Source organism: Schistocerca gregaria, chromosome 1 (assembly GCF_023897955.1).
Source record: "Schistocerca gregaria isolate iqSchGreg1 chromosome 1, iqSchGreg1.2, whole genome shotgun sequence".
Taxonomy (NCBI): Eukaryota; Metazoa; Arthropoda; class Insecta; order Orthoptera; family Acrididae; genus Schistocerca; species Schistocerca gregaria.
In genome coordinates, this window is record NC_064920.1 from 823,947,994 (window position 1) to 824,092,172 (window position 144,179).

Sequence of the window (144,179 nt, forward strand, 5' to 3'; positions counted from 1 at the left end):
TGATGGGACACTGGGACACAGCGTTTATCGAAACCTACGCACACGGACCGTTACTTACATGCTTCTAGCTGTCATCCATCGTTCCAGCGTACGGGGGTCCTGCGGACGTTGGCGACAAGAGCTTATGCCATTTCAGATGGAGAAAGCTTGACGCAAGAATTGGACCATCTTAAGATTGTGTTCAAGCAGAATGGCTATACAGATAAACAGATCCGTCGTGCTTTCCAGTTTGGACCTTCGCCTGAACCACCAGAAGATACCTGCAAATCGATAGCTTTTCTGCCTTTTGCTGGGAGCATTTCCTCGAAGATAGGAAGGATTCTGAAAAGATATAACATCAAAAGTATTTTTCACCCGCCAGCTAAGATTAGAGCGCTCCTTGGCTCTGTTAAGGATGACTTGGGTTTGAGGAAGCCCGGTGTGTACAAGATCCCTTGCCACTGTGGAAAGACTTATATTGGTCAGACAATCCGGACCATTCAGGAGCGATGCGTTGAGCATCAGCGGCACACAAGGCTGCATCAACCTGACAAGTCGGCAGTGGCGGAACACTGTCTCACCGAGGGACACAGAATACTATATGACGAGACACAAATGGTTGCCCCTGCATCTCGCTATTGGGACTGTATTTTAAAAGAATCCATAGAGATTCGGTTATCTGACAATCTTATTAATAGAGACAAGGGTTTTCTTTTAAGTAAGACTTGGGACCCAGTGTTATCTGACATTAAAAAACAACGGTCTGTGATTCTATCGTCGGAATAAAATTTTTATTTATTTTTATTTTTTAATTTCTCACAGCGATATCTCGATTTCGCCTCTTTCCATCACTGGCGGCGGGGTATGTCTACTGCGCTAGAGGGCGGTTACGGCACCTTCTCGCGCACGCGTTGTGGGTCCTCTGCGGTCTATATAGAGGCCGCCGCTTGCGCTGGGAAGTCAGTTCCGGCGAGATCGTGCACCAGCACTCTCACCTGAAGATGGCGGCCAGTTGGACCGCGGAAATATTGTGTCATGAAGACGTTATGATCCGGCTGCATCCCCGAGAAGAATATTATCTATCCTACTTTTAGTTTGTCAATGTGAATAGGCAGCGTTATATTTAAAAAAGTCTATGTTTGCACAAGAATTACACTTTGTAAGTATTATTACAATCTGTTTACTGAGTAACAATAAGATTCCCAGATTACCAAACATTCTGTCAAACTTCCATTCCGTAAAATTTCCGTAATATTTGCAGTGCAAGTTTTAGGTGATCCACACTGTATAAACATCACGACAGATCGAGAGATTCAGAAGGCACTACGCACCCAACCGAACGTAGAATTACGAAATGACTGAGGCCTGAAATACCCATAACTGCTATTAGTCATGGCTAAATTTAATGCCGATTACAGAAAAATGAGAGATAAATGTCTACAGAAGGAAGGAAGGTAGATTAGGATTTCGTGTCCCGTCGATGCCGCGGTAACTAGCAACAAGGTGGTTTTGGGTAGAGATAGTAAGGAAAAGTATCTTAGTGAAAGCATAGAAAACCGATATCTGGATTGGCGGACGGGGAGTTGGACCCCAGTCCTCCTGAATGCCAATCCAGTCTCTGGCCTGGGCACCAATTCGCTCGATCCGTTGACTGGTGGCTCGTTAGAAGTGGTGTACTAACTCTTGTGAGCAAGGATGATGTAGGAAGCCTGTTGAAGGAAGCATCCCGGCATTTGCTTTAACGGAATTAGGAAAGCCACAAAAGCCATAAAAGCAGATAGCTGGGTGTAAACTTGAAACTCGCCTCTGTCTACTAATGTAGCCAGTACAAAACGTTTCTCTGTGCAGCAACTAAGACCTGCAGAACTTAGGTTTCTCGGGAGTGCGAAAAAGGTGATTCATCGAAGTAAAGAAGTACTTTACTAAAGAAAAATACACGAGCGCTGGTTGAAGGGCATTGGCCCTTTCACTTTCGTATGAAAGAATGGAAAACAGCCTTGTTGAAATTCCACGAGACAGCAGCAGCACGCAGCGAAATGAAAGTCAAGTAAGGCGCAAGGCCAAGGAGTTCTCTACCTCCAGTACCAGGGACAAGGCGTGTCCAAAGCGCAGCAGACGCTGACGTAGCTGCAGAGGAACCATCCCATCCCTGCTAAAGCGAGGCAGACCGGACACTGTAGTACGCTGAGTAGCCTGTCATCTAAAGTTTTTGAAGCATTCATACGACGAAATTTATGACGATTTGGTTTTGCTCTGTCGAAAAATTTCTATAGTGAAATATAAAATATTTTTGCCAGCTTCTAACATTGCATTTCTGCGACGTGAACGTTTTCTAATCAGTTATAGGTGTATATTTAAGATAAGATAATCACAGTAGTACGAGAAAAATGAAGATGACAATTTCTATAAAATAATGTACGCATCAATTAAGGAAAGATGTTACGACAAAATCATAATACGCTGTCAGTTTATACTGTCTGACTGAAAATATCAAACTGTAACTTCAGCTGTTAACGGCATGTAATGAGGAATTAAAAAAAACAGATGCTGCAGTGCTGAGAAATGCCTAACCGGCCGAATTGGGGACAATAGTTTCTGATTAGCAGAAATCGTGTTTCTAAAAACAAAATTGATTTGCTCATAATTCGTAGAATTTAATACCCTCGGCCGTGGATAAACTCTTGAAGGCAGGGTACGATGATAAGTGCGTTACCCGAAGATGCGATACAGGTCTAGCAAAAATGGAAGAAAAATTATATTCTCGCAAGTGACGGCACTGTTGAAACTCCCTGACAGATTACAACTGTATGCCCGACCGAGACTCGAACTCGGGACCTTTGCCTTTCGCGGACAAGTGCTCTACCAACTGAGCTACCGAAACACGACTCACGCCCGGTAATCACAGCTTTACTTCTGACGGCACTGTTATTTACCGTCAGCAGTTCACCAGACCTTATCCACGGCCCCTAAGGCCAGCGTTCAAAGGAAATTGCGTTTAAAATTTCTACAAGTATGTCAGACTACAATTTCAAGGACACAGTGTTAAACTCTTCGCTGATTCTAGGTTTCTTCTGTCACTTACAGCTTCTTTCCCGGCTGGCAACAGTTTTGTTATGTGAAAAATGCAAAGTTACACCTCGATTCAAAGTCCATGTCAGACTGTAAGGTGCTCTATAAGTGGCTGAATAAGTTAGCTGAGAGCTCTTAAGAGGGCGAAGGCCTATCACGATCAGCTAAACCGCGTTTAGTAAAGCACTGAAATGCCCAAACTATCCTTCAAGCTTAGGACAGCTTTTCCTCATGCCGGAAAGGGAACACGAGTTTTGAACTGTATAGTGCTGGACTGTGAAACTTGGGTAGCTCCTGAAAATAAACTGTAATCAACTAAATAGGAGCAAACAATATAACCGTTAAAACATCATAGCACCAGCTAAACACCAAAGAATTACTGCAATGTTTTTATGGGCGGAACATGATCACTTTTGCTTCGAGGACGCCTTGAGCGTAGCACACAAAAATTGCTGCCTTTCATGTAGGGTTTAAAGTGCATTTTTTGTATAAATCGGGTTTCATGCCAAATTATTTTCTCCTGCTGAAGAAACATTTGCAGGCAGCGATGAAGGTTTGGGAGGAATGATGAAGTAGAAATGTTCAAATTTATTTTTAATTTTTTGTGGGTTCCACGCATCATCTATACAGGTGTACCCTTTGAAAACAATGTAAAGATCAAATTGCATTCTCAGGTTCGTTACGTTAAACATCAACATCTCTCACACGACACGGTGACGTTCAAACCAATCTACACACACACACACACACGCACACACACACACACACACACATAAATACGGAAACCGGTCATATGCCTGGTATTCCAAATGTATGGTTGAAAACTAAAACGGGAGCCTATTATTCAGCCAGCAACTAAAAATCCAAATCTTCGTTTGTATGCCAACTTCTTGACTGTTTAAATATGCACGCAGCACAGAGTTTCGAACCCTGCCCTCAGTGGCTCAGAAGGAAGAATCTTAGCAACAGAGTCTTGCTGGCACTCCAGGCCGTCTCGAAGCTGAATCTGCCATTCTATCTCTCTCTCTCTCTCTCTCTCTCTCTCTCTCTCTCTCTCTCTCTATCCAGCTATTTCAACCGTTACAGAAGTTTTGCTTTGCCATTCATTCGAGCAGTAGATTGAAACACTGACTCGACCTATTAGACGTTCTCGGACGCTAGGAGCACTTCTCGTGGCAGTCAAAGGTTGGGCTTCGAGTCTTATTCCAGTCAGAAGTTTTCATCTTCCCGGAAGATTGAGGAACTAAAGATCTCTTCTGCATAATAGCCAAAATTAACACGAATATATAGTGTTTCTGTATTACTTTCTGTTCTTTGTACCTTTTTTTCCGGCGACGTTCCAGTACGAGACTGGACACTCTTCACCCCTTAATGAACCAAGTGAACTATTGCTGAGTGTCCATATTTTCGTTCTCATAGGTTCAATGACAGTAAGACTACACTTTCTTCTACGAGCTTTTCAGAGGTATATTGTACATCTTAACGTGCCACAAGTGTCGCATGAAGCAAAACGTGCTAGTCCACCTGATGTCTCAACTCAGATTCTGTATCAAAAGTAAGATATCCTCAGATGAGCTGTAGATTAAAACTACTACTAACGTGGTAAATAATTTCGATGTGTTCTAAAGAGATTTCACACTCGGAAGAACATCTTTCAAATAACAAAAAATTCTCGAGAAAAACGACTTTGAAGTTTTCCTAGTGTCTGCAATACCCTCAAAAAAGACAGTTTTTCCGACCTGTGTCTTGGCTTTGTGGAAGAATGCTCGCTTGCCATGGGGTGACCGTGGTTAGAGTTCTGGAGTTCGTAAATTTGTTCTCTGAGTATTTTCATGAAGAGCAAAATACATAAATATGAAAAAGTGATTTGTAACCTCTTTTTTAGTTTAAATGACCTTTGTTCGCAATCATTTATACAAGATCGGTAATTAAAGATTTGTATTTTAACGAAAACAGGACTTAGTGTGCGATGTGTAATTAGAAATAAAGAGATGCACATTTTTCATAAAATGGCTGTTAGATAATTGTTATTAGCATATATCTGGTGAATTTTGTATATAAATGTCATAGGTATTCCAAATGAATGGATAAATACGAAATCGAACCAGCGATCCGATGATTGTCAGTCTCAAGGGCTATTGATTTTTCTCGTCTCTTTATATGTTACGCTTCACAGAAACTGCCGTAAAATATGCACAATTGTTTACAAAGTTGCATCGGCCGGGAATCGCACCTTAGACACCCATACAGTAACCCAACACCCTAGCACAGAGCGACACTGCGTGTCGAAAAAATTACCTTGCTTTATGGAAATAAAAACGTTCGGGCAATTTCATAGTCGATTTTTACGAGAATTTTTGAGAGTTGTATCGAAATGCTTTTTAAGACTGATATTTGAGTCATAAACATCACATACCATAAACATAAAAACCTAGCTCAGCACCCGCTGTTTTGCTGGAGTAGACTGTATGGCCGGGACAGATCTTTTGTTTTGTTTTTCTTTTGTCGAATTTTTATGTTGTTCACAAATTTGCAACACTTTTCACGTTAAGAAAGCCATAGTAGCATTATCTTTTCCTAATGTACTTCTGACCAAAAGCGATAATATTTTCTAGTTAGTTTTCTTAATTTTTACAAGTAGTGAGACAAATATTTTGCATTTCACCTCTTAGGAGGTGAATTTCGAAAAATCCTTTCTGAAACGACGCTTATAGTATAAGATCAACCCCCTCTCTAAATTTCAAGTTTCTATCCTTAATAGTTTGGACTGGGCAGTGACGACTCAGTGCGTGAGTCAGTCGGGACATTGCCTTTTATATATAGATATTACAAGAACTCCGTTTACAGTGTGGTCTTATAAAACACACTGTCGGACAGCGCATTACTCAGTACATGCCAAGGCAATGATGACACCGATGAATCTTCGTTTATTTAACCAGACTTTCAATATTAATAAGAATCTAAGCGGAAATCTACAAATAGCGACCTACAGCAGCTAGTATAATACGTATTTACTAATTTTAACACACAGTCACAGTCGTATAACAGGAATTATGTCTTATAAAACACACTGTCGGACAGCGCATTACTCAGTACATGCCAAGGCAATGATGACACCGATGAATCTTCGTTTATTTAACCAGACTTTCAATATTAATAAGAATCTAAGCGGAAATCTACAAATAGCGACCTACAGCAGCTAGTATAACACGTATTTACTAATTTTAACACACAGTCACAGTCGTATAACAGGAATTATGTCTATAGATCGTTACAAGGTTTTTTGAACTCCAGGCTGGAACAATACCACAGAGCTGGTTGGTTCTGGCTCGTTCTATTAGCGTTTAATGCTCCGCTGGATGAATCGGTGATTAGACACTGTAGCTTTGAGAAGCAGCTTGCTCGTTAAGAAGGCGTGTAGGTTCAGGACCGACGCGAAACCGGTATGACGAGAACGGGCTCTGGCTATTCCTGAAATTTTTTCTGCCAGTTACGTAAGTATTCTGCGGGCGTAACGGAGCTTATTCCATTTGATTGAACAGTTCAAGACAATCGTAATCATCTTGATAAAACGTGATCTAATGCTACGTAATCTCAGTTCTCTTTTAGCACTGTTTTTTTTTTCTATTACTCTTTGCCGGAAAGTCTAGGCTCGAGACCGGACGGTCTTCGAATTTTCAATCTCGATTTTCAGCTCTAGTGATGCTTTATATGTCTCAAAAATCAAAATTTCATATATTACGTCAACCTGGGAAGTTGGCAGGGCTGAGAAATCGATATTTTTCTGTTATTAGTAGATATCATGAAGCTGTTACGTAAATCAATATAGCCTCTCGAAATTTTATTATCGTCTACAGTCACAAGCAACAGTCTTAAGTAAAACGCAGAAAGATCTGTTTATTGAGATCGTACAGGATCAAAACAGTTCTCCATAGCTAACAACCCTCCACTGAATTTATTCCTCGTAACAAGCAACAACCTGCTCCATTTCAAGCGGCAGCCGACTACGAAATACCACGTGGAGCATGTTTTTCAACTTACATAAGATAAACCAGAAACGAGTTTTAAACAAGAAACACTGAACACGCTGCTTTCAGCACCCGCGACAGACAAGAAAATATCCACCATCACATTGCCCCAAACAAGTATCTACCAGTCCGTACACACGTTTCAAAAGTTACCTCGGACTTTGAAAACAGACTTCATTCTTCTCAACTAAAAATAGTGTGCTGTTGACGCACACCAAAAATCTCTCGACAGAAGCTACTTTCTTGAACATCACATTCTCCTTCATTATGATCTTATTACATATAACTAATAGCTTTTTTTTAGACCCTTTGATGTACACATTAGAGGACCGAACGAAAAATTGAGACTCGAAACTTGTTATTTGTTATTTTCTTCTGACTGGTTTGGAGCAGCCAGGCCCGACCTCTTGCCCCTTTATGTCAGAGCAGCATTTACGCCCGACATCCACATTTACTAGTTGGATATATTCCATTTTCAGTCTTCCCCTACTCTTTACACCCTCACACTTCCTGTACTACCATCGAAGTTATTCTCCGATGTCTTTATCGTCCATCCCCTCTTTTTGTCAATGTTTTCCATACGTCCTTTACACCACTGACTCTTCAGAGAACGTCCTTTTTTCTTATCTTATCAGTCCATATAGTTTTTAAGATCCTTCTATGACATGTCATACGCCTCGACTCTCTTCTTTTCTTGTTTTCTTACAGTCCATGATTCTCCTCCATACAATGCTGTGCTCTACTCGTACTTCCTCAGAAAATTCTTCCTCAAATTAAGACCAATCTTTGATACTAGCAGACATCTTTTGGCAAAGAATGCCCTTTATGCCAGTGCCAGTCTGCTGTTTATGTTTTCCTTACTTCTTCCGTCACGTGTTTTTTACTTCCAAAGTAGCAGAATTCCTTTACATCATCTACTTCATTGCCCGCGATTTTGATGATAAGTTTATCTCTAATCACATTTCTGTTACTCTTCGCAACTTTCGTCTTCCTTCGATGTACTCTCCATCCACATTTTGTGCTCACTATACTGTTCCTTCTATTCAACAAGTCCTGTATTTGTTCCTCACTTTAATTGAGGGCAGCGCAGTCATCACCGACTCACCATTGATAACCTTTCACTTTGTATTTTTATACAACTCCCCAACCTTTCTTTTAATTTCGTCATTGCTTCTTAGATGTATAGATCGAACAGAGGAGAGCAAACATGCATCCCTATCTTACATCCTTCTTAATACGAGCAATTCATTCTTGTTTTTCCCTCTTGGTTGTTGCTTATATTGTAGGGGATACAGAGGCATATTTACGCGCATTTTTTTCAGAATTTAAAAAAAAATTATTACATTTCTCACGTTTACAATGGTTTAGTCTTATAACATGATTATTGAAATGTGGCTTGGCATATATACTCGTTACTCAACATTGCAGTAAAGAGTGCAAAATAATTTTATATAGGCATAAATGCACCCCGGGTGTGATGTCCTTAGGTTAGTTAGGTTTAAGTAGTTTTACGTTCTAGGGGACTGATGACCATAGATGTTAAGTCCCATGGTGCTCAGAGCCATTTGAACCATTTGAGCACCCCGGGTATGGGCCAAATCTACGCAACCGTGGAGGTACGTTTACACATGTAGAACACAATAATGAGTAAGCAAAACATACTACTAAAACTTTCATATATCTTTTATAGGTAGCAAACAAAATTACAGGCTTTCTTACGCCAATTAACATCGTAACATACAAAAATTTTATATCAGTAAACAAATTTTTTGGCGATCGCCCACCTAGTGGCGTAATATGGCCTGCGTACAGGTCTGAATATTAATTAAAGTCCTATTTATCACCACTGTCCGATCAGCAATTTGTGCAGCCAAAAATAATTTCTTGACTGTGGCACCATCATCGTGATCCCACCTTTTACTTCTGAGGCGCTGGACTCATTCTTGATTTCTTTTTTATTGGTTGTATCGTTTCAAGAAGTAGTACAAAGACATGTTTCATCTTTTTTATCAGACTGCTGCAGGTTATAATAGAAAGGAAGAAGGACTGGATGGGACATATGTTGAGACAGGAAAGCTTGCTGACAGTCGCAATGGAAGAAGTGGTTTGTGAGAGGAGATTGAGAGAGAAGAGGAGATGCAAAATGATAAACGACATAAAGGGAAGCAGAAATTACGCGAATCAGTAAAGAATGGGAGACGACAGGAGAACATAGAGAGTTACTATGAGAAAACTATCTTTTAGGCAGACCACTAATAATGACATCAGATAGCCCTATTCACATTTCTCTTTGTTCTTGCTTCTAACAGTTTCTTGCCCTTATGAATCCTTGCTCTCACTGAATTAATTCTTTCCGCTTGAGACCATTACGTTCAAGTAGCATTATTTAGCAATTTCTAGCTTTTCTTCTCCTGTGCTTCGTTTTTTACATTGCGTTTCCAGCCGTCGTTGCCTTAAAGTTTCCTTGAATGAGGCCTCAGTTACGTTAAAAAAATAGTGCGTGAATATGTCCCAACAAAATTGTGTTAACGTGCCGCATCCCCATCTTTGAATCCTTTCCGAAACTACAGTAGTAATTTTCAGGTTTTGAAATTATGTAGATGTATCTTGTAAAGTAGAATAATTTCCAGTAAGCGAACATATATTTAGCTTCCAGAATAAGATTTTTACTCTGCAGCGATGTGTGCGCTGATATGAAACTTCCTGGAAGATTAAAACTGTGTGCTGTACCGAGACTCGAACTTGGGACCTTTGCCTTTCGCGGGCAACTGCTCTACCGTATTTTTTTTAAAAAAATTGTTTTATATTGTTCGTTGAATTTGTTAGGGGCGGACGTTTGATGACGCCCGTTTAGCTTTTTCGTCGATCCGTTCACTCAGCTTTTTTTATAATAGAGAGTAGCTAACCTTCTGACCGAACACCCTGAGCTACCGTCCCGGCATTTATTTTATTTTTTTCAAGGGCCGAGTCTCTGACTGAATGCCGCCCAAGCACGACTTACGCCCTTTCTCACAGCTTCACTTCTGCCTGCCTTCCAAACTTCGCTGAAGCTCTCCTGCGGTAGAACACTTGCCCGCGATAGGCAAAGATTCCGTGTTCGAGTCTCGGTCGGGCACACAGTTTTAATCTGGCAGGAAGTCCATATATTTAGCTATTCTTGGTTCTAAAAGGTACGCGTCCTAAGAATTTCTATGTTTGAGTAACAAAAATACTCGCCCTCCACAAAACACAAATATGTTCTTCACGCTAAAAAGACGTTCATTTAACTGGTGTCGTGAAGTGTGTAAGAGTACTCAGTTGACGGGATTACCAAGCTTCCATTCTCGGTAGCGCTCTAGCAAGAATCGTTCCACAGAAAAGTGCTCTCCGTAAATATGCCCAGTGCATAAACATGCATTGCTGTCCTCTGCATTACCCGTGTTCCTCTACGGCTTACAGCTATTTACCTAATAATTTAGAGCATCTTGCAACAATTCAAGCTGTCGAACATTTTTTTCTAAACTTTTTTTTTCTACTTCTTGCTTTCATTATCAAGTCAACACCGGAGCTACTGTAAGTAGGCTGTTTAAGTATTTATATTGGTAACGCCAACACCACGTAACGCTCTGTATGAAAAATCACTGGCTGTGCCGTGTGCAGTCTGTGGCTGGTTTGCATTGTTGTCTGCCATTGTAGTGTTGGGCAGCGGCAGCTGGATGCTAACAGCGGGTAGCGTTGCGCAGTTGGAGGTGAGCCGCCAGCAGTGGTGGACGTGGGGAGAGAGATGGCGGAGTTTTGAAATTTGTAAGAATTGGTGTCATGAACTGCTATATATATTATGACTAGTGAGGTAAATACATTGTTTGTTCTCTATTAAAATCTTTCATTTGCTAACTATGCCTATCAGTAGTTAGTGCCTTCAGTAGTTTGAATCTTTTATTTAGCTGGCAGTAGTGGCGCTCGCTGTATTGCAGTAGCTTGAGCAACGGAGATTTTTGTGAGGTAAGTGATTTGTGAAACGTATAGGTTAATGATAGTCAGGGCCGTTCTTTCGTAGGGATTTTTGGAAGTCAGATTGCGTTGCGCCAAAGATATTGTGTGTCAGTTTAAGCACATTCGTGTATAATTGTTCAAAGAGGACGTTTCACATAGACCAGTCGTGTATAAATTTTACAAAGGGGACGTTTCACTACCTCACTCGTGCTTTCATCTTTCCTAAACCCAAACTGAGCGGCAACTTTTCTTTTCTCAACTTCAGTATATTTTTCTTGTCAGCAGCGTGGATGCGTGGAATGTTAAGATGATCGTGCAATAGTTCCTGCATTTATCTGCCCTTGCTAGATCACATTTTTCCGATAGTCTGATGGTATGTCTCCCAGTCTGATGGTATGTCTCCAGCAATATAGGGTGTTATGGATATAGGGGTACAGATACTGTGATAGTTACGGCCTTAAAATGTTCTCACTTCAGTGTGTTTGTTGTTTTTTCTCTACATCTATCTTCCTGCAGACACATCACATAATTTATTATCCGACGTATTCCCAAAAAGTGGACTACGCCTGTCAGTACAGAGTACGGGGTTTGCGTTTACGCGTGCACACTTCAGTCCTGATATGCTACTCAGGGGAAAATCAGCATTAAGAGGGTAGATCAGGGTGGAAATTATATTTTAACCTAATTTTTTTATTGCTTAGTACGTTCCTTATAGTGTTCGCTTTTAAGATACGTTCATAGAAAGTGTGCTGTTAGTATTGAAATATGTTAAAACCGCGATTTACTGCATAGGAGTGTTGCACATGCGAGAGCTCGAATGCAATACTATAATAGTTGCTGACGGATTAGCTGTCCTGCAAGTTTCGGATAGTATGAGAGAGGGCATTAGTATCAAATAAAGTACTACACGCAACGATTTGGAACACGATTCGTTTATGGTAAACAGCTTGAAAGCACGCCCTTGCCTCGTGTCTGTTTTTTTTTTTTTTTTTTTTTTTTTTTTTTTTTTTTTTTTTTTTTTTTTTTTGCAAGAAGCAAAACGTGAGAGTTTGAGAATGACAAACAAACGTATTTGTACGGACAGAAAAGATTCGAAAAATAATCCCAGTCGTGCAAAAAATGCTTCGGTCGGTAAGCGGAATGCAGTTAATCGATATAATTTCGACAAAATTAGAGTGTTTCGACAGCGGCGAAAAAGACAACTATACTGTGTTGGCACTGCCGATTAAAGATTTGTTCGATTCCATTATTTAAAAAAAAGGACGAATTGAAACTTTTAACGCTTGTTTTTTTTTCATAACAACATTTCTCACGGTGGTGGGATCTATAATTCGTGAAATATACATGCAATTGAATAATACCCTTTTGTAACCTGAGATTCTGCGATTTTTCTACTGTAGTACGTAGCATTTTGCGAGAAATTTTCATTTGTATTTTTGGTGCAAATTTTTATAACGACTTTCTTGTCAAAAACATTTATTTTTATTCCACAGAGCCACCATTTTGTTAAAAACCTTTTTTATAAAAATCTCCCCACTTCCTACGTTAGACAACATCATCAGTTTGAAAGCAGTTTTTGAAATTTTGTTCTAAGTTGAAAGCTGTGGCGTTCAGAGCTCCCACCAACCGCACTCGCACTCCTCGAAGGCCTTTTCCTTATGTCGTGTTGTGTTCTATGGGTTGTTTACTTAACAAAAATACGTAATACCACCTTAAGGGCGTACAATAAAGGTCTAAAAATAGTTTTGTAATTTCTTTATTGAAAAAAATCATGACTATCGGTTCCAACATCGAGCGTCACCCTGGTGAACGAGGCCTGTTCAGAAAATTCCGGAACTTCGTCCATAAAATTTTTCTAAGCTTACCTTTTACTTATTGTGCATCGTCTCCTTCGAAACACTCTCCTCCACAACAGATATACTTCTCCCAACGCCGATTCCACTTCCGGAAGCTGTCTTGGTACGCTTCTTGCTGGATCGCGGGAAGTGCCGTCTGCGAATTTTCTGTTATTTCGTCTACAATTGCAAATCTTCGTCCTTTCAACGGGGTTTTCAACACTGGAAATAAAAAAGAAGTCCGTAGGGGCCAGTTGTAGAGAATGTGGAGGATGAAGCAGCATATTTCGCTTTTTGTTCAATACTCACGCACCAACAGGGATGAGGGTTTGTTATCGTGATGCAAGAGCCATGGAGTGTCTCTCCACATTTCAGGCCGTTTCCTTCTAGCATTTCTCGCACGCGTCGCAACACGTCTCAATAGTACATCGATTAACAGTTTGTCCCTGTGGCACGAATTCATGATGAACTATTTTTTGAAAGTCAAAGAAAACTATCAGCATGGTTTTGACATTTGATCTGACCTGATGAGCTTCTTTTGGTCTCGGAGAACCTTTCCCGACCAATTGTGAAGGTTGAACCATGGGCTCAACGTTATAACCGTAGACCCACGTCTCATCGCCAGTTATCATTCTCTTAAGGAATGTCTCGTTGATGGATCCAAAAGCCCTTCAAAGACTGCGAGGCGAAGATGTTTCTGGTCTTGAGTCATGAGGCGTGGGACGAAATTGGCAGCAACACGATGCATTCCAAGACGCTATGTCAGGATGTCATGACATGATCCACCTGATATGTTACACTCTTCTGCAGTCTCTCGGACAGTCCGTCTTCGATTGTCACGCACAGTGTCATTGACGTTCCTGGCATGAGTGTCGTCGGTAGAACTGGAAGGGCGTCCTGAACGGAAGTCAACTTAGACTTCCGCCCGGCCATTTTTAAACAGAGTGAACCATTCGTAACACCAAGAACGGCTTAAGCACTCATCAACATAGACTTCCTGCATCATTTGTTGTGTCTCTGCAAAGGTTTCCTTGAGCTTCACGCAAAATTTAATGCAGACGCGTTGCTCATGTAAGTCTGCCACCTTGGAATTCTGAAACTGTGCGACACAAAGTTCTTCTCAGTACAGCACTGAACAACAACTGGCAGACAACCAAGAGCGAATCTTCCGGTAGCTGCACCTTGAACACAGGAGTATGTAGGGATGCCAACAGCATTTCACTCCAACACATCATTAGCGCGAAATTACGAATATTCCGGAATTTCTGAACAGACCTCGTTCACCCTTAAGGAATAACACCACTGCAGAATTTTCAAAAAATCATTTTATTCGTTTAAAAATACTTTGAGCCTTCTTAAATATGAGGGAAAAAGTCTAATCACTGAACAAATTCTATGGAATTCCCTGCTGCTTCTCTAGCGCCTCGAATGACCCGAAACGGTCTACGTGCACCAACTTGGTAACCCCTGTTGTGCTTGGGTACAATTAGAAGCAGTTCAAAACAATAATACGTTAGCTTGGCGTCAGCAAGCGTCAGTACGTGTACGAAAAAGACAAATTTTCGCTTCTAATCTTGATATTTTTGTGCAGTATTTGCTTTTGATAGTTTATCTCTGAATCTTTCAAGTAAGAAACGCCTGACAAAAAAGTGTACTAGGGCAGAAAACATACGAAAACTTCGTATCCAACTCTGCGTCGAAGCAGTATGTCATCAAAGCGTTCAAAGAATCGATATGATGCTGAGAGCGTTTCGGAAGGAGCTAGTGCCCCTGCTAAGAAATTGAAAGGCAGTACATGTCCGCAGCAGAGGCAATAGCGACAATGAGTAGCGCAAATGTGGAGGTTCGCCGACATAATGACTTTGATAAAGGACAGATTTTTGTGGCTCAGTGCCTGGGAGTGAGCATCTATGAAACAGCGAAGCTGGTCGGCTGTTCGCGTGCTACTGTTGTAAGCGTTGTGGAATGTGGGTGAAGAATGCTGAAACCTCGAGTAGAAGTTGGACGTCCATACCTCATCACACAACATAGGGATCGGAGGTTTGGCAGCTCACTGAAGCAGGACAGGCGGCGATCTATGGCAGATCTGACGACACAGTATAGTGCTGGCGCGGCACAAGTGTTTCGGAGCTCACCGTTCAGTGCACACTGTTCAACATGGCGTTCCGCAGCTCAGGACGTGTCCCCATGTTGACCCAACAACGTCATCAGTTATGATTACAGTGAGATTGAACCGTAGATCAATGGAGTCCTGTCGCCTGGACGGAGGAATCCCGTTTATCGTTAAACCAGCTCCGCGCCCAGAAACGAACAGCCCGTAAATTACGGGAAGTGTGTACCCGTGCGTACCCATCTGGTGCCACAAACCTCTGGAAACCTATCATTAACTTGTCGAATCGTATGCACGCAGAATCACTGGTGAACTGTGTACCAGAGGTGCACTAACATACTTTTAAGTAGTTGGTCATAATGTGCTGGCTCATCAGTGTAGACCACTAACGCTGTCTATGTTCATTTAACTCTGTTGATGTTAAGAATTACTTCGTCCTCAGAGCATGGACCGCGTTAGTTGTGAGAGTAATGCAGAGAGGCTCTCTGCTGGGACGAAAGAGGCGGCCAGCCCTGTGCCGGGCGACAAGGACTACAGGTGCAGCTGGGTGCAGGCGTCCTTGAGCAGCCGAGCAGCGGGAAGCTGGCAGCGGGCAGCGGTCTGGTTACGTGGCCGGCGCTGCGGCCTGCGGAATCCTATCCCTGTACCCCTGTCCGTCTCACCACACACCTCGCTCCGCACGCCTCCCGTTCTAAAAATGAGTCATCCTAGCTACGGTAGGGACTGGTCAAGTTCCCTAGGAATTAAGGTACAGATTATTTACAAGTTCGAGTTGTAATACACACTAAGAGGGGCGTTTGGAAAGTCTGTGCAAAGTCCGAGAGATGGCACCACCGGCGGTATCGAGGTCATGTTTAGTTAGTAGCATCTTTGGAAATAACACACACCAAGTACCAGCCAGATTGGTCTATTTCTTTGTGGCTGGCATTCGTGTGCATCAAGTAAATCGAGTGATTGTCAAAAAATGGACGAAAAAGAATTTCGCGTGGTGATCAAACATTACTTTATGAAAGGCAAAACGCCTCAAGAGACTAAAGAGAGGCTCGATAAACATTCCTTCGATTAGAACAGTTTCAAAGTGATTTCAAAATTTTCGGAGCGGCCATATGGGCAGAAGTGATGCTGAACGTCCTGGACGCCCTATGGAAGTTACGACTCCAGAAATCATTGATAGAATACTTGATATGGTGATGGATGACAGAAGAGTTAATGTGCGTGAGGTTGCTAGTGCTGTGGCCATCTCCAGTGAATGGGTACATAATATTTTGCATAAACATTTGGACATGAGCGAGCTATCCGCAAGATGGACCCCGCGATTGACCAAAAACGGAATCCTGTGAAGTGTTGCAAGGATGGTTTGCAGCTGTTCAGGAAGAATCCGTAGGACTTTAAGCGTCGTTCCGTCACTGTGGATGAAACATGGCTACATTACTATACTCCTGAGACCAAAGAATAATATAAACAATGGGTTACTAAGGGAGAACCTGCACCAAAAAAGGCGAAGACCATTCCTTCGGCCGGAAAGGTTATGGCGACTGACTTTTGGCATTCGCAAGCGATAACCCTCATCGACTATCTGGAGAAGGGTGAAAATATTACAGGTGCGTATCATTCATCGTTATTGGACCGTTTGAAAACCGAGCTGCAAGAAAAACGCCGGCGGTTGGACCGCAAAAAAGTCCTTTTCCATCACGACAATGCACCAGCACAGACCTCAGCAGTTGTGGTCGCAAAATTAATGGAAATAGCATTCCAACTCGTTTCACATCCTCCTCTATTCTCCAGACTTGACTCCCTCGGACTACTATTTGTTCACAAATTTGAAGAAATGGCTGGCAAGACAAAGATTTTATTCAAACGAGGAGGTGATTGCAGGCTTGGACAGTTCCTATTACTCGGAAGGGATCAACAAATTAGAACAGCGTTGGACGAAGTGTATGAGTCTAAAAAGAGACTATGTCGAAAAATAAAAAAGGTTCACCCCAAACACGTAAGTAGTTTTTATTTTTGCACGGACTTTTCAAACGCCCCTCGTAAATTGCCGGAAAATACTGACACCAGAAGAGATACACGATTGAAATGTCCCCGTTACTTCCCGCCTCGTACTCTTTCTGAACGATACCGCCATCTTTTGGGACACTACTCAGAGGTCCGAGTAAACTACCAAACCGCTGTCCAGCTCTGCTTGTACTTCACAATTTACATGTAAGGGTTGCCAGCCGCACTTTATTTATTGCTTGTTTAGTCCGACAAGATTAGGGCCTTAAAGCCCTCTCTTACATCTGATCAGGAAACAGACATACAAAAAATATTACGCAACAGTCACAATAATAATAATTCGAATTATAAATTAAAATAATAATAATAATAGTAATAGTAACACTAATAACGATGATAAAATAATGGAGGAATTGGGAATGATATTAATTAGTTATTACATAACAAACTCAACAATAGTAATTTGCGTTTTTAACAAAAGAAATAATTTGCAATAATGATAAAAATAAAATAATGGAGGCATTAAGAATGATATTGATTGGTTCAGCACTTTTGAAGCCTTGTTGGGTATCAGAAAAAAAGGAAAGGAAAATCAAAGAGAAGAAAATCGAAATGAAAGTCACAATGGTTGCTACGGCAGAAGAAAATCTCAAAATGAGAATAAACAAGGATAGGGGAAAATTGTTGGGGAGGGAGGGTTGACGAGAGTGAGCTGCAAGAAGAGATAGCTATTGTGTTACAAGGTGAGTCATTAGTTGTCTTTGGAGTTTGAGAGGATTTTAATGTAGCTAATATTTTGAGGAAGATTGTTCCAAAGTCCGGTTTCTGATGGAGAAAATGATTTCGGGAGCTTGGCAGTGTTGTGTAGTGGTGCAGAGAGGATTTGACTTTGTTGGGAACGAGTATTTCTGCTGTGTTGTTCGGTCAGTAGTGTAAGGGTGAAAATAGATTGGAAGGATTGCAGTAACTGAGAAAACGGTACAGTAAACACAGGATATGATAATCTCGACGGTCATCAGCTCGCAACTATGGTAATTGTTCTCAGACAGAAGTGCTATGCTCGAAATAGCGTACATCAGAAATATATCGCACACAAGCATTCATCGTCAGTCCCAGCTGACTTGAGCTCTCACACGAGAGCCCTTGGAGAATAGGCACACCGAAATCAAGGATGGGAAGTATTAGTTACTCTATGCGTTTCTTTTTAAGCTCGAAAGTAAACACATTTTTATATTTCTGAAATGAAGTGACGCTTGAAAAGTCCCCCTTCCCAATCGGCCTACTGGATTGCGACATAACTGACCGTGATGGCATATTCCTATGAAATTTTACAGTGAGTAAGGGCATCGTTACCGATGGAAAATAACACCGGTTAGTTGGAGGACAGTGTAGAACATAGTCTTCTGAAGGAGGGATCTGTTCTCAACTTAAGCTAAATACTGATGATAATTCTGAAGTGGGTGAAATATAGTGCAAACGCTCACAAACCGCACAGGGGGGAAAAAGGGTAGCACATAATATTTACTACAAAAATCACTGATAACACAAAGAAAACACTGATTAGCGATAAAGGAGGTAATGGAACCTCGCCAGCCTGCTGGGCCAATGAGTCTCCAGAATCTTGAGAAAGGTAGTGGCAAAGAAATTTAAGCAAATAATCACTGGAGTGGCAACAGAAGGTTGTCACGCTTTCCCACAGCACAACAGTTCAAGAGAAAATAAATGAATCAGAAAGCACTGAGCTTGCAGTTAGTTATTCTGAAATACTAAATTTTTAAAGTACATTTAAATGGAGTTACTGGTTAAATGAATGACAGGCTTAACTTAAACTCTGTTATTTTAAAAAAATCGCTTTCAGTAACATCAGTGTAACGTACTGCAAAATTTAGAAAGAGACAATCAATTTACTTTTGGTTATAGAAAGACTAAATTGAAATTAAGCAAATGAGCAACTGATTTTACTTTTAAAATAAAAATAATAAAATACATACCAAGCCAACAGAAGTCACTCGCTAAGCTAAATACGGAGTTAATGAAATTGCGCAACTTTGTGTTCTGTCTTTAGTTACTAGTTTTGTCAGTGAAATTTTACTTCACTTTAAGTAGTCTCTGTTACGCAATACAAGAATGAACAATTACTGAGGCAGAAAATTTAGGATGAAACTTGTCATTAGCAAACACAAAACTGGCAGTAAATTGTTAATCAATTTTCGTATTCTTACGACTCTCAGTGATTGCCTGGAAAGGAAAGGGACCCTGATTGGTAATAACGTCTGAGGTCAATGACGACACAGGTGCCCTACAAGTTTTAACTATTGCATTTTATTATTCAGCTTAGCCATACCTTACGAAGGAAATTTTGCTGGGTAATGCCTATGTAAGTTTATAATTTTTTACGTAACAGTCTTACGATGTTGTAGCTGTGCGGACGACGAAGAATGAAGCCGTCGACAATACTGAGCTGCCGTTGTTGCTGCTGCTGCTGTTCGATCAGAAGAACCCCGAGTCGTCTCCAGAACCATGCATAATTACAGGACAGTCAATAGTCGAAATTGTAGCTTTCTACGCTTGTCCACTCCTACCGTGCGCTCCATACTCGCAGGTTAACGAATCAGCCACATTGGCGCAAGCATACCTGCACACCGCACTCTTTCGTAACCCAAGCTGTCATGCCCGCAACGCCACAGAGACTCTCCATACGCAAAGATAAACAACGGCATTGCTATAGATACATTTACATAAAATTCCCTTGGCTATTACCCAGCAGTTTACAATATTTTCATTATAATTATAATCAATTAATACAGTCAAAAATACATTCACTATTACATAGACTACTTATTAACTATAATTTCTGTAACACAGCTTACAGCTTCAGAATCGAAAGTACAGTACAAGTTAACAACGGATATTAAACGGCGAATTTTTTTTGCTGGTACAGAAGGCATTTCACCTGCCTTTTCGGTGTTAGCACGCTGACACCTTGTTACAGACTGCAATTGTGTGTTCAGTCCAGTGTAGGTGATGGTCCAGAATTTTCCCCAAATTCTTTGCAGAAGAAAAGGCGATTTCGTTGCTGTTTAGGATTAACTGTTGAATATGTTCTTTGAACTGAGGATAACACGTCTTTTGTGAGAGACTAAGATTGATTGCGTTTTAGATGGGTTAAGTTTCAAACCTATGTTCTGTTCCTGTTATGATAAAACAAGTGAGACAGTATTTGCGTTCTGGATGGCTGTGGCAGATTTGTAGGGCTTGCGCTCAGGTATAATTGAAGATCATCGACGTATAAATGATACTTATAGTGGGAGATGATAGTCGATACATCATTAACATATAACGAGAAAGTAATGGGCAAAATACTGATCCCTGCGGAACCCCTGATACTTAATTCTTCCATTGTGACCTCTTTGTTTCGATCATTACACAGTGTTGGCGGTATTTAAGGTATGAGTGGAACCATTGTACAGCACCTAAGGAAAAGTTTTGGCTTTTGAATTTAGCAAGTAGAATATCAAAATTTGCAGTGCCGAAAGCTTTGCTGAAATCCAAAAAGGTCACAATAGTTTCCTCTTGTTCGTCCATAGCTTGTTTCAATTCGTCAGTCACTTATATAAGAGCCCGGAAGCCTGACTGGTATTCACTCAGAAGGGTACGTTGATCGTGAACTATAGCCGTAGATAGTGCCTGTATGTGGGGCGGCGAAGAAGTTATCGAATGAGTTGTTTGAATGTTCATTTCACGTAACAGACTATTGCCGATGCAACATATGTGGGACGGCGAAGAAGTCGTTGTTTAATGTTGAATGAAAGTTGAACATTGCCACCTTAAATCACGCGAGCCTGGCAACTAATTTGGTGGCCAGTCAGAAAGCGAAGGGAAACTTACTGACCTTAGTTCCCAGTCTGCACGGCCACATTCCTGTACAGCCCAGCTAAACGAAAAATATCCATAGTTCTTCACGGGATTAGGGCTGCTTCAATAAAATTTAAAGTTCCAAACAAGATTTTATTATCTTAAAGGCTCACACAAATTACTCGAAACTTCTGAAAATGCTAAAGACATTAAATATTGTTAATTCAGCCAATCGTTTAATAGTTCAGAGGCGACTTCTACAGCAAGTTCCTCCAGAATAGTTCATTACTCTAACTAACGGTGCTCTATTAATAGTTCGCAATAATGTTAAAAAAAAAAAGATTAATGCTCGCCTTAAAAGTGGAGTTAGTCACCACTTGCCACGCGGAATTATACTTCACACGGACGGCACAATAACAGTTTGTTACCGAAGTCTAAACGATCCAGGACGGTGTACAGTCCTCGCGATTTTCAATGTCCGTTTACATTGGTAAGTACGCGCATGTCACAGCCCGCTATGACGTCACCCGAGGCGAGGCGCGATCGGACGTTAAGCTCGCGTGGACTAGGCGTTGGTCTAATGCGGAGTGAGCTTACTACCTCTGCCGCTCTTTTTATATAGCTCCGGCGCGTACCGCCAAGAGAGCATCTGTTCTTTCCGTTCCTATGCAGATGCCTGCAGCCAACAAATGATCGCTATCTCAGGCACATAATCTTAAATATCACATTTAATAATAGCTTTACAAACTTCTCAATTTTTGTATACATACATCTGAGCAGTACAGAAGCACGTAGAAAATCTCAGCCCGCTAAAATTAAAACTTTACTCTCTAGGATTTTTACAATGGAACTAACGGTAGATTGTTACCTCTGAACCATAGCTTTATCAAGACTTGTATCAGCTGTTAATTATGCTACAAGACTAAAACTTGGTGTAGCTTTGTTAATTGTCCTATCTGATCATTGGTCTTAAAGAATTTGTTTTATCATTAAAATTTAAAGTACTTAATCTATAATGGTTATGTACATTTTACTCACAAAAGTAGTTTTTACTAAATTACTAAAAAAACTAGAAGAGGTAACTGATTGTGGTATTTCCATTATTATTATTAGGGTGAACTGAAGCATCCTACCAATTTTCAATATTGTAGCTCTATTATTTCGCGCCTCTGATTTTTCCGAAAAACGCGGATTCTGGAGTCAATTTTAGTTTTATGGTTTTGGAAACCAGCACCACTCATTAATGACTTCTTACTGCACCTTCTCACCAAATTTTGGCTTCCTAGCGTCATTATTTAGCGCCTCCTATTTTTCTTTCAAAACGTGAATTTTACGTAAACTACTAATTTTATAACATTAAGATTTGTTACCTGAAACATTATTACATAGAACTATACTTTAACAAAGTTTTACACACAAATCTTAATTTTTACTTTTATGTTAAATGTGGTGCAATACTATATGCAGGCGCGTTACGATGACGTGACGCTACTAGCAGTGAACTAGGGTAAGTCCCGTGCACTCGCTCGCCTCTGTATCTTATACATGATACAGCGCTTGCTTTGCTTCATCACCCCCTTTTTAATTTTCGTGAAAATCTATTTTTGAACAAAATTAAATTTCTAAAAGAACAAACAAGCGATGGATTACTTTAGTATACCTCTTTCAACTTAAGTTGCTTCTTCTTAGGAAATTCCTTATTACTACATACACAAAATAACCATACTCATATACACACAGAAAACCTAGTACAGAAGACATTCACAAATTATTTACATACATTTACATGGAAATATAAATTTTTCAATGGTTACAAAATAGTTATTTTTTTTTTTTAAATCAGTCTCTTCCTGAAAAAGAAAATACACACGACTTTTATCACTGCAACGCACTCACATTTTTCTTTTACTATAATACTCGGCACTGTGGTGGGTGTCCTATTGTAACACTCATTTAATTTCACTGATTGACAAAATTGTGGGAGGAAATTGTATTCACTGTGGTTTGCGTCTCTACTTCCAATCTCCCTACCGCTTGTTGTCAGTCATTCATGCAGCCTGCATGTCCCTGAGAAACAGACAATACAGTCTAAGTTTCTGTTTTCAACTTATATCTAAGGTAGGACAAAGTACATTTTATAGTTTATATTCTGGCACTATTTTACTAATTGTGAAGTTGTCAGAAAGACATTTAGCACTAAGTCGTATCTGATACAATAGCTCCTACTTTCTTCTTTCATAAATAATCTTTTAGGTTCCTAAATAGTGAAAATTTTTTTAGCAAATTAATATATTAAGATCTTGCTTCAACTTAGAAAATTGAGTAACCTTTTAGTTTTAATGTACTCTGGCTTAATTATCGTATGGATTAGTTCATCAAAGAAGTCATTTGCTGACCAGCACTTTGCTTTATTGTATGAATTACTAAAGAAATTAGTTATTTTCAGTATACCGATTCCAAATTTCTGCATTTTCCAATATTTGTGTGTTTCTGTTGTCTGTTTAACTATTTATTTGCCTCAAGCAAGATTTAGCGTTTTTCACCATTTCACGAGACGTGAGGGAATTATTCTTTAATCCTACATCATTTACTTCAATTTACTTACTTCACTTCTTCACCTTATTCATTTTCTCCCTTTTCTTCCAGATTCAAAATACTTCATTTCTCCACTTCTTTCTCCCTTTTCCTTTTGTCAGCCTATTGACGTCCTGTTTCTATATATTTGGTGCGATCCTCACACCACTTCCACACATCTCCATTTCTTTAATTCTAAAACGCCATTGCTTGCCTCTATGAGCATTACCTTCTTACGCTGTTTTCCTTCAGACAACCTTATTTCTAGCAACATACTACCTTCTGCATAATCTCATGGATTATTCATATTCATACCGTACTTCGTATACTGCAAAGTGTCTCTCTTAGTTGTAGTTTCTAACCCTTTACAATTACATGAAATATTTTAATTTATTTATTTTAGCCATGTTTGCCTCTTATTGGTACTCAGACTTTTGTTTTGCCATTCACTAGGTAGATCCTTACTAAGAATACTTAAAACCTAATAGCATATATACAACATGAAGACATATGTGATTCTTACCTGTTATGATAGACCAGAAGAAGGGAATGAAACTTGAAAAGGAAATAAAGTTTCACCCAGCTGGGACTGCACGGTACGCCAAACCGTGTATCCGCCAAAGAGTGGCAGACTCCCTACAGTAATTAATTACTGTTAATTTTAAATTCCTTTACATCCACAATATTTCTTAGACCTAGTTCTCTCTTACTCTTAGCACTTTCCTCATTCTCACTGAAAACCAAATTTTCTTGCAAGTATCCTTTATTCTTTATTACTCTAATAGGCAGTTCCCAAGTTTCATTACTACCGCCTATATGACTTCCTATAAAAGACTCTCTTATCACTTTAGAGTCAGGTAAAGTTAAAATTAAGTTGTTCTGATCAAAATTGATCTTTCCCTGGTACTTTGATAAGAAATCAGTACCAATCAACATATCAACACTTAAGCCTAGCACAATCAAACAAGGATGATCTATTACTACGTCATTTATACCAATGGGTATCAAAGCTTCGTGTTGAACTGGTCTAGAGACTTTTCCAGTAGCACCTATAATCTTTAAGCCACTTACTTTCATAACTGTTAACTTCTCTTTATTGGGTATGGTGTCAAAAAATGTTTGTGATAAAGCACTTGCTTCACTGCCACTGTCAAGCAGACAACGCACAGTGACTCCTGATATGTTTACTTTGATAACAGGGTGAGTTATTTTACATTGAACAGGTTGCTCACACACCTCGTCTAATAAATCTCGTTCTATGTTCTTCCAGCTAAAGTAATTCTGATCAGTTGCAATTATATTTACATTTACATCCTGGGGCTCATCATGCTCTATAATCTTAGCTGCTTTCTCTAATCTGTCCACTAACTTTAAATCGAAGCATCTGACGACTTTTTCTACTTTTGTTTGCTGCACATCAGCCAAACTATCCTCTACCTCTGAGCAACTGCGTCCCTGCGCAATATTGCTGTTCATAAGAATGTCGTCACCTTCAACCATTTGTGGCACGTTTACACAGCTACTAGATTCTTTCACCTCGTTACTATTTCTACCCCCTTCATTCATCATTTCCTCCTCTCTAAAGTTTTGCAGTACTGATTCTACTTCTGCTACTTCTACTTCAGCTTTTAGATTGCCATTTTCATCGAAGATGTAAGCTTTTACTTCATCATTATTCCCATCAGACTCAAACCCATTATCTATTTCTTCCCCATTATCTACCTTGAGTTCCTGTTCTTCCTTGACCCATTTTTCTAGTGTATCCAAAATACTATCCACTATTTTGTGAGAGTGGCTTAACACATCACTGGTATTATCTGTATTTATTTCGTCATCCATGTTGTCTGTCTGTGTATGTTGGCTGATTGTCTGTGTTTCCGTTACTGGCTGTGTTACTGTTACCGCCTGGTGAGCGCTAGTTTCCTCATAGACGGGATTTAGTTTCCCACACGCGGCCTGTTGTGTTCATCTGTGACACCACTAGATATAGTAGCATCATGACTCCCTTCTTGTCTTAACGGCATAGTATTTACTTCTCCACTTTCGTCATAGTAGTTGTTACGAAAGCGTGGTGAGTATCTACCCCCTCTTCCTCTGCCACGGCTTTGGTTTCGATAGTTTGTTTTGGTGTGCCTAACTTCCATATTTCTAACGTTCACGTTTCCATTATTTTGTACGTGATTGTTAGAAGATTTGTTATTCTGCTGCACCTGCTCCTCAGCAGCAGCTACTCTTTCCACTCTTTCCAGATATTCAATAAATTTGTCTATATTATCTCTAGGGGCGGAAATGATCCTCTTCTGCCAGTACCACGGCAGCTTACCTTCTAAACCCATAATGATCGTATCTGGCTTCATCTTTTCTGTCAAATGTGACAGTCTTGAAACCCACTTCCTAGCGAAATCCTTTACTGATTCACGCCCTGGGAAAAACTTCTTACCACTCCAGAATTCCCTTAACACATCATTTTGTTTGTTATGTGACCAGTATTCGTTGAGAAATGCAGACTTAAATTCAGATAAAGTTTTACATTTGATCATTACATCCGCTGACCATCGCAAAGCATCACCTGACAAATGACTTCTTATAAATGAAATTTTTTCTCTTTCTGACCAAGTGTTGGGGAGAACATCCTCAAAGTCATTCCAAAATTCAAGAGGGTGAATGTACTTATCAGGATCAAAGCGCAAAAACTGTCGACACCCTATAAAAGCGGCGTCAACTGAAGTCACATGCTGTACAGTAGAATGACTAGAATTAACAGAGGTTACTCTATTTTCTAGGTTAGCAATGTTAGTATTTAATTCCTCTACTTGTGACTCTACTGCTTCTATCCTGGCAGAACATCTTTGTTCCACTGCACCACGAATTTCGGTACAGGTTTCTTTTACTTTCTCAATGTTTTTCTGACAAGTATCTACTTTAATTTGTACCTCTTTAACTTTGTCAGAGCAAAGTTTGGACTCGTTGCTCAATCTTTCGGACAACCTCACTTCCAAAAGTTCATCTGCCTCTTGATAATTTTTTTGAATTTGATCTATTTCACATTTGAAAGTACTATGCATTTTAGTTAACTGTTGCCCTACTTTTACTTGAATGTCATGATGAATAGCATCTATCTTATAATTCAAACTATTCCATTTTGATTGCAGTTCTTCTTTTAGTTCTTTATTACTATTTTCAATTTTAGCCTCAATTTTATTTTGGTTTGATTCGAGTTTGGCAAACAGTATTTGCATCCAATCCGGAGCTTCTACCTTGATACTTTGTATCTCTTGACTTGACTGAGCTGGAGATATATTGAGCTCAGTTTCACTACCTGACAAAGTTAGCAACTCTACTGGCTCCCTTTTGACTTCTATTTCACTTATTGATTGCATCCCTGCACTCTCATTTAAATTAAAGTCATAATTTACTGGTGACAAATTACGTTCTAGTTCAATATTTGAGGGATTAATGGAACCATCCTCATTAAACTCAATTCCTGATCCTGAGGATTCTTGGTCAGAGACCGGTTCCCTTCTGAAATGTACACTACTTTCCATATCTTTTAGTTTGTTAGCAGCAGTTAATAAATATTTTAAAAGTCTTTGACTTAACTTAAATGCTTGATTTCGACGAATGATGTCGTCGCGGTGTACCAGCAATCGTGATGCGACGCGTCGCGACGTATTGAAGGCAGCAGCAGCAGCTGTAGCGTCGAGTACCGCCACAGGAATCGCCTACTGCAATAGCTCCAGGGGGGGGGGGGGGGGGGGGGGGGCAGCAAGGCACCGTTGACCGCTCGGCGCAGCCGGCAGCTGTCTCGCAGATCAGCGCAGCTCCGCGATGACGCACCGTCTTCTTTAGTCTCAGCGCCGTCGGCAGCCGCGATCCAGCATCGTCGCCTTCCTCACCATCGTCACTAACCAACGTACAGCGGTAGACACTTACTGTTTATACACTACACCCGCCTTTACTGGTAACACTGTTCCCACACTAGTTCAATTCAGTGTCCTGTTATTGCCTACCGAGTTCGTTAATTTATACCAATCGCTTTCACACATCGAGCACTTTTATTTGCTTTTAATTCAGTTTTCCCGGCCGATAAGCACCATATGTGGGGCGGCGAAGAAGTTGTCGAATGAGTTGTTTGAATGTTCATTTCACGTAACAGACTATTGCCGATGCAACATATGTGGGACGGCGAAGAAGTCGTTGTTTAATGTTGAATGAAAGTTGAACATTGCCACCTTAAATCACGCGAGCCTGGCAACTAATTTGGTGGCCAGTCAGAAAGCGAAGGGAAACTTACTGACCTTAGTTCCCAGTCTGCACGGCCACATTCCTGTACAGCCCAGCTAAACGAAAAATATCCATAGTTCTTCATGGGATTAGGGCTGCTTCAATAAAATTTAAAGTTCCAAACAAGATTTTATTATCTTAAAGGCTCACACAAATTACTCGAAACTTCTGAAAATGCTAAAGACATTAAATATTGTTAATTCAGCCAATCGTTTAATAGTTCAGAGGCGACTTCTACAGCAAGTTCCTCCAGAATAGTTCATTACTCTAACTAACGGTGCTCTATTAATAGTTCGCAATAATGTTAAAAAAAAAAGATTAATGCTCGCCTTAAAAGTGGAGTTAGTCACCACTTGCCACGCGGAATTATACTTCACACGGACGGCACAATAACAGTTTGTTACCGAAGTCTAAACGATCCAGGACGGTGTACAGTCCTCGCGATTTTCAATGTCCGTTTACATTGGTAAGTACGCGCATGTCACAGCCCGCTATGACGTCACCCGAGGCGAGGCGCGATCGGACGTTAAGCTCGCGTGGACTAGGCGTTGGTCTAATGCGGAGTGAGCTTACTACCTCTGCCGCTCTTTTTATATAGCTCCGGCGCGTACCGCCAAGAGAGCATCTGTTCTTTCCGTTCCTATGCAGATGCCTGCAGCCAACAAATGATCGCTATCTCAGGCACATAATCTTAAATATCACATTTAATAATAGCTTTACAAACTTCTCAATTTTTGTATACATACATCTGAGCAGTACAGAAGCACGTAGAAAATCTCAGCCCGCTAAAATTAAAACTTTACTCTCTAGAATTTTTACAATGGAACTAACGGTAGATTGTTACCTCTGAACCATAGCTTTATCAAGACTTGTATCAGCTGTTAATTATGCTACAAGACTAAAACTTGGTGTAGCTTTGTTAATTGTCCTATCTGATCATTGGTCTTAAAGAATTTGTTTTATCATTAAAATTTAAAGTACTTAATCTATAATGGTTATGTACATTTTACTCACAAAAGTAGTTTTTACTAAATTACTAAAAAAACTAGAAGAGGTAACTGATTGTGGTATTTCCATTATTATTATTAGGGTGAACTGAAGCATCCTACCAATTTTCAATATTGTAGCTCTATTATTTCGCGCCTCTGATTTTTCCGAAAAACGCGGATTCTGGAGTCAATTTTAGTTTTATGGTTTTGGAAACCAGCACCACTCATTAATGACTTCTTACTGCACCTTCTCACCAAATTTTGGCTTCCTAGCGTCATTATTTAGCGCCTCCTATTTTTCTTTCAAAACGTGAATTTTACGTAAACTACTAATTTTATAACATTAAGATTTGTTACCTGAAACATTATTACATAGAACTATACTTTAACAAAGTTTTACACACAAATCTTAATTTTTACTTTTATGTTAAATGTGGTGCAATACTATATGCAGGCGCGTTACGATGACGTGACGCTACTAGCAGTGAACTAGGGTAAGTCCCGTGCACTCGCTCGCCTCTGTATCTTATACATGATACAGCGCTTGCTTTGCTTCATGTAGACAGAAAGTTCTTTGGCAGATTCCTTTTTGGGTAGAGGTTTAATGAGTCCCCTTTATCCAGGCTACTGGGAAAATGCCGGAGGTCAGAGAATGGTTAAAATATGCGTTATTGTCGGCAGAAATGGGCTGACGAGCAAAGTGATGATTTGTATTGTAATATTGTCGTGTACTGTAGCTAGAGAACGAATTCGGCCCATTGACTTCCCGACTGTGTTAAGGCTTACCGGCTCCCGAAAAAAGTTTTCTTTTGTACAGACTGCAGATGCTCAAGGTATTATATGCCTCGCCTCCTAGTGCGTTGATCAAGTAGAGCTGTAAAACCGTGTTACAAGAGGATTACTAATGTACTAAGTTTTCTTAGATCCCCTGACTACTTCAGTCTCGAATATCTACTGCTCGTTCTTTGGATCGGAGAAATGATGGGAAATTATCAACTGGGCGAGCTCGGCCACAATAAAACATTTAAAAATAGTTAAGGGAATGTAACATGTATACTAACTACAACGAAGGAAAGGCATGATTGGAAATATAAGTACGAAATAAATTTTATTTATTTTAACCGGAGGAAAGATATGAATAGAAATAGAAGTACAAAATAAATTATATTCATTTTAATACAGTGGGACCCCACTTACACTTAGCAACATGTAATCAAATTTCCGCACACTTAGGTAACGCCACACCTTGACTGGAAGCGTATGTACACTGCAGTACGTCACTCGCCACTCTGCTTTTCCATTTTCTATTACTATACAGGTATAGATTCAGGGTTCAATTCTGGATGGCAGCGGGGGGGCAGGTGTTCACAGCTACTCTTCACAGCCTACTTCTCTCCTCCCCCGTCAAACAAAACTTGCCGGAACGCTCACTTTATATGTGCTACTGATATTTATGACTTTAATAGCAGTAACAATAAAATATATAAAATGTTTTATATAAAAATAAATTGTTTAATTGCAGTAAAATACATAAAATATTTTAATACAACCATAATAATAATCTGTTTACGTCAGCTCCTAGTAAATCGCTTTCGCATAAGTTTCAAGAAATTTCGAGTCAGAGAAATACAGCATGTAATAGCATTCGTCCAAAAATTTTAGAAATGGATGTGCCATGCAGTTTAAATAAAAACTATAGCAGCAACTATCTCGAGCAACCTTGAGAACGTCGCAATTCGCGCAACATAAAATCGTATTTTGCACTCTCTATTGTCGTTATTTCACTTAGCATTACGATAGTGATCACAGGTTTGCGCGTTAGGGCTATGTGACCCTACAGATGATTTTTTCAGTTGTTCCGCTTATGTTTGGGAAGCCATTCTATCGTTTTTCTATATTCTAGAGAATTTATTCCACTATGTTTTGCATTCGTAAACATTCTGTTGTTTGACACTCGCGACCCGTGCCGGATGGGTCATTGACACAGGTGGGGTCAGGCTGCGAATGGATGCCTTTCCCTGGCTCGTCACGACCCAAGCGCAGACACATGGGCAGTCCCTCACACAACCAACTGGAAAGTGTCCTGTGCTGTGTTTTACTAGAATTCTTTGTTCACCAAAAGTTAGCAATGAAATTTGTAAATTTATGTACAGGGCGTAACTATATTTTCTTTACAAACTGAGGACTTGGGGTGCGAACCTTAAGTTTAGCATAGACTCATGTCCGGGAACTTCCGGTTTTCCCGCTACACACAAAATACCACAATAGACGCTGTTCTCTGACCCCTGCAGCTTGTCTGAGTCTGCTTGTATGTAGGGCTCGATCTGACGACCACCGACGTCACCACGGATACGGTACCTCCTTATCGTGTCCTGGTACACACGACCACCAGTTCCTCGCCCTGCACCATCCTCCACAGCCATAATCCTGTAGGTGGCCTTGCGGTTCTAGGCGCTGCAGTCCGGAACCGTGGGACTGCTACGCTCGCAGGTTCGAATCCTGCCTCGGGCATGGATGTGTGTCATGTCCTTAGGTTAGTTAGGCTTAAGTAGTTCTAAGTTCTAGGGGACTGATGACCTCAGATGTTAAGTCCCATAGTGCTCAGAGCCATTTGAACTATTTGAACCATAATCCTGTCTTCCTCGAATACCATAAGGCGTCTCGAAAAACAAGGATTTCATATGACCCCACAGATAGTAGTGGACATGAAACATCAGGTTATTAGTGAATGACGCACGTATACCCTAGTCAATGGCGCCGAAAATGCGGGAGAGTTGAAAGGGCGTTGTGGCAGTTTGCATGTAGCGAGAAAACGGTACGTTTTCGGATATGAGCTGCTATGCTAAACCTAAACGCCTTGGTCCCCACTACAAGCCCTCGACGTGTGCAAACGGAATTTAGTTACACACTGTATACATACAACGCTTTTACTCAAATGTTTTTGGAGGAGATCAAGATCCCCAAATTTCAGTATTTTCCACCCAGTCGCATTCATCCAGCGCAGACGAAATTCTTCAGTGTATTTCCTTTTCGTCGGCCGCATGGCTGTTCGCTGCCCAAGCCTGCTCTCACTCACCAAACATCCAGCGCCTTCTTACTCTCGTCACTCGTGTCCTCGACTTTTCGCCTGCTTTCCAAGTCCCTCTACTCTCACCTAATAGTCCCTCCTCCCCACCCATACGCCCAGCCATCCTACTGCTGAGTCAGAAATGTTACAGACCTCTGGGAATGGCTTGAGGGTAAACCGAAGAAAAATGAAACTCATAAGGAGTAGCAGTAGAGTAAATTTAACATCAAAATTGGTCACCGTAAAGTAGACCACCCGAAGGAATTCTGCTACCTTGGAGGCAAAATAACACATGACGGACGCGATAAGGAGTACACAAGGAGCAGACCATCACAGGCGAAGAGAGCGTTCCTGACCAAAGGAATTCCATCTGGTCTGAAACGTCGGCCATAATTTGCGAAAGAAATTTCTTAGTCTGTACATTTGGAGGGCAACATTGTATATAAGTGAGAAAAGTGGCAAAAACGAAAATCGGCGAATTTAAGATGCGGTATCATAAAACTACGTTGAAAATTAGGTGAACTGATAAGAAAAGAAATGAGGTTCTCAGCAGAATCGGCGAGGAAACGGACAAGTTGCAAGAAGAAAGGAGCGGGATGATAGGACATGTGTTAAGATATCAGGAACAACTTCCACGGTACTACAGAGAGCTGTAAAGAATAAAATATGTAAGGGAAGACAGACACTGGAATGCGTCCAACAAATAAGAGCTACTTTTAAATGAAGAATTTCTCACAGGACAGGAAGTCGTGGCGGGCCCCATCATACCAGTTAGAAGACAGATGACCACAAGAAAGAACTTGATGTATGTGTTATCTACACGAGTTATAAAAAGTAACTATACAATGTGTGTGCCGTTAAAACTCTGAAACGAATGCCGGTACTACCAAGGGAGTTATATGGTGTGATAGCCCTCTATCCCCCATTCATGAGTAAGGTTCCCGTTTTTACCTGAAGGGCATGCTTTTGAAGATATAAGGGCTGGGAAGTTTCGCCCTTTAGAAGTTTCTAGAGCATTACAGAACATTCGAGAGCATTCCACAACACCCTCGAATGTTTTGGAATGTTCTGGAACATTGGTATGTTCTGGAATTCGCCACTGGTAGGGTTATCGATTGATAGAGATTTATAAAGTAAGACCCCTCGTGGGTTCTAACGTCAGTTTCTTATCAGTGACGAAAGGAGAAATCGAAAAAGTATTGCAGTGAGTCAATAAAAACAAACAGTGAAGTGTGAGTAGTCAAAGTGGTACACTGACTGAATATAATTCGAAAATAAAGTGTTAAAAGTTATTTTATTTATAATTTAGACAGTGCCCAAACGTAAAAGAGGAAGAAGTCTTACCAGTTCTGGAGCAAAACGGCGGAAACAAAAAGAACAGCGAAAAAGCGAAACAGACGAAGAGTGCAAGTTCCCAACGAACGGCAAAGAGCACCGTGAGAAGTAGAGAAAGTGAGGAACAATGAAATGAACGGATTGAAGAATCAGGAACTGCGACACAGACTGTGAACTCAAACTAGCGACGAAAATATTACCCTACGAGAAGCGCGGATGAGGACAAGTAAACAGTACGACCTAACAAATGAAGCATACCACTACAACCCAACGAAGGCATATAACAAACACAATTATGGATAACAAATGCTAATTTTACAACGCGAAAAAATTCAGTACAGAAACACAAGAATTCTCTTCAATGAAAAAATTGGATTACCGTCACTGGAAACACCTTCGCGGGATTTTTTACATTACATCACCGAGGAAACTGCAGAGCCAAAACACTTTCTTCAAAAAATAAAAGCGCACAACGCCTACTTGCAAATGACTTCTTTCGGTGTCACTTCGATCAACACTAACAGAGATGATGTCGATTATGTTTTTTTTTTTTTTTTTCATCCAAGGAACGTGGGATCATTACTATCACTACCCAACAAAAACCATAAATTTCTGCAAGTATATTTCATCGGAAATGAAGAAACAGAAACTGATCAACCTTGCACAAGTATCGGTGGATTGATACGATAAGTAGTCAAAGATGTACAGAGGATCTTATACAAATACAATCAACTCATTCAAATATTCGAAACAGCACTAGATCGAATGATTTCTGAGACTATAAAGCTACAATTAGAGTCGACAAATGATCCCTTGGAGAAAACGAACGTCTATTTAATGCACCTCAGATAGACGAAGTCGCCATCGTAATTGTGGACAATGAAAACTCAAGTCGTGACATAATTGTATAACGGGCAAGTGAAGGACTAGAACACATTGCGCAGACCAACTGTTCATACGATGCACTCCAATATCCATTAATATTTCTCCATCTCCAATATCCATTAATATTTTTCCATCGAGAGAACGGATATCATTTTAAGGTGAAGCAAAACTAACTTGAAACAGGAGCAGAAACAAACAAAAAAATTATTTCAAGGGGGTCTTATGCTTACCGATAACGATCAGAGACAATGGAACATACAGTCTCAACATTCGCCGTTCATTCCAACAGTTCCTGGTACATGTGTATACAAAAACAGAAGCGGAACGGAAGCTTTTTTAACGGAAGCTTTAGATAAGAGTGAATCAGAAGAAACTACGCACGGAAGAACACATCCACCTTCGAGACGCAATCATAAATGACGGAAACATCGATGATATTGGAACAGTGGTTATCTTACCCTCACACATGGGAAGTCCGACACACATGCACGAATACATTCAAAATCATCTTCAAGGCATTCGCATGCAATTCGTCGTGGCCGGCCGCTGTGGCCGAGCGGTTCTACGCGCTTCAGTCTGGAACTGCGCAACCGCTACGGTCGCAGGTTGGAATCCTGCCTCGTGCATAGATGTGTGTGATATCCCTAGGTTAGTTAGGTTCAGGTAGTTCTGAGTTCTAGGGGACTGATGACCTCAGATGTTAAGTTCCGTAGTGCTCAGAGCCATTTCAACCAATTCGTCGTGGCCAGAAATCAAAGAACAAATAAGAAATGGCCAGTCCCCCATGCATCGACACGACACAATGCCTAGAGTTTACGACAAAAACAAATTAGATTTCTTGAAATCGTCACAAAATACCACCTCTTCAAAATATACTGCCTCACTCACACAATCTCATATGGGTGCGCGACATAATTTATCCCACGTATGTCGACAAAACTATCCAAGCTGAATTTCCCGAGTCGCAATAATATCCGGAACTGTACGACATAGTAGTGAAAAACATGATTCACGGACCATACGGGCCATTACATTCCAATTCGCCATGTATGGGTGATGGAAAATGTACAAAAAATACCCAAAACCATACTTGGACACACGCACTCCGGTGTTGATAGCTATCCCAAATACAGAAGATGATCACCCAAAAACAGTAGCTTCACAGCAAAAAGTAAAATACGAGGCAGCGACGAAATAGATAATCAATGGGTAGTACCAAAGTGTTGCAAGCACACATAAACGTAGAATAATGTAACTTCAGTGAACTCCTTCAATTATATCTGTAAGTATATTCCAAATAGCCAAAGGTAGCGAACAACAAAACTAAAACGACGAGATCCTCATGTCATCAACAGTAGCGAAGCAGTGTGGTAGATTTTCCATTGTCCCATACTCGAACACGAACTATCTGTAAAACATCTAGCAGTACATTCGGAGAATGGACAGAGAGTTTACTTCACAAAAGGCGCCGCCAGAAAAATTGCAAGCGAACTGCCTCAGAACACAACATTAACAGTTTTTAGGTACTGTGCCAAACAGATCCATTCGTAAAATTACCATATGTCGACGTTCCTACTTATTACACGTGGAACACAATAAGAAAAACTTTTCAACGACGAAAACAAAGAATTCCAGTAGACCATCATCCAGGAATCATGAAAACTGACGCATTAGGCCGAGCATACACCGTACTTCCGAACAGCGCTGAATGTTTCTGTCTCCAGATGTTGCTACACGACGTAGGGGACCACCGTGGTTCATGGACTGTTGACGGTTACCTATGACAGACACACAGAGAAGCATATATCACGCTTAGGATTACTGGAAAAGGACGACCACTGGCAACTAACAGTGCAAGGAGCCTCACTCACAGCCTCGCCTCAACAAATGACTTACTCGTCATAATTCTATCAACATGCAACCCATCGATTCCAAAACGGATATGGGACTCCTTGAAAGAGAGTATGAGTGATGACGTACTGTACCAACAAGCTCATCCTGAACTGACCATCGAATTCAATGACGACGTCCTGAATGAAACACCCATCTGCCTAGAAAGTAAATGTTTAGTGATAAATAACCAGGCCTTAGTACTAATTGGGATGCGAGCACCAGGAAAAGATGCTACAGTGTGCTAAACTTCGAGATTGCAAATGGAAAAAGCTACAACATCAACCAACAACTTCAATACATTATCCACAACAAAACATTCCTCAGTGACAATCAAAATGAAATTTACAAGTTTATCATGGACCGGATCGGCAACACTGGCGGAATTATTTTATTGGACGACCCAAGCGGCGCCGGGAAAACGATTCTAATAAATCTACTGCTGGCGGAAATAGTGCTAAACAACACAACGCACTTGCACAGGCATCATCCAGCACTGCAGCCAAGCTTACGGAAGGGGACGGACGGAGGGGGGGGGGGGGGGGGGGGGCGAACAGCCCATTCCGCCATACAACTACCGTTGAATGAAGCCAAGAACAATTCCCGGTATGTAAAATCTCAAGAGCATCTGGACAGGGTGTACTTCTAAAGCAAGCTAAAATTATCTTCTGGGACGAATGCACAATGACACATAAGAAATCACTCGAAGCCACTGTCATAGCATTACAAAACTTGCGAGGAAACTCTGAAGTGTTTGGAGGAGCTCTACTTATACTCTCAGGAGGTTTTCGACAAACACTTCCAGTTATCCACAAATCAACATCAGCAGACGAGATCAATGCATGCTTTATAAAGGTCACATCTCTGGCCACACATGCAAATACTGCGACTAACAAAAAATATGGGAATTGCTCAACAGCTTTTACAAATAGGCGAAGGCACACATCTTACTGGTCAGACGACCGGCCGCATTAAACTCAACAGTGATTTCTGCAACATGGCCACTGCTCAAAACGAACTCATCGCACAAATTTATCCAGACATTGTTCACAACTATACAAGTTCTGACTCGCTATCTGAAAGAGCAATATTTGGCACCTACAAATAATATTGTTGACAATATCAGTTTTGATATTCAAAAGAAAATTCACCGTGAGAGAGAATATGCAAATCGATCGACACGAGCGTGAACGTTGAAGGAAAGTATGAACTTGCCTACAGAGTTTCTAAACTCTTTGCAAGTACAAGGAATGCCATTGCACTGCCTGCGACTTAAAATCGGATCGCCCATCATACTACTCAAAAATTTCAACTCATCAAAACTATGCAATGGACCATGGATGATCGTCAAACAGATACGAAATAACTTCATCGAAGCCGCACTTATGAGTGGAAAGTACAAAGGACATACACTATTTAGCCCCAGAATAACACCGATTTCTTCTGTACTGCCAGTCCAATTTAGAAGAGTGCAATTTCCAATCAAATTAGCCTACTGTTTTATAATTAACAAAGCACAAGGAAAAAACTTTAAAATATTTCGCCATCATCCTCAAATTCTCCTGCTTCTCTCATGGTCAACTATACATATTGTAAATAGCTAGAACATGTTTTCAATAAAAAAAATATCTCATACACTTCAAAGTTTATCGTTTCATTCGAGCCACCACACAACCTCATATCAACTCCCTAGCTAGTCCATTAAAACGCTGAGCCACGCCCTGCCTATCCCGTTGTTTAAGTCCTCTCGACCATGGGATACCTGCAGTGGCGAGAAAATTCACCTGCTACGGTAATCGTGTTACCCATGCTACATATTATAGTGTTAGAGTTCACAGAACTCGCTAAGCTCCTACACTAAGCCGGCTGCAACATCCACGAGCCTCCTTGCCCAGCTTATCTGATATTTCCAGTAAACCTCCTAGCTAGAGCAACCGCGTACCGAAAATACAGTTTTTCTTCATTTACACTTTCTGCCAATCGTTTCCTTTCGAATTTCTGAGGGCGAATTGCTTCATCTCCCTTATAATAAGACTCAGTTTTTTTTCTGTTAGCAAAATGAACTTCATACCACAGACGAGGTACATGACAAAAAACGAACGAATATGTTTACAAAAATGTGTATGATCTTTGAATTTTAAAATTCAGTGCCCTGTGAAGCCATGGTTTTTACAGATATGGCACATAAACTTCGTTGATTGGCAACTTGTGGCTGTATCTCTCTTTTTGTCCACGTTTACTTCATAATACGTAATATGGAAATGCTGTTCTGCCGTGAACAAATACAAATTTTTCTTGTTTTAATACCCAAAATATTTAGGAGAAGTTTCTCTATTTCATTGGGTTTGTAGTATTATATATCAGATACTGATGTTCAGGCAGGCCGGCCGAGGTGGCCGAGCGGTTCTAGGCGCTACAGGCTGGAACCGCGCCACCGCTACGCTCGCAGGTTCGAATCCTGCCTCGGGCATGGATGTGTGTGATGTCCTTACGTTAGTTACGTTTAAGTAAGTTCTAATTTCTGGTTGACTGATGACCACAGAAGTTAAGTCTCATAGTGCTCAGAGCCATTTTTGTTCAGGCAGCTGTCTGACATTGCCGCACGGCTGTTATTTTGCTCCAGTTTGTTGTCTTGGAACCTGATGAGACGGGTGTCCCATCCACTTTCTCATTTTCAACGCAAGCTCTTTCTTTACATTGCATCATTGCAGGTGTAAGCTTGAGTGAACTTGAAAGAATGCTGTACGAAATGTTTATATTAAAAATCATATTGATTTTGCACTCATAAATGTTAATAAAGACAGTTCACATACATTTCTGATGTTTACATTACAAATCATATTGTTTTTGTACCCACTGGTACTGATAAAGACAGATCGTACATATATTTTATTCTGATAAAAGTACTGTCTGCCGGCCGCTGGTGGCCGAGCGGTTCTAGGCGCTTCAGTCTGGTACCGCGCGACAGCTACGGTCGCAGGTTCGAATCCTACCTCGAGCATGGACGTGTGTGATGTCCTTAGGTTAGTTAGGTTTAAGTAGTTCTAAGTTCTAGGGACTGATGACCTGAGATGTTAAGTCCCATAGTGCTCAGAGTCATTTGAACCCAGTACTCTCCTGTTGCACTCGTCGATGAGAATTTAAAATAATTTAGACTCGTGTTTTCTTTAAAAATAATTGTTTTGGCATTTTGTGTGTTTTTTTGTCGTTTTATCATCCACTCATGTTCTTATGGAGATCGAAGCTACTCAGTTGGTGTCTCATATATTCCTCAAACTAATAACAGAGATGTTGCGGTCCATGCACAGTGAAACTACCTATGGCCTGGTAACCTCATCAACAAACATGCAAACGTCCGTCGTTCAGATCGGTTAATCACTCATTAGCGACGATTATTAAAGTTTCAGTTTCAGTGAAGTCATATTTATTGCCAGGATGAATAACCGGATGGTATTTTTCCAAGATTTTTTTAATTACGTGGTATTTCGAAGCAGAAGCTATACTACAAGGGGTTTCTGCTTTAATACAGAAATTTCAGTGTACTCTTACAGGTAAGTCTCCTTGGAGGCCATAAAACGCAGATAAGCAGATAATCTGTGGATTCACCCGACTTTCTGTTTCTTGTTGCTGCTTATCCCTAAATTTTCATACCCTCCGCAGCTTAAAGTTTTGTATCTGAAATTACTGGTGCGTGACGCTGTCAAATACAAGACCGGTGTTCTTTCAGAAATTTCTCGCTAAGATATTCCAACCTCTTGAAATAGCCAGCTTATTAGTGTTGTTATAAGTAAATCACCAGGAAAACGGTATCCATAGTTTGCTAAAATCCTAACGAGAAAATATCGCTCGAAGATAACTTTCTGTTAATGTAATAAAGACTGTACTGGCACTCCTCGAAAAGAAAAATATGTTTAGTATAGAAATATTTCGAAGTGAAGCTCTAACAGATGTATATTTATAACGTCCCTATACCAAATGTAATAATAATTTTTTTCAAGTAAAATGAGACCTAGAGAAACTATGAGAAAAATTCGTATGAACATGACAGTGTTTTATGCGAACAATTACAAAAATAATAGTTTAAAAACAATGATAATAATGATTTATTTGAAAAATAAACAATATCGTAGTACTGGTAAGTATTCATCAGCGGTCTTCAACCGATTTATAAATGTAAAGGTTCTCTCTGTCTCACTCTCTCTCTCTCTCTCTCTCTCTCTCTCTCTCTCTCTCTCTCTCTCTCTCTCACTGCCTCTCTGGTTGTCTTCCGAAACGTATACTGCTCATCCAAATCTGTAATGCAATGTAAAGTAATTTACTGATCTGATGACAAATAGATAATAAGTTAAAGTGTGAGCTGAGTTTCGTTTCTATAAGCGTTAAACTTATGTCAAATAACCCCAGTTTTCACAATTATAGCACTGCCTGCAGCTGAGAGAAAACAGCATTGTTGTAGCGCTGCTGTCCGCAGCCATTACGCAGCACGTTTAGAATTTACATCATTGCTTTACAGGCGTGTTACTATTAGCGCGGATTATTTAATACTTTTGCTTCTAGCAAAGCTGAAGACTTGGATCAGGCAGTTTAATGACGAATTTGTCATTCATTTTAAGATATTGTGTGGAATTAGGCCCTGCTCGTACTACTCCTAAAGGAGGACGACTTTCATTACAAAAAGTTAACGTTATATTTGACCCAGCACGCTGAAAAGCAAAGTGACAGGTAAAATCATAACTATTTTCACGAATAACCATCAAGGTGCATTTGCTTGTGTTTTAATGTGTTCCTAAGATATCGATCGTATGTGTTTTAGAATTTGCATAACGTTGCTAGATTGCTTTTCTGTTTTTTATCAATAGCAGCAGTATTACGCCACCTGTAGACGATTTCACTGAAATAATACAACAAACAGTAATATTAACACTTTTCAAAGAATATAAAACATGATTTAATCAGGCTCATTAAAGATTTTAGTAACCTAATTTGTTTGACTCACCTTGCTCTTTTTGAACTGCTTGGCTGTTCATGTAAATATTTATGCATTTTACTGTTTTATCAGTTGCAGCAGTATTACGCCACATATAGACAATTTCACTGAAATAATAATACTAATATTTGATTAACATAATAACAACAAACTGAAATATTAACATACTTTCAAAGAATACAAAAATATGATTTAATCAGAGCAGAGGCACATTAAAGATTGTAGTAACCAAATATGTTCGATTTATCTTGCAATCTTTGAACTACTTGGCTGTTCATGTAAATATATATGTATTTGTTATCATATACTGTTCATTCATTGTATTTGTACATCGTGTGAGTGTCTGTGGCTGCATATGGGCAAATAGCAGTCGTTCTTATAATCATCGCCGCTCTGAGATTGTTTTGCAATTGGCTTCGCTTTTTTCATTTCTCTATTTCAACTAACGTAGACGTAAGTGCGATATAGTCTGTTGCTACTTCATAATAACCGCTGTGAGAGCTAACAACTCAACCGTCATATCACTCTCCAGGAAATAAAACTGCAATGACAATAACTAATTCAGTTACTTTTTGGACTTCATATATAGTGAATTCAACGAGAATCACACAGACAACCCGTAGCACGTCAAAAGTTCATTCTAACCCTCACCTAGGTTTCGGCAGACATAAACCTGTCTTCCTCAGATGAAGTAATAACATCTGAAAATATGGTATGTTTCAACCGGTCATGGAAGTCGTATGTGTGGCAAAAAGAAACAACAAACATTACATACAGTGGAAATATATAGCAAACGTGTCACTTATTGCGTAAAAAGAGAAACGATGTCATAGGGCTTAGTGAAGAATAAAACGATCCATAGCAATGCTATGGCAGAGCCGTATAGATCTACCAACAGTGAAAATTATCCTTGTAAAATGTAAGGTAGACGTGCATCATACACACAGTCAAGTAACAGGACAGAAGGGACAAGCCAGCAGGAAACTTATGCCGAGGTGGTGCTTACGGAAGAAGCAGTGCCAACCACAAAAGACACCGCTTCTTCCGTGAGCGCCATCTGGGCACAAGCTTCCTGCTGGCTTGTCCCTTCTGTCCTGTTACTTGACTGTGTGTATGATGCACGTCTACCTTAGAACACAAGGATCATTTTCACTGTTGGTAGAGCTATACGACTCTTCCATAGCATTGATATGGATCGTTTTATTCTTCACTAAGCCCTATGACTTCGTTTCTCTTTTCACGCAATATGTGACGCGTAAGTTTGTTATATATTTCCACTGATGCAATTTTTTACGCTTCTTTTTGCTGCACATGACATTCTCGTACTAGTTGTAATATATCATATTTTTAAGTGTTATTACTTCTTCTGAGGAAGACAGGTTTATACCTGTCGAAACCTAAATAAAGGTTTAAACGCACTTTTCATTTGCAACTGGTTGGTTGTGTGATTCCCTTTGTATCCATTACAATTTTTAACTGCTGCCAATTCAAGATTTTACGTAGAGTAGTTTCTAATCAAGCAATATAACATATGTGTACTGTGCTAGTAGTGGCAAAGGGGAAAGCAAATGGATAAAACCTAAGATATAATCGAGGTATTACTAGGGACGGTCAATGAGTAATGCCCCCCTTTTTTTTTCTCAGAACACATTTATTGTTAGGAGTCAGAATTTGGTGACAATATACATCAACATGTCTTCTCCATGTCCTATTTTTCTTCGTTCTATGGCCGTACGCCAACGTTGCGGAAGAGCATGTATTCCCTGCTAGTAGTAGCTCTTGTCCTGTAGGTATAGCCACGTTTTCACTGCATGGCTGACATACTCGTCATTTTCAAAGTGTGTTCCCCGTACAGAATATTTAAGTGGCCCAAAGAGATGGAAGTCTGAGGGTGCCAGATCTGGACTGTAGAGTGGATGAGGTAATGATGTTCAGCTCAATTGTGCGATGTGTTCGCGGGTTCTCAGACTTGTGTGTGAGCGTGCATTATCTCGTTGGATCAATATTTCTTCTGGATTCATGTCCGATCGAACACGTCGGAAACGGTTCTTGAGTTTACTGAGAGTATTCACATATGCCTCTGAATTGATGGTTGACCCTCTTGCTATCACATCCACGAGAATGCCGCCATCACATTCCCAGAGGACTATCACCGTTATTTACCCGGCAGAGGGAGTTGTCTTGAATTTCTTCTTTTGTGGCGAATGAGGAGGGTGCCATCCATGAACTACCATTTCGTTTCCAGCACAAAGTGGTGCATCCAGCTATCGTCCCCCGTAACCATCCGTGACAGAAAGGTCTCTTCGTCGGTCTCAAAGCGCTCCAACAATTGAGGTGAAATGGTATTTGTTTGAATCTTGTGGTACGCTGTGCGCATTCGTGGAACCCATCGTGAGCACATTTTTGAATATCCGAGAGTCTCAATCACTGCATACGCACTTCCAATACTGATCGACAACTGTAGAGCCAATTATCGAGTTGTGAGCGCCGGTCGGCACGAATAATGGCATCCGTACGATTCAGCATGTCTGGAGCAGTGGCTGTGACAGGACGTCCCGAGCGTGACTGATCATGCTCTGTTTCTGCATTTCCTGAGGCTGTAACTTTCTTTACCCATCGGCCAGCTGTACTCTTTACAACTGCAACATCGCCATACACTGCAAACAAACGTTTATGGATGTTTTCATGGATGTTCACCACGGTTGCTTTTTCTGCAGACGAAAATTCAGTAACAGCACGCAGCTTGTAACGTGAGCCGTATGTAGACGCCATGTTGGTGCTGTTCTACAGCTCTGCCGTCTGCCAGAACTGTTCGAAACTTCACCGGCGCACAGAAAAATCATCAAATGTGAAGCACCAACAAGCACATTTGTCTATGTTCAAAAAAATGGTTCAAATGGCTCTGAGCACAATGGGACTTAACTTCTGAGGTCATCAGTCCCCTAGAATTTTGAACTTCTTAAACCCAACCAACCCAAGGACATCACACACAGCCATGCCCGAGGCAGGATTCGAACCTGCGACGGTAGCGGTCGCGCGGTTCCAGACTGTAGCGCCTAGAACCGCTCGGCCACCCCGGCCGGCTTTGTCTATGTATATTAATGGCTTTTTTATGTGAGGCATTTGTTATTGAACGACCCTCGCATTTTGAAGCAAAGAAGTCTGCTTTTCGTCCGGAGAGAAACATTTCATAAAACACGAAGATCGTCAGGAGAATGCTAAAGAAACCATAAGTCGAGCTGGCGCAGTGGTAAACTGCTGGACTCGTTTCCGGGAATACGGCTGTTCAAACCCCCGTCTAGCATTCCAGAATTTGGTTTTTCGTGTTTTCCTTATATCTCTTAATGTCGGGATGGCTCCTTTAAAATGGCACTGTCAGTTTCTTTCCCAATCCGAACCAGTGTTCCGTGTCTAACTAGCTCGTCATCGACGGAATGTTAAAACCTAATCTTCCTTCCATACAAAGAAATCAGGACTTGGCGAAAACTACTGCCAAAATGGTCGTGATACTTGCGTTTCCAGCATGTAAGGCACAACAAAGAGGGGATATGTTGAATTCCGCAGTTCTTTGAACGGATCAGAATGTATCCTGGATGGTACATAACCTGAAGCGCTCGTGACAAACAAAAAGAACAATTCTTTCTGCACTGTAGCTTTAAACTTGTGCAGTGTCTAGAGAGACGCGTGGCTCGGAGGTACTTATCAATTTGTGCATTCGTCGAGCTGCCCTTTGTCAACGGCTATCTTGATGCGGAAAAGTTAATTACGACGTTGGCTGTAGAAAGATATTGTAGTCACTCGCGTATTTCAGAACAATTAAATTTCTCGCTGCTGACACAAAATACATTAATTATATCTCACAACGCACACTCCTTAAAATTACAATCGCTGTGTGACGATCTTAATATATATTAAATTGTTATTTTAGCCATGGTCTTCCTCGATAAGTGTAGCGCCACAGTAGTGAAGGGACCTCAAAACGGCGATTAAGAACCTTGCCCTCATTAATCACCAACAATTTAGCCGCAAATTTCTATGACTTATTCTTAACATAAAGAGTAACAGAATACTACGAAGTCCAATTGTCTGTACAGTATTAGGTTCGAGCAAATGTTGAGGAGGAAACTAAATATGAATGTCCTTTCTAGCCACCAAAAGTATGTGTGGCAGACAAGTGTTCCTATTTTCAGATGAACGATTGTCAAAATTAGACACCTACTGTATCCTGCCACTGTCTGAGCTGTGTTACACAATAGTTTTGGTTTGTTTTTGTAGTAGGAGACTTTCGAGAGCAATTGTGGTGAAGATCCTGTGAGCCTTACTATGCATTTAACTACAATCACCTTTTGGTTCAAATGGCTCTGAGCACTATGGGATTTGACTTCTAAGGTCATCAGTCTCCTAGAACTTAGAACTACTTAAAACTAACTAACCTAAGGACATCACACACATCCATGCCCGAGCCAGTATTCGAACCTGCGACCGTAGAGGTCGCGCGGTTCCAGACTGAAGCGCCTAGAACCGCTCGGCCACTCAACTGGCATCACCTTATGCAAAGACTGTGATACAGTTGAAGCTATAGCTCTGAAACATGTTACTTTGTTAGTAATGCAGTTTAATGCACAATAGTATATTCATTTCTTGCACAGTGTTATAAAAAAGAAGTTATTCTTCGCTACTGCTCTTGGGAGCTCGGTAACGCATTCTGGTCCGAGCTGCAGGAGATGGCGGTCATACGTGCGTGAGGCGTGCTTGTTTGTGTGAAGGACTGTGTATGTGTTTCTTTTTCTGACGAAGGCTGTGGCCGAAAGCTAATGTGTAAGTGTCTTTTAATGTGTCATCTTTACTGTAGGTAAGGGCGAATCACATAAAACTTGCAACGCAACTATTACTGAAACGGAAAGTTCTATTGCTGCGCAGTTTTCACAAAATGGATTGGTAATCAGGGGTTCGTACTGTTAGCCAGTCAACAGATTGTTATAATACATAGAAAGTGCATCTCGTGCAAAAATACACTTTTTTTAAAAAATGGAACAATGCCTGTTGACATTAACAAACTAAAAATAGTTCCTGCGTCGACACTTGTACTATACCTGCTGTAGCACACACTAAAGAACAACCCAAGTGCGTACATTGGTTTTATGTATCCTGACCATTAACGAGAAAACTGACCATCACAGACTGTGTTTAAAATTATCACCACGGTTGCAGCCTGGTATAGAATAACTGCTGCAAACGTGCTAGCATTTCGGCAGAGATGTCCGCGCAGTCTGCTACGTCAAATGGTTCAAATGGCTCTGAGCACTACGGGACTGAACATCTGAGGTCATCAGTCACTTAGAACTACTTAAACCTAACTACCCTAAGGACATCACACACATCTATGCCCGAGGCAGGATTCGAATCTGCGACCGTAGCGGTCGCGCGGTTCCAGACTGAAGCGCCCACAACCGCTCGGCCACAACGGCCGGCTCTACATATCATCGAATGTAGTTGGAATGTCTTTCAAGATTCGCCGCAGAAAAAGTCTTCAGGCGTCAAATCTGGGGAACGGGCCGGCCAAGGTAAAGGCCCTCTGCATCTAATCCAAGGATTTCGAAATAATTCGGGAAAACGTGCTGCAGACCTTAGTTCACTATGAGCTGGAAAATCATCATGTTGGCATCACAGGTTTCTCCTAACCTGCAGAGGGACGTTCTTCTAGCGCTATGAAAGATGGTCTGTTAGAAGGATGCGATACATGGGCGCGTTCAATGTTCCGTCTATGAAAAACAGGCGTATGGGCTGTTGATTCCCTACCCGATACCATACGTTTACACTCCATGGACGCTGACGTTCCACCTGGCGAAGCCAACGGGGATTGTCAACAGACCAACAGTGCGTATTTCGGCTGTTTACTGATCATGATTGGTAAAAGTGGTTCAAAATGGCTCTGAGCACTATGGGACTTAACTACTGAGGTCATCAGTCCCCTAGAACTTCGAACTACTTAAACCTAACTAACCTAAGGACATCACACACATGCATGCCAGACGCTGGATTCGAACCTGCGACCGTAGTGGTCGCGGGGTTCCAGACTGTAGCGCCTAAAACCGCTCGGCCACTCCGGCCGGCAGTGAAAGTGGCTTCATCACTAAACAAGGTACGTGATTCGTCTGGAGAATCCTATCTTAATGCTCATGTACACAAGACGATTCTCGTAATCATTTCCATGCGGCTCTTGACGGAGAGAGATGTGATATAGATGGAACATATGTCGATGGAGAATGTGTAGGACACATGCCTGTCTCATGCCACTTCTTCGTGCGATTGCGCGGGAGCTAACGCGTGGATCAACGGCAACAGCAGCAACAATATTAATTTCCTCGTCTTCTGTCGTCACTTTTTTTCTTCTGTTAAGTTGTCGGGGTTTTACACCACCACTTTTAAGGAACTGGTTGAAGAGGTGGATAAATAACAGCCGAGATAGTTGATATCTGTTAGGATATGTTGCCGCATTCCCCGTACAAGAACGAACTGCTGCTTTCTTCCTGCTCTCCATACACCATGAGCATGTCGGCTTTTTCTGCAATAGCAAATCCCGCCGTTCACTCACAACCTACTGCTTGAACTGCCACGCACTAACTGACTAGCAAGTCGCAGTGCGCTCAAGGTACACACAAGCACACTGTAAGCAAACGTAACAACAGCGCACTTAGCAACTACGCAGGTTGAATTGCAATAACAAGTTTCCGTGTGGGAACTATTCAAAATACGATATCTCGTAAACGGATGACATTAGAATCGTGCAACAAATACCACTGACATTCTAATTTATCTTACTTTCAGTTTGTTTTCTAATGTGTATGCGTGCACAAAAATACACTTTTAAGTGTTATTACAATCTGTTTATTGGCTGTTCATACAAGCTCCTGACAACCAATCCAGTCTGTGTAAATCGCACATCAATAGCAGTTTCCATCTCCACACTATTTGCGGTGCAAGTTTTAGGTGATTCACCCTGTATATATACATGACATGTGTCATCAGGCGCGTTTTCTCTAGTGTTTCGGTAGGTATTTGCAATTTAGTGTTTACATTATGTAGCCCAGTCAATTACTACGACGCCAAGTGTCAACAGAAAGCGTCGGTTTTGTTTCTCATTACAAACAAAATTATTTTTAACAAGTTTGTTTGCGTGGCCATCCTCCGCAGCAAACACAGAAATATTTGTTTTGTAAATAAAAGCCGACTTTTCTTGCTACACTGCAATTTATTTCTCCCAGACGCGTTTCACCTTTTTTTACTATAAGGGATCTTAAGTGGATCTAAAACTATACAATTTTGTTTTATTATGTGTTATTTTTAGGACGGAATTTTAGGTGCACAGCGTCTCACAAGGGAAACTCCCCATTGCACCCCTCCCCCCTCAGATTTAGTGGTAAGATGGCCAAGTGGGTAGCCCGTCAAAAACTGAACGCAGATCAAGTATGAAAACAGGAAGAGGGTGTACGGAACTGTGAAAAAAAGAAAAATAGAAGCAGTGAACGGCCAAGAACGAAATGTGCAATAAAAAACAGCCTGAAACTGCAACAGCATCACGTGTTAAATGGTTATGGTGTTGGACTGTCATACGGGCGAGCCGGTTGCAAAACTCCCTCATCCCATTTTTTTTCACAACATTATGAACTGTCCATCCGGTCATTGAAATGTTTGTTCCCTTTCTTGGCAACTGTCATACTATACACTGATTACAGAATATGAGTCATATGGTAAGGATACGTCACCGTCGCAAGTAAATGAGGGCAGGCGAGATACCACATACACGCCTCACAGAAATGAAAACAGCAAATCAATGAGTATGAACTGTGTTACAGGAAAGAAATTCAAGAGTCAAGACGTCCAAAACGGAACGCAACTTCAAAAACGTTGTCAGAGTACAGAGAAACAGTGTGATTGTGAAACTGTTGCGTTCATTTGTTGCACCCTATGTGACAAAATATTATGTTTTCATTATTTCCTGGTGAATGATCACATTCTTGCAAACTCCTAAATCGGGCAAGGAGGCATATCTCACTAACGTACCAGTCGTACAATGTATGTGAGTCTATATTCTTATCGATGAACATCCTATCATAACACACGTACGGTCGCTAATACCATGTATGACGCACCAGATATATTTCCCAGTAGAGGATTCGGTTGACTTGTCACCTTGTCGTCTAACGTTTGCGATTCCCATTCGAAAGCCGCTTCCTTTCGGCTGCTGATAAATGGTGGTGCAGACTCAGCTGTCATTATAGGTCCCCTACCTTATACCTCGCTCTTGCAAACGGACGCCACACCACGACACAGACATAAATTTGAATAAAGCGAACAGCGAAAAAAGAAATTGGCTCGAGGGAGCTTTTAACATTTCTCGCCCCCCCCCCCCCCTTTTTTTGCATTTTGATCGTTGTTGCTCATTGTGTTTGGTCGTTGCGGACGTCACATGACATCCGTTAAAGTTCATATGTTGATCCTTCCACTCAGTTTTTTTATTACAGAGGCCAACCAGCTCTCTGACCGAACACGCTGAGCTACCATGCCGGGCCCTTACCAGTCCAACAACGTAACCACTTAACCACGATGCCATTTCTCTACGGCGTCTGCTCTATATTGCACTTCTTGTTGTTGTACCATTCACTTTTTTTCGACTCCAGTACATCTTCTTCCTGTTTTCATGCTTGATCTGTGTTCAGTGTTTGATGTGCTGTCCACTGGGCCCTCTTACGACTAAATCTGACAGGGATATGGTGGGAAGTTTCCCTTGTCAGTAGCGTTGCATGCTTGGCTGTAGCGGTCAGCGCGGGCCAGGGCAGTGCTGCCATTGCTAGAGTACTGGTTATTCTTCCAGTTTTACTGTCCGTATCAACACATATCAATAATTTTTCTTTTCCTTTATTGATTTTCGATTACCCCCCCCCCCCCTCCCCCGCCGCCCAGAGGGAGGGGGGAGGCTTCCGGCTGACAGCAGCTTAATACGCTGCTCTAAAGCCGAGAGAAGAGTGAAACAAACAAAGATAAGAAACAATATAAAAAGGCGATAAAACAGTGACTTTGTTAATAACAGTAAAGTTGCGAAATTTAAAATATAAATACATGGCGTTGATAATGCGGATGAAGACACACAGTAAGTAGACAGGCAAAAATAAAAAAAAAACATGGCGGCAGTCTAGTGTCTGTTTGCACGAGATTAAAACCACAACCAGCGACAGTATGGCGGCTGTTCGCAACACTGACAGGGGATGCACAACACTGAACATTCCCTGAAAACAGCACTATAGCGACTAAGCGGCAGATGGGGGCGGGGGGGGAGAACCCAGACTGATGATGGGGGGAAGAGTGAGGGGGGGGGGGGGTAGGAGTTGAAAAGAAAAAGGGGGGAGACGATGGAGGAAGAGGACACAGAAAAAGGGGGTGCAGAACAGTCACAAGAAGGAGTGGGGAAGACAGTGGAAAGGAAAGCAAAACAGAGAAGGGAGTCAAAGAGAGTATAGGCGGGGAAGAACAGGATGGGACGAGGGAGAGGGAGCCCAGGAAAAGGACAGGGGGAGGGAGTTTGGAGGTGAAGATCAGAGTTGATAGGAGGGATAAATGAAGGGAGAGAGGGGAGTTGGTGGAAGTCACCTCAGGAAAGATGAAGAGTCTAAAGGTGGAGGGTAGGAGGGACACAGTTGTCAGGGCGCGGCAGCAGGCGGGGGTTGGAGAGGAGAGGAGAGGAGCGACCATGGGATGAGGGAGATCAAGGCGGGGGGAGCCGTAGAGGACGCAGGACAGGCAAAGGACAGATGGGGGAAAGGAATCAGGTCATAAAAGATTCGCATGGGAGACGGGAAGCACATACGGAAGGCAAGGCAGAGTGCATGGCGCTGGAAGATTTGGAGGATCTTATAGAATTGGGGAGGCAGGGGAGCGGATATCCAGGTGGGAGTGGCATAACAGAGGATGGGACAGGTTAAGGATTTGTAGGTGTGGAGGATGGTAGAGGGATTCAACCCCCATGTCCGGCCAGAGAGGAGTTGGAGGAGTTGGAGGCAGTTGTGGGCTTTGGATTGGATACAGCGGAGATGATGAATCCAGGTGAGCTGATGGTCAGTGGTGAGGCCAAGGTAGGTGAGGGTGGGGGAGACATATCCATAAGAGAAATGTCGCACTACACTTATCTGCGACCACTCTATCGAATGAGCACAACTAAAACTTCCTCTTTAAAAATAATTTTGCTTGTAATGGGAAACAGACCAACGCTTTCCGTCTACACTGAGTGTCACATGAAAGATGGCTGTTTGTAATGAAACCGACAAACTGCAGGGACGGATTCCTGACTGGAAATGGAGGAAAAAGGGTCCTATGAATGCGTTGTTGCTGCGGTAGATGGCGCTGACGAATGACAGTTCCTCTGACCACACGCCCTGTCTTCCTAGTGTGTTGCAGGCAGGCAAACTGTGTGATTGAAGCAGCGTACTGTAGGCAACAGAATGTTCGGGTACTCATGTGGATAACAAGCCGAGGTGGTGTTGGTGCACGTACTAGCAGATGAAAAGGGTCGAGAAGTAGCACTGTTGTATCAAAACAAGTACCTTCACAGACATCAGTCACACCACACAATATTTAAGGCCTTTTTGGGCGTTTGTATGATCGTGGCTCCTTTCAGAAAGACGAACATGCAAGGAAGCGACGGACTGTGCGTACACCAAATTTGGAGGACCGGGTTCTACGGTATATTGAGACGAACCGTAGTACAAGTTCAAGGCAAGTGCTCCACCAGCATGGTGTAAGCCAAAGTACGTACGATTGTGTATATTCTGCGTGATAACCGCTACTACCCATATCACCTGCAATTCCATGGTGACCACTCTGAAGGTATGTTATGTCGTGGATGTGATGCGACTCTGTACTGTGTGCCGGGACAATCTGTTGTCGTTGCACACACACTGTCCATTTCCGAGGACCTGTTCATAGTACCCTTTTTTTTTACTTCATTTACAGTCAGGCATCCGTCCCTGCAGTTTGACGGTTTTGTTAACGCTTAACGTCGTACAGCACTTCAGTAGATGCGGTCGAAGGAATTGAGCACCGAATTACAGATTTTTGTCAAACTTTATTGGGTGATACAGATGTGACAAAGAATTCGAAATCAAAAATGGCTCTGAGCACTATGGGACTTAACTGCTGTGGTCATCAGTCCCCTAGAACTTAGAACTACTTAAACCTAACTAACCTAAGGACATCACACAACACGCAGCCATCACGAGGCAGAGAAAATCCCTGACCCCGCCGGGAATCGAACCCGGGAAATTCGAAATCAACTGCACAGGTGAGTACAGTATTGCATCCAAATGCCAGGACGACACGTGCAACAGCTCCTTAAACAGGGGCGAGTGTACAATACATTACAACATTTAAAGCGCTGAAGGAGTGCTGTATTGCATGGTGAGGTAGGCCATGGGCGAAATTTGAGCCCCGTTGCGTGGTGAGTTAATCGAAAAATTTACATTTTTAGTACATTCGTATCAACTAGGACAATAGTTCATACGTAACTCAGTGGCGCACCCTTTTCTCACAAACGGTTCGTTTGCAGACACGTTTACTGGAACATGCTTGCGTTTTTTTAGCGTTTAGGTTCAGTCTGTCAGTTTTCGCCATTAATTATGATGCACCCCGTAATAGAAATCCTTAAAGTAATACCGTCGCTGACAGCCTAATTTATTCTGTTTGCAGTAGGGCTCCGTACTTGAATCAATAAAAATGAAACCTTTATAGAATCATTTTGTTGTCCGTCTGTCTGCCAAACTATTAGCACTGGTGATATCAATGACAATCTTTCTGTGCTACACATTGCTGAGAAAGGAGTACAGATGGACCTCCTTGAACAATTAGAAATTTTCATCCTCAAACTAAAATCACCCTAAAAAATCCTGAATGAACAGATAGAGTCAACACAAAACCTTTTCTTCCAGAATTTCCAAGATATCCCGGCACCAAAACAACAAAAATGACAGTAATTATCTTCCTGCAGAAATCTTGTTCTTCTTGGCAAGTAGGCCTAACAACAACGGTATTTCGTAATTTACAAATGTTTTTAATTATGAATTAAATATTCCACTCTAGTTGTTTGCCTTTTGTATAACTTTTAACCGTTATTAAAATCTTTTTGCCAATATAAAGACACGCCTGCAGCTAGCAACATTTACTTAAATGTAAAATCTGAACTAGTAATATTTGTACCATAATACAATGCATCTCTTGCCAAAGACTAATATGTTGTAAAGTGCAGTATCTGTCATATCCATATTCTTTGTAAAAACACCAAATATTTACATCCTGTGAACCAGGTTAAAAGCGAGTGTAGCTACATACTGTGTTTATTTGTGCACTTAGCTTAAGAATGCACGTTATAAGAAGCAATCTGATGTTGATACCGTAAGGCAGAGCACTGCCTTTCTGATTCGTAAATGTTTCGTCACCGATTAATAAATTTCTGTCATTTCCGCCAGCAGCACCAACACTGCATCTAAGTATACTTGGTCCACAACATAATGTTTTTGTGACACCTCCATCTGATGATGAGGCTGCAATGTCCCGAAAACATGTTCATGGTTGAATAAATCGTAAAAAAAAGCGGCTGGTTGCATATTTATTACCAGATAAACCACAATTTATTAACACTGGTTTTTCTCAGGAAAATTTTGTCAAACACTGATTACTGCAGTCCCTTAGTAGCGTAAAAAAAATTAGGCTTGTAAGACAATGCAATCAAAAGATACGCCCATTTATTTCACGTATTTTGATGCTCCCAAACTCACTCATCAAAACCTATAGAGGAACTATATATATATATATATATATATATATATATATATATATATATATATAAGTTTGTTTGCATCCCACAGAGCATGAATTCTACTCGCAGCTGTCTCGTTTCTTTTTTTTTTTTAATATTGTCGGTTTTAGGGTTCCGCACCTCAATCGGTAAAAACGGAACCCTTGTAGGATTACTCCGTTGTCTGTCTGTTCCTACGACTGTTAAAAAACCTTTTTCTCAGCAATATGTGGACGTATCACGTTGAAACCTGTAGGGTACTTTCCTTTGGCCTAGAATCATGAAATGTGGCAAGAACCGAGGTTTCACACAACAACCAAAAGAAAAATTCCTATAATTGTAAATCTGTAATAATATCGCACGAAAAACATTTTATGTCACCTGTTATCTCACTGTCTTTCCGTCTATCTGCTAAGACACCTTTTTCTCAGGAACGGCTCGGGCTATCAAGTCGAAATTTATGTCACAGACTAAAGTCTAAAGAGCCTTAGCGGTGTAATAAATATAAGGTTCCAGTTCTATCAAGCCAAAAGATACGGCGTTTTATGTCACGTATTTTGGCACTCGGAAACTCGCTCATCAAAACCTATAGTGTACTTCCCGTTGGTCTAAAAAAAGTCATGAAATTTGGCAAGGCGCAGGGTTTCACTGTGAACGGAAAGGAAAAAAATCCTAAAATTGTTGTCAATTTGTAATTGTATCACATGAAAAGATTGTCACTTGTTGTCTGTTAGTCCCCCCATATGTTAAGTCCTCTTTTTTTCAGGAACGGGTAGAAGTATAAAGTTGAAGTTTATGTCACAACTGTCCCTTGGTGGTGAAAAGAGGGTAACAATCTAAGTCTATGCAGTTGAAAGATATGACCGTTTATGTCACATGTTTTGACAAACGCAAACTCACTCATCGAGCCGGCCAGGATGGACGAGCGGTTACAGGCGCTACAGTCTGGAACCGCGCGACCGCTACGGTCGGAGGTTCGAATCCTTCCACGGGTATGGGTGTGTGTGATGTCCTTAGGTTAGTTAGGTGTAAGTAGTTCTAAGTTCTAGGGGACTGATGACCTCAGAAGTTACGTCCCATAGTGCTCAGAGCCATTGTTTTCACTCATCGAAACCTACACGGTACTTCCCGATGACCTAGAATCATAAAATTTGGCAAGAAGCAATGTTTCACAGTTCAGTTAAAGGAAAAATATCCATAAATTGTTAATTCGTATTTACAACAAACGAAAAAATATTGTTCGTCAATTGTTATCTATCTGTCAGTCGTCCTGTAAAGTCACCTTTTTTCACGAATGGGAAGACGTATAATCTTGCTTGTATCGATATTAACCAAAAATGGTCTAGATTCGCGATTCCCGGGATGGATGAACTGTTTGCATATATAATTAAGTTTGTACGGAACATTCGGTGCGCGAGTCCTACTAGTACTTTTTTGTTGTTGCGTAACTCCTTTAAAAACAGAATATGACTTTCTAACGTTCAGGACTACCGTCAAAGTCTGTTGTATAGTTTCTGTGCAGAAATTAGTTAACCGTAGATTGCTAAACCCTCGAAAAATTGCGATTCCAGTAGGATATAAAACAGGAAATTTATACTTAATTTGGTATATAACATACCACTGTAGCTCTAACAACTGTAATTAACTCGTGCGTAATCTATAAATTATGACTTGCTTTCAATAAAATGTGGAGTTAGTAAACTTGACGACAGTTGAGTAGCAATGTGACATCCCTCCCCCTTTATTTAAGTGTTCTGGAGTTACGAAGGAACCAGTTGTTGCTGTTTAACAGGTGTTTCAAACGCAACAGCATTACTGGGCAGCGATGAAATGCAATTAAACGCAAATGTACTCTTAATTACCGACGTCTGTTTCTCCTTAATTTTCGGCACAGTAAAGGGCAGCTTTTCGTAAGTACTGTAAGTAGGCTGTTTAGGTTTTTATATTCGTAACGCCATGTAGCGTTCTGTATGAAAATCACTGGCTGTGCTGTGTGCAGTCTGTGGCTGGGTGGCATTGTTGTAACATTCGCTATTGTAGTGTTGGGCTGTTGGCAGTTAACAGCGCGTAGCGTTGGCAGTTGGAGGTGAACCGCCAACAGTGGTGGATGTGGGGAAGTGAGATGAGGATTTTTGAGAGCGGATGATATGGACGTGTGTCCATCAGAAACAGTACATTCGTAAGAATGGATGTCATGAACTGCTATATATATATATATATATATATATATATATATATATATATATATATAATGTCTTTTGAACACTATCAAGATAAATACACTGTTTGTTCTCTATCAAAATCTTTCATTTGCTAACTATGCCTATCAGTAGTTTGAATCTTTTATTTAGCTGGCAGTAGTGGCGCTCGCTGTATTGCAGTAGTTCGAGGAACGAAGATTTTTGTGAGGTACGTGATTTGTGAAAGGTATAGGTTAATGTTAGTCAGGGCCATTCTTTTGTAGGGATTATTGGAAGTCAGATTGCGTTGCGCTAAAAAATATTGTGTGTCAGTTTAGTGTTGATCAGAGTAGGTAAAGAGCGAAATGTCTGGGTACGTTCAGTTCTGCTCAGCTGTTTGAAAATCAAATAATGTAAGATGTTTATCAGCACAGTAATTCATTAATTTTTCTAAGGGGGGGTTTCAGTGCTGTCGGCCGCGTCGAAACAGAGCATCTACCCGGGGACTATTGTCAAGAGAAACAAATGGTGTGCCAACGCGTTCTGTGATAACGCGAGAGTCGTCAACCAACAGCTCAGTACGTATGGACGTGTCAACAAGGGGCGGTGTGGCGTGGTGCGCTGCGCCGGCGCGCAAGTGCTCCCCTCCACCGCCGCCACCCCGCGGCCACGTCGGCTGTGCAAGGCGCCAGTCTCCAGTTGCCCAGCGTGCAGCCGCCGCAGTGGACGCGCAGACAGCGACTCAGATACAGCGCTATGGGTCTCCGCGGAAGCTCCGCCTGCGTCAAGTACCTGCTCTTCATCTTCAACCTCATCTTCGTAGTGAGTGCTCGCATTTATCTATCGCTCGCGCCGTCGCCCGGACATGAACAGGAAGAAACAGCTATGTCTCGTGCCGAGGTTCATCGGGGTAAGGTGTCATTCGGATTTCACTGCGCGGCATCGTCACGGCCACCTGCACCCCCAAGTTCGTCGGATCGGCGTACTGTTTCTCTTGTGTGGTGTCACTATAAGCGCGCTCGGCGCCTGGGCCATCGACTTTCCCGTGTCGCCGCAAATCTGCCCCGCCCCTTTCCGTGTCGCCGCTTTCTTCAGAAATTGTTGCTTCCGTTGCAGTGTGTAAATCTAGATGGTAAACGCTCTCAAGTGTTTGCTAATGGGTGATTTGCCACTCTTAATCAGGAAGTTTATAAGCCACACACCACGCGGAAGTCTTGTCTACCGCTTTTCCCTGTTGCAAGCACGTGAGCAGCTTGTATCGGGCAGCGGTGACACGTTGGCCCGCCTGAAGTGAAAGTGTAGCTGTGTGTCCGTGGCAGCAGACTGCAGCCTCAGTATTACTAATGTTAGACTGTATTCTAATAGTAATTCGTTTTCTTGCATAGTAGTGACGAATGAGGCTTCAGAAAAGTTAAAGTTGGTTCAGATGGCGTGTTCGAATTATGTTAGCTATAGCAACCTGATACAAACATACGGTTGCTTACGCTCGTGCGTTCTTTTGACTTTGTAGCGACCAGCAGTTTCTTAGTCTTCCGTTAAGAGCGTAGCGCAGTCAAAATCTTTCAGTGTGTATAGCGCATGATCCGGCTGCAGGTTCTACAAGTGAAGTGACTTCAAATTTCATTATAGTTTGCATCGAGAAACTTGGTATCGCTTCGTAATCGGGCATTAACTGTTCGGGACAGTTTCCTAACTTTTTAGTCCATATTGTGACCGGGTAGATATTAATACAACAAAATCTTGTCGTGAATGTCCATTACTTTCTCGTGGACTGAATGTTACTGCTGTAGTATGCTTCACGAGCCAAAATTGTCAATTTTAGCCATTTTATTCAATCGTCTTTCAGGGGACACCCAGAAGGGGAATATTTCTTCCGATATTGTGTTCAGTAACCATACTGCCATCTTCAGAGTGAGTCGGTGATAGAATTAAAACCACTTGCCATAATCTCTACTTATGAACATGTGGCATTTGCCTTAGTTTGTCACACGTGAAAAATACCCTGGAATGTTAAGTGATGTCTTTAAAAAAAATTGCGATGGTACCAAGCAAACTGTCACCTGTGTCTGGACATTGCCGCTGAATAAAACCTAAATTTCGGTCACGGTTGCAGTACACATCGTCTTTTTGTATTAGGCGAGTGACTTCGACACCTTATAACACTGACGAAAGTTTTATTAACCGCTCTGAGCGTAAAAACCTACGCATTTACGTGAATGAATTTCCTAAAGGAGCTATTTGCCAGAAAGTGTTATCTGCCCATTTTATATCAACTAATTCTTCCGCCACTATCAAAGGGTATTATACGTAAACGTAATTTAGAGTTATCCGTCTTTTTGATTTGCACCTCCTTGTATTGGCCGTGTTCGCAGTTAAAATTTTTTCGATTTGGTCCGCCAGTTATGCAAAACACCGTTTTTCTCAGTACCATCTTTCGGCACCACTGTGCCATCAGGAGTGGGTTTTCGTTTTTTCTTTACATTTGGTGAGCATGTATTTCCTGGACAACTTTTGACAGGCAGCTTGTCATGTTTTCGTGTGTCAAGCACTTCCCTTCTCCGATTCATGCTGAGATGTGGTGCATACGTAGCTGTAACAAGTATTTGCCACAAATAACGTATTAAAACGCTTTTCACAACACCAGAATAGTGTTTGTGAAAATGTCCAGAAAATTCATGCTCACCAAATGTAAAGAAAAATAAAAACGAAAACCCGCTGATGGCAGAGTGGTGCCGAAACATGTTTGGGTACTGAGAAAAACGGTGTTTTGCATAACTGGCGGACCTATAATCCAAAAAAATTAGATTGCTTGAAGCTAATAGTTTGAGGCGTCGTTCTTACACGATACCGTAGAGCACGTACAAAATTTGACAATGTTGAAAGTTTTATTGTGCTGACAAGCTTGCATGGCTAGAACCAGCGCTCTACCAACACCCTGCTGGCTGTGCGTAATGTGGCGTAATGAGCAGTCTGATGCTAGGCAGGCCATTTCCACGGAGAGATAGCGCCTGCTCGTCCCCTCACTGCTTTCCATTTCATGGAGGCCTCACTGGGTGCTGTTCGTACCGCCGGCCGAAGCAGCTGATGGGCAAAATCCCTGCAAGCGTCTCGACACCAGTGTATACATAGCGAAGGTAAGGACGGGTGGGCTACGGCGTGGTAGTGGACGAACCACGAAGTCTTTATGATTGGCTAATCTATAGAGTAGGTCAAGGTCTGCCTTGGGTCGGAAGGTGCCTGGTTGAGATAAAGCTAACGAATGTGAAATAAAGGATGAGGTAAGTGATCTGTAGCGTGGCTGTGTCAAGATAGCGTCACATTTAACGCACATTTCAATATAAAAATTAAAAACGGCTAAATTCACAAGCTGCATCAAATTGAGTTTTTTTGGTGCATATAGCGGACTTAAAGTACGAAAAATGCAAGAAGGCCAGTACATAGATCGTACCGACGAGTATATTATAGTTTGCTGTATTTTAAAATTGTGGCGACTAAAGTAATTTTTCTGTTGCGTTTGCATGAACAGAGTTCAAAGTATGCGAAACAGCTGTAGTGTTGGGAAGAGCATTCTTCAATGAAAAGCTTTCGTTCTGCGCTATGGCTTACATGTTATGATGTAGACACCGACTACATTAACCTAAAGCACACAGGGCAGGCAGGGAGGGGCTGGAGCAAGAATTAAATCTGGTTCAGGTTAGGGCCGCTTTCACCAGCATTCCGCGTCTAACATCGCTGGGTTGCGATTACGAAACCAGCCTGCAGGTGGCGCGTGCTATCAGCTGCCAGCAGGTGCTAACACTTATATTTCCTACCTGCAAGAACAGCTTACTAATCTTGCCACAAACCAAAAGGTGGTCTGGGACTCGACCAGCTTCGGAAAGCTGGTAAAGTTACAGGACTGCACAGGGAATAAAACACTGAATATAGTGCAAAATAGTTTATAGAGGTCTTGTACAGCTTTAATGAATGTTAAGAATTGCATTAGTAATAAAAAATGCAAATGGTTCGTAATTCAATTACTAATGTAACATACATTTAGTTTGTGTGAACTTACTGATCATTCTATTCACTAGCTGGTACATCTATACAGTGTCTTAAATGCTTCATTGAATATTTGATCTATTTCGTTCAGTGGCTGAGTATAGCGCACAAATGCCTAGGCAGGTAAATGGACGTAATGCTACGTATTAGCTAATTTCAATTAGGTACTCTGAAAAATGTTCAATTTTTAATAAAAAATGAATAAATACTTCTATAACCACAGAATTATTCACTAGAAACAGCATAAATCAGTTAAGCGGAAGAGGCCAGATTTTACTGCAAACGTTTCACAGCTTTGTCATTTAAGGTATCGCGTAGCAATAACTGATACGGGTCATTGATTTTGAGCCTCAGGTCGCTAAAGTGTAGCGTGGAGCGATGTTTTCTTAAGGCAGTATGTCTAAGTATGAACGTACAGAAGTAAAGATAAAATAGCTATGCATGATTGGTAGATACTTTCTAGGATAATGCCTAGTTCGAAAACTGACAGTGAAACATTTTTCATCTGTCGCACTAGACGAAACGATGTTGTTAAATATTTTGTTTCTGCAGCGTATATTTTAGGGAAATAGTTTGCCCATCAGAAGCACTGCATTAAAAAGACGAGTAGAACAGCACAGGAAAAGATCCCTGAAAGGAAATAGCGTTCAAGGAATCTGTTCGTATTTACTTAGTTTTGGCTCCTTGATAGGATGTACTCGCTAATATCTTGTATGGCGCAGTATCACACGAAATTCAGGAAGAACTAAATGCGGTAGGTAGCATGCAGGTACTACAAACTTTCTTTGCGCCGGGAAATGCACCGACAGTTTCTCAAAATTGTTCATGCACTCTATGGCCAGGCAGGCAAATATAACACGCTGTTCTATTGAGTAGAAAGAGCGCCGGTGAACAGTCGAACACTGAAATCGCTGTGGCAACGAAGCTTGATTGAAGCTAGCCGGTCCTTGACGCCATATTGGAGCCGAACACCTGCTGGCCGGTTTCAGGGGTATCACTCTTGACGTATTGTCACATGTGCACTTATCGGACTCTTAGCACGAAATGCATTGTTTCTGTAGCTTCAGTGTATATCTCGAAGATACCCATGCTTAAAGACAGCAAAAAAAGGTTGGTCAGTTAAGTCTGGATATTTTTGTCCGCCCATGAAACAAATGGAGAATTAGTTTGCAACAAGAGTAATATTACATTTTGTTAAAGTTTAGATTTTTCAGTTTAGAAGTTGATTGTAGCATTTTCCTGTGTTACTTTTGGAACATTACTTAACTCGCCTTTCCAAAATCGTTGTCCTGAACGTAACAGGGAACTCCTCAGAGAAAGGAATGTGACTTGTAACCTATACAGTAAAGTGGGACCTAAAAGGTGGCAACAACGAGTTTTACTCAGGAGGTAAAAGATGTACTTAAGAGCAAATCATTATTAGAAGCCGAACCGTGTATTTGAACGAAAAGTTCCCAGGGGCCTTGGGTATGCATCTGAAGTTCCAAAATGCACTGTTGTCACTATAATAAAACCGAATAGTATTTGGATAGATCAAAATGGTTTACGTGTGCTAAATTGTAGTTTCGTTGTTGTATGGTAGTGTTCCATAATATATTTGTGCTGCCAGTGCGTGTTAAGAACGCGTGTCGTTAGTAATACCTGCCTATTTGTCAGTGCTAATGGTGTTTCGCTTTCTCGACTCTCACGTGGCTATGCTGAGAGGCACAGAATACGCTGGCGGTACCAACGTCGTGTGTAGCGCTACAGGGAATATGCAAGTTTTCATAACTTACGTGGGGGCTCTTGGAGGGGCATCATACCTCTTTAAATATTCAGTAATTGATAAATACATCCTGTAAATGCAATGTAGCTGATTAACTGTTGGAAACTGCTAAAAGTAATGTTTTAAAAATGTAGTATCAGCTTAGTGGTTATTATAAAACGTAAACTTCGTATTACTAAGTTATCTAAGGATAAGTACGGACACGATTAAATCACGTAATGTTGAAAATGCTCGTGCGTTTCAAAGTTCCACATTGGCCAATAGTAATGAAATATACACGCAGAGAGCAGCGCTCAGTCGCTTATGAAACATTGGACTAGTTTCTTTAGACTGATTCAGGTGAGACATGCAGAAGCTTACATATTTATAGCAGGACGCTGGGCACTCTTTGTTCATCGTGGTAAGAAAGGAAACTATTTCTCACATCGTATGCTACGTGGCAAGTTATTGAAAATTCCTTCACTTGCTGTAGTGATGTGGGCGACTTGGTGTTAATAGGAGCTATTATTTTGATTACACAAACCATTCTGCCGCAGTAAGCAAAAAATTGACCGCTTTCCACGTAACTCGAGGCGATACGTTAGTGTTTCCCATCTTGTCGCAGTGAAGAAACCTCCAGTGCCCAACATCGCCGTATAGATATGCAAGTTTCCGCCTCATCTGAAGAGTCGGATGTCTGTGAAACTATTTCATAAATAGCTAGCCAGAGCTATGTTTCATGTCATTTACAGTATCCACATTGGAGAAGCTTAATTTATTTTATCCAGTGTTCCACGCAACTTGCCGATATTTGCTTATTTGCTATTAACGTATAGTGTTTGTGGCAGGGTGATCAACATCTGGAAATGATTTGTGTATGTAGGTGAAGCCGTTTTGCAGACAGGCGTATGCCAAACATTGTATTTCTTACACGAAGAAAAACAAACCTACAGATATTGATTTGTCTGATTTCATAAATATCTTGTGGCATGGCAGAGAAGGTTTTAAATGTTAGGAACTTTACAATGCGATTCACAGCTGTAACGGTATATTTTGTTAGACGATCTATTTCGGTCTAGGAGCCGGTCATCACTGGCGTCACTACAAAAAAGTGTAACATTAAAGTAAGCAGCTGTTACGTGAAATAATTAGGTAACGTCTTACATAGCTGTAACGAAGTCCTTACAAAAACGTTTCAGCTAAGCATTTTCGTAATTGGGAGTAAGTTAAAGATGTACATTGCTCCATCACTGAAATTGTTAAAATACGTAACATTGTCCATTTAACCTCCTAGACATGTGGTATATTCATCCACTGAAGAAAGGTCATTCAATGAAGCATTGAAGGAAATGTAAAGAGATACAAACAACTGAATAGATGTCACTTAGGTTTACATTAAACATGAACAAAAAATACAAATGTTACAAACATAAGACCATGATTTTAAGGGAAAATTAGTCGCAATAAATTTAAATTGCACAGCTACATCGTATTTCCTTGGAATGAGTGACAGTGGGTGTAAACATAAAAACTGGCGTACTTTTAGTTTTACTCTTAAATCATATGGTATATTTTGGGGTAAATCCACAAAATTTTGCGAGTGTTGTTGCTAACGTTATACCACCGCTGCTGATCGGTCCGAGACGAACGCAACCGTGGAATGCCTATACTGTCCAAAAACTAAGTACACGTCCCTCTCTCATGATCTCTTCTATACGCGTAAGCTGTCAATCTTTCTCCACTCATTGCATTCCCTTGAGCTGCACTGTCTCCTTCCCATAGAAACAGACAGCGAAGTGGAGCTGTGGTTACCCTAGACTCGCATTCGGGACGACGACAGTTCAAACCCGCGTGCGCCATCCTGATTTAGGTTTTATGTGATTTCCCTAAATCTCTAAAGATAAAACGCTGGGATGGTTCCTTCGAAAGGACACGGTCGCTTTCCTTCTCCATCCTTCGCTAATGCGAGCTTGTGCTCCATCTCTAATGACCCCGTTATTGACGGGACGTTAAACACTAATCTCCTCCTAAACAGAAGCACAAAGAGAAGTGACAGTAGTATTGATTAGAATATGAAAATTCTTGGACATCTGTCGGGTAGGAATTTGGTCTATAGTACTTCGCAGAATTAGTGATCACTGGCGAAAGATGAAACAGGCGGTCAGGGAGCTGGGGAAAAATGTGTTAAAATGGGAGATTCCTGGAATACGGGACAATTGGTCAATTTAGCTAGAGATAGCGTCTGGCTTACGACTGCGTTCAATCAAATCGCTGGGAAGTTTTCGTGCGCATCGTTCACCACCGTTTCATCATTAATATTTCATTTAAAACGTTTTAGTACCTTGGATATTCTAAACACAAACCACTCGCAAGGTTTGTATATTTAGGCTTTCCTGCCCTTTTGCTTCAGAATTCTTCCGTTATTTTCCGGTTGCGATTACGCAATGGCCGTGGCTGACATGTTTTACGAATTACTGATACGTAGCACAATGTCGATTGGACCCACGCAAACGTATTGAGGTGCCTTCAGATGGTTTTCGAGTGAGCTTGGGCGGTACCGTTTGGCAGCGCCGGCGGGTATCGGGCCCGCGCCTGCCAAACCAGTTTGCTCGCATAGCAGACAAGGCGAGGCTGCCGCCGCTTAAGGTGTAACGTAACGCAACGCGCCGCGCCACGCGTCTTGGGCTACGATACTCCCAGTAAGGAACTACAAGCGCCCAACAAGTGTTCAACCAGCACACCATCCGGAAATGTGATTGCACTGGACGTTTACTGATCACAGAAATACTTCCTCAAATGTTGCTCACTCAAGGTGCAGCACCAATTGACTCCACAGCTCAACCCAACACTGAAGGTTGTAAGGGGAAGTTAGCATTGCAGTGTCTGAATGTCAGTATTAAGGAGCTAGCAAAGGTAGTTCACTAATGACCAAAGGAGATATTAGAGAATGTATGAAGGCGTATAATCAGTCTCCTCACTCATTTTCGCGAATGAAATAAGAAAATCTAAAATAATGTACCCTCTGCGAAGTTCTGTGCCGTGGCTTGTGGAGTGTATGTTGCAACCGGACAAGAACAGCGACGCAATTCAGGTATGCAGTACTCGAGTAAACTCAAAGAATTCAATGAAAATTGTATTAAAATAGTTACGCTTCCTTTAAAATATTTCTGGCAGTGAATTCCATTATATTCTGTACAACCGTAATATGGAAATGCAGTTCTCTCGTCGAATGTTATCAGTTAATTATTAGTCCATTGAGTTTTCACTTTCTTGCCTTTCTAAATGCTTTGACTCCTCGTGTAACATGTAGTTTTCCGCCCCAAATATTGTTTACTTAATGTAAAAGACATTCAAACCTCCATCAGGTAACATTAGTACTAAAGTCAAAATAAAAACGAAAAAGTTAAAATGTTTCATTAGAAAATAGACAATATATATTAAACTAATAAAATTGGACAAGGAACATTTAGCAGAATATAAGGAACAAAGCTTACACAAACATTGAATCATAAATTGACTAATACCAAATAGGAATAAATTTCGCTGGGAAAAGGGATTCAATGCCAGCTTTCATTGTACCAGAACTTTTCTTCAGTTTATTGGCTTTCAGGCCGTGCTCATCCACCCACCTCAACAGTGTAATGTCAGCTGTGACACAATAAGACCCCGAGCGGAGAAAAATCTCCCGCCTGGCCTGAAATCGAAAGAAGACTCCTTCGCTTAGCAAACCGCCGCGTTGACCGCGCAGTTACCGAGGCGCACGTGCAAAAATTCTTTTATGCATTTCTCCTGGTATTGTTGATATGAGCATATGCTTTTTGATATGTAGTTTACACAAAGAGCTCGTGTGACTCTCCTGCACTTCGCGTACTTTGATCAGGTTGTCCATATCTTATGCTCCCATTTGCGGCTCCAGCACAATTGCAGAAAAACTACCATTATCGTTTGTCTATCGATGAATCTATACATGACAATGTGCTAGTGTCTGAATCATACATTACAATGCCCTTGAGGCATGCATGCCTGAAAGAAGTTTTGACGTGGCATTTAAATTTCAAGAAAACTTTACCTTGAACAACTCGAAAGTTGTGGTTTTTAGCGAAAATCTTTCCCAGTTAAAATTAAACTATCAAATGTCTTTCAAACATATTATTCATTTTTTATCTAGGACTAAGTTGTCATAGTTGCCATGTTGCAGGGGTCGAAAAAACTTAGTGATTTAAGGGGATGTACGTAAAATTGGTAAAGTTGATTTTTGCCAGCGGGTAGTTCTGCAGCATGTTATGAGTGTGTCAACTTTTCAGAGTTCAGTTCGTGCTACGAATAATGGAAAAGCTCTGCTTCAACCAATGCGCAGATAAAGCCCCCCCCCCCCCCTCTCTACACATCGTTTGCGAGATACGATCAGATTTATTAAAGAAATGCGCACTCGACAGAACACACAACCCAAACGAAAACTTCGGTAACCTCATTTAGAAGAGACGCCCAGACAGTACGCTTATGTACTGTTGTTGAAATTTCATGTCATGCTTGTCTGGTATTCATTGATGGTAACACTGGAAGAATTACCACCCTTACGAAACTAAATTTGATGCAAGTTGCTCACTGAAAACTTGAAGACTGATGTCCGTATTGCTAGTTCCAAAATATCAGTGAGCACTGCCAAAAGAGCACGAGAAGAATCACACTGAAAGAGCTACGTGAGGATCAAAAAGAGCAAATAAATCTGGACGGCCAAGACGAGAGTTAGTTTTTCTAGCATAAAACATAATGAAATCTTTCTACATTTTCCACAACTCCCATTTCTTAGTATGTAACGAACATTTTCTGCTGAACCATTGCAGGTTAAACTGTGAAATTTGCTAGAGACTTTCTACAGACTGTAACAAAATTTCGTGTGATACAAAATTTTTCAAAGTGCTATATATTTAAATTTTTGTGAAATAAAAATTGCTGTCATATACATAAATTTATTGCGAGAGTTCAAAGACTGACATTAAACTGGTACAGATTTGTTCACCTAATTACTAAGAATAGCCACCACATTTTGAAAATAAGTAAACTCTGAGAATGTTCATGTGATCGCGGGATCAGAAAGTATCTAGCTGCGTCCTCATCATATACCCAGAACAAAATTGAAAAATCCTGATTATAGCCAATAACAATATATGGGGTTTGGTTTCTCAAACAGAGAAAATTAAATTAGCTTTTATGTACCAGTGTATTTCCTCATGTTTCACTTTAATGGTATAAAATGTTTTCTGCTAAATGAAGTGGATTAAAACCAAACATTAACTCGGTGTTCCCACTCAGCATTCCCTGTCATGCTCGCTAATGTGGGCTGACTAAATAACCTCACCCAGTTCATGTTTATATAGTGGAGCTACTTTATTTGCACTTGTTAACTAGCTTGTATTTACAAAACGTAAGCAGCTGGAAGTGTCAACTATGTAACACTGAAGAGCCTGTCCCAAGTGTTGGTCAATGTCTGTTCCATCGTCTGACGTGTCCAGGATACTTCCTGCAGCATGGAGAGTATCAAATGCATCACTCCACCCTCAGTTCTCCCAATACATGCAGAGGCTCAGAGGCAAATTGGCTCTGTTTGCAACAGATCTAGGTCCCCTACGTATCGTGGGAATACCCATTCAATGTAATGGGTTAGAGCAGAGTACTGTTCTAGAGTTGAAATGATCAGTCCCATTCCGTCATTGATACCCACATTGTAAGACACATTGTGGATACGTGGTACATGGCGCCACTCATTGCAGCCCACTCTAAACGTGCCAGGAATTTCTTAATGAAAAAGTTGTGCACTCACCTTATTAATTAGTCACAAATTGGCATGGGTACACAGCTTTACTATGCGATCCCAACGATAGACAGCAGCGACGTGGTACTTACGAATTCCATCCGATCCCCACCAACGCTACGAAGCAGTGACAATCATACTTCCATGTTCATTTCGCAGCCATTCTTTAGAGGAACTTAACTCTAGTAAAAGCTCACTGAACTGTAAGTATTGATTTAATGAACTGGAAACTCCTATATAAACATTGTTACCTTCCTTTGTTTGCTCAGGTAAGAGAACAGCTCGGAAAATGGTGGTGGGGTGTAGCCTCCGTAAACTGAAAAGCGAGCAGCAGCAGTACTGGGGCAAGTTTTTTCCGGAGGAACATTAAAGCTGTCGTACAGGACGACTGGAAACAATTTCCCCTGCGGCAGTGTAGATCAGTGTGCAGACACATTCAGATGTTCAGTTTCATGCAGTAGTTGCATTAGATCAAATGTTCCATGCAGTGCTAACGCACTTCGTCGAAAATGCACCCCAAGGCAACTCTGTGCTGAATCACCAGTGATTTATTTCGCGCTGCGGAGGCTCGGTATAACTCTGAAACGTCCTTCACTTGCTTCTTGTGATGTGATGGGGTAGACGATGGGGAATCTGCTGCTTACTTTCCGGTTTGCAGAACGGAGGAGGAAACTGGATGATCACAATCCGGCTACACTCACCTGCCCTTCTACTATTCACCCCAAAACACAAATTAGACGTGGTAATCTTTTAATATTTGTTCTTAACCTGATTCATTTAACAATAAACATTAATTTTCTACCGTGAACACTTTTAATAAACGGCGATTTGTCGACCCCTTCAACGTGGAACTATTAGTCCTAGAGAAAAAACTGGACCTATTTTGTAGGAAATTTAATATAATTTGATATAGTAAAATATTTTCTATAGGAATCGGTTTCATTCGTAGCGAAAATGTTCGCGACGCTTCCTCCTACCATTCGGCGACTAGAAAATGTTTTCCCCTAATTTTGCTTTGTTGACTGGACTAAACCGGACAGGTTCAGTGATAGTTGGCCTCTACCCACGTCATTCACGTGTCTCCGAACGCACTGCAGAAGTGACGATGACACTATGCAGAGCTGTTCCAACGACGACGGCAGCACCATCACAGCAGGTCGGCAGTCTGCGGACTGTCGTATTACTCTAGTTCGTATTGTACGTTGTGGTGGCTGTAATTTACAGGCTTTTTCACTGTTTCAATTGTTAAAACAGAAAGAGGCAACTGGGGCAACAAACAGAACAAATAGTAATTGTTCTGTAACGAGTCGCCGGAAACAGTTGTCCTTTAAATCAAATTTATTGCTTATTTAGCCTGACCAGATAAGGACCTTAAGGTCCTCTTAAACATTACTAGGAAAGACACGTATAAAACATATTAACGTATAACAAATAATACATATCACAATAAGTTATATGCATTAATAACTAGCTTAGTGGCCACTGTTTCGCACGCGTAGACTGCATGATCTGCAGATTTTTCTTTAATCGAATTTTCACAGATTGCAACGTCTAAATTTTTCACGCCAATTGAGGTCATAGAAGCATGAGCTGATCCGAATGTACTCCTGACAAAAAATCAGTTCTGGTAACTGGAGTTAATCATGCCCGTTGTGTTTTTGTTGTGAAATTTCCATAGAATCTTTAATCACCTAACACATTTCTTTTATGTGTGAGGGAGAAGTGAAATATCAGTTTTCATAGATATAGCTTTTTAATATACCGAAATTTTCTTCAAAATTTTCAACCCCCACTTCACCCCATTAGGGTTAAATTTCAAAATCGCCGAAACATTTCTTTCTGACCAAGAAACAAAATACTGGTTTTCATAGGTCTAGCCTCAAAATTGCATAAATAGCGACATATTTTCAAAAACTTAAATTCCCTATTTCACTCACTTGGGGATGGAAGTTCAAAAAATCCATTCTTAAACGTCGTCTATAGTATACAATAAACACCCTTCGCAAATTTAAAGTTTGTCCTTGGTTGTTTGGGTTGGGTGATGAGTCAGTCAGTAGGGACATTTTCTTTTATATACAGACGCTGAGAGTAACAGTAACATTAAGACAAAACAATGGGGACATTAAGAATATTCATTACAGATTACAGTGGCTTGAATCTTGCGAAGCCTTGTTAAACATTAGAAGTGGTGGGTTAATGAGAGTAGATTGATATGAAAGTGACTGGCTGCTACTAAAGAAGAGAATTTGAATCTGTAGATAAGAGGGGAAAAGTGGAGGAGGATGGGTTGAGTGAGCTACAAGAAGAGATAGCTGTTGTGGTAGGTGAGCCATTAGCTGTCTTTTGAAGTTTGAAACGATTTTACGTTCTCTAATCTTTTGAGGAAGATTGTCCCCAAGTCGGTTTCCTGACGCAAAGAATGATTTAGAAAACACGCCAGTGTTGTGTTGTAGTAGTAGTAGTAGTAGTAGTAGTAGTAGTAGTAGTACAGAGATTTTACTTTGAGAAAAAGTTTCTGCTGTGTTCAGATAGCAAAGGTTGAAGATGATTAGGAGTGTAATGATTAAGGAGACACGTCAGAGGGTATGATAATTTGTACGCTTATCGGCACACACGCACCTATAATCGTTCATTCGAAGTTATTCAGAAGGTATCCTTGAAAAGCTAGTCACTTAGATTGCGCAGATGGTTCATCAACCATGTTCCACAGTAACTGATTTTGCAGCCTGCAATGAAATACTACATGCCATTCCCTATGGCTGAAGTCTAACGGGTACACTTTACATCGTAGTTCATGAAATTCTGCTGTGAGAGACATCCCAAAAGGAAAAAAATTCTAAAGGTCGAGGTGATTTTGAGTTTCCCAGGTGCTTTAAATGCTTTAAAGGATCGCTTAGACGAAGAAATGAAACGTTAACGTCTTTGATGTCAGAATCAAAGCTAGAACTCGTTAAGCAAACAGCGTGGGGTAGATTGCAGATTTCCGGATTTTCTGGCTCTTCAGAGCATCAAACGGTAGCAGTTTTGATTCCTACAGCACCTTGTTTGTATTTCATCCAAATACACAATATATCCAGCTAGTGTCAATCGTGTTTACAAATATTTCTAATGTAATGAGTCGTGCGAAACTAGTGTTACGTATAATGTAGGAACACTCCGTTCTCTGCCGATAATTTCTAGTCTTATTTATCAAGTATTTCTTCCAACTATTAAGTAGCATTTTTGATGTGTTACGAAGTGATCAGGTGAGTCAGAAACGAGCAAAATTTGTTTGGAGGAGCTTGGAGAAAATGTAATAGATTTGCAAAAGATATGAACGTAAAGGCTCACCGCCAATTCTTGAATGCTGTACGCCTTCCAGATATTAATCATAGAATGGTGGATTGAAAAATCAGACGTTGACTATTTGATTTAGACAACGCGAGGTGCAACCGAATCGGTTTACCATGCACAATGGGATTGTCAGTTCTGCATCTACGGTAGAACTAATATGATAAAATTTTACAGTGAGCTTTTCACGAAGTCAAAAACACATTCATGATACTTTTCTGATACAAATTACGTCAGAAGGCCTTTGAAAACTGCCTTCCGCTCCTAAATCACACAATAGCTTACGGTCGTAGCATAAGGCCATGCAGTGCTGTGTAGATTACCAGTTGACTCGTTAAGCAGCCGGACAAGGCAGTTGAGATTTTCATTCGGCCCTCTGTTAAGTGACGATTCCGTCACTTGTTCAATACATCTCTCTCTACCCCCACCCCCGTCATTTCCTCGTCTCGTCTCAAAGTATTTTCAGGAATACTAGAAACGGATACGATGAGCAACCATTTGTCGTATCTGAGCAACCTCAAATTTTCAGTAAGATTCCTGTGAAGCAAACCATGAAAGAAAATCCTTGGGTAGTGTAAGGTGTGACGAAGCCGAACCGTGGCTTAATTAACTAAATGTACCATAGTAACTCAGAGGGTAAGTCAGATCAGATGTCAAAGGAAGTTAAGGACGCGCTGCATCCAGTAGATCCATCCCTAGTAAATTACCAACCTTGTGATTGAGGACAGCTTTACCCTTTCTGTTACTGGTTTAAGTTTGCGCCAACATTGGTTAAATCCCCTGGATCCTCCAACAGAAAGATCACTGAATTTTTTCAGTGCTAGAGACAAATTTAAGTAGCGGGCTGACACGAACTTGTCAGTTATACGAAACGTAATTTTAATATACAACAATAGTTAAACGGTAATTGCCTAAGAACACAGGTAATGAATCTCTTACGGTATTAGCTGTTCACAAAGACTTTTTTGCCAGACAAAAATGACCTTATAAGACGAGGGAGTTTAGGAAGTGCTGTGACGCAATTTAACTTCAGTTTTACCGTAAGAAAGAATCGTGCTGCTGGTGCTTGTTACACCAGTTCTTTTACATCGGAAGGTGTGACGTATGTGCTGCCCGATTCAGATTCACTAATCTTAATCGAGCCTGCTCAATATCGGCATAAACAGATTATTCGCCACACTGCATTTTTCTGACAACTAGGAAACACTGCGATGCGTCACTTCTTGAACTTGTCTCCGAGGAGACGTCAAAAATGATTTCCATTAAGTGGATAATGCGTGTTGTCTTAAGTCCATACGAGGTCACTGTTTTTGCATCGGCTAGCATTCTAAATGAACATGATTAAAATTCCCGTAATTTTTTTCTGTCCTGAGACAGGTTTTCCTTCTAGCATTAGAAACTCGTGTTGGGAAGTCTCATCAGGTTGTTATGGCTGCATTCCAAATAGCTCAGTCCCTAAGTTCAATGCTGGTACCGACAAAATTTATTTTCTCCCTTCGACGAATATGACTTCCATGACGCGAGAAACCATTTCACGTATTTGTAAGAGACGGAAAGGTGTCAGTGTTCAGTCTACAGAATACTATCAGTAGAAACTAGAGTTCTGTGGAGCAGTCTAGATAGAAAGCTGTCGTATACTGAATGGAAAAAATGCCGCAGAGTTAGTCTAATTGATAATCGTTAAAAATTCTTGGATGTTCATACTTATTGCGACTGGCTGAAAGCTGAGTTTCATATCAGGATGTGCATCTCACTTAGTCAAGTTTTTTCGGCAGCAAAGTTAGTTTTTGTATACCTGCAATGTTTCAAGCTCCCGAAAATTCTGAGATGGTTTGGCTCTCTTCAATCTCTAGTCTCAGCAGTCATTAACTTTTGGGCACACTGACCTCAGATGATCGTTGAACAGGACAGAGCATGAAGGGCATGCGGGACACGTCTGTGCCCAATCTATTTTATTAACCTCGTAGCTAGTAAACGTAGCTTGTTAGGACCGCTCGTGCAGTGCAATGGAGCCAAGATTGCTATATATCATAGCACTGATTTGCACACACAACTTAGGTGATGTCACGGTTATCTCACCACGCTCTTCCCAGTGAATGTTCTAAAATACTTAGTAAGGACCGATTTAAACTAGGGGTAGGAGCACTAAATACGTAAGCAGTTTCTCGTCTTAAGCCTAATAAGCAGACGCAAAGATTTTAATCCAGCGAAGTAGACACTGAACGTGGACGTTTTTCACGATTTCTGACGGTCTCCGCACATTACAGAATAAAGTGAATTTCAAGGCTCGGCAGAAATACTTTGCTTTGAGGTCACATAATGTTCTTTCGAATGCACTTTGCCCAACTGTTGGTTTAGGCAGTAGGTTCTAAGCCTGAAGAGCAAATTCTGTCTGCAGCATATCTATCTGCGGCTCCCATGACCTCTTCAGTGGACTCGGTTTTCCTGCCGCATGTGTGAAAAAGTTGGAAGTAAGCGTATCTAGTATGATACAGCAGGATGTTAGAAAAATTCGTGCATTGAATGTTTCTCACTGCCAAAGCATTTTCGTGGTGATGTATCTTCTTTCCATGCATTTTTAATGCAATTAATTCTGAATACTTCAGTAATATCTGTAAGTTGTTTAAAGTGTTGCTATGTAAGGAAGTAACCATAAAACTACAAAGCCAACGAGCTGTTATACCAATCTTAGTTTTGCTAGCATTTTTGTCACACAGTTTAAATTCCGATTTGCTAATGATAAAAATGCGAAGTTACATCGTAGTGCCGGCAGCGGTGGTCTCGCGGTTCTAGGCGCGCAGTCCGGAACCGTGCGACTGCTACGGTCGCAGGTTCGAATCCTGCCTCGGGCATGGATGTGTGTGATGTCCTTAGGTTAGTTAGGTTTAAGTAGTTCTAAGTTCTATGGGACTGATGACCACAGCAGTTGAGTCCCATAGTGCTCAGAGCCATTTACATCGTAGTTCGGAGTCAAAATTAAACCGTTGGTTCTCTTAGAAATGGCCGGGTATGGCAGTTCAGGGGCACACTGTCCTAGGCATTCCACGATCAGGCATAGCGAAGCACTTAGGTACTCAAACCAATCTTCAGACTGCAAGCTTTACTTATTGCATTCCAGGGAACTTTACTGGTAGATGAAATCAATTTTTGTGTGGATCGCCGATGAATATAAAGATCCAAAAATTGGTGTGAACGTTAGTTTCCATTTTAAAGTGTTTCAAACTTTGGTGGAAAACGTGTTCCAGCATCTACTATCGGTCAGTGTGAAACAGGTGGGGTGCAAATCCAGCAGCCCACTGAAGTGAATGGCAAAGAGTGCTTAATATTTTACCACATAAGGTTTATTCCACTTGCAATCGCATAAGGAGCATGGGAAGAAAAACTGCTTAAATGACTGCTGTAATGAATCTGATGTTGGCTTCATGGTCTTCGCAGAAGGCGATACGGAGAGGGCTGAAGTAAGGTCTAATTTCTTTACATAGTGAGGGTTCCTGAAATATAGTGAAGATCTTGTTGGACAACTTGTACCTGTTTTCGAACGTTGGCCATTACAGGTTTTGCACAATTTTACGGTTCTGTTCCGTAAGGTCAATCTGTGACATTTACTCCTTCACTTCTTTGAATACGTTCAATACACCCTATTAGTCATATTTGGTATGCCCACACAATTCAGCCATTGATACACATGTATTTTGTAAGCAGTCTCCTTTGTAGAATGACTGCATCTTCAAATATGCCAACGAACTAAAGTTTGAAACTTCCTGACGGATTAACTGTCTGCCGCACTGGGACTGGAACCTAGGACCTTTGCATTCTGCAATATCCTTTCTTCCAAGCGTGGTAGTGTTGAAAGTTCCACGAGAGAATGTCTGTGAATTCGGAAGTTGGGATATTAAATACTGGCGGAAGTAAAGGTGTGGAGCAAGTGTCGTTAGCTGCGCTCAAGTACCTCAGTTGAAGCATTTGCCCACGAAAGGCAAAGGTCCCAGGTTAGAGACCCAATCAGGCACACAGTTTTAATGTACCAATAAGATTATCAATGCACAATCCGCTGCAGAGTGAAAATTCACCCTGGAAACAAAAGTATACCACCTGTTTTACCTAAGACTGGGTTTGTGTTTATTGCACTTCATACCTCTACAAATTGTTAAAACCAGATATTAACAGCCATTGATTGTCTAAGCGATGGTTCTTCTTAGGCCACTAGATAAGCTGGGATATTTGAGCATATTTTCTCAGCTAGTACTTCATTATAGACAAATGATTAAACAACAATGTTGGTTATATTAATACATATTGCCAGGCCAATATTTGTCTCACGGCCTTTCTGCCTGTTACTGTATAACAGGTCGTACATTGTGCGATGTTATGCTATATCAACAAATTCAGGTTTATTACAAGAAAACTTTCTGTTAAAAATTTTAGAAAAGGATAAAATTAAAAAAAAGCAAAGTACAATTGTTTATACACGATTTTGTTTAAACTTGTTACCAGCTTAGATAATAAGATACATAATAGGTTGTGGATGTGTTTTACATTGAAGTGTATTTAATGGAAGAAAGAAGACAGAAATTTGCCTTAGACATGTGACAGTTCTCCCCTTCATACCTTCTGCGCGTGTGGTTACATGTTACACTCGTGGAAATCGAAATAAGAACACCGTGAATTCATTGTCCCAGGAAGGGGAAACTTTATTGACACATTCCTGGGGTCAGATACATCACATGATCACACTGACAGAACCACAGGCACATAGACACAGGCAACAGGGCATGCACAATGTCGGCACTAGTACAGTGTATATCCACCTTTCGCAGCAATGCAGGCTGCTATTCTCCCATGGAGAAGATCGTAGAGATGCTGGATGTAGTCCTGTGGAACGGCTTGCCATGCCATTTCCACCTGGCGCCTCAGTTGGACCAGCGTTCGTGCTGGACGTGCAGACCGCGTGAGACGACGCTTCATCCAGTCCCAAACATGGTCAATGGGGGACAGATACGGAGATCTTGCTGGCCAGGGTAGTTGACTTAGACCTTCTAGAGCACGTTGGGTGGCACGGGATACATGCGGACGTGCATTGTCCTGTTGGAACAGCAAGTTCCCTTGCCGGTCTAGGAATGGTAGAACGATGGGTTCTATGACGGTTTGGATGTACCGTGCACTATTCAGTGTCCCCTCGACGATCACCAGAGGTGTACAGCCAGTGTAGGAGATCGCTCCCCACGCCATGATGCCGGGTGTTGGCCCTGTGTGCCTCGGTCGTATGCAGTCCTGATTGTGGCGCTCACCTGCACGGCGCCAAACACGCATACGACCATCATTGGCACCAAGGCAGAAGCGACTCTCATCGCTGAAGACGACACGTCTCCATTCGTCACTCCATTCACGCCTGTCGCGACACCACTGGAGGCGGACTGCACGATGTTGGGGCGTGAGCGGAAGACGGCCTAACGGTGTGCGGGACCGTAGCACAGCTTCATGGAGACGGTTGCGAATGGTCCTCGCCGATACCCCAGGAGCAACAGTGTCCCTAATTTGCTGGGAAGTGGCGGTGCGGTCCCCTACGGCACTGCGTAGGATCCTACGGTCTTGGCGTGCATCCGTGCGTCGCTGCGGTCCGGTCCCAGGTCGACGGGCACGTGCACCTTCCGCCGACCACTGGCGGCAACATCGATGTACTGTGGAGACCTCACGCCCCACGTGTTGAGCAATTCCGCGGTACGTCCACCCGGCCTCCCGCATGCCCACTATACGCCCTCTCTGTCAGTCAACTGCACATACGGTTCACGTCCACGCTGTCGCGGCATCACCGCGGTTCCTGGTGTCCGCTGTGCCGTGCGTGTGATCATTGCTTGTACAGCCCTCTCGCATTGTCCGGAGCAAGTATTGTGGGTCTGACACACCGGTGTCAATGTGTTTTTCCATTTCCAGGAGTGTATATTGACAATGACAATTTAATGTATTGATTAGCTACGTTACGAGCTTCCGAACTTAAGGTAACAGTGGAGATAGGGAGGTTATTTAAAATGTCTGCTGTATCAGGTGCTAGGGCACGGTAAAACTTAAAGCCAGTCACACCTGATCCAGCGAAAGAGAGAAGTCACATCTTCAGGTGGTATTACAAGCTACGAAATCGTACAAAAACAGCTACATAGTTAAATTTTCAGAGTTACTCGATTTAGAGTTGTAGAAGCTTCGCTTACTTTTGCTATGTTTGTATGTTTTCGTTTCCCGTGCGCGACAGCATCTGATTCCGTGTCTGTGTCGTTTACTGTGTCTTGATCTGTCTCATGTGGAGCCAGTTAATCTAGCATAGATCTCCCCTTTTTGAGTGCTGCATATGGTGCTTGAGATACGTCGTCTGCCATGTTGCTTATAGAGGTCTAGTGTCCTCGTCGGGCGTGTTTACTAAACTCGGTATTGTGTGTGTCGTAGGACCAATAATGTAAAACAAGACTCAATTTTCCTGGGGCACACCTGAAGCAACTTAATCTGTCGATGACTTGTAATATGCTGTGTCCTCCGTACCAAGATATCCTAAGGCCAGTCATAAGCTTTATTTGATATCCCATACGATTATACGCCCCCTCCCTTCTGCACCTCCCCCTGTGGGTCCGGGGGTAAGAATAGACCTGAGGTATTCCTGCCTGTCGTAAGAAGCGACTAAAAGGAGTCTCTCACGTTTCGATCTTTGTGATTGTCCCCTGTAGGGTTTGACCTTAATTTTTCGAAGTTTTCCCGAAGAGCGAGCGATTTGGGAAGGATGCCTTACATGGTGCATCGCGTCCATCATGCACGGAGACCTATCGCATCCTTCAACTTGGATCTGCACTTCCGCTCATTCTCCAACTGATGGGCGAGGTCACCCTACTGGGTGCGTATTTTTCCATCAACTGGGCGGTATCTTTTTCTACGCTGACGATGATGGACTTTTGCTTGTTTGCACCTGATATCCAGCACGGTAGCCAGTCCATTGCAGTGGGGTCACCGTGTACCCTGTTGGTTGTAGACCCTTGGCCGCACAGGGATCACTCCGCTGAGGACTGCGCTGTAAACTCCCCATGTATGCCAAGGGGTAGATGCCCATTCCCCTGGGGCATCGGGATTCCCGGCAATGGCCATTCTGCCAGGTGGCCTTTGCTGTGGTTGAGTGGCGCCTGTGGAGGTGGCCCCTGGTTGGAGTGGGTGGCATCAGGGTGGATGACACAATGAAGCGCAGGAAATCATTTCATGTTGGTGGCCAGACACAGAAGTCTCAAAGCGATCAAGGTCTTCAATACTAAGAGATACGACGCCAAATCGTCCCCCACCCCTCCCCCCGGCCTGACCATGGGAGGAACGCCAGGCTAAGGATGGCAGCGAAGCTTATTCAACCCAGTACCTCATATGTACGAGAGTTGATGGAAAATCTTTCTTGTTAATCAATCCTCAATTTTTTGTAGCATTTAGAGGAAAAGTTTGGGGAGGTGGATGGGCCAGGGTCAGTCTTGATCAAACCAGCATCCTCTGCCCAGTTGTGGGCACTACTCACATGTGACAAGCTGGGGATGTTTGTTTCCATCATGACCCATAATAGCTTAAATATGGCCTAGGGTATCATATTTCACGGGGACCTTCTTTTGCAGTCTATGAGCTGTGCGCCAATTTAGAGTGGCGAGGTGTCCATTTCGTCAGGTGCAACCACCGGAGTCAGAGGGATAATCACGTTGCCACTGGTGACTTCATATTGGTCTTAAAGGATGATGGATTACTCGAGAAGGTCAAGGTGATGGTCTACCACTGTGACGTAAAGCCATATATCCCTCCCACAACGCAGTGCATAAAGTGCTGGAAGTTTCGCCATATGTCTTCCCTTTGTACTTCCAGCGTCACATGCCAAGATTGCGGATGCCCATCACATACCAACATTCCATGCGCCCCGCCTCCATCATGTCAACTGCGGACAGCACCATTCACCTTGCTCGCCTGACTGGGATTATCCAGAAAGAAAAATAATGGAATAAGACCTTGGACTGACTGACCTACACTGAAGCTAAAATGAGGCTACATCCTGTGCATATGTCAACCGACGCCGCCGCTATAACTGGTTCTACTATCATCCATTCTGCCGTGTACACTCTCTGAGCTGTCAGACGCCACCTGCCCCCTTGATGGTGGAGGGCATTTTCCTCGCTGTTCTTCTTGCATGGAGAAGCGCAAGTCTTCTTTGGCTCATCTCACCAGGAAGGGATCACCTGGGTCACTCCCTTTCCGGGTTCCTACCAGTGGCAATGCTAACACACCCCCATGGCTGAAGCAACCACAGGTAGCTGGTCGTAGGGCTTCATGGTCCTCCTCAGTCCGCGACAGAATCAGTGAAGCCCTCTGATCTGGACAAACCTAACGAGTAGCGAGAGAAACTTAAAAAGAACACCCCAAGAACCAAGGCACTGCAGTGGCACCCATACCACCACTACCTACCGCCTTTGATTCTGAGGATGAGGTGGAGATTTTGGCGTCTGCTGAGGACCTCACACAATAAATGTCGATTGCACAGGTACTCATCTTGTGGCAGCAGGTGACCCTGAGGCATGGACTGCCTCATTGTTTCATGCCTTCCCAGTCTTCCAATCACGTAATCCTCCAGTGGAACGTAATCCTCCAGTGGAATTGGCGGTTTTTTCCACCACCTCGCTGGGCTACAGAAACTGTTAAGCTTCACACCTTTCTGCATTGTCCTCGAGAAAACCTGGTTCCCAGCAATGCAGACCCTGCTCTCCACAGCTATAAGTGATATTACAGGAACTGTAGAGACTATGATAGTGTCAGGTGGAGTTTGCGCCTATGTCCTGAAATCAGTATGTGCCCCTTAGAGAGGGGTTTGAAGCTGTGGGCCGGATCGGATCCAGTCAGATGATTAAACATCTCTCGTCTGACTAAAAACGACATTTCCTCTTCAACCAGATCTGGTGCGATGGCGTCTTTCTATCGCAATGGCGGGAGAGCGTATTTCCTGTGCTCAAACCTGGTCAAAACCCCCTTGATGTAGATAGCTACCGACCCATCAGCCTCACCAACTTTCTTTGTAAGCTGCTGGAACGTAAGGCGTCTTGGCGGTTAAGTTGTCCTGGAGTCACGTAGCCAACTGGTTCCATTTCAGGGCGGCTTCCGCCGGGGTCGCTTTACCACTGATAATTTTGTCAGTCTAGCATCTAAAAAGCCTTTTCCAGAGGCCAACATCTGGTTGCCGTCTGTTTTGACATACCGGTACATAAAGAATACGACACGACCTGGAGACGTCATATCCTTGCCGCATTGTATGAGTGGTGTCTCTGGGATCCGCTCCCGATTTTTATTCAAAACGTCCCGTCACTCAGTACTTTCCGTGCCCAATCAGTGTCTCCAATAATTCCCACCATATTCAGAAGAATGGCGTTCTGCAGGGCTCCGTATTGCCTATTTTTAGTGGCTATTAACGGTCTAGCAGCAGCTCTGAGACCGTTGGTCTCACATTACCTGTATGTGGATGACTTCTGCATTTCGTACTTCCAGTACTGGTGTTGCTGTGTGGCCTACAGGGAGCCATTCGCAAGGCGCAGTTACGGGCTCTAGCCCACGGCTTAGTTTTCAGCCGTGAAGTCGTGTCAGGCATTTTTGTCGGCGTCGCACCGTTCGCACAGAACCAGAACTTTACCTTAAAAACGATCCACTCGCTGTAGTGGAGACATATCGATTCTTAGGACTGGTTTTCGACGCCCGATTGACTTGGCTACCTCACCTTCGTCAGCTTAAGTGGGAGTGCTGACAGCACCTCATTGCTATCTGCTGCCTGAGCAATGCCAACTGGGGTGCAGATAGCTCTACACTGCTGCAGCTCTAGAGTCCTTGTTCAATCCCGCCTTGACTATGGGTGTCTGGTTTACTGTTTGGTGGCGCCCTCAGCATTGTGTTTATTCGACCCAATGCACCACTGTGGCGTTGGCATAGTGACGGGAGCTTTTAGAACGAGTTTAGTGACCAGTGTCCTGGTGGAGGCCTGAATGCCTCCCTTGAAGGTTAGGCGTGCACAAGTGCTCGCCAGTTACGTTGCACACGTTCGTAGTCCTCCCGCGCGTCCGAATTACTGTCTCCTTTGGCCAACCATGGCGGTTTCAACTCCCACATCGGCTGCCCAGGTTAGGGCTTACTATTGTGGTTCGCGCCCGGTTCCTTTGGTCTGAACTGCAGTCCTTCCCGTTACCTCCTCTCCGCGAGGTCCACTCACGTACACCTCCATGGTGAACACGTAGGCCGCAGGTTCTTCTGGACCTTTCGCATGGCCCTAAGGACTCGTCAACTCTGCAGCTCTCCGCTATCACTTCCTCTCGATTCTCGACATGTATTGGGGCCATGAAGTGGTTTACACAGACGGCGCGATGTCTGATGGTAACGTAGGCTTTGCGTATGTTCATGGAGGACAAATTGAGCAGCACTCCTTGCCAGTTGGCTGCGGTGTTTTCACTGCAGAGCTGGCGGCCACCTCGTTCTTGAGTACATCCGCTCATGCCCTGGCGAGTCATTTCTACTGTGTACTGACGCATTGAGCAGCCTAAAAGCTATCGACCAGTCCTACCCTCGCCACCCTCTGGTAGCGTCCATTCAGGAGTCCATTCAGGAGTCCATCCATCACCTGGAACAGTCCCGCCGTTCCGTGGTGTCTGTGTGGACCCCAGGACACGTCGGAATCCCCGCCAACGAACTAGCCGACAGGCTGGCCAAACAGGCGACTCGGAAACTGCTTCTGGAATAGGTATCTCCGAAGCTGACCTGCGTTCTGTCTTACACCGCAGGGTTTTCCAGCTTTGGGAGACGGATTGGCATAACAGCACGCAAACTGCGTGTCACTAAGACTATGAATGTGTGGAAGTCTTCCATGCAAGCCTCTCGCAGGGAATCAGTTGTCCTCTGGCGGCTCCTCATTGGCCATACATGGCTAACGCATGGTTACCTCGTCTGTCGCGAGGACCCACCTCATTGTCGCTGTGACAAAAGTGACGGTCGTCCACCTCTTGCTGGACTGCCCACTTTTAGCCACTCTGCAATGGGCTTTTAACTTCCCAGCACCCTACCTTCAGTGTTGGGCGACAATGCCTCAGCAGCAGCTTTAGTTTCACGTTTTATACGTGGAGGTGGATTTTATCATTTGATCTGAGTTTTAGCACGTGTCCTTTTCCCTCTGCGTCCTCCATCCTACTGCTTTAAGGGTGGAGGTTTTAATGTGTTGCAGACTGGCTGCCTTCTTATTCTCATGGTCAGCCAGCCATGGTAATCTATCTTGTTTTGATATCTTCTACATGTTTCTTGCGTCTCTGGTTTTCTTGTCCTATTTTGTTCATTTTAGTGTTCGTTGCCCTTCTGTCATTCTTGTGATTTTTATTTTTTCTAGCTGTTCTGAATGTCCCGATTATTTTACTCCCACGGTTGTGGAATTATTATAATCGGAAAAAGGGACTGATAACCTAGCAGTTTGGTCTCTCCTCTTTTAAACCAACCAGTTTTTGTTACTCTTTTCTGTTTAACCTTCCCTTTTTGGTATTTTGTTCCTCATCTGTGCTTTGGCCCCCTTCTACATTTTCTTTCTGTAGTGTGATCCAAAATATAGAAAAGTCAAAACAACCTTTGGAGAAATTACAATGAAGGGTGGTAACACTGAGTGCTCTGGAAATGACTATTAAATGCAGAAGACAGTGGATAAGTGTAAAGTGGACACTGAAAGCCTATGAGGGGAAGACTTGTCCGATGTGATAGAAGAAACAGGAGTCGAGCTAGGGATCCAGTATTAGAATCAAACGTTAAAAGCTTTGGAGACAAGGGACAGATAACATTCCATCAGAATTTCAAAAATCACTGGGATAAGTGGCAACAAAAGACTATTTAATTTAGTACATAGAATGTGAGATTCTTGCAATACACCATCTACACAATTCCAAAGACTGCAAGAGCGAAGTATGAGAATTAAGGCACAAAGTTCATGACAGCTCATTGCAACAAAGTTGCTAAAATGATATGCACAAGAGTGGAAAACAAAATTGATAATGTGATAGATGATCAGTTTGACTTTAGGAAAGGCAAATGCACCAGAGGCAGTTCTGACATTGTGGTGGATAATAGAAGCAACACTCTTTCGTAGGATATGTCGACCTCTAAAAAGCATCAGACAATGTCAAACAGTGCAAGATGTTAAAAATTCTGAGGAAAATAGGGGTAAACTGTAGGGAAAGAATGGTAGTATGTGTCAAGAGGGAATGGGTGGATGACCAAGAACGAGGTGCTCGGATTAGAATGGGTGAGCAGTTATGTAGTCTTTTGCCCCTACTCCATCGAAGAACCAATGACATATAAAAGATTAAGAGTGGAATTAAAATTTAAGGTGAAAGAATATCGCAGATAAAATTTGCTGATCGCATTGCTATCTTCAATGAAAGTGAAGAATTACAGGATCTGCTGGATGGAATGAAGTCTGAATACAGAATGTGTTAAGAGTAAATTGAAGAGGTGAAACTAATGAGAACCAGCAGAAATGAGGACAGTGACAAACTTATCAGGATTGGTGGTCAGAGTAGATTAAGGAACACTGCTGTCTAGGCTGCAAAATAACCTGTGATGGGCGGAGTGAGGGTGACATGAAAAGTAGACTAGCACTGGCACCGAGGACACTCCTGTCAGAGAAGTCTACTAGCATCAAACACAGGTCTCAAAAGAAGTAATTTGAGGAAGTACATTTGGAGCACAGCATCAGATGCAACGAGTCCACTAAAGACAGCTTACACTACACTCGTTCGTCCTCTGTTAGAATATTGCCGCGCGGTGTGGGATCCTTACCAGGTGGGATTGACGGAGGACATCGAAAGGGTGCAAAAAAGGGCAGCTCGTTTTGTATTATCACGTTATAGGGGAGAGAGTGTGGCAGATATGATACACGAGTTGGGATGGAAGTCATTACAGCATAGACGTTTTTCGTCGCGGCGAGACCTTTTTACGAAATTTCAGTCACCAACTTTCTCTTCGGAATGCGAAAATATTTTGTTGAGCCCAACCCACATAGGTAGGAATGATCATCAAAATAAAATAAGAAATCAGAGCTCGAACAGAAAGGTTTAGGTGTTCGTTTTTCCTGATCGCTGTTCGGGAGTGGAATAGTAGAGAGATAGTATGATTGTGATTAGATGAACCCTCTGCCAAGCACTTAAATGTGAATTGCAGAGTAGTCATGTAGATGTAGATGTATAGTAATGAAAAATGGATTGCAAAAAACTGGAATAGAATTGAAGCATCTGAGTCACGTGATCTTACAGAAGAATGTAGAAAATTGTGTTGACTGATAAGGAATGGGCTGCTTCTCTGCAGAATTTGCAGGGAAAAGAATACATTGAAATCACTGACAAGTACAGGACAGTAAGATATGTTAAGATATCAGGGAATAACTTCCATGGTACTACAGGGAGCTGTAGAAGGTAAAAACTATAGAGAAAAACAATGGAATACATCCAGCAGACAGAGGATGCAGGTTGCAAGTGCTACTCGGATGAAGACTAGCACAGGAGAGGATTTCATGACAGATTGCATCAAACCATGCAGAAGACTGACAAAAAAGCAAGCCAACTGGGAAAGAACACATTACTTAGTGTCTTAGCCGTGTGGCCAGACTGCCTTTCATCTCCTACTCGACGGCGTTTTCATTCAATGTTAGCCAGGGCAGTAGCCAGTCTGTGGTGGAGTCACACCCACTGTATGCTTAAGTGTTGGCTTGTCAGTCCTGTCCTGTTCACAAAACAGAGCAATTTGAAACCGTATCTGCTTGCTTGTGTATGAGCCCTGATCTCAAGTTTTTTGTGACTGAGTGAAAAATATTGACTTGGAAAGATTAGCATTTCAAAATTTTTATAACTTTTTGTCTAGTTTGCATTGCACAAGAACAAATCTGGCAGCACTTCTTTGAATTATTTGTGCCTTCTTTTAATGAAACAGTTCAAATACTTGAAAGATGAGCTTACATCTGGACTGGGTGACATGAGAATTATCCCAATAAACCAGTCAGCCACTGTCCTACATAACTGATTGGTCAAATTCATATCATTTTGCAGATTTCGTAGCTCATTTACATGTCTGAAATAAACAGGAAGCCAATAATGCTGATATTACATTTAAATATTACAGAAATTTTACTTCTACCTATGTGCTCTAACTCAGATATATCTGCATATACAGCAAGCTGCCATTCATTGCAACAAACAAAAATTCAGCCCAGTTTAAGCTAGTGTTAAGTCTGTAATGGCTTTGATATAGACCAGACATTACATGATACTCACCCATCTCCAGGGGACTGATTGCTCTTTGGTGGATTTGGTTTCCTTGGGGCCTCAGCCTTTGCAGCATCTTTTCCCTTCTGTGCTGCACATTTATCCTCATGCTGTTCTTTGTCCCCGCCCCTGGGGAACTTGTATGGGCTGTTAATGAAAATGCATTCTGCATTTTCAGTAATCAGTATAAGAATACTCTCCACTGTCTGTTACCTTTTTTCTTCGTCTGTCTTCTACCACTCACCTGCTTCGACATCTAAGATTCTTCTTTTTAGTCTTCCTTTTGGTGCAGTCCTGAAGCCTGGCCCACTCGTCTGATGCATAACAGGTGTCTGGGCAATACATAATTTTGAACTATGAGTTGACAGGTAGGGTTTGCACATACTGCTGGTACAGTCCAGGCTCAGGGAAGGGTGATTGCCTGAGCTACTACTGTCCCAAACTGCCAATTGAGCTGAGAGGTGAACATCCACCTAAGGCAGGTGCAGCCCCTTCTGCAGGACCCCCCAGTTGGAAGGAGCACTCCATCGGAGGCACTAGAAATTGTGCGCATTTTCTCACAATGAGAGAAACATCTACTACACGTAAATGGAATTACGCTAACAGTTCAGACTCTTCCAGCTGAACCATGGTTCCTTTCCTTAGGGAGGAAAGAGAATTAGGTTGATGAAGCATTAGTTGTGGTGGTAGTAACTCAAAGTGAGGGTAAAAGGTGTCCACCTGTTTGTGAAGCTAAAGGATGAAAAAGATAAAGGAATAGGAATAAGATGTGAAAGATGATACATGGATAAGCACTGTGGCAGCCTGTCCACATGGGTAAGGGTGGAGGGAGAAACAAATATGGACATATAGGCAGGTAAGTGAAATGCATTGTGCAATTAAAAACTGAGGAAAGGGTAAAAGATAGGGAAAAAGTAGTTACCCCTACCCCAAGGTACTCACTGTAGCAACTATTGCTACAAAACATGCTCTATGCATACCTGCTACCACCTTCTTTCAGTTCCACTACTGATCAATTCTAAAACATAAGACAGAGTAATGTGATATAATAAATGTTATTCAGAAGTTAACACACGTTCACTGCATGGTGTCTTCTGTAGAAATGATAATCCCTAAACTGGCGCCGGTCGCGGTGGTCTAGCGGTTAAGGTGCTCAGTCCGGAACCGCGTGACTGCTACGGTCGCAGGTTCGAATCCTGCCTCGGGCTTGGATGTGTGTGATGTCCTTAGGTTAGTTATGTTTAAGTAGTTCTAAGTTCTAGGGGACTGATGACCACAGCAGTTGAGTCTCATAGTGCTCAGAGCCCTAACTGGCTGAGGGCATAAAAGGAAACAGACCTTCATTACACTTGGCACCTTGTTACTGATATTGCTCTGCTGAGTGACTGAATGGACCTGAGTGCCTGGCCAGTGATACTACAACAGTTATTTGGGTCATCGTATTGTGGCAGTTCCCTGAAGTTTGGTGATACGTTGTTGGCTTCAGTCTGGTTTGATGCAGCTCTTCATACTTTTGTATCCTGTGCAAGCTTCGTCTCCAATTAATTACTGCAACCTACATCCTTCTGAATCTATTTAATGTATTCATCTCTTGGTCTCAGTCTACGATTTTTACCCTCCATGCTGCCCCCCAAAACTAATTGGTGATCCCTTGATCCCACAGAATGTCATACTAACTGATCCCTTCTTCTAGTCAAGTTGAGCCACAAATTTCTCTTCTCCCCGATTCTATTCAGTACCACCTCATTAGTTATGTGATCTACCCATCTAATCTTCAGCATTCTTCTGTAGTATCACATTTTGAAAGCTTCTATTCTCTTCTTGTCTAAACTATTCATTGTCCATGTTTCACTTAAATACATGGCTAAGTTCCATACAAATAATTTCAGAACTGACTTCTTGACACATCTGTACTGTTAACAAATTTCTCTTCAGAAACACTTTCCTTGCCAATGCCAGTCTATATTCATATCCTCCCTACTTCGACAATTGTCAGTTACTTTGCTTCCCAAATAGCAAAACTCCTTTACTACTTTCTCATTTCCTAATCTACTTGCCTCAGCATCACCCAACTTAATTTGATAAAATTCCATTATCCTTGTTTCCTCTCCGATTAAGGAATCTGACACTCCACACTCTGATCTGCAGAACCCCAGTTACCTATCTCCTGATAAGGTCCTCCTAAGTAGGCCCCACCTGGAGATCCAAATGGGATACTATTTTACCCTTGGAATTTTTTACCCAAGAGCATCATTTAGCCACACAATAATGCTGCGGCCCTTTGAAAAAATTATGGCTGTAGTTTCGCCTTACTTTCAGCTGTTCGCAGTACTGGCACAGCAAGACCGTTTTGGTTAGTGTTGAGAGGCCAGATCAGTCAATCATCCAGACTGTTGCCCCTGCAACTAGCAACAAGGCTGCTGCCCATCTTCAGGAACCACACGTTTGTATAACTCAACAGATACCCCTCCATTGTGGTTGCACCTACGGTACAGCTATCTGTCACTGAGGCATGCAAGCCTCTGCACCAAAGGCAAGGTCCATGGTTCATGGGGGGGAGTTGATAGGATACTGCTCTTAAAAAAAAATTCTTGAATCCCACCACTGTCCTGGACTAGATCTCCATTAACATAAAATCACCCAATCCTATCACTTACTGAGTTATCTATTTTTCCCAGTTTGTAATTGCATTATCATTTTACTTCATGCTTCCCTTTATCTATTTTTTCTCATTCTGTCTTTATATCATCTCTAGAGTAAACAGAGAGCATTTAATTCGCCATCTACCCTCTGATATTTCCCCCTTCATCTTTGTTTCCCTCATCAACACAGCAGGTGAGTTCTTTTCATCTTGGTGTCTGAGACACTTGCTTGGCCTTTCTAATATTCCGAGACTCACTCTTTCCTCTGAGGAAGGAAGAAATTGTTCTGAAATCTAGAAACAGTTGTTTCTCTTCCAACTGTCAGCATTATTGGAATTTTTGCTTAAAGCAAAGTGTTGGCCATCCATTGTCTTTTTGTTCTACAAAAGTTGGATTTAATCATTGAACACTGTTCCTGTAAGTTGAGTCTAAGAAATGTACATCTCCTGCCAAAGTACCTTGTGTGAGAAATAGAAGAGAGTTTCAACACAGTGTAGTTTTAATCACAACTTACAGTCACTGTGAGCAAAAGGAAAATTATCCCCAGAATAGGTGTTCAGTGCAAATCATTGGCTGCCAAGTTAAATGAATTACACTTAAAGTTAGTTGAAAATGCAAGGATAAAAATGGGCAATTAGAGGTAGTTTATGTACACACACCACATGCTCTAACAGCACACACACCATATATGAAAAACGATGAAGGGAGCTGCAAAAACTGTTTGCTGGCATAGCCATGCATGTAAAACTGCTCATTCTGTTTCTTCTAGTGAATGTTTCTTTTTGCACGTATTCAAATTTGCATTTAGGTCATATAAGATGAGACAAAAGTTGCAACTACATTATTTATGGAGATGCTGAAAAACAGAGGGCAGAGTTGTTGGAAATGGAATTTTAAATGATGTACTTAATTGTTGTGACACACAATTCCCCATTCCAGGTGAATGACAAACTGAAACAAAACAAATCAATGTCTTATCTGTACACCATATAAGACTTAACAATAAAACAATCGCAAAAGCACTTGCAGAGTGGCAAAATGAAACAAATAGTTAAACTTCTATGTCCTGCAGCTGCACTGCTTGGATGAAACTGGAGGAATTGTTAAATTTGGCTGCCATCTTGTTGAAGCCACATCCAAATCATTCACATAACTCTTCTGCACTTTATGTAATACTGTAGTTGTTATTCTTGCACAGACTTGTCTGATGTTTCCCTGTGGTGTGCTTCTGTACACTAGATTTGAGATGGCCCCAGAGAAAAAAATAGTGGTGTGAAATCTGGTGATCCATGTGGCTGTTTCACTGGATCCCTTTGACTTATCCAGTGCTCAGGGGAAACTTCATTAGGAATTAGTGTTCCTCATCTGAAATGTGGCTGAGGTCCATCTTGCTGAAAGAAAATACTGTTGATTTGCTAGGGGTACATATACATATAGGGCAGGGGTAATCTCTCTAGATGCTATCTGTACAGTCTGGCAGTGAGCTGTTCATTAAATACAGGATTGATAACATCCCCATGTATGCCACTTCACACATGTACCCTTGGTCAGTCTGATAAACATCTGCAACAGTGAATAGGGTCAGTGCCCAAATGAAAAGGGTTGTCTGTTCAGTTCCATTCAGATGGAAACAAGTCTCATTACTTAAATGAATGAGACTTTAAATGTGTGGCTGGTGCATTCACCTTCCTGTAAAAACTCACAGGACTGTGTCTTTGCCATATCCATGAAGCTCCTTGACAAGAGTGCCTGTCACATTCTTGAGCCACTTACCGTGTTGACTGTGTTGGACTGTCAGCTAGTACACTAGCTGAGATTGGATGATCTGTTGCTGTACATGGCTGCCCAGACCATTGTGGGTCATGAATAGTGCTTGTTGCCTTGAACAGCTTCAGTAAATGACCAATGGTTGTGTGATGTGGGGGTGGTTGATAAGGATGCTGGCTGGTATTTCTCCAGTTTTCTGTAGACATATGCTGGCAGTATACAAAAGAACAATTTCTAACCTTCCCTGAATTATGTAGTGACATTGAGTAGTGGAAAAAAGAAAATCAACTGTGAGGTCATGATTTAACACTCTATGAAAATTTTGTCCTATCATTTTTTTTGGTATCTGCACAAATGAGTTGTGGTATGTTGTGACTTTTGAATCACACTGCATTAAATCATTGATAAATATCAATCTGGTCATCGAAAAATGTCAGTTATGTATCTGATGGAGTAGTTCTTTGCTGTTTTGTTAAACTTAAGTTGAATAAGCATGAGTAGTTCATAGCAATTAAATGACAGCCAATTACTAATACAGAGCACAGAATTAAGTTTCTTTGTGAATTGACTAGCTAATAATGAAGCCCTTTTCCATGGCAATCAAATGGATTGTGATTAACTATAATGCTGTTTATGAAGTTTAATTGTTGTCAACATTAAATGACCACAAGTTGAAATTCACTTACAGTAAAAGAGGAAATAAGAAACCTTAAACTATTATTAAATCACAGCTGGGGAAAGATTTTAATATTAAAGTTACTGAAAAATATCTTTACAGAATTTTACTCTAGGAACATGACTGATAGTCTGCTATAAATGTTTGAATTTTTGCTTTGTGAGCTAATGTGTTGAGAGGTTATTTTCTTAATGAGGCATTTCACTTTATTTCAAATTACTTGATTTATACATTACTGAAACTTATCTACAGATCATGACAGGGGGATGATTATGGATGCATACATCAAATTAGTTCCAGCATTCTCACTTTGTATTGTTTAGGTACAGCTTATTTGAATATACTTCCTCTTGAGTTAGCTAACTTGGTCAGGTGTAACACAAATCTTGTTAAGAGATGTGTAATTAACTTTGTTTGTTCCTTTCTTTTCCAGATTACAGGAGTAATTATCCTGTCAGTTGGTGCTGTCATTCAGGGAGTTTACTACAAATATGAACACTTTCTGGATAATAGATTCTTTTCTGCACCTGCACTGCTTATTGCTGTGGGAACAATTGTGCTGATAATATCATTTTTTGGATGCTGTGGTGCTGTGAAAGAGAACCACTGTATGATACTTACTGTAAGTTAAAAATTTGAAAGTGACTTTTTAAATGTTATAGTGGTTGTAATACACAATCCCTTTTAAAACAAGAAACTGCTCAGTTTCTTTCCACCTGTATACCTATGAATTTAATGGTGCATATATTAAAGGGCTGAGATAATGAAACCAATAAATAACTTTACTCTGAAATAAAAAAAGAACCAAAATAAAGGCAAGGTGGTTTTCACATCTGTGATTACAAAACATGCTGCTTGATAAGTTTGAATAGTGTTACCCTACATTGTGCATTGTAGTGTGTTTGGCTGTTCTTTGGTATGTTGTCTGAAAGCTGGTACACACATTGCTGCTGAAGTATGTCCCATTCTGATTGGCCCTCAGGTCATCCATTATGTAAGCAGGCTTACTACTATGACACACTGCACATTTCAACTGGTATTAAATATGTTCTTTCAGGTTTGTTTGGTGATATTGCAGACATTCCATTTGTTCAACTCCTAATGGGAAGTGCTCACCAGGAAGGTGCAGTTACCCCTGCATTTATCTTGAAATATGAATCCACTGTCAAAATTTTGGTGGTAGCTGGACAGTTGGTTGTAAGATTCTTTCTGGGGATTGTGCAGCCCTCAAATAAACCTTGATGACATTGGACATCCGTATGTGATAAGACAGTGACTAAAGTCTCCCTGTTGAGCCCATGGAACTGCATGCCTGGCAACCTACTCTTCTCCATTAATTGGGTGCTTCATATATCATGCAGTCATTGGTGACAAAATAGCAATTCTGTTGTTCCAGGTTTCTTCGCAGGTGCTTCCTGCCCTTTGCTTGTATTTCCTCATGCACCACTGCTGAGCAGATCACCTGTTCATAATGAAGCTACATTGATTGTGTGGAGAGGGTTGTGAACTTTCTGGGTTGAAAAAGCCCTCATATTACCTTCAAGAAGGTAGCACATAGTTCTGTTGCATTCTCATGGAGTACCTGAAAGCAATAAACTAGATTTATCAACCATAACTGACCATTGCAAAGTAGAACTTCACTACTTTGGCTCATGGTAATGGCTGAACACTCAACTGACAGCACTGTAGTGGGCAATGTACTATGCTGATAACCTCTTTCCAACACTGCCCAACTATCTAACTTTAGTTACCCTTAGACACATACCAATAGACTGAAGTGTATACAGGCTGCACTCAGATAAGTTTTAAGAGGTATTTATAATTTTTGTGCTTTTAAAGAACTGTTATTAAAATGAACCGGGTGAGTAAAGTTCTAGTATTCTGTGTTTAATAAGAGCTTGTTCAGTATGAACCTATTTAATAGAGCCTTAATGTTAAGCAAAACTTTTGGCTATGAAATCTTCATGTAAAAGGGTACTATTAAACTGGCTCTTCAGCGAATTATGTAAATATTAAATCTTGCAATTTTGCAGAGCCAGTTTTGTATTAAAGTAGCGGCATTGTACCGGTATATTTGAAACGGCAGTAAAATCTAAACGAGTAGAGATAGAAATACACCATTTGTTGCAATATGCTTGGGACAACAGTATATTTTCAGGCGGACAAACTTTCGAAATTACAGTAGTTACAATTTTCAACAGATGGCGCTGCAAGTGATGTGAAAGATATAGAAGACAACGCAGTCTGTGGGTGCGCCATTCTGTACGTCGTCTTTCTGCCGTAAGCGTGTGCTGTTCACAACGTGAAAGTGTGCTGTGGACAACATGGTTTATTCCTTAGAACAGAGGATTTTTCTGGTGTTGTAATTCCACCGCCTAGAACACAGTGTTGTTGCAACAAGACGAAGTTTTCAACGGAGGTTTAATGTAACCAAAGGACCGAAAAGCGATACAATAAATGATCTGTTTGAAAAATTTCAACGGACTGGGAACGTGACGGATGAACGTGCTGGAAAGGTAGGGCGACCGCGTACAGCAACCACAGAGGGCAACGCGCAGCTAGTGCAGCAGGTGATCCAACAGCGGCATCTGGTTTCCGTTCGCCGTGCTGCAGCTGCGGTCCAAATGATGCCAACGTCCACGTATCACCTCATGCGCCAGAGTTTACACCTCTATCCATACAAAATTCAAATGCGGCAACCCCTCAGCGCCGCTACCATTGCTGCACGAGAGACATTCGCTAACGATATAGTGCACAGGATTGATGACGGCGATATGCATGTGGGCAGCATTTGGTTTACTGACGAAGCTTTTTTTACCTGGACGGCTTCGTCAATAAACAGAACTGGCGCATATGGAGAACTGAAAAGCCCCATGTTGCAGTCCCATCGTCCCTGCATCCTCAAAAAGTACTGGTCTGGGCCGCCATGTCTTCCAAAGGAATCATTGGCCCATTTTTAAGATCCGAAACGATTACTGCATCACGCTATCTGGACATTCTTCGTGAATTTGTGACGGTATAAACTGCCTTTGACGACACTGCGAACACCTCGTGGTTTATGCAAGATGGTGGCCGGCCACATCGCACAGCCGACGTCTTTAATTTCCTGAATGAATATTCCGATGATCGTGTGATTGCTTTGGGCTATCAAAAACATACAGGAGGCGGTGTGGATTGGCCTCCCTATTTGCCAGACATGAACCCCTGTGACTTTTCTGTGGGAACACTTGAAAGACAAGGTGTACCGCCAGAATCCAAAAACAATTGAACAGCTGAAGCAGTACATCTCTTCTGCATGTGAAGCCATTCCGCCAGACACGTTGTCAAAGGTTTTGGGAATTTCATTCAGAGACTACGCCATATTATTGCTACACATCGTGGATATGTGGAAAATATCGTACTATAGTTTAACTAATTAATGGAAAATCTCATATAAAGATGTGAAACAATTACTGACAAAGAGATAGAGGGGCTGGCCAGTACTTACCTCGGCTCAGTACAGCCGATAGAAACACAAAAAACAACCGAAAATTTAAGTTCCTAGCTTTCGGAATAAATGTTCCTTCATCAGAGAGGAGAGAGGGGAAAGAAAGGGAAGAAGGGAAAGTGGATTTAGTTACTCACAACCCAGGTTATGAAGCAACAGGGAAAGGAAAACAGGGAGGGTAGCAAGGATGGAGGCATGGTTGTCAGAGGGAAGCCAAAGATATTCTACTGCAGGTACTGTGCCAGCTTCAAACCAAAGAGGATGCATACAGAAGTAAAGAGGTGTATAGTATAAAGATGTAGGATGAAAAGATGCATGAATGGCTAAAGAGGAAAGGGAAAGAGAAGACTGAAAAGTAAATGCGAGTGAGGTTGTTTAACGTAGGTTCAGTCCACGGGGATGGCTGGATGACAGGATGTGCTGGAGTGCAAGTTCCCATCTCTGCAGTTCAGAGGGACTGGTGTTGGGTGGGAGAAGCCAAATGGCACATACGGTGTAGCAGGTCCCTAGGTCCCTAGAATTATGCTGGAGGGCATGCTCCGCTACTGGGTATTGGACATCTCCTAGGCGGACAGTTCGTCTGTGTCCGTTCATGCGCTCAGCCAGTTTAGTTGTTGTCATACCAATGTAAAAGGCTGTGCAGTGCAGGCATGTCAGCTAATAAATGACTTGTGTAGTCTCACACGTGGCCCTGCCTTGAGTTGTGTGTTTTCCCAGTAGCGGGGCTGGAGTAGGTGGTTGTGGGGGGGATGCATGGGGCAGGTTTTGCAGCGGGGTCGGTTACAGGGGTAGGAACCGCTTGGGTAGAGAAGGTAGTCTGGGAATATTACAGGGTTTAACAAGGATGTTACGGAGGTTAGGGGGACGACGAAAGGCAACTCTGGGTGGTGTGGGGAGAATTTTGTCAAGGGATGATGTCATTTCAGGGGTTGACCTGAGAAAGTTATATCCCTGGCGAAGTAATTTATTGATGTATTCGATTACAATATTGGGTGACAAGGGAGATGCTTCTGTGTGGTCTGAGGGTAGGAATATTGTTGTTGGACGGGGAGGAATGTATTGCTCGGGAGATCTGTTTGTGGACAAGGTCTGCAGAATAGTTGTGGGAGAGGAAAGCACTGGTCAGGTTATTGGTGTAATTGTTGAGGGATTCGACACTGGAGCAGATAGGTTTTCCACGAATACCTAGGCTGTAGGGAAGGAAGCGTTTGATGTGGAATGGATGGCAGCTATCAAAGTGAAGGTACTGTTGTTTGTTGGTGGGTTTGATATGGACAGAGGTGTGGATGTGAGCTTCAACAAGATGGTCAACATCCAGGAAGGTGGCTTTGGTTTTGGAGAAGGACCAGGTGAAATTCAGATTCGAAAAGGAGTTGAGGTTATGTTAAGGAGTGTTTCTTCACCATGAGTCCAGACCACAAAGATGTCATCTATAAACCTATACCAGGCCAGGGGAAGCAGCTGTTGGGCTCCTTGTTAAACCCTGCAATATTCCCAGACTACCTTCTCTACCCAGCAGTTCCTACCCCTGTCACCGACCCCGCTGCAAATCCTGCCCCATGCATCCCCCCCACAACCACCTACTCCAGCCCTGCTACTGGGAAAACATACACAATTCAAGGAAGGGCCACGTGTGAGACTACACGTCATTTATCAGCTGACATGCCTGCACTACACAGCCTTTTACATTGGTATGACAACAACTAAACTGGCTGAGTGCATGAACGGACACAGACGAACTGTCCGCCTAGGAGATGTCCAATACCCAGTAGCGGAGCATGCCCTCCAGCATAATTCTAGGGACCTAGGAACCTGCTACACCGTATGTGCCATTTGGCTTCTCCCACCCAACACCAGTCCCTCTGAACTGCAGAGATGGGAACTTGCACTCCAGCACATCCTTTCATCCCGCCATCCCCCTGGACTGAACCTACGTTAAACAACCTCACTCCCATTTACTTTTCAGTCTTCTCCTCTTTCCCTTTCCTCTGTAGCCATTCATGGATCTTTTCATCCTACATCTTTATACTATACACCTCTTTACTTCTGTATGCATCCTCTTTGGTTTGAAGCTGGCACAGTACCTGCAGTAGAATATCTTTGGCTTCCCTCTGACAACCATGCCTCCATCCTTGCTACCTTCCCTGTTTTCCTTTCCCTGTTGCTTCATAACCTGGGTTGTGAGTAACTAAATCCACTTTCCCTTCTTCCCTTTCTTTCCCCTCTCTCCTCCCTGATGAAGGAACATTTATTCCGAAAGATAGGAACTTAAATTTTCGGTTGTTTTTTGTGTTTCTATCGGCTTTACTGAGCTGAGGTAAGTACTGGCCAGCCCCTCTCTCTTTGTTAGTAATTGTACTATAGTGTTTCCCAGACCGCAGCGCCATCTGTTGTTAATTGTAACTACTGTAATTTTGAAAGTTTGTCTGCCTAAAAATGTACTGTTGTCCCAAGCATATTGCAACAAACGGTGTATTTCTATCGCTGCTCGTTTAGTTTGTATTGTCGTTTCAAATATACTGGTCATTTTTGAAACACCCTGTATATATAACTGTCAACTGTCAATAAATAAAACTGAAACTGCATTTGAGAACTTCATTAAAATTTTAGATTTGTTGTATTCTCGTTCTCTAATAAAAATTAATCATAAAGGCCAACCTATAAAGAAAAACATTAAGTGGTACACAGGTGAACTTACCAATATGAGGGAAAATGTTAACATTGTACCACATGTATAAAAATTCTCTTAAATATGGAATGGAGCAGAAATATGAACTGTACCAAGTGTGTCTTGAATGTAAGAAAACCTACAGAATGGCAAAAAGAACAGCAAAAGAAAGATACATTGAAGGGGCTCCTAATAAGTGAAAAGCTGCGTGGAATGTTGTTGTGCAAGAGTGTTGCAGGAATGATGAATTTGGCATAGCTCTTGACCTGGATAAAGTTAATTGTTTTTTCGTGGACTCTGAGAGATTAGGAACAAAACTGAAACACCAAATACTAATGTAAGTGATCTACTTAAGCAACAACCACCTGCAAACAATACCTTTAAATGGAGATTACAAAGGTAGTGGAAAAGTTCTCAAACTCAGAGCATGGACTACTTAGTTGTCCAATTACATAATTAAAAAAACAGTGCATATAATTAGTGAACCATAGGCTTTTCTGTTTAATAGGTATCTAGAGTTTGGGGTCTATCCTACAACTCTTGATATTTTTAAAGTTATCCCAGTGTATAAAAGGGGACAAACATGATCTCAAAAATTACTGACCAGTTTCAATAGTTCCCATTTTCTCGAAAATATTTGAATCTCTTGATTATAACCAATTAAACTACTACTTCGTCACATAACTTACTCTCTAATAGCCAATTTGGCTTTCACAAGGGAAGAAATACCACCATTGCTGTTCTTTCAATTGTGAATGAAGTAATAACGGCCTTAAAGAATAAAAATAAAGCCTCACTTCTTTTATGTGATTTAAGTAAGGCATTTGACTGCATTTCTCGTGATATCTTACTTCTTAAACTCAAATTCTATGATGTGCAAGACTCTGCATTGGCAGTAATTGAATCATATCTATCTGATATCTGAAATTACTGTTCATTCAATGTAAACAGGTAGTTGGACAAAGAATATTACTCTTAATACATAATTATATTTATTTAAGGCTACAGTACTACTAACAGCCTGCACTGACTGGATGAGGAGAAACTCCTACAGGCCTTTCCAAAAAATAATTTCTACAAATTTCAAACATTCTGGCATTCCAAACTGAATTACTGTGGAATTAAATGTTAACTTTGTTCTTATGGAATAATGCACTCGAGGGGAGACAAATGTATGCTCCATGGATACACACAATGACTGAGCTCAGATTTCTTGTGGAACTACTAACATTTGCTAATATCATACCTTCAGGCCTGAGATACTATCCAAGAGTTTACAATGATATTGTAATGTTGCAGAGCCAATAAGAAAAAGGACAGAAAGATGATATATTGTGGATTCATGTGTGTGAGTGACTTTGGAAATGAATACCATGACTGAAACAGTATTGCTTTGACAGAGATTAAACTTCCCCTTCAAATACTTAGTAAATAATGATCATTAATACATGCAACAGTTACCCAACTGTGTGTATAGAAAAAAGTAAGAATTATGGTCCTGTTATTTAGTTCGTTGGTATTCAAAAAATATTTAATACCCTCACAAATATTATACATATTCATAAATAAGCAGTGTTTCTCAAGTGTAAGATTACTGTTAAGTTTGTATACAATGTTTTCCAGTTTTCTGCATTGTTGGGAGTTATATTCATCTTAGAATTGGCAGCTGGAATAGCTGGTTACGTTCTTGAAGATGCAGCTGTGGAAGTAATAAACAAGAGAATGAATGACAGTATGGGGCATTATACAGATAGTCCAGAAATAACTATTGTATGGGACAGCATTCAAAAAGAAGTAAGTACTCTTTCACTACTGGTGCAATTTTAGTCACAATATTTTTTCATTTGGAATTAAAACATATGGTTTTCTGGGGGCATAAACCACTGGCTCTACTTTCCCCCACCCCTCCAATAATAGCACTACTCTACTGCAGGAAGACTAACTGTATCTTCGACAGATCAGTTCTCTGTAGTATGTGCTCTGACACGCATTGTGTGTATGTTGTGAGAATAAAAGTATTCAGTGACAGGAGTGCGAATGATTATTTATCATCATAATTATTATGCCCACTCCGGTGATTTGATCCTTTGCTTCTGTGTACAAAAAGTATCATTCAGCATATTTAACCTCTATTTGTCTGGAGTAGTGATCTGTTCTTTCAGTGTCTTTTCATTCATAAAATTTCTGATCACTAATAACACTAGTAATGTTGTTCAGAGCATCTAACACACAAGCAGTAAAATATATCATCGTTGGAAAAAGTCAAATAGAACCTAAATCCTTAGACTAAGGAAAGTACACAGACAAGCTTGTGTAAAGGGTATCACAGTACTCAAGTGTATAACTCCTGTTTTCATGTGGTACATTTTTAAGAAGCAAATTTTAAAAAAGGAAGAGAATAAGTGGACTGAATGTTAAGACTAACATTAACAAAGCAGTTCTGGCTGTCAGCAAAACTGGGTGTACCTTTGAAATGTTAAATTTGGGGCAAATACAGATACTGGATTGTAGTACTCATAGAACTAAATTTTTAAATCCATTTAGTACTAAAGTACTGACACTGATGTGGCCATAATCAAAATACATAGAAAAAATATTTAATGTGCAAAAGATAAGAACACTACCAGTGTTCAAATACTGGTGCTGTAAGGTGGCCTGAATGTAGATCATTCAAGGTGTGTGGCTGGTGGATACTTTAACCAGTGGCAAGTCAAGCACCCAGGTTTACACCTCTAGTCTCACTAAAATTACTACTGTAGCAGTCTAAATTGAAATATTCACTCATTAGAAAAGTGATATTTACCTCTTCCTTCTTGGAGATGCAGTATCATCCAGCTTTGTGATAAAGAATGCTGTGTAATAAATCATGCCACAATGGCTTCCAAAGTATGTACTGTAAAGACTTTTATGCAAGTATGCATTGTCTGATACACACTCAATACATCCACCCAGAATCATGGTCAGGGAAGAAAGTTAAATATTGAAAATTTTGACTACAGATATGTTCATCTTTTCTTTGTGCATCTTTTTGGTATGGCTATGTTTATATTGCATCTTTGCCCTGCACAGTGTTCAGGTACTTACTGACATACTGTATGGATAAACCAAACAGCACTACAATGTAACCCCTTTGCTGTGGATAATTGTTAAAAAAACAGTCTTTACAAATGTTAATTTTGTAGGAGATAGCTGAAATAAGCCGCACAGATCTCAGATTGCTTAAAAATAAGTGTTCGTGGGAACTTAATTTCTCATTGCTCTGCTACAGTAAACTCTTCTAACAAATTTCTGAAGTGGGTGTGGTCCAGAGAACATCATGGTTCTCTGATAATGTGAAACATCAGAAAGCAATTCAGGTGTATTTAGGTTTAGAACACAGCAAGTTGCTTTCTGTGACTTGGCATTGTCACACAGAGCAGCTCAAATTCAAGTTACTGGCCCTGTCTCTCTCACATTCTCTGGTCTCATAATTGCTGACAATAATTGCGTGCATAATTGTGTGCATAGATTATAAATACATTATTTCGTAATGATGTGGAACGTGTCACTTTAACGTAATTTTTCTTCACACAAAATAACTTTTTTTACGATTACTACTTCACATCTAAGAATTCATCTATTATGAAAGAGTTCTCATTCAGAAATTCTTTTAATTTTCTTTTAAAAGTTGGTTGGTCAGACTTTTAGTACTATTTGGCAAATAACTGGAGATTATTGTTGCAGCATAATTCACCCTTTTTTGTGCCAAAGTGAAATTTAATGCAGACTAGTGAATATCATACTTTCTTCTAGTGTTGTAGCTATGCACTTCACTGTTAGTTCTGAATTGGGATGGGTTATTAATGGCAAATTTCATAAGTGAATATATGTATTGTGAAGGTACTGTGAATATCCTGAGTTCCTTAAATGTCCGCAAGGTGATCTCGGGTGGGCTTCAGCTATTATTCTGATTACACACTTTTGTGCAATGAATAATTTCTCTTTTAATAATGAATTGCACCAGACATGATGCCATAAGAAAGCAGTGGATGAAAATAGGCATAGTAGGCTAAGTTACTGAAATGTATACACTATAGTTTATAATAACCTTAATAGCATAAGTAGCTGAACCTAACTGTTTCAGAAGATCGATGTTTCTTCCAGTTAAATTTCTCATCAATGTACACACCCAGTAATTTTTAGTAATCTACCTTAGCAACAGACTTCCATTTATAGTCTATATTTATCAATGGTGTTACGCCATTTACTGTACAGAATTATATAAACTGTGTTTTCTCAAAATTTAGTCAGTCCATTTGCAGAGAACCACTTAATAATTTTCAGAAAGCCATCATTTGCAATTTCCTCAGCTGATTCTTGCTTCTTGGGTGTGATTACTATACTTTTATCATCAGCAAAAAGAACTAACTTTGCATCTTCATGAATTTAGAGTGGCAAGTTCTTAATATATGTTAAGAATAAAGGACCCAAGACTGAACCCTATGGGACTCCATTCTTGATACCTCCCAAGTTAGGACTCTGCTGGTTTTTGTAGCTATCTGTACTGCTAATTTCAACCTTCTGCACTTTTCCAGTTAAGTATGAATTAAACCATATGTGCACTGTCCCATTCATACCACAATAATTAAACTTATCTAGAAAAATTTTTTGATTCACACAATCAAAAGCCTTTGAGAGATCTCACAATATCCCAATGGGTGATGTTCGGCCATTCATTGCATTTAATATTTCATCAGTGAAAGCATATATAGCATTGTTCATTGAACATTTTGTAATCGCTGAATCCTCTTCACATGTCAAACTCTTGAGTGTGCTTGAAACACTTGCACACAAAGTTTACACAGTCTCAGATCCTGATGTTTGTCTGAAGAGTGCCTCTACCTACAAACAGTGTTCTGAGAAAACAGAAATTCTAGCCAGCAGGTTAACATAATACTATCAGCTAAAACCAAAAACCAGGAACTGGATAAAGAGCAGTGCACGGTGGCAAAATCTCTAGCTTTTCTTCCCTTTCTTGCCAATATTTCATTCCAGGTATTCAAAATCCTAGAGATTTGACGTTGAAGTTGTTTTCCTCCCACTATCAAAATTTCAGTCCTGCTGGGATCAGTAAAGGACGGATGGTGGGAAATGACATTTTGTTAGTACTTCATTTTTACAAATATTTTATGCTACTTTTGAATACATTACTTTTTAAGAATTTTGGATAAAGATGTCAGTGAGATTGTATGGTAGTTTTTAGCATAAGATCTATCCCTTTTTTTATGCAATGGTTTAACAATAGTGTTTCACTCTACATGGAAAATTCCCTGTTTCAATGAGCTGCTACATATGTGGCTGAGAATCCTACTTATTTGTTGGGAACAAGCTTTTAGTACTCCGTTGGAAATGCTGTCAATTCCATGTGAGCTACTTTGGAGTGAATTTATTATTTTCCTGATTTCAGTAGGAGAGGTGAGTTGAACTTCAACTTTATCAAATTGTATAGGTATTGCCTCTTCCATAGACTGCCTTGCATTTTCTAATGAATAGCTGGAACCAGTTTTAGAGAAAACAGTTAAATGATTTTTCATGTTTTCTAGTTCTGACTTCTTGTTAACAAACTTTTCATTGTGTTCGATAGAAATGCAGTCTTCCTGAGGTCTTGGTTGCCCTGTTTCCCTTTTCACAATATGCAAAATTGTTTCAGTTGTTTCAGAGGTTGGTTAGGTTTAAGTAGTTCTAAGTTCTAGGGGACTGATGACCATAGATGTTAGTCCCATAGTGCCCAGAGCCATTTGAACAAGTTCTTCCCTTTAGACAGTAATGTAAAATATATGCTGTTGTTTATTAGTACTTTCTTCTGCTGACCCTCTTCAGTTATCACTTCTATGCCTCATATCTGCCAATTGTCATGTAACTTAAAATGTTTGTTTCACAAAGTGTGCCTAATTCAGTATGTACTCAATTAGTATTCATCTTTTCCAGTTCAGTTGCTGTGGGACCAATAATATTACAGACTGGGGTGTTATATACAAAAATGAGTCACTACCAGACTCTTGCTGTGCCAGTTTCTTACATACACAGTACAGCTGTAATGTCACAATGGCAGAACAGCATCACATTAGGAGCTGTCATGTTGCAGTTCAAGAATCTGTAATAGCAAATGCTGTTACACTGGGTGGTGTTGGTGTTGGAATAGCATTTATTCAGGTTAGTGTATATTAAAATTGAGATTTATGGTAAAGTTGTCACTTGTGAGCAAAGCACAGATGATTCCTTCAAAAAGGAATTGTACTATGCCAGGCCTAGTTTCCTTAGATCCAATCATTTATCCCTGAGTGATGGTTACCAAAATTTGTCATGTAACTACTACAGTAAACAATCTTCCTCTGAACCTTAAAAGTATTGTAACAGTTGTGGTGCTGCCTTTGGATAAACAATGAAATGCTTGATATAGTGATAGCTAATGTAAGTATTTGAAATGCTTTGGTGAGGAGGCAAGGGAGATGGTCAGCCCCTCTTTCATTTAAATTGCTGATTAATGTATTGCTTTACAGCCAAGAAAAGTTTCATACTCCATTTCTTACTGTGTATGAACTGAACAATACTTATTATTAAATAACTTCACGCATGTTCCACACTGTGCTGCCACAGGTGTTAATACTGTAAAGTACATGTAAATCACCACTGCTGTTACTACCACTATTTGCTGTTAAATGCTATAAAACACAGGCTACTGAAAAAGCTTAAATGTGCAACTCCACAAGGTGTGAGGTACCTGACACCTGAGCATGTTCAATGAATGGTGTGGGAAATTAAAGCATTTAACAGCATTTAAAGTGGTGCATTACATAATTTGTGTTTGATAATAGATGAACTACTTTAATTGTGATGAAAATAATTCAAAGGGAACTAGTACAGCCTATATTTTTGGAAGGATTTAAAATTTTGTCTGAATGTTCCCTGTAATGAACAGGTACACCATATGTTCCTTTCTCAAAACACCTGTAATGTACTATTGTGATATTTTTGTTTCAGCTACTGGGAATTATTCTGTCCTGCTGTCTCGCCAAGTCCATACGAAAAAACTATGAATCTGTGTAACATTAGAAATTCCTCTAAGTAAGGCAAACATGTACAGGATTCACCAACTGCAATTTTCAGACTGATGCATGTGAAATGAAGTAAAATCATGTTGTGCCATACTCAAAATTAAAAGCATTGAAAGTTATTACAGTTGATCTTGTTGGTCAGAGACAATTATTGAGAACTCTTGTGTAAATAAATAATGGCTGATTCTGTGTTCCTTTTGTATTAAAACTACAATTTTTAACAAATAAAATTGAGCTCAAGTTTGATTATAGTGAAAACTTTCTACTCTACCTTTAAACTTAAAGTGAATTATACTGATGGGATTATTGGTCTGGTCCACAAAGACGATGTATGGTGACTCTAGAAAATTAAATTTCACACTTCCTTGTTTCACACCAGTAAACAAAAACTGCTAGTGTTGCTGAACAATAAATTCAAAAATGTACTGGATCTGGAGAGACCAACGTATTGTAGTTTCCACATTCCTTGGTGGTATAAATACTTCCATAATGTGAAAGACTGTGTGTTGGAAGTGGAGATTAGTACATTAAGAGCATATATTGTAGATTCCTTCTGTGAAATTGACAAATTTTCTTGTCATCAATAAATAGAACAGCTGAAATAAATGCAGTCATAATTTGCAAATCAAATGTTGTATTACATACTAAGCAGCTGTGGATTCAATGTCTGTTCCTTCAGGCAAGCACACCTCTGTAAGAACATTGTTCGAAGTGAACTGTCAACACATTGTACAGTTACAGAAGATGCTGGGGTTGGGAAATATTAGCATAAAAACATAGTATGGGCAAAAATAACTTGAAGATGCAAAGTAGATGTATGTTAAGTAATTTTTCCCCACATTTGTACTTCACGTGGATAATATGAATAAACATTTGAAAGCTTCTTTAGAAAATTGATGTACACTTGTTGCACAAGTGTGCATGCTACAAAGCACTTCAGAACAACTCAGTGGTTGCCAACAGATTTGAAAAGCTACTAAAATATGTGTAGAATGCTGCTGGACTTAGTTATCTGAAAGTGTTCAAAGATTAGTGGAGTAAGCTTTCAGATCAGACATGCTTTTATGTATTTGAATAGTTTAAAGATAGTCAAAATTTCTCTTCTGAAATTTATCCATGTGTTTGACATTCTAGAGTACTAGCAACTTTATCAAAGTTGAGATGATTAGAAGACCTTTATCTTTCTTCACCAAATGAAATTATTACAAACTTACCTACCATTTAAAAAAAGTTGACTTGTGCTATCAATTACAAAGGTATGATTATAACAAACTACAGACATAACAGCCAAAGAAGCAATGGGAAATTTAAAAAGAAAATTGGTGAAAGAGCTTACACTAACATGGAATCACAGGAAGTTCTGTGCCAAAAACTAGAGCAGAATTATTTCTCAATTTTTGGTGAAGATAGTGATTTGAAAGTAATATACAGGAAAGTAATATACAGGAAAGTAATATACAGGAAAGTAATATACAGGAAAGTAATATACAGGAAAGTAATATACAGGAAAGTAATATACAGGAAAGTAATATACAGGAAAGTAATATACAGGAAAGTAATATACAGGAAAGTAATATACAGGAAAGTAATATACAGGAAAGTAATATACAGGAAAGTAATATACAGGAAAGTAATATACAGGAAAGTAATATACAGGAAAGTAATATACAGGAAAGTAATATACAGGAAAGTAATATACAGGAAAGTAATATACAGGAAAGTAATATACAGGAAAGTAATACAGGAAATATCATCTTTGAAAGTAGAGAATGGAGTCTGTCACAATGACCAGTCTTTGAAAATAAACAATTTCTGATGAAATGTTTGAAGAATTGTTCTGAAAATTTGAAATAACAATGTACATATGTATAACAAAGTGGATCATTGAATGTGACTGGATTATTCATAGATTCTTAATCACAGTTGGTAATAGTTTTTATTCATGTAAATGGAAAGTCTCAATAAATATTTTTGTTCATTAACAAATCTGTAATTGTTATTAATCACCCAAATGAATTATGCCAAAATCTGGAGGTAATGGATGCATGTTGCATGTGCTCACACTTTAAATTCTCATTGTCTGGGTGTGCAACATGTGTGGCTGTTGGCAAGATCACTCAACTGAGGCAGCATCAATCTTCAGTAACTTCTGCCAATCTTATGCACAGTTTTTCTCACAATGCAGATGCACACCGACTACTTGGATGGGTCACAAGCTTGCAAGGCTGTCTCAAGCAACACAAGTGGCCACTTGAGGTGCCAAGTTGAAGTGTCAGGTGCCAAAGCCCAAAATTTATATATAGTAAAGAATCAGTGGTGAAAGCTAACATGGGCAAAAGTATATAATACTTGGAAAACAATGTTCCTGTAAATGTAGTCATAAATGATCTTTTCACAAGATCATTGCCAATGTGTGGTTACAAGCTGTCACTGTGAAACACTGTCCTACTTAGTACAAATGTAATTGGAATTAATTTTTTTTACTAAGTCTCCACCTCGTTGGGTGGGTAAGGATGTCAGGGATGTTCTCAAATTGGCCATGCTGGTCTCTTTAACTTCAGGGTATATATCAGTCTAAAAGACCTTTCTATCATAAGGTAAGTGGACACATTTTAACTTCACTATACATGTGATTGCTATACATTTGACATTTCAGCCAAAAGGACTTTTAAAGCAGAAAAATCACACATTCACAATAAGCACAATAACTCACATACACAAGACCAGTCTCTGTCCACTGAGCACTGTGTCCCGATACCAGTCATGTGAATGTTTTACTTCAGAAAACCATCTTCTGGCTGAAAGTTCAAACATATAGCAGTCTTTGTTGTGCCCATCTGCAAATGAACATATCCTTTATATGATGATTAGCACTGACATTCCTGTACTGGATTTTCTATCATCTGATTTTTCACGGTAATATCAGTATAACTTATGAAATAGTCAATTTTAACCATCATGCACTAAGGCTGTACTAAGATGGGAAACATGCTTGGTCAATATGATCATCAGCCTGTAATTTGGCATCATTGATCTCCTCAAATGTTCAACCATCATCAGTTTGTGTAGCAAGTCATCATCATCTAGGTTGGTAAAGTTCAACATTGATTGGCTTTTATACCTTTTTGTACACTGTTTGTCACAGATAATGTATAGTGATCTGAAAATGGAGATGGAGTGATACTGGTAGTGAGTACTGTTAGATTAATGCATTGTTCCACTGAGATGACAACTTGTGGAACAGGGATTTGCACATGCACAAAGTAAAAAAGGGCACTGCATTGGCACAGCTGTTTTTTTGTTAGAGATTCATGTTAGTCGTGTGATTATGGCAGCACGATGGGAATTAGCATACTTGATGCAGATTGGTAGTTGGAGCTACACACATGGGACATTAAAAGTCTGAAATCATTAGGAAATTCAGTATTAAGTATTCAGAGATCTAGGGTCAATAGTGTGCTGAGAATACCAAATTTGAGACATCAAATCTCAACATGGTGGCTGATGTCCTTCACTTTACACAAATGATACTGCTTTGTCATTAAGGCTAACAGACAAGCAAAACTGTGTGAAATAACTGTAAAAGTCAATGTGAATGTGTAACAAATTTATCCATTAGGGCAGTGTGCCAAAACCTGGCATGGGTTGTGGCAGCACACAACCAATGCAAGTGCCTTTGCTAACATGACATTGTCTGCAGTGCCTCTCTTGGACTCATTCTCATACATTTGTCATGGTTTTCCAATCATCTAGGATCCAACTGAGTCCTGATTTGGTAAGAGCTAATAGAAGGTTAATGTGGTGTAGACCTCACTAAGCCATGGAGCCAAGTTACCAACAATGCACTGTAAAACCTGGTGGTGGCTGTGTAACAGTGTGGGCTGTTTTTACATTGAAAAGACTAGGTGCTCTGGTCCACCTGAGCTGATCATTGACTGGAAATGGCTGTTTGGAAACAATTTGAAACCATTTGTGGACTTAATGTCTCCAAACAATTATGGAATTTTTATGCATGGCAAGGCCCCATGTGACTGGACCCCATTTGTTCATGATTAATTTGAAGAAAGTTAGACAATGCACTTGAAGGTTTGACCACCCAGACTACATGACGACTCCCACCGAACATGTATGGTACATAATGAGAGGTCAGTTGATGCAGGAAATCTTGCACTGGCTTGACTTTGTTATGGACGGCTGTAGAGGCAACATGGCTCAATATTTCTGCAGTGGACTTCCAATGACATTTTAAGTACATGCCACATAAAGTTACTGCACTACACTGGGCAAAAGGAGGTTCAACATATCAAGAGGTACAACATGACATTTGTCACCTCATTGAATAGCTGGAGTCACAATGGGAGTTCCGGCTTGTTCTGGGTGCCTGTGCCATGCATATTCAGACAGAGCATTCAGTTGTGGTCAGTGCTTTGCTGTGAATGTCATAGCCTGTTTGAGTATTCAGTGTGATGGTAACAAGTTTAGCGAATTTGTGTTCCATTCGTTGAGTTTTCATTGCTGATGTAAGTGGCGCATTCTACTTAAGAAAGCTACAGGAAAATTTTCGGGATAGATGTCCCAAAGTGTGAAGCACTTGTATGCATGTACTGCAACTGTTGCTTAGAACTGGAAACAATTCAGTCCATGCCTTGACTTATACGAGCTGCCATTATTCGTGATTGTGTAGACCTGTCATAAGCAGGACACATGCCTAATTGGTGCTCCAAAATTTTGTTCAATTATGACAAACTGATGCTGCACTATAGTGAAATCCATACAGTTTGCACATTTGACATGGTGTCCCAGCAGGAATGGTCAGAATTTGGGGATACGACAGGAATGCTAATTTGAGTCAAAATCTTCGTGTAGACACATGATGTATTCCAAATAATTTCAGGGATGGAACACATTAAATGATGTACATTTTTTTGTCTAATGCCATGTGCCTGATCACTGGATTGGTATGGCTGTAAAATTAACTAGCAACAGAGATTGCCAGTCCTTATCCCATTAGACTTGTTCATGGTGTTGAACAAAATCTGGTGTACAAACAAGTTCATGTTGTGAGATGAACTGGTGGGTAGAATCGTGGATGCTGCTGCCGTCTTTAGGGAGTGTGCAGAGGCACACTCACAAGAAACCCATGTTCTCCCAAGAGTGCACAAATACACTGAAGTTGGTGGTGGGATATTTGTACATTTGGGAACCATAAAACAGCTGTATTGTGACGTGTACAATAATGCTTAGATGTGAACATGTAAAAAATACGTATATTTCCACCTATACTTTTAAGACGCATGCAGTAATGTTTAGTGAAGGTTACACATGTTAAACCTGACACTGTGTTGTATAATACAGAAAAGTAACAATGTACATTACATGTTTTACTTCAGAAACCATTCTGAATATGGCATATGTCCATATGAAGTCCTCTACTTCAAATGATCATTCCTGTCATTTTGTCAAACGTTGACCATTTCTCTCAGGACAGCTTGTAAAAACAGATTCTTGAATTTTCTTTGGAGTGCATATGCCAGATAGGTTCTGAAATACTGCTTGTGTCGTTTTCATTGAGTCTTCCATTGTTAACACTTGTGTGTATCGACGACCTTAATATGGGTGCTAGAAGAAAAAAAAAATACTGTATCGTCAGTCACAGCCTTAATTTGTGCTTTCTATAAACTTGGGGACACAATATCTCTGTTCAAAACAAGCCGTTTACTAATTTCATCATTTATTTATGTGAAAAAGATACAGTTTTGAGAATTTTTGGATTCTTGCAAAAGTACTTTTGTTAATTTTAAGTTGCGAATTTTGTGCATGATGAGTTTCATGGTAAACCGGCATTTGTGATTTAGTTCCTATAGGTAAGTAAAGAAGTAAAGTATCATATCACACTATTTTCCATTTTTGAAAGGAACGTATACCGTCTGCAATTACCATAAATTAATGCTGTTGTCGAATTTGTTAGTAACAACGACCTGGAAAACTTTTCAACTGATGACTGCTGGCAGAACTCAGTAGAGTGAGAGGTGGTGGTGACTATGCCCAGTAGATACAATAATGACTGATAAAAAATGTGACAGAAAAATGTAATCCTGACACTCCAGTGATTCTGGCTGGCAAAAGCTCACAGATGGAGGCCTCAGCCGTGGCAAAAACTAACAGAATCAGTGTCCCCCGATGCTTATATCAGGCAGAGCGATGTCCAATGGCCAGACAGTGAGCCATTGTTCTGATGTCTGCGTACTCTGTGGTGCCTGCTTAGACCCGGCCCCATGCACTGCGAAGGTGAAGAAAGAGTGCTGTGCACGAGAGACAACCGGCATCCCCAGTTACATTGCTAATAACAGGATTATTGTATTGGTGTGATGACACTGTCATGCCCACTCGAGCTATTACCATTGCACAGAGTAGATTTATGCTTATTTCGGCTAGCCTGTCCTGAAACCTTTTAGCATACTCGTTCCTATGACTCTTATATCACACTATGCTACTGTCGAGCAGTAGTTTGGTTCCACCAAAACTAGGTAGCGACACTATTTTGCATGATTTAGGCCCAGCCTCTCAGGCTTTGCTTAGGACTGGTTCTCCACAGTGACAACTTCCACCTTTACACAAAGCTGTCAACTTCAGACATGGTACATTCACTATACTACAATTGTATGGCTAGCTCCTCTCATCTTTACTCTTTGAATTCACTCTCCATCTTTTGCTCTTGGGATCCAGTCCACTAGAACCCGAATTACTGGTGGAATAGATTTCTGCATAGCTCTTTTCAGATAAACAAAAGCTCTGCACAGCAAAGTATCTCACCATGGCACTAGGAATTGCAAAGTTCAAGGTAACGGCAACTTGGCGTCTACCACCCTGATACTGCTCGACATGCTGCATTACCAGCTCCACAGTGATCTGCCCTTCCTTTGCGACTTTCATCTGACCCAGTGAATGAACTAGGCATGGTTACCAAGTATTGCCAAAAAAGGGTAATATTTTGCTTAGGTAATACTTTCAGGGGTCTATAGCTGTGGCTGTGTTACATTTAACACAGTAACAATGATCACAGTAGCTGTTAAATGAGAAGTTGGTCCTGCTTCTTAGTTCTGAGCTTCTCTTTCTCATAGCAACATGCAACCTCTACTGTGTTGTCATAAACTGAATACATCTCGTGTATCCCAACCCAATGGAAGAATTTTGGTTCCATCACCACCTTCTGCATGGCAGGAGTACTTCCATCTAAATCTCATAAGTAGGACATATACTAACTTCCCTGCTTTGGCGTCACTGAAACCCCCCTCTCTCTTGATCTCCCCCCTCTCTCTTGATCTCCCCCCTCTCTCTTCATCCCCCCTCTCTTCATCCCCCCTCTCTTGCCCCCCCTCTCTTGCCTCCCCTCTCTCTTGCCCCCCCCCCTCTTCCACCCTTTCATCTCCTCTTCATGAAGTTGTCTTGATGAAGAAACAATAGGATGTTCCTGTTCATTGACTTCCCAGCTCAAAATGCACCTTAGAGCATGGTTTGATGTGTCACATGATAATATAAATAATTACGAAAATCTGTAAACACCAACACTGGATTCAACATTAGCTCTCCTTTTGATTCCACGAACGTTCTGACACTCTACAGACCAGACAAACTTGATGCCTTTGTGTAGTAACAGTATAATCAGCTGAGCTATATCCACAGATTCTCTCACGAACTTTCTATCATAATTCGTTAAGCCCAGAAAAGACTGCAACTTCGAGCTCATTTCTCATACTGGAAGATCTCACACTGCCTGTATCAATCTCGGATCAGACCTCGCAACAGGAAGTTTGTCAGTCACTCTCAGTGCATCACACATTTTAGCCCTTACTGGGAAGAATCTCTCTTTGTAGTGGGAGGAGCAATGTGAAAATGAGTTCTGCAGGATCGAGACAGAGCTGACTTTTAGTTCATCTGTCTTGTTTCATCTTGCAAATGACAGTTCCTGTGGGGAACCAGTGCAGTGCTCTATCAAGTAACGTATGACAGGAACACAAGATGGGGAGCCGTCTCGAATGGGGCTGATTTTCAATGACGTCCTTGCTCTCTCAAAATATTTTCACCCATCTCGCCACTGTACGATATGACACTGCGTAACCACATGCCTCATACAATCTCTAAAAACATTGTTGTGCACTCTTACCACGTGCCCTTTCACTCTTGATCCTTGCATGTTGTGTTCCTAAACAAGATGTTAGGACGCCTCAACTGTTCTGCCACTCTTTCAGGGAGTACACACTGCAACCAATTCGAATACAGACATTGCCGCTCACTGCACTAGTTCAACTGACCTCCTGCTCCCAGTTACAGACACTTTCCATGCCACTGGATGTACGTCCTTCATGTTACAGCAGTATTGCCACCACTTTTTATCCAAATCTAGTATTTTTAATGATCTTCTGGTGTGGATCGGTAAAATTAAGTCAGTTATTCAACTCAGGAAAATTTTAGGGGAATTTATGTAATAGTATGTATTGTACGAAAGTAAATATCATAATAAATATTTTCTTATTATTTCTCTGTCAACAATCCCCTCACAATTTGATAATATTTCTTTTAATACCAACATTTAGTATTTGCTTTAAGACAGGGATCTTGCAAACCCCTCTTACGCATTTTTGTTAGTCCAGCTACTCATGTGTCCAAGAGTTAAAGAAGACGACTTACAACAGACCGACAGGTGATGGCCACCAGCTGCTGACTGTGTCTTCAGCTACTGAGAGGTTGCTGATGCATCACCACATTCCCATGTTTCCTGATTGTGGATGGTGGTGGCAGTTATGGGGACGTCAGGCTGTGACACGCTTTTGGGCTAGAGGTGTAGTGGTCTTTTATTGGCACTCCAACGAGAGCAGAGATGACTGGATCCCAGCTTTGAATTCCCAGGATGGTGGCAAAGTGTGAGATTCCCCCTGGGGCTTGGGCAGATGGCAGAGTTCATGTCCCAACTGAAGCAGAAGCATCTCATTGGCGTAACATGGAGTAGCATAGGCTTGATGTCACATCATTGGTTGGCTAATCGACAATGACGGGCTGACTCACACAGTCTTAAATACTTCTTCTCTGCACTGTTTTCTGCTGTTTACATTGCTGTGGTGAATCGCCTGGAACGTGTTGGTGACCATCTGGCTGTCTTAATTAGGTAGGTATAGTCCTGCAGAATGTGTCACAGCATTATGAAGCTGCTGGCCATGCACCCCCTCCAACAGCTGTGACTGGCTTGGCAGTGGCCCAGTTTCGTCATGACGATCCTCAGCTGGTTCCAAGACCCTTTTGTAACTTTACCCCTTCACACTGGTCATGGACAGCGAATCAATGAAGTAAGCCACAAGATGACAGACAAGACATCCATATGGGGGAAGTGGAATAGAGAACTGAAGGGGCAGAACAAGTGGTGCCAAGAATACTGCAGGAAATCAGATGCAACCTGTGTGAGGCTATGGAACAGCTGAAAACGAGCAACTGCGAGGTTATGACTGAAGTTAAAAGAAAGGTGTGTGAAGGAACAGGCAGTATGTGCCTGGTTCCAGTCTTTGAAATGAGGAAGTGCAGAATTTACTGAGGTTCAAGGAGCAGCAGGAGAGTCTTAATTGAAGATGGAAACAATGAGAAGAAATAATGACAGAAGAGAGAGGGAATTTAAAAGCAAAAGCTACATATTTGGGACAGAGGAAATCACAGCTGAGCTAGACTGCAATGTGTATGCATATGGTGGCTGCATGTCATATTTCCTGGAGGTAAGGTGCCATTTTGAAAGTTCTAAAGTCATCCCATGCCTCAAACTTGGCAATTTCATCAATGACATGATCAATAACTGTTTCCAAGTACTAATGTCCAACAAGATGTGTTTAGAGATGAGTGCTTGAGACAGAATGTCAGAAATAAAAAAAAATCGATTTATCAAAAATATGTTCGCTGTGTAGTGCACATCCTTCTGAAGAGTTCGAGGGAACATAATACATGCTGTGTGGTATTAATTGTGCCAAAGTGCAGCACCATGCTTCTTCCCACAGCATTCTTCTAGCACACGGCACTGTATTTTGCTCTGAGGAATTCAGACGTGAGTAGTAGGACAAAGAGAGCATGGCCCCACATTGCATTGTTGCCAAATTTATTCAAGATGGCAGATCCAAGACAGCTGCGACACCTGTGCCAATATCACAATGACGTAATGGTGAGAAGTTCAAATTTTAGTGGGAAGATAGGTCACTTGGGCTACCTCCACTAAGCTAACCCCCTCCCCCAGAAAATGGCGGTATGTTCAAATTTTGGTGGAAAATAGGTCAGTTGGGCTACCTCCACTAACCTAAGTCATCCGACTGCCACCTCCTTCTTGGAATTGAATTCAGCCTGTGCTGGGCTGTTGGATAGGACAGACATAAGTCTTTATTTTGCATGCAGTCTTTATTTAAACAATTTAAGGCAGCAGCTCCATTCAGTATGTTCACTATGAGGTCAAGAGTCTAACTGACCAGGTGCACAGAACTGCCACCAGAGAGCACTGACATCCCATGGCGGTCTGGGGAAAAATGGCGGAAAAAAAGACTCATTCTGTGTCCAGCTGCTGGAGAGAAGAAGAAATGTACTTTATTTATTTTGGAACAATTTCTTTAGGGACGGATTTCACGTAGTTTATTTATTACACTGATACAAAGCACTAACAATGGCATGTTTGAGGTCACAGTAAATAGTCTAGAGACCTGCAAACTGTGCACTACATTCATATACAGACACGAAAACAACTCGTAAATTGTCGAAGTAATGCATGTAAAAGGCTCTACAGACATTCTTGCTAATTAACTGTCGAAATTATGCATTGCACAACCTACACATCTGTTCATAAAATAAAGCAACAGAAACCGAAACAACTCGTAAATTATCAAAATGTAATGCATGTGTAACATTACGTAAACACGCTCACAATGCTTAAACAACGAAAATAATGCTGTGCACAAACACTCATTGCACATAAAAAATGCTTTCAAACTATTGTCAATCGCAATGTATCAGCGAACTTTTCCCTACAAAGGTCGCCAGGCAGGCACACTGGGTGGCGTGCTTACAAGGGTCCCATACTTTGTACACCTCCAGGCCACATGCACATGTTTACCAGTGCTGGCATGATGCCAATCTACCTGTGGTCCAGCGAAGACCTAATTGCCAAATGTCTCATCATCATAGGTGGAGATAAAAAGTTGTCAGTGCTATACTAATGTCACAGGTCTATGTAAATAACAGCCAAGTATCTTTCTCTCTCTGAATACGCTATAGCAATCTGTTACAATGCTCCCCAAGGCATCACAGGGTGCATTGTTCCTAGTGATCCTAATGGGACGTGCAAGATGCATCTAGCCGTGCACATGTTTACCTGCCCAGCATGGTTCAAGTGGCTCTAAACACTATGGGACTTAACATCTGAGGTCATCAGTCTCATAGCCTTAGAACTACTTAAACCTAACTAACCTAAGGATATCGCACACATCCAAGCCTGAGACAGGATTCGAACCTGCGACCGTAGCAGCAGCGCAATTCCAAACTGAAGCGCCTAGAACCGCTCAGCCAGAGCTGGCCTGCCCAGTGTGGTTGTCACATCGGGGTGGATTGTTCGCATAGCGACTCACCATCGCAGGTGCAGCTAAAAGGTTCTCAGTGTTATACTGACGTCACATGGTTATGTAAATAAGAGCCAAGTCTACCTCTATGAAATTGTAAAGTGCCATAGAAATAGTTAATGGACCCTTTTGTACGAACTTTTGTGATGTCTCAGCTTGTCTACATATAAAATCATCTGTCACAGTGAAAGATTCCTCATATTGCAGACATGTATGTGATCACTGCTTCAGCGTTAGCCATCCCCAGAAGGTGCTGCCACTCCACCAACGCTCTTCCTCCATCTCAAACAAGCAATGTGAGTCAGTCACTATGTGGTAACCAACAGCGTGCCAGCAGACAGATGTGATGGAAAAGACACCTTCAATGTGTTGTAATAATAAGCATCACAGTTGATAGTGCGAGCAATTTTAGCAATTTTACAGTAATTTCAACACCAACCAATGACGAAAAAGCATGTTTCTCACGTAATGGTCTTCGCAGATGGTGTAAGCCTCTACCTACTCAGTGGTTTACAGCACGCTCCATCTCGCTAAAGTTTCAACTTTCTAGAGAACTAATTTCGAGTCTATATCTTCAGAATTATACAGTGTGAGCGATACTGCTATGCAAGCGATATTGCTGCGTGCTTGATATCGAGAATCATCGTGTAAATGGTATAATATTCCGGCAAACCATGTGAAAATACATGCGTTCTTGTAATCCCAGAGTCTGGAGATGGGTGTAGAAAGCAAGCAAGCAGGTCATGGCCAGAAAGAGTAAGCGTTCGTGCCGAGGGGATACAAACCTTACACTGTACAACAGTTCGGAGAGTGACTTCGGTCCGCTGAGGGCACTCTGGTCATGCATCAGGAGTGGATGACTTGTGACCATTGGCTGCAGTGGATGACTGCCTGACCTTGCAGAAAATATCTAGTGCTGTGAGGAGTCTATACGGTGCACATGCTTATGCTGTCTGTCTTTGCGGTATACGTATGAGTGTCTGGTGGTTGATAGCTATATGTAAGATGCAAAAGGGGGCGCTTTTGTATGGCACAGAGTAGGAATTATGTGTTTACTATATCGATAAGGTATGTGGAGATCGGTTTCATGCTGAAATAGTCAAGCTTCCATACTCAGTGGCAGAGCAGTGTAATTGAGCAAGTCTTTCTGTATTTGACGATCTGTAGGTCACTTTTGCACGGTTTAACTGTGAGTACAATATGGCGCTTTGTACAAAATAGTTTTGCTGCTGAAAGTCTCGTCTGCAGAAAGAAAAAGGCGCACAGTGGTTCCAAACCGGCAGCATCAGTAATTTGTAGGGTAAATTCAGTAAGAGCCAATCAGAATGCTCCATTCATTCGCAAGACATGCTTTGTGCTGAGACAGAGGATCCTCTACATAGTGATGAGAACGTTTGAGTTTCAGAGATGTTTGTTGAAATCAGGACTTAACGATTTCCAGGAAGGGTAACATGTGTTGCATGGGGTGCCACATTAGGACCATCAGAAGGAATGCATTCGGTGTTATTCTGGGCTATTTTCTTAAAAAGGTTCTGTTAGGGCAGGAATTTCCATGCAGACAAGCTGAGACACCATGGAAGTTCCTACAAATGCGAACATTAACTATTTATATGGCACTTTACGATTTAAGGAAGGTAGACTTGGCTCTTATTTACATAGCTATGTGACCTCAGTATAACATTGACAACCTCATATCTGCACCTATGATGGTGAGACGCTCATCAATTACGTCTTTGCTGGTCTAAAATTAGAGAGGCAATGGTAAACACATGCACATGGCCCATCGGTGTCTCGTGTATGGGAACGGCGTGAGTGCACCGTCCAGTGTGTGTGCCTTGGGACCTCTATAGGTAGGGAGTTTGCTGATATGTTGCAGTTGACGATAGCTCGAAAGCATCTTTAGACAACTTACGGGTTTTTTCATGTCTGTTGCGTTATTTTGTGAACGTGTGTGCAGTCTTTGCAGTGCATAATTTCGACAGTTGACAATAGCATACGTTTTTGCAAGGCCTTTTACATGCATTATTTTGACAATTTACGAGTTGTTTATGTGTCTGCTAAACAGTGAATTGCATTATTTCGTTAATTTATGAGTAGTCTGCAGGTCTGTAGACTACTTACTGTGACACCAAGCACATTTGGGCGAGTATTCTGTGTCAGTGTAATAAATAAACTACGTAAAATTCGTCCCAAAATAAATAAAAGTAAACTCCTTCCTCTCTCCAGCAGCTGGACACAGAATGAGCCCTTTTCCCGTCATTTTTCCCCAGGCTGCCATGGGGCGACAGTGCCCTCTGGTGGCAGTATTGTGTACTAGGTCAGTTGGACTCTGGTCCTTATGGTGAACATACTGGATAGAGTTACTGCCTCAAACTGTGTAAGTGAGAACTGCATGCATAATAAAGACTCATGTCTGTCCTATCCAACAGCCCAGCATAGGCTGAGTACTTTTCCCACCAGTTCCAAGGGAGAGGTGGCAGTCAGATGATTTAGGTTAGTGGAGGTAGCTCAAAATTTGAACTTCCTGCCAAGACATAACTGTGACATTGCCGCATCTATTGCAACAGTCTTGGATCTGCCATCTTGAATAAATCTGGCAACAGTGCAATGTGGGGCTGTGCCCTCTTTGTCCTACTACTAACGTGCATATTTTGAGGCCATCAAACCTACAGTGTGACAATTATTGATGTAGATGAAATAAAACGTCATAACTTATGTAGGATTGTGTTAGGCTGTTCAAAGTGCACGGTTGGTTGCCAGGCATGATGGTAATTAGTATGTGCATCAGCGATGAAGTCCAGTCTCATTAGGATGGGTTTGTCAACAAGAAAAATTGGCGCATGTGAGGGACTGATAATCCGCATTTCGCGAATGTGAAGTCTCTTCACCCTCAACAGGTGACTGAGTGTTATGCAATGTCCAATCACGGAATAATCGGTGCAATATTCCTTGATCATACCGTGACTACCGAATGGTATGTGAAGGTTTTAGAAGATGATTTCACCCCATTATCGAAAGTGACTCAGATTTCGACATATTGTGGTTCATGCAAAACAGAACTCAACCCCATTGAAGCAGGAGAGTGTTTGACATCCTGGAGGATAACTTTGGGGACCGCATTCTGGCTCTGCGGTACCCAGAGGCCACTGACATGGGCCTCGATTGGCCGCCATATTTTCCGGATCTGAACACATGCGACTCCTTTTTGAAGGGCTATATTAAAGACAAGGTGTGCAGCAATAACCTGAAAATCTTTGCTGAGCTGAAAACAGCCGTTCAGCATCAATGTTTCAGTACATCAGTGTGTCATGCACAATTTAGCTATTCATCTGCGCCACATCATCGCCAATGATGGAAGGCATATCGAACATGTCATAACTTAGTTCCGAATTTTTGTAGTAACGCTTACATGTTGAACAAAGTGTGTGCACACCATAGTTGGTAACTAATTTAGGGTTTTTTTTTATATAATTAGAGAGATTCGAGCACACACACAGAGGCTTTCCGGCAGTCGTTCTTCCCGCAAACCATACATCCATGATTGGAACAGGAAAGAGAGGTAATGACAGTGGCACATGAGGTGCCCTCCGCCATACACCGTTGGGTGGCTTGCGGAGTACAAATGTAGATGTAGATCATTAACAGAGTTTTTAATTTTGCACATACAAAATTAACTTCTTTTTCTTCATACAATCATCTAAAAATCAGAATGTAATTGCAGGATCTCGTATTTTTTAGTTCCATGGAGACAGCAACACGTTGGAAACAGTTCCTGATAATCTTATAGCATTAGCGCATATACTTTTTGCGAAAAAGCTTCTAATAACGTAAAAAATGTAAAATAGAGAAAATGAGTTTCAAAGATTTTCTTCTCACACTTCGACCTGTAATAAGCTTACCTCAATTTTAAAATCCTCCACACTGATACTCCTCATCCTTAGGTTTCTCTTCTCTTCTCTCCTCTTCGAATCTGCCTGGCCTGTATTTGCAGGTAAGACACTGTCTTTCTTGACACTGCTCTCGTAGATGCTTTTGTTGTAAACACACCAGGATCTATACCAACTCTCTTCAGCACTTCAATGCTGCCATTATTTCCATTATTGTAACAAAAACTGCATCATAGACACGTATTTTGAGTACTTTGTGTTTTGTAAGTTCCGTGAAGACAATTCCTCATTAACTCAGTGTATACAAGAAATCTGAATGTGGGCTTAATTGCATTGATAACAGGTTCTGGTGATGAGTGTTTATGTGAATACGTCTGATTTCTGTTTTTGAACTTTTATCAATCGTCTTTTGGACACAGATTGATCATTGGTGTTCAGTCAGTGAATAGTCTGTGGAAAAACGTTGCCCACACAGCACGTCTGATTGCCTCTAAATTATGTATGATTTTCCTGATAGCTCTTCCATAAAATAACTGAAGACAATTTCTATCAGAGTAAGCCTGCCTTTTCCTCCTAGTGGTTTCCTATCCACAAGTACTTCACCTTTCTTCTCTTTCAGCAACGAAGGCTGCCGCCAAGCATCTTTTGGATGTGGCCAACACATTCCAACTTTTCTATTGTTGTATTGTACACATTTTTATCTGTTACAGCTTTGAACGAAGAGGAGTGACCATCACCAAGGTATTTGGTATATTTAACACCATACTGGTCGTCAGATCTGGAGAACATCCTCACAACTGCAGCAATCTCCATGCCCTCAATTGAGCGATTATAATTTTTAGAGGATATTACTACATGCTTTTCTTGCCACAGTTTCTCACTGTCTTCATTGTTGGACATTTTCCCTGTTGCACACTGGCGGCAATATTTAGACATAATTTCTGCATCTAAAACTTTATCTGAGTCAATACCAATAACAGATGCAATTTCATAAGAGATGTGTGATCCCTTTTCATCCAGGTCCCGTCTACAGACACACACAGGTCAGTAACATTTGTAGGAGATTTACTGTCATGAATATCTACCTCACGATCTATTTCTTTTTGGTTTATTTCCGCCATTCATTTCCTCCACTGCTTTGTAGAAACTTTGGCAGTGTCACATACAGCATCAGACATTTCTTTATTTATTTTTTCAAACCTTGCACAAGGTGAAGGCATGTTCAGAAAACCACACAATAAATTACCTCCTTCCCTGCCCTGTCTAAGGCATCTCAGAGCCACGCGAATTACAAATTTGGTTTATTTCCGCCATTCATTTCCTCCACTGCTTTGTAGAAACTTTGGCAGTGTCACATACAGCATCAGACATTTCTTTATTTATTTTTTCAAACCTTGCACAAGGTGAAGGCATGTTCAGAAAACCACACAATAAATTACCTCCTTCCCTGCCCTGTCTAAGGCATCTCAGAGCCACGCGAATTACAAATTAATTTAAAATCACAAGCTAATCTCACTCTTTCTTCTTCAACAACAATCATGCATTCCGTATTTTTACAGCTAACAGATGCACTGCAAAACTTTATTGCCTGGCAGAGAATCTCTGAATCAATAAGTATGAATCCAGTGCAATCCATATCAACATCATTCACGCACCTGTTCAATTCACCTGCAATAAGTTTCGATGTTGAATCTGAGAACCTGTGTTCATTTCGAGCTGCTTCCTCTGTTGAAAATGGTTTCCATGGAACCTCCATTTCCTAAACACAGTTTTTCCACCAACCATTATGCATAAATCTTGACTTACACGTAAAGGTTTTCGAATTGAATCTTACACTTACTAATATTTGTTAGTATTGTCAAAATATAAATAAACCACATGCAAGAAAGTTTTCATGCAAAGACATACATGTCAGACAGAGATATAGATGTCAGCCAAATATATCGAAAGGAAAATAGCCTTTACACTGACAAAAATTCCGCTGAAGCAAGCACTTTCCCAAATGTTGGAAAAGGTGAGAGTGGCCACCAGTGCAGAGTTAATCAGTTTAACAATTTAAAGACATTTCTAAAGCTGCTATCACGATAAAATTCACACCCAACATAGATGAAACAGTGTAGATAAAAAAATGATATTTTTCAAAAATCGATTTTTTGGACCAAAATCCAGTACATCCCCCCTTAATGAAGGAAGCAGAAATGTTCATGATGATGCACGATCTAGAAGGCCTACTGTGATAACAAAGATTGACGCAAAAGGCTGATGAGGCAATTCGCCAAAACAGACACTTCACTATTGATGAGCTACGTCTGAAATTTCAACAAGTTTCTAAATCAGTAGTTCATCACAGTGTTACTGATAAAATACACTGTAAAAATGTGCGAGAGAGATGGGTGCAGAAAATATTGACAGAACAAGACAACACAAAACAAAGGGAATGACCCATTCTTTGTCCACTTTGGGTCGATATCACAAGGACAATGACCAGTTCATAAGTCATGTTGTGACTGGTGGTGAAACGTGAATTGAGCACTACATTCTAGAGAATGAATGTCAGTCCAGTGAGTGGCATCATTGAAATTCTCAAAAAAAAAAAAAAGAAGAAGAAGAAGTTCAGACGAGGGCTTTCAACACAGAAAATCATAGTCACGTATTTTGGTACCAGAAAAGCATTTGCCAAGAGGAAAAGCAACAGATGTTGATAGATAATGTGAAGCATTATTAAAGCTTAGGTGTGGTATTCAGATTTCTGGCGGGGACTGCTCTCTAGCAGTGTCGCTCTGCTTCATGGCAATGCTTGGCCTCACATTATGGCAAGAACAAAGACGCAACTAGACAAGTTTCATTGGGTATTACTGCATGTCCATCATACAGTCCTGACTTAGTACCAACAGACTTTCATCTGTTTCCAAACCTGAAGGAATTTCTTGGTAGAAAGCACTTGGAAAATGATGACGTGTTGAAAGAAATTGTTTCTAACTAAGTTTGACAGCCAGTTGACAGACTTCTTTAATGCTGGGATTCAAACACTGTTTCCACGACTTGACAAATGTTTAAATATTGATGGTGACTATGATGAATAGTGAAGGATGTGCATATTGTAGTTTGTGACACAAATCAGATCTTACTTTGAAAATGACCCTCATATTTGTGGCTCTTTTATATCTGAGTAGCCTTCTGTCAAAGTAGACTCTGATTTCTTTGATGGCCAACTTGTTGCTTAGATGAAACATTGAAAATTCTGTCTTAACTACAATGGGCTGCAACCTCAATTTAAAGAAATATTAATAGTGAGACAACCTTCATGTCACCTAACATTGCGGGTCGCCTACATCAGGGGCAAGCATATGTTCCGAGGCTAAGCTATTGCTCTCTTTAGATTGACAGGTCCTTAACCAGCTGTTCTGCCAAAGGTATTATGACCATCTGGGAATAATCTATCCTTTTGATTGACAGGTCCTTAACCTATTGTTGCCCTCCCCCTCCCCCTTACTCTTCCCATCCTTCTGGGAACTCTCCTCACCAATACAAGCATACTTTTGATGATCGATCAATTAAATATGTTCCCCACCTGGAAAGCGCCCCAGCTCTCCCCCTCTGCTCCCCCTTCCGGAAATTAGCAGGAAAAAGACTCAATTGATCAGCCATTTGGAGGGGAATCGATTGCAGTGAATGGAATATTACTTAAAGAATTTGGTGGGAGATCAATTGCAGTGTATGAAGTATTGTTTAGACAATTTAGACAACATGTAGAATATTGTTTAAATAAACAACTTGCGGGATAGAAATTGATAGATGGAACATTTAAACAATTGCAATACTTCTTCATTCTGCAAGCCATGGTGGCCAAGCAGTTCTAGGTGCTGCAGACCGGAACCGTGTGACTGCTACGGTCGCAGGTTTGAATCCTGCCTTCTAGGGGAAAGATGAGCTCAGATGTTAAGTCCCATAGTGCTCAGAGCCCTCTGAACTATTTTTCTTCATTCTGATCACACAAGAAATACCATCGTGAAACACCCATCACTTGTGATTACACTGTTAAAAATCTTTCGATCATTAATCATGCGCTGTCCCCCATCCCACACCCAGTGCTGCCTCTTGGCACCCATGCAGGCTGTCGGAGTTGGGGTGCACCAGGACTCCCGAAGCAACAAGTCTGTCAGCATCACACCACGTGCCAGTGTCCAAGAGGTGTCTACTCGGGCCCCGTGACTGACAAACTGGATGTCACTCTAATTCCTGAACAAAAGCATCAGGTGGCGGCAACCCTTTGATACAGGATACCTGAGAAATTCCTATCGAAACATGACCTCTTTCTCCCCATGTAGTGTCGCATTGCTGGGTCTTTACACACTGTAAGTTATGGTCGGACCATGTTGCAAACACCTGCGGAATACCGACACACACAAGAACTCCTTCCAAGGCAAATGCCTGCTATGGGCTCTAAGCTGCTGTCTGTGCTGTAGAGGAAGGATCTCACAACAGGAAATTCAGTTATGTAGCATAGGATGTATACTCTTTATTTACAAAACTCAATTTGCAGGGACTGGAGCTTACTTTTATTTGGTTGGTAAAGCTCACATGCAGCAGCTACATGTCCTAATTACATAATTACACTGCTGTAGATTGGTGGTGTCATCTTATTGCAAAAGTTTTCATGTGTGTGCTCACCTAGACATGCACGGATCGACTGATCTAGTGCACACTGCCACCACCAGAGGAGATCCCATACCCTTAACCCTCGCACCCTCCCTCCCCACCCATCCCAGAAAAAACTGATAGGAAAGAGACTCACTCTGTGCTGGAGGGGAAGGATCCCATGATACGAAATATTGATACATATTCTTTATGTAATCAGTATGTGGGAGAAAGGGTTCCCCCACTTGGGTAATCATCTTGACTGCATCACCCACCCACCACCCCCACCCTCCTTGATCCCGATGACATAATAACTGTCATCACTAAGGAATGGAACGAAGTGTGGATCTCTTGATGTGTGTGTCTATCGTCAGGGAACCGCCACGCAGGTCAAAACAGCCCAGTGTCCTAATTACACATCACATTGGTAAATACCACCGACCAAGAACTGGATATTCACGTCCTTTGATCTCGCAGCCCCCAAACAAAGCATCAAGTGGCGACATTCTGTTGATAGGCTAATTCCAGACTTGCTTCTTGTCTCTCTCAAGAGACCATTCCCTGCTTGTCTGCGCCAACCAATGTTTCCAAACACAAAGATGAAGGTTTTCTTCTCTCGCCTCAGGATACTGTATTTATGTTGGGTAATGCCGGAGAGAAAGGGAAAGCTGGCGCAGTTTCGATTTCAAGAATAGAGTGAAATAATGCACTTATACTACCCTGCCAATTTAATTGTTTAACCATTTACAGGAGTCACGTAGATCACTCTAAACACTCACATATACCTTATGAAGATCCTTCTTCATGATAAAACATATTTCCAGACTTTGAATACAACACACAAATATTATGCAAATCAAGTAATGAAATTTCCGTCACAAGTAGATTCTTCTCCAACACAAGATTCCCACTAAACATATCGGGAAGGAAAAAAGATCCTTACGACGACACAAACTCACTATCACGAAGGGCGTTGTTCACTGTCCGCTTTGCATGGGAGAGAGCCACACCCGCGCCGTCCATGTCTGCCAGTAGCGAGCTCATGTCTGCACGCAGTACAACTGTCGGAAACAATAAATTGAACAATCGGGAATTTGACGTTATAACTGGGTTTTTAAAAGTACTATAGACTTCCTAAATTGGTTGTCACCACTACATTCGAAAGAAGGGAGGAAGGTATTGTTGTGTTGTAGGATAGAGACAACAGCAAATGCCACTGCAAGACGGAGTTCACTGCGATGTACTGAGAAGCGCTAGACACGACACACTTAAACCACGACCCAGTCTGTTTTAGTGACACAACAGAGCATAAGGAACGCAACTTCAAACGTTTGTCTGGTCTTAAATGCGTATTCAATACAGTAATACGACACGAAAATATGACGCTTCTGGCCTCAGTACTGCAATTCCTTTTTGTTTATACACTTCGAATAATCGAGAAGAGAAGTATGTGCTATGAAAAGCGTGCTTCCGTAATCCATTTCTATTCACTTTCATTATGTTTGTGTCGATAATTTATAAATCCAGAACTCCAAAAGCAATGATTTATAGTTTAGAAGCACCGATTTGTATTTGTTGCATTTTCAAGTCAAATGCAAATTTTAAATGTTCAACTTTGCAAGAAACTTACCTTATTTCCTTCAGACGTATGCAGGGACGATATAAACAAGCCAGCTGTCATGTCAACAAAGTGAAAAACCCGTTAAATTACAAAGGAAAAGAACTGAAGTTAAGATTGTTGGGCCCATTGTAGTTTACACATCTGCTTTGTTTTTACCAAGTGACATTCAGTGTGGCAAATAACAGCAATTTACAGGGTAGCACGAAAACACAGTGATTAATGTAATGATCGAAATAGCCTGGACTTAGATATGGCACTTTGCTTTAAAAAATATGTAACCCTTTAATTACTTATAATTTAACCACTGTAAAAGGTGTTCCACACATTTTACTTAAGATTTAATTAACTACATGTAATTATTTTATATTAAATTATTGCATTTTAAAACATTAGTCCCCATTTCCAGGATATTTCTTGCCAGCACTTTGTAGTTACAATGAAAAGCAAGCGTATTGCTCACCTCTAGACAGCTCTTCGCATTGGATTGATAGGAAATCCAAAATCCAATCCCAGAAATAATACCATACTGTAAAAGTTTCCAGTGCATCAGAATTTGAAGTAGATATAAGAAAACAGCGCTTAAATAAGTCCACTTACGAATGAAATGTGATTTGTTTAAACTTTAGACTACCATCAGAGCGATTAGTGCACCCGCAAGCGGCGCAAGCCGGCATTTTGATTTTTTTATTTTTATTTTATTTTATTTATTTATTTTTTTTGATCAAAACACTTCACAACTACACTGAATCAAACCACCAGAAGTGAATGTTTTGGGGTCGCTAAGTTGGCGGATCTTCACTTGGGTCGGCTTCAAGTTTGTGACATCATGACAACTCCTCTTATTTTTACCTTCATCTTAGCAGTAGCTCCGGTGGGTAGATTTTGGAGATCGCTGAAACATTCGCACATCCTGCGCACTCGCCTCCCAGACGTCCACACACAGCACGCCTGTCCACTCAACACAGCCAGTGTCGGCGGGGTAGCATTCATCTCACGCTAGGTTAGGAGAACCCAACGTCATAGTGACGTAACACTATGTCATCGTGATGTAAATAACCTAAATCGACTACATGAGTGCTTATATCGATCTTTGCGGTTGTACCGATAACGTCAAAGCTAAATGTAAATACATGTGTACACACGAAGTGACAGGATTTATCTGTTACGCTCATCCCAGTTGAATTAATTATTAAGCCTTAATCCCAACAATTTGGGATGGTATGTGTTTCAGGAACATAATGAATGTCTGAACGAAAGAAGCATAAAGAAAGTAAAAAAAGAGCTTTTAGTAATTTTTTTTTTTTTAAATCCGATGAATCGTGCATAAATCGTGCGGATAGAAACGTGAAATAATTAAATATTAAGCTGAAATCCAAAGAATGTGGGATATTATTGTGTGTTTCATGTACATAACGAATATCTGAATGAAGCAATCATAACCATAACGAAAGTGTCTAGGCATTTTTAGTCCGATTAATCGTACTTAAATCACGTGGACAAAAACGTGAAATAGGAAAATTAAAGTGTTTCGTATTTTTATAAAAGCCAATGAATTATACATAATTCATGTGGGCAGAAACGTTAAACTGAGAAATTGAAGTTCAAAGTAATTCCGAATGTTGCTGGAAATATTAAACCATCTAGTTCCATTTAATTTTGTCTTCATGTTGTAAATCAAGGAAGAACAATGAAAAGTGCAGATTCCAGACGCACACAACAGTCGATGTATACAGAATGCACACGACAGTCGATATGACAGCTCGTGAAACTCATGATGACGCGTGCCTGCGTCACGCTGACGTAGGGCTCTCCTCACCTAGAGTGAAATGAATGCTACCCCTGTCGGCGTTCAGGGACCGGAGGAAACTGCAGCTGCGGCAGCAGCCGCAGTCGGGAACGTGCGAGTATGCCAGAGAGCAGCCCCTCCAGCCATGGAGGGCATCCGGGGATGGTTAGAATGTTAGGAATTCCGATGTTATCAATACGTCCATTGCATACATCAATCATTTTGAATCCTTTCTCGTGCACACACGCTCGTTCCCCACTGTCGCGCTCACCTAGCACGCTGGTCACCTCGCCAGCCCTTGTTGCCTGTGGGCAAGATCAGACAGGTCGGCGCATTCTTTGTACCCGGCCCAGACTAAGCTAATCCGTTACTTCTGGTTCCCAACTCCTCGTGACCGCCGCCGCAGCCAGCCACGTTACACTGCGGAATAAGCAGCTGCACCTTGGACGTATACATTAAACAGCTCCACCACGAAATAGTCCCCCCAGTTAAAAAAAAAATCTGGATTACCCAATCTGAGGTAGCGATGCTGTTGACCATAAACGTCGAATTTTTCATGCGAAATGTAAATTTCTCCCTTTTATACGAGTTATCTTCGAAGATAGAAAAAAATCGGACCACACACGCGTTTTCTCATATATAAAGTATTGTTACTCGTTGTGAAAATCCTGTACAGGACTGTGGCATAGGCTATATTACCTTCAAGTACTCTCTCATCAGGTAGAAAAATATATTTTCTGATCTGTTATGTCCTGCATCGCAGGACTAGAATATTACACTAATTTTTGGCTCATGCTGACGTGCTAAGATCTACTACTGTCACAGGATGCCCCTCACTGTCAGACTCTCTTTAGAGAAAAGCACAGAGAAGTTGAAACTATAAGGTTTATACTATGTATCACTTTGTAAATTCGGTAATAAAGCTGATTTTATTACGATGGTCGTCTCTCCTTGTGTAGGCGAGAGATTCAAATACCGTAAAAGGATATCGTCCCAGAGAAGAAAATGTCTGTGTTCTGTGGTGAGGCGTCATCATTGTAAATTGAAATAAATGATCGTGTTTTTCAAAGACAGGGCTAGACATTGTGTACGATTTTTGTCGTTTGTATTAATTTAAATGATCTGCTCGTTCCAATTCATTCGGTATTTATTTTCGTTCTTAGTGGATTTGAGATATTGTGGAAGAATTGTTTCTCATTCTAGACAATTTTTACTTTTTGATTTTCGTTTGTAGCTATGGATTTATGTATTCCTATGAATATGGAAGACTTGAAGCAAGAAGAATGCTTAAAAACTGCATATGCAGCATGGAACGAAAGTTTTACAGTTGCTTTTTTTTCATCTTATCCAGCACTAGTATTGCTACGATATTTTTCACTTGATACTAATACTGCTGTTGTTGTTGTGGTCTTCAGTCCTGAGACTGGTTTGATGCAGCTCTCCATGCTACTCTATCCTGTGCAAGCTTCTTCATCTCCCAGTACCTACTGCAACCTACATCCTTCTGAATCTGCTTAGTGTATTAATCTCTTGGTCTCCCTCTACGATTATTACCGTCCATGCTGCCCTCCAGTACTAAATTGGTGATCCCTTGATGCCTCAGAACATGTCCTACCAACCGATCCCTTCTTCTAGTCAGGTTGTGCCACAAACTCCTCTTCTCCCCAATTCTGTTCAGAACCTCCTCATTAGTTATGTGATCCACCCATTTAATCTTCAGCATTCTTTCGTAGCACCACATTTCGAAAGCTTCTATTCTCTTCTTGTCAAACTAGTTATCGTCCGTGTTTCACTTCCATAGTATACTAATACTATCGAAAGCGAAAAGACCAGCATATGAAAAATGACCTATATAGGTCTTCTGAAGAAAAGGACACTAGTGCTAGCAAAGACGAAAAACGCGGCATACTAACGTTGGCATCCTGTACCTGTAGAGGCGAAAAAAGCAACACCTATGTAATTTGTATTCAATATTTCGGTTGACCTATATAGCTCAGCTGAAGTATAGCATTACCAGTGCCAGCAAAGGCTAAAAAGGTCGACATACATTAAAGTTGTATCACATACTGCGGTTAACCTATACAGATAACTGAAGTTCAGGATACAACTCATATATGACACAACTGAGGTATTGCATGCTAAGGTTACTTCTGTCCCTTTTTTCCCCACTAGTATCCCATTCTTCAGTTGAGCTGTATAGGTCAACTGAAGAATAGGCTAGTAGGACTCAAAGAAGCCATATACTTAACATTATTTTCAAAATATGAATGTATGTGATATAAGTCTACCCTCTGTTTACTCTGTCCTGCATTCCTTTGTTTCTCAACATTGGTCTTTCCTCCTAGATTTGTGCAATACATCATCTCTGGTAGCTTCTGATGGCATTGGTCAAAGCCGAGGGGTAGTATCTCAGTCTTCGGTAATCCTCAGAATTTTCTTGATATTTTGTATTCTGTTATTTTCCTTCTCTGGATTTATTAGTTTTTTTATCCTTGTCGTGATTTGTCTTGTTCATTGGTAGATACATGAAAAAAAGACACCTAACAGAATTATTGGAAATAAATTTTGCAATCCATATACGATACATATTCTCATAAAATTTACTAACAACCCTCATCTGAGGTTGCCCATTATAACATTACTGCCTGTAATTGCGTGGAGATGACTTTACATTCTGTGCCTGATATTCAAGAACATGAACACTTTGGCGGTTATGTTGTAGGTCAACTGGGGGGGGGGGGGGGGGGGGCTGTTGGCTGTTACTTCTTTTATAATAAAAATAATATTCATACTGTGAACTTTATTACTTTGAACTGGAAAATAGCTAAAGCCTATAGCTTGGAAACAGTTCGTTTAGTATTTTACTGACCATAATACTTTCTTAATAACTGCACTCAGAAAAATTATCAGATAACCTGTCCATCCTGAACAGTTGCAGTTCTGATGCCTCAAAAACACCTATCTGCACTGACATTCTATGGTGGCTACTTACACTAAAAGCAATAAATTCCTATCTGTGTCCACCACACACCCTTGTTTGCAGTATAGGATTCACTTTAAATCCATCCAAAACATCACAATACACTGCCTAATGTTACTCTTACCACAAGTTTCGATTTTATTCTAAATTAAACATGAACACAGGACACATGGACATCAGCTGTATGCTTACTACACACAAAGCAAAGTAGAGAGAGAAAAGAAAAACAATTCCCTCTATTGCAAACATACACTTTAAGCATGATTACATTTACCACATCAATTCTGAAAACACAAAACATTTCTGGTTCACTCACTACTCCGCTCACATAAAATATTCTTCTAATGCTGTAAGCTTAGTTGTTCTTAGCTGTTAATTTTTCCCATGCTTTGTCACTAAGATGGTCAACGCTGGTCTTTATTATTTAGAAAAGAATTAAAAAAGTTCAGGTGATCATATCAAAATCTAAACGGTCAAACTCCAAAGATGCTCATCTACTGATGTGCCATGATGATGGTTGTACCATTATGTATCGAAAAATATTAGAAACCAGTGAATAAAATACCCTTTTATTAATTTGTATGTGCTAGCACACTTCGAATGGAACATGTTAGATTGTCAGTACTGTGCAGCCCCTGCTACCCGTCGTCATCCATCAACCACGCTGTGGGTTGCTTCCAGGAGTCAAGTCCTGTCTCATGGCTTTTACCAGGTTGGTGTTCATATTGCACTCAGCTGCTCACTTTCAAACTGAGTCAATATGTAACGCCAGATCCCTCTATCAAAAAACCAGGTCTCTTCTCCTTGTTACAGAACAATCACGTTTTATTACTTTTAACTCAAAACACATGTCTCCTTTTAATAGGAATCCTTATCTTTCCTTTTACACTTACTTAGTTAACCAGATCGTTCCCTACGTAATTTTAGGACTCATTACGTCACACCATGGTCCAGTCTCACGATACGCTGTCCGTTTGAAACCCTCACTCGAGGGGTATTGGGTGGGAGGAAGTGGCTGCCCATTCAGCAAAGTATTTGTCAAGGAAACTACCTCTAGAATAGGCAGCCCTGGAGTAGATCAGAAACTGTTCTCGCCAGACGATGTGTGCCCCAAGCACATCACATGATCTTTTTACTTTACACAACCTCTTCGTCTGAAGTGTTCTCAGTGTATCACTTCCAGCAAGGTATTGTGTGCAATGTGAACCTCTCTCTCTCAGACGCTATAGGCACCATAAACAAGCACTAATTTATAGAATTTGGCGAGGAGGTGGGGTGGGATGAGGCAGGGCAGGGCCTTGGACAGAGGGTGTCATCGATGAGTTATAAGGCTTTCCCTCTTCCCTCACCCATACCCTCAATGACAAAGGGCACTTGTCCTACCTATAAAATGGCAGGAAGTCAATTTTTGACTGTGGTATATTTAAAAAATTAGTCCAGTCGCGCTAGTGAGGGAGTATGGCTGTTGTCCTATATTGATATTGATAAATTGGCGAGAAATTCAAAATGGTTCTTTGTCAGGCTGGTTGACGTGGTATAGTGTGACAGGGAATCTGAGACATGGAATACTGGGACTGGTTCTGTAATGTCAGAATACAAGATGGCGATGCAAGATGGCCGACCTGGATAAAATATGGCTGACACAAGATAGCTGACTTGGAATACAGGAACAGGCTCTATGATGTCACAATGGAAAACTTCGAATACTGGCACAGTCTTGCTTTGATGTCATGTACAAGATAGCGGTGCAAGATGGCCGACCTGGAATACTGTGGGAATAAATCCAAGACGCTGGATACTGCAACTGGCTCTATGACGTCAGAATCCAAGATCTGGAATACTGCCACTATGAGCTCCGAGACAAAGGATGTTTGTGCAGGTACACCCCTGCCTGCTGACCTACTTGACATGTTTTCTTTGGCTACTATTCATTCACTGCTTCTCCTAACTCTAAGATCGGATCTTCCCATTTTTTGTGTATAATACCACATTGTGAGCGAAATGCTCTCCCTCGGAGGTATATGGAGAATTCTTGCACACTGCTTCTCCTAACTCCAATTACTCAGTGTGTCCAGGAGTCGCACCAGTGACAATTGGGTGCACAGAAACATCACATGTGTGGTGTTGCTTCAAATACCTAAACCAAGTCGAGGCTATCGCTGTAGCGACACCACTTGTCCTAAGCTTGACTCTACAGGTGGTGTGTTTAAAATAAATGCAAGGAGTGGGGTAGTAACAATTTATGTTTGTTTAAATAAATACCTGGCCAGGCAGAAGCCCCCCTTTCTGCGATTGCCGAGAAGTCCGCCACAGCCGTTAAAAGCAGTGTCACTATATACATCGGAAGGCAGGGACGCAGGGTTCGCTGTGTCACCTGCCCTCAGAAGGCACTGTTGCCAACTGCTGCGTCGCTGTACCGCCCAATACATAACCCATCGCTAAGATGGACAATTATACTGTGGCTCTGAAGCTGAAAAAACAGTTAAGGTGCTATGCTCGTAAAATTCATTCAAAACTAAATTGCGTGTGGAATGGACTATGTCTCTTTACCGATAACAACAAAACCAACATCACGGACCCATCAAGCACGATGAAGAAGCTGAGTAACATCGACAGTTGAGAATGAAAGACGCCTCTACTTAGATACCACTTGAATCGCAGCCACCAAAACGTGTCAAAACAGACGATGAAAAACAGTGACTTCTTACGAGAGTAATGGTGTACAACATATTTGTTTATCACATTTCAAGATGAAAAACTAAACTGCCAGCACCAACATAGTGTAGCGACAACTAATGGTAGATTACAGTATCAGACGCTAGACCACAGTACACCCTGTCGATATGATCCAGAAACTACAAGTGAGTAGAGGCCTCACTCATTCGTTTAATGGGAAGTATGAAGCTCTTGTCCTACTGAGGTTATGAATCACTTGGTGTAGCAGGCAGTGCTCGCGGCGGGTGCTGATGCCTGCTGTGATGTCGCGGGGTATTTACGGTACATAATTAACATCAGTCGCCACCATAGGATTTTTAAATGGCGACAAGTAACATGCATATAGCTAGTCATTGAATTTTATGGTGAAAACAACGAATAATGTACTGAATTTGATGCTACTCAGTCTCAGTCTAGTAGTTCTGTCATATAATAGTACTATCCATTGGATTATCATGTTGAGGTATTCGCATTTCTACCACAGACCCAAAACCACCACAACGTGGAAGCTCCATACACGTTTCTGATGAGCAGAGAAATTTTCAAATCGGTACACGATGTTTTGGTCTTTCTTGAGAATGAGGTGTATTCACCAAGGTGAGGGGGCAGAACAAGCAAATTGCAAAAATGCTGATGGTGAAGTAACGCCATTCAACAGCTCCTCAACACACACCCAGCTAGCAAGTTCCACACACTATGATCACAAACATTGAGAGGGTGAAATTACTACCTTGGACACTCAATACGAAATTGATTCTGTCTGACACAGCGCATTTATAGGTTCCAGAATGTGTATAACAGCAACTGTTTAAGAAAGTTGTATCCAGTTTCATTTTGGAAATGTTCACATCATCCCCTATAAAATGATCGTCAGTGATGATAAACATATGTGACATATCAATGATCTTGTACGAGTGTAATAGTCTGTTCCCTCCTTATCCATTACATTTCAACACAAAAACAATCACCAGTGCTAGATCACACAGAATTAAAAAAAATAAAAAACAGTCACCAGATCACAGCACACCAGGAACACTAATTTTGTATTTCAACAAATACTTGACACCAAAATCGAAGAGTATTTGTAAGATATGTCCACCATATACTGAGTCTCCCCATAGCAATCCATATTTCAGGGTACAAATCGCACAGTTTCATTTAAATTGAACTCTTAAATTTACTTTAACTCTGTATACCGGCCTGAAGCACAGTTGAGAAAGGAGGATGGGGAGGAGTAAAACCTCATTAAAAAATCTTGGTTCACCTAGCCCAGGTGATAGGATAGTACCTCATGAGGACCCTTACCAGGCTAATTGTGAATACTTCAATGGCAGTTAAGACAGAGATGAATATCATTGGTACGGTAGAAGTGGCAGAAGAGGAAACCCAGCATCCACATCATAGGGGATAGTCAGTTGGTGAACTAGGCAGCCTGGTACCGTGCAGCAGATGCTTGGATGAATCAAGATCAAAGACTCATACAATTATAATCTGGTTCTTCAGAAATGATACTGCTATATTGAAAGTAAATTGAAAGACTACCACGTTATCACATTTCCTGAATGGTGGAAGATGGGGAATAATAATGGCAGTTCCTGGAGTAAAAAATTCCAGAGGTAAATTATTCCCCCATTCAGATTTCCGAGTTAGGAGTACTTCAGGAGATGTCATCAAAAGAGATGGCTATTTCAGGATCGAGACATGGAACACAAGAATACTTCGAAGAGCAGTAAAACTGCAAAATCTGAAGAGAGAAATGGGCAAATGTGGAGTAAACATAATGAGTTTAAGTGGGATGCACAGATAGTGGTGAAACCGTGTCAGATAATTATACAATGTTTTATTCCAGTGGATAAAATTTGGAAGATGGTGTAGCAGTAGTGACAGGAAATGGAATAACTCAAGATGTGACTGCAGTGGTGTGCTATAGTGATTGTTTAATGTTTATGAAAATAACTGGAGAACCAGTGGACATTCTTATAGTTCGAGTCTATATGCCAACATCAGACCATGATGATGAAGATGTGGTTAAATGTATGATGAAATAGAAGACATTGACCACTCTGAAGACAGAGGAAGAGCAAACAGCAAAATCATGGGCGACTGGAACAGTGTGATTGGACAAGGTATGGAAGCAGACATTGTGGTGCAATATGGATTAGGAAAAGTAAACGACAGAGGAGAGATGTTAGTACAATTATGTCAGAGAAACAGGTTGGTGATGATGAGCACTTGGTTCTTAAACAGTAAGAGTAAATTGTACACATACAACAGCCCAGGAGACATTAATAGATAGACTACATCCTAGCCAAACAGGGGATTAGTGGCAACATGAAAGATGCCAAGGCTATGCCAGTCTCTGATGTTAACTTGGAAACGAAGGTTTGAAATTCATCAAAGCAATCTACGAAACTGGAGAACGGCCGAAGGACTTTTTGGATGGCACAATGGTTGCTCTCGAGAAGAAACAAAAAGCCAAGAAATGTAGTGATTACAGAATAATTAGTCTTATCTCACACGTGGCAAAGGTGAAGATCATCGCAAGAATGCTCAAAGAATGACTGGGACACAAAATTGGAGAAATTATGGAGGAGGACCAGTTTGGATTTTGTAAAATAAATGGAATCAGGGACACCATTGGCATGGTGAGAATTTTGTCAGAGAATTTTGACTGTAAACGAAGAAGTTTGTGTTTATTTTATAGACTGGAAGAAGGCTTTAGACAGAGAAAACTGGAAAAAAACTGATGAATATCCTCAAGGAGCTAGGAATCAACTGGAGAGAATGGAGACTTGTCCCCAACTTGTATCTGGGACAAAGAGTGAGGGTGCGACTGAACAACAGAGAAACAAACAGCGTGGAAATAGGAAGACGAGTCAGACAAGGATGCTGTCTATCGCTGAGTTTGTTCAAACTATGTCGAGAGTGGCTGGCAAAAGAAACTTTGAAAGGTTGCAGAAACTTCAGGATAGGAGGACGACTCTTCACAGCCATCAAGTATGCAGATTATCTGGTAGTACTCACCAAGAAACAAAGAAAACTGCAACTCACGATGAACTGGAAGCCAACGTCGAGAAATCAAAATTGATGCAGATATTGAAACAGGAGAAGCTGTTGAGGATAACTGTAGAAATTCGAGAGTTGGAGAATATGATGCAGTTCAAGTACCTGGGAAGCTTGCTGACAAAAGATGCTCACTGCACAAACGAAATTCAAGCAAGAATCGCCATGACCAAAGCCACATTCAACAAGAAGAGGACTCTTCTGACCAGCAAATTGCGGTGGGAATTAAGGAAGAAACTCCTGATGTGCTACATGTGGAGCATTGCACTGTATGAAGCAGAGAGGTGAACCACAACGAGAATGGAAAAAAAAATCCTGAAAAATTTTGAAATGGGATGCTGGAGAAGAATAGAGTAAATCAGGTGACAAACGACAATGTACTGAGAAGAACAGGAGAGAAACAATCTGTTCTAAATAGAATTCTTCAGGAAAAGACAACTGGACTGGACACATATTTGGGCACAAGGGAAGATCAAAGGAACTACAGGCTGAGGAAGAAGACGAATTCAACATTTGGATGACATGAAAGATGGGAAGACATACAGAAGACTAAAGGAAGAAGCTGAAAACAGGGAACATTGGTGTAAGAAATTCTCTGTAGGAAGACACAGACCTGCCACTAGGCACAATATCGCATAATAATAAACCTGCATGACATAGGCACATTTTGTCCTCCCCCTGCTCCATATGCATGTGGAACAGCAAAAAGGTTACACCATCTCTCTCTCTCTCTCTCTCTCTCTCTCTCTCTCTCTCTCTCTCTCTCTCTCTCTCTCTCTGTGTGTGTGTGTGTGTGTGTGTGTGTGTGTGTGTGTGTGTGTGTGCATATTGAGAAAATCAATAGTTGCACCTTCATTCTCCTGGTAGTGGGCTATTTACTTCTTATACACGACATTCCAACACGAGAAACAGTCACGAGACCACAGCACCTCAGTACACCTAGTAGAAGTCAGGAATGCTAACCTTGTCTTCCAACAAATACTTCACATCATATCAAAGAGCATTAAGATATGTTCACCACAGATAGTCTTCCCATAGCGATCCATATTGCAGAGCACAAGTCATACAGGTACACAGCAACTGAACACTTGAAGTTGCTTAGCGGAGACTGTAATATACCCCTCCCTCACATCATTTGCTGATTGTCACTCGCTTCATAATTAGGTCTTTTAATAAGCTTCGAGAAGAGTAAGATTTACAATAAACTTTTTACTTCTATTCTTTTCTCATAGCTCCAGTTCTTCATTCTTGAAGCTGAAATTTTTTGACATTGTAGGATCTCATGGTTCCAATTGACATAATAACTTTTGAAAGAACTGCCTGAGAAGTAACTTCTATTTCTGTAATTTTTATTCTTTCACATGTTTCTACCTCACACTTTCTTTAAAATGTTCACTTCAAAATGGAAAACTACATTGATATTGCCAGGAGTAAAAACATGTTCCGTCACATCAGAGACATGCCCACTGCTACTCCAATCTGCAATACTAAAAATATTCCAAAGAGTTTACAAATTCTTTTGGCAAATGAATCTCCACCAATCTCCACCATTATTTATAAATGAATCCAGAAGTAAACATACTAAACATCGCCCGACTGCGTTATTAATAATAGGAACTTTAAGTGTGCCAGATATTTCGTAATTTCAAAAGTTTCTAAAAGAAAAGAAAAGTAATTTTAACTGTAAATACAGAACTAGTACTTATCGATTCTAACAACAAAAATAAAATAATTTCTTTTTATATATTTTAGCCTGAAATATAATACATTGTGTACAAATTTGTATGCAATTCTTTTAGAAAAACAATTCAGGTAATATTAACTTGTTTAAAAACTCGCAAATATTTTTTGGTATCGCCTTCTGTTGAGGAAAAGTAATGCTAGAGGAGGGTGTCCCTTCACAATATCCCTCTCACAAAATTTGGAACCAATGTGTTTACAATATTTTGTAACAGACTATAAGGTTTGCCAAATGATGTACAAAATAATGCCAAAAGACAGAATACAGGTTTATAGAAGTACTTGATACATAACATATTACACAAATCATAAGAAAAATATCTACTATACCAGTCATAATTTGTACATGTACCAGGAAATGGCTTTCAGATTTTCAGATCTGAGGAGCATTCTGCCACAAGACAATGGCTAAAAAATGAAAACTACAACATTGCAACACTAAACTATAGAAATAAATACAGAGTCAATGGAAATTACTAGAATTATGAATTGGAAATTTACATCCATAAAATAAAACATTCAAATTGTTCAAAGGAGAAGAGAAATAATTCAGAGCCTAAGTGTATGACAACTGAGCCGACTCAAAAAACTCACAAAAAAGGGTACAAACTAAAATAAAATACTAAATCATGAGTAGGAATATAATACAAAATCAATCAGCCATATAAACCAGAGTATTTAAAGATATTTTGATGCATTAAAGGATAAAATAATGAAAAAATATTCGGGCTTAAGTTTACAACGTGGGGACCATCCCATGAATCCAAATTACATCAGATACAAACCAGCAAAAAAAAAAAAAAAAAAAAATTTCGACACAACAAAATGAAGTTCATAATCATATCAATAAATTCAATCATACGTCAAGAGTAATTATAAGAAGCATATAGCCTCAGACAATAGTTGCACACTCACCTTGAGTACACATACACAGTCATGATGACCAGGGGTACCCAAAACAGAGTTAAACATGAGCTTGCTCACAACTCAAGTTTCAGTCAGATACAATATTGCAGTACTCAGGATAAATAAAGGTAAACAAAATCATAACATCTTTCAATTATGATAACATGGAGCAGTTTATGCCAGCCGGTGTGGCCGAGCAGTTCTAGGTGCTTCAGCCTGGGACCGCATGACCACTATGGTCGCAGGTTCGAATCCTGCCTCTGGCATGGATGTGTGTGATGTCCTTAGGTTAGTTAGGTTTAAGTACTTCTAAGTTCTAGGGGACTGATTACCTCAGCTTTTAAGTCCTATAATGCTCAGAGCCGTTTTTTGGAGTAGTTTGAGGACCAAACTCAGTGTATGAAAGTAGACATGTATACATCGTTATTTTGCCTATACTAGTAAATGACTTCCACTTTATTTGCTAATTGGCCACACAAACTGACCTACATACAAAAAGGCCTAGAAGATTAATTTTCAATTGATTAAAAACGTATTGATTTAAAGTTATATAGTGTATTGGGAAGTCAGTCCCTCTACTTGAAAAAAACATACATTTATGTGGAATAACACTGTCTTTGGCAGCCTTACATTTATGTGGAATAACACTGTCTTTGGCAGCCTTACGTTTATGTGGAACAATACTGTCTTTGGCAGCCTTGGCTAACAGGGCAATGAACAGGCCAATCGGGCTGCCAAGGAGGCCTGCAGAGAGCAGGATGTGGTCCAGTGTCCTATTCCCTTGCAGTCAGTCATTGCTGCACTCCACAAGAAATGCATTGAGTTGTGGGAAGACGAGTGGCTGGCGGTGACGGCCAATAAACTGCAGTTGATAAAGTCAACCACTCGGCCGTGGCATTCCTCCTGCCGGTTGCTCAGGCGGGAGGAGGTGGCCCTCACACGTCTTCGGATCGGGCACTCTCCTCTCACACATAGCTTTTTATTAAGGCGGGAGGATCCTCTGTTTTGTGATGCTTGTGGTGTGCACGTCTCTGTCCAGCACATTTTAGCAGACTGCATTTTATACCGTGATGCACGGGCAGAAGCACAAGTTGATGGGGATCTGCCATCTGTTTTAGCTAATGATGAGACGTGTGTGTCTAGGGTTTTTAAGTTTTGTGATGTGGCTGAACTCTGGCCTAAACTTTTAGGCTGGAGGTTTTAGTGTGTTGCAGAGTGGCTGACTTCTCCCCTTTTTTCCTTGCGGTCAGCCAGCCACTTCCATCTGCTACATTGTTTTAGCTTCCTCTATCATTTTCTTCCTGTGTGTCCATGTTTTACTGCTGACTCTCTGTTTCATCCCACTCTTTGGTGTGGGTGAGCACATGTTTTTCAACGATTGTTACCCATGTTTTCTGTTCCGTTTTATATTCCTGTTCTGGGATTTTTCTTGACTCCTGTCTCACTATGTTACTGAACGGACGCTGAAGACCTTGCTGTCGTGCGCCCAAAACCCCTCTACTACTACTACTACTACTACTTGGCTAACAGTTTACAAATCTCAGTCACAACACTGATGTAATTGGCAGATGCTTGAGTGCATTACCCAGCACAAGTTGACTGGCCCATCTGGTTACAGCCATTCAGTAGTGTTGGGAGTTTCCTTCCTAGAGTTCTCATCACACACTCCAATGCATAGGTAACTTCCTGTCTAGCATTCACATCAAAACCTGAAACATTGTTTTGTTTACTAAATTTGCTGCTCAATACCTTCTTCATGTCACACGGCATATGTTCTCCTTATTTATACTCCAAAAGCAAGTATAAAGGATTTACATCAGATGAGATTTAAAAGTTTTCACATATGAAACCTTAATTAACTGAGAAAAACTCAATTAAAAAAAGAACTAACAAAATGAAACACACAGATACACTAAAATACTATTTCTAATTTTTACAGTACAAAGTACAGACATTATCCCATTTAAAATTTTTAAAAGGATCTATTCATTTAGTCTCATGGCATATATCTATCAAATTCCAAAGCACAGATCTATTACAAAACATATTTATATAGTGTATCATAGATTTAACCTCAGTCAGTAGCTAAGACAGAATTTTAAAGATCACATTGTCTTACATACTATATTCGTGACAGTGGAAAAAGAACAAACAAAAATATTTAGATTCTTATGGATCATCTCTATATGCTTTCAGATCAGTGAATTGCGTAATCCAGACAACTTCTTAGATTTAGGATACACAAGACTGTATGCATTTGCATGTGGATTTTCAAGAATATCGACTGGTCCAATATAAATATCGAAAAATGTCTCTACCTCAGATGTCAATACTCTAGATTTCTTTTGGCTTTCACCAACACAAGATCTTCTGCTTCAAACTTAGAATATCAGCCTTTACCATAACGTCTTTGCTTTCTCCTATTCCCCTGTTTTTTTATCATCTCCCTAACGCATTGTTCCCTCTCTTGCAGTGGCAGAATGTTACATGGTGTAAGCTGAACACTCTCAGAAACAAGGTTAGCTGGTCAGCGATTAAACATGATTTCAGATGGAAAAAAACCTGTTGAAGAACATTGTGAGCTATTCATAATATCCTCAGAATCACTGACATAATCTATCCAACTGGTATGATTCTTACTACAATGTTCCAATCTCTCACATATCTTTGTGCAGGGTTAATCGAAGTATATGGTACACTGAGCTTAGAATATGCCTTATTTTTGTGTGATCAACAAAATCTTTCCAAGCTTGTGATGTAAACTGAGAACTGTTATCAGATAAAATTGTTTTAGGAATATCCACCTGATGAAAATATGTGTTTCCAACTTAGAGATGATTTGCTTACTGATAGCTACCCTATCCACTGATCAATCTTAACCTTAATGTAAGGACACCCAAAATCTGGATTATCGTCTCTTTTACTAGACACTTCATGTAAAAGATCACTTTGTATTCCATAAAATGGTACATCCTCACTGCATTTACAGGGTTTTATCAACATTATTAGTATCATAGCATTACTTTGCTTACTCATGTATCTGGATATAGATTGAACACAATGAATGGATTCCATAGTACAAATAACATCACTTATTACAGAACGAAAACAAAATACATTACTGTCGAAGTTACACATCCTACTTAGATCTTCTTTCACTTGTTTCCACCAATTTCTAAACAAATTTTGACTAACCACAGCTTACTTATTCGAGAATACACATTTACCTACGTTATCTCAATCTGGTCCCAAACAAACTTCAAAAAGTTTTCACTTTTATTCTCTAGGCTTCCAGATAACTCACTTTTACTGTTTGGATCATTACTCTGCATCACATTAATGCAACCGCTTTGACTGGGCTACTGTTCCATGACTCTCACTTACATCATCACATACATTAATTACCTTATCTGTAGTGCCAACATCATTCACAAAAATTTCTGAAACTTTGCTATTCTTAAACTCCACAAATACCTGCTACTTATCATCATCACCATCATCATCATTATCATTATCATCATCATCATCATCATCATCATCATCATCATCATATTCTTCCAAAATTACTACACCAACATCATTAACAACAATAATAATAATCATCATCATCATATTCTTCCAAAATTACTACATCAATAACATTAACAACATAAGTATCATCTCCCTCAAAGTCACTTACCTCACCTACATTCCTAGGCAATAAGCTACCAGTCTCAGACTTACCAACCTCAGTTATTTCACATCTCTCACATCTATATAAAAGATATCACCTAGTTCAGATCCAATACAGCCATCATCTGATTTATATACATCAATAACACTGTTTTCTGACCAAGAGAAGAAATCATTAGTATATATAATTCTCACTACTCTCACATTCTGGTTTGCAATTAGCACCTACGTCACTATAGTATCCCAGTACTTTTCATCAAAACATATGGGAGAAATCTGATATTCCTTCTGTTCCACTTCAGATACCTGTGTCATATCACTAACACTTTTATTATTGTCTAATTGCAAGTGTAAATTGGGGGTCCTATGCTTGTTGTGCTTTCTCGCTCCAAAACTGTGGAGGTTCATTGTCGCAGACTTCCAGTTCCCAATTAGTTGCCTCTATGATTGCTTCTTCTATTAGATTGCCCATGGTTATACCCACTATTCCTGTCCAGCTGATGTTCAAAATTTCTCTCTCTATTAACATTTTGAGCCTGATTGTAGTTAGTCCAATTGTGAACTCTATCATTCCAATTGTTATGGTACCTACTCCTTTCTACTGCCCTATACAGCCTGTCAACAAATAGTAAAAATTGTTCAAGACAATTGTCAGGTCCGTGTACTAAATCCCACTATGACCTTCCTGGTAATCTCCTGCTAAATATATCAGTCAATGTCATTTCGTCAAATAGTTTGTCAAGTTGTGTTAATTTCTTAAGTTGACACCTACAAAACTCTTTCAGACTACTGTACCTATTTCTGTAATTAGGACTATTCAGAAATTAAATTCTCCCCTGTTCAGCTTCTGACCAAAATTTATTTAAAAAGCTTTTTTCGAAACTTTGATGTTTTTTGCTTACTTAAATTCAAATTTACCCAAGATAAAGCTTAGCTTTCAAGACATCATTTAACAAATTTGATATTTTGATTGTCACTCATGCCTAACACATAACTATCCCTATAGTAGTGAAGAAAACTCACTGGATGTAAATTGTCTGATGGAAAACTTTTGGTAGGAATATTGGACCCTGCAATTCCATTGTTTGAAGACAGATTTTTGTGAATGCAATTTTTCTGAAATGCTGAAATTTTTTGATCTAAAATATTTTCATTATTTTGTATATTGTCTTCAATATTTCAATTTTTTATCTAAACTAATGATGTATTCTTCCATTTTTCCCCATACAGACTTCTGTTCAACTCTGACGTCATTATCATTCTTTCACTGTGTTGCTGATTTGACAACTATTTTTTTAAAACAATAAATTCATTTTCTAAGACATCAACATTTTCATTCACACTTTTTAACTCCTCTGGCAACCCGTTTTTTAGCTCTGAAACCTGGCTACTAAATTGGTCTATTTGGTATTGTACCCTATCCATCTTACTTTTGTTTCCAGTTAACAGGTCATTTAATTGTCCTTGAAGTGAAGTAAATTTTTCGGTTAACTTATCATTAACTGCACTGAATTTGGTATTGTTATCAATCTTAGTTTCCTCTAGTTTTGCCAAAATATCAGTTTTTACCATTTCTTTGCTGACTACAATTTCACTTGGCTTCAACATGTCCTGACTGGGTCCCACAGCTTTCACTTCTACATCACACCTGCCCTCATCTCCATTCATTTTGTTAACAAGCTTGCATATCCCTTATAATAGTTGTAAAGTCTGTCACTGTTGATAGTACATTGTCACTGTTGATACGACATTGTTGAGAACTTCTTGGTCGTCTTTTTTCGAGTGATCGGAAATACGTTCATATATGAACTGTGAATAGTGTGTGAGAGAATGGGGGGTGGGTGCATTAAATTAATATACAATGGAAACTGATTAAAAATTCCTGATTAAATAATTAAAAAAGAAATTTTGAAAGAAAAAATTGGAAATTACTCATATCCTGAGTGAACTTTAGCTGGCATTAATGTCAACAGACCTTCAATATTCAATACATTATTAGATTAACATTCATAAATTAATGTACATCCTTTTCCTGTTACCGCTATTGTGCTTAGACGTTAGTATGACAATACGGCTTC

General features: G+C 40.9%; 1 protein-coding gene across 1 annotated transcript; it reads left to right on the plus strand.

Annotated features, from left to right (window-relative positions):
* Positions 1-56,464: 56,464 nt before the first annotated feature.
* Positions 56,465-103,706, plus strand: LOC126271532 (CD63 antigen-like). Its single transcript, XM_049974161.1, has 5 exons — positions 56,465-56,703; positions 90,645-90,833; positions 97,990-98,160; positions 102,334-102,558; positions 103,387-103,706. The coding sequence occupies exons 1-5, from the start codon at positions 56,638-56,640 to the stop codon at positions 103,450-103,452; spliced, it is 717 nt and encodes a 238-aa protein (XP_049830118.1). The 5' UTR covers positions 56,465-56,637; the 3' UTR covers positions 103,453-103,706.
* Positions 103,707-144,179: the final 40,473 nt, after the last annotated feature.

Bases quoted from the DNA above. Each gene is read 5' to 3' on its own strand.
- LOC126271532 (XM_049974161.1), top strand. From the start codon at position 56,638: ATGGGTCTCCGCGGAAGCTCCGCCTGCGTCAAGTACCTGCTCTTCATC. The intron at 56,704-90,644 runs GTGAGTGCTCGC...TTTCTTTTCCAG, and splicing joins TCTTCAACCTCATCTTCGTA to ATTACAGGAGTAATTATCCT. The intron at 90,834-97,989 runs GTAAGTTAAAAA...AATGTTTTCCAG, and splicing joins ACCACTGTATGATACTTACT to TTTTCTGCATTGTTGGGAGT.